The 123766-nt window shown below is 39.7% G+C and overlaps 3 protein-coding genes across 3 annotated transcripts; 1 reads left to right on the top strand and 2 right to left on the bottom strand.

Moving 5' to 3' along the window:
• Nucleotides 1-19094: 19094 nt before the first annotated feature.
• LOC310642330 (carbohydrate sulfotransferase 9-like) lies at nt 19095-41658 on the bottom strand. Its single transcript, XM_083365967.1, has 3 exons — nt 41557-41658; nt 31134-31251; nt 19095-21980 (listed from the first exon to the last, which is right to left on the bottom strand). Exons 2-3 carry the CDS (start codon nt 31225-31227, stop codon nt 21148-21150), a joined length of 927 nt encoding a protein of 308 aa, XP_083222093.1. The 5' UTR covers nt 31228-31251; nt 41557-41658; the 3' UTR covers nt 19095-21147.
• Nucleotides 41659-77126: 35468 nt separating this feature from the next.
• On the bottom strand, nt 77127-111205 carry RTF1 (RTF1 homolog, Paf1/RNA polymerase II complex component). The gene is made up of 18 exons (XM_083374606.1): nt 110960-111205; nt 100497-100607; nt 99552-99699; nt 94675-94876; nt 92542-92662; nt 91690-91801; nt 89065-89200; nt 88489-88666; nt 87434-87516; nt 86849-86936; nt 86651-86758; nt 85231-85308; nt 83832-83953; nt 83484-83541; nt 82175-82252; nt 81419-81514; nt 80562-80673; nt 77127-79801 (listed from the first exon to the last, which is right to left on the bottom strand). The coding sequence occupies exons 1-18, from the start codon at nt 111035-111037 to the stop codon at nt 79695-79697; spliced, it is 2016 nt and encodes a 671-aa protein (XP_083230732.1). The 5' UTR covers nt 111038-111205; the 3' UTR covers nt 77127-79694.
• A 347-nt stretch (nt 111206-111552) lies between these two features.
• On the top strand, nt 111553-123474 carry NDUFAF1 (NADH:ubiquinone oxidoreductase complex assembly factor 1). The gene is made up of 5 exons (XM_083358624.1): nt 111553-111939; nt 113108-113685; nt 116070-116255; nt 116867-116941; nt 121186-123474. The coding sequence occupies exons 2-5, from the start codon at nt 113188-113190 to the stop codon at nt 121333-121335; spliced, it is 909 nt and encodes a 302-aa protein (XP_083214750.1). The 5' UTR covers nt 111553-111939; nt 113108-113187; the 3' UTR covers nt 121336-123474.
• Nucleotides 123475-123766: the final 292 nt, after the last annotated feature.

Raw genomic sequence — 123766 nt, 5'->3', positions numbered from 1 at the left:
CAAGGGAGATATGTTAGTATTGAATTAATGTTACAAGGAAACAAAGTTATTCTTTTTTTTTTTTTTAAATTTTTTATTAAATTTATTATTTAAAAACATTGGACACAGTACCAGCGAGCTGACAAACCTTTTTGTCTACAATGTTTAAATATATATATATATACATGTATATATGTACATCAAAAATACACTTAAATACACTTAGATTACAAATCGGTGAAATACCACAATATTTAAAACAGTGAGCTAGTCTGTAAAACCTAATAGAGACCTTTCTTTTTATCCATCCAAAGATACAATTTGTTCCAAATTCTATAATAGTCTGATTGATCTTTATTCTTTAATTCCAAAGTTAATCTGTCCATTTCAGCGCAATCCCAAATTTTCCTAATAACCTCTTTTTGTCCTGGGATCTCATTCTTTTTCCATTTTTGCGCAAATGATATTCTAGCTGCTGTGATAATATGGATCGTTAAGTATAGCACATCTTTAGGATATTTCTCTTTCGTGATTCCCAACAAGAAAAGTTCTGGACTAAACTCCAGATCTTGTTTCAATATTTCTTTCAGCCAAATCCAAATCATTCTCCAAAATTTTTGTGTTTTACTGCAAGACCACCACGTGTGGAAGTATGTGCCTATCTCTTCAGAACACTTCCAACATTTGGGAGATACTGTTGTGTACATTTTTGCTAAGCGGGCTGGGGGAAGATGCCATCGGTAAAACATTTTAAATAAATTTTCTTTATACGATGAGGCCAGTGTTATCCTTTTATTCCTATCCCAAATTGTTTGCCAAGTATCTAGGTCGATGTTATGTCCTAAATTGTTAGCCCAGATCAACATGGGGTCTTTCACTTGCTCTTCAAACAGCTTATATCCCAAAAGTAATTTATAAAAATTCCTTATTTGTTTAGAGTCCGGTCCCAATAATATTTTGTCCAATGCTGTTTCAGAGGTGTATATCCCCCATTCATTTTTATCCTTCCTAAATCTCGATTGGATTTGTAAGTAGGCCCACCAATCGAGTTTTATACCTTGTAATTCTAGTTCATTCCTAAGTTTCAATTCCCCCTCCTCATTCAGAATATCCTTGTATGAGATTATGTTACCCAAATCAAACAGATTTGGGTAAACTATCGCTTCAAGGGTGGATAGCCAGACCGGTATTTTGGTGTAATTGTGAGATCTAATTTTTTTCCAAGTATTGAGTAGCGCTTGCCTGATCCGGTGTCTTTGAAAATGCGAGAAAAGACCTTGTTTCTCCGTCCATAGGGAAGCATGCCAGCCATATTGCAAATCGTGACCCTCTAAAGTTAATAGTCTTCTATTTCTCAAGATTACCCATTCTCTAATCCAGCTCAGGGCCGCGGCGTGGTAATATAATTCCCAGTCTGGCAATCCAAAACCCCCATTTTCCTTCGTGTCTTGTAAATATTTCAATTTAATTCTTGGTTTTTTCCCCTGCCAAATAAAATTTAGTGATAATTTATCCAAATTTCGAAAAAATTTAGAGTCGAGTTGAATTGGGATATTCTGAAACAGAAACAGGATTTTAGGCAGAATATTCATCTTAATGACAGCGATTCTTCCCAATAATGAGAGTTTTAGGTTTCCCCATCTTTCCAGGTCACCTTTTATTTGATTCACTACACTATCATAATTATCCTTTTTGAGTGAAGTGCATCTAGCCGTAATGTTAATCCCTAAATATTTTATTTTCTTGACTATTTCTATATCCGTGATTTCGGCCAGATTACCTTTTTGTTTATTGGTCATATTTTTAACAATCATCTTGGTCTTATTTCTATTTATTCGCAGTCCGGCAACCTCACCATATTTAGATAATTCTTCCAATAGCTTTGGTCCCGTCTGACATGGATCCTCCATAATAAAAACTAGATCGTCCGCGAAAGCTTGCAATTTAAAGGTTTCCTTTTTAATGGTTAATCCTTTTATCTTTGGGTCGTTTCTTATAGTTCTCGTTAATACTTCAAGAGTCAATATAAACAGCAACGGTGATAAGGGGCAGCCTTGCCGTGTTCCCTTTTGAATTTGAAACTTGCTAGATGCTTCCCCATTAATAATTATTTTTGCTTCCTGATTGTCATAAATTGCCCTAATTATATTTATAAATTTTTCACCCATATTCATAAAGCTAAGCTGTTGGCACAAAAAAGACCATTTAACATTGTCAAATGCCTTTTGGGCGTCTAAGAAAAGTAATGCCATCTGTTGTTCGCTATGTAATTCATAGTACTCCAATGTATCTAATATTATTCTAATGTTGTGCTTAGTGTGTCTCTTAGCGAGAAAACCATTTTGATCTGCGTGTATGAAATCATTCAGAAATCGTTTCAATCGTTCCGCTATAATTGATGTAAATATCTTGTAGTCCGAGTTAAGAAGTGATATGGGTCTGTAATTTTGGATTAATGTATGGTCTGTGTTATCTTTCGGAATAAGGGTTATGTTTGCCTCTAGCCAAGATTTAGGCGTCCTTGCGCCTTCTAATACTGCGTTAAATACCTCCACTAGGGGTTGAGCTAGGATATTTTGTAATTCTTTATAAATCTCTGATGGAAGACCGTCGGGTCCCGATGCTTTATTATTCTTTTGTGCATTAATAGCTTTTATCACCTCAGATAGTCGAATTTCCTCGTTTAACATATTTCTGGTATCTTCTGTGACCTTAGGTAGTTTGGCTCTTTGAAAATATTCCTCCATTTTCTCCACACTTGCCTGGCTATCTTCTTTATATAAACGTTCATAAAATTCCTGGGCTATAATTTTTTTTTTTCCTCCTGGTGGAATATTCTCCCTTCCTCATCTCGTAGTTCGTGAATCCAGTTTTTCCCCTTTTGTTTTCCCAATTTGTATGCGAGCCACCGGGCCGGTTTATTTGCATTTTCAAAAAAATTTTGTTTCGTGTTTCTCAATTGTTGTGCCAATTTCTCTTTGTCTAGAATGTTAAGTTTGTGTTTAATCAGATCCATAGATTGCTTGATATTCTCTTTTTGTGGATCTTGTTGGAGTGTAACTTCTAAGCTCTTATATTCCTCTTCTAATCTTTCCCGTTGTTGTCTTTTCCCCTTATTTTTATATACCATATATGCCCTCGCTACCCCTCTCATCACTGCCTTAGCTGTATCCCAATTGTTTTGTACTGAGGTGTCTGTAGCTTTATTTTCCTTAAAGAAAAAACTTAGTTCTCTCTCCATCTTAGATTTGAATTCGTCTTCTTTTAAAATTGCTCTTTGAAGCGTCCATCTGGATATTTTTTTGGAACCTTTCCAGATAAGTTTAATAGGATTGTGATCTGCCCAAGTACCTGTCGCTATATGTACCTCGTCTATTTCTGAACTAATTTCTTTCGTCATCCACACCATGTCTATTCTAGACCATGAGTTATGTCGGTTGGAGTAATATGTATATTGTCTAGCCTTACGATTTCTTTCCCTCCAGACATCTTGGATATTTAGTTCCTCAGCCAAGTTAAGAAAAGATCTCGGTAGAGTTCTTCTCTTCTTTTTCCTAAGCGTCTTTCCCATATAATCCAAATTTATATCTAGGATAGCATTAAAATCTCCTATTAAACAAATCTCCTCATAATCAATGCTACATATCTTATTGTGAAGTGTTTTGAAAAATTGTTCTTGGTTATGGTTTGGGGCATATATCTCTACCATCATGACCTTCCTGTGATTTATTATAACCTCGACTATCAGTATTCTACCCTCTTTATCGTTATAAATTAGTTTTGCAGTCAATTTTGGGTTTACATATAGTGCCACTCCTCTCTTTTTCTTGTGTCGGTCTAAGGAAACGAATAGGTTCCCTATTTTTGGTTGTACTAACAAATATTTTTGTTGTTCCTTTATATGGACTTCTTGTATTGCCACGATATCCAATTGTTGGTGAATAAGCCTATTAAAAAATTTCCGCCTTTTCACTGGCGAATTCAATCCATTAATATTCACAGACATAATACTACACTCACCTCCCTTCATCTTACTTATTTCTGGTTTTTGTGGATCTCGTGATTCGGGGCTCTCTCTCTTCCTTGTCTCTAGTTCCATGTTTCTCTGTTAACTCACCGGATTTGTTCCTTCTATCCTCTGTAGCTAAGATCTTCCCATCCATTGCCACACGTATTGTATCTCTTTCTCTTACCTCCCTTCCATCTTGATCTTCTAAATCTACCTCCTCTTGGCTATGGAAGTGGCATTTGTAAAAATCTTCTGCCTTCTCTATCGTGTCCAGTCTATGCCTTCTATCCTGCCACGTAACAAGAATACCCTCTGGAGTTAGCCATCTAAAGTTTACATTTTCTCTTATTAGTTTGGATGTTAAGAATTGATAGCCGCGTCTCAGATCCCTCATCCTTTTAGGTATCTGTTTAAGGATGGTGATTGGTTGGCCCCGAAATTCTAATGGTTCCTCTCTAGATCTATGCAGAAGCTCATCCCGAATTGATTTTTTAACTAACCTTACATGTACTTCTTTTGGGAGGTTGTGCCTTCTCGCATAATTAGTTTGGACCCTGTATGTTTCATCAATTTCCGCCAGCATTTCCTCCTTCCCTACACCGAGTGCCTTTGCCATCAGTTCTGCCATCATGACCAACAGATCTTCCCCTCTTTTTTCTTGAACGTTCTGGAAGCGTAGATAATGAGCAGCCTTTTCTGCTTCCAGAAAAATGACTGTTGTTTCTAATTCCTTATTAGCCTGAAGGAGTGTTTCATTTAAATCATCTACTCTCTTTTCCTCTTTTTCCATTCTAGCTTCCATATCTTGAAGTCTTGAAACAAAGTTATTCTTATTGGATTATATGCTCCAAATCAACAACAGCAAAAATTCTTTAAATGTTTACATCAGAGACTAATTGAATTGGATTACAAATCTGTTATTATGATAGGGGACTGGAATGGAGTTTTGGATCCATCTGAAGACAAGGGATCCTTCAAAACTTTTCTAATTCGAAATTGTCCAAAGCTTTTTTTTATTTGAAGGAGGATCTGGAATTAAGAGGTGTATGGCGGGAAAGGAATATCAAAGACAGAGATTTTACTTTTTTTTCAGATAGACATAAATGTTTCTCTAGGATTGACTTTATTTTAATTACTACTGATCTTTTCTCTAGGGTTAAGAACGTTAAGATTTTTCCTAGGACATTGTCGGATCATAGTCCTGTTTGGTTGGAGTTTTTTGTTGAAGATGGTAGTAGATGATCCTGGAGATTGAATGAAAATTTATTTACAAATGAGGTGTTCTTGCAGAAATGTAGAGAACATGTGAAAGAATTTTTTGTTATAAATATGCATAATGGGAATGGTTTGCGACGCCAGTAAAGCTTATATGAGAGGGGTCTTGATTTATATGAATAATGCTTATAGGCATAAGCAAATGCAAAAACGTATAGATCTTGAGGAAGAGATTAAATCTAAGGAGAAAGACTTTATTTTGAATCCATTGGATAATAATTTAAGGATTTCGATACATTTATTGAAAGAACAATTTAGTATGCTATTGGCTGACCAAGTAGCAACTAATTTGCGTTATGCTAGACATAATACTTTTTGTAACGCTAATAAACCTGGTAGGTGGTTGGCTTACCAATTAAGGAAGAAACAGAAATTACGTACTATAGATAAAATAGAATATAAAGGAAAAGAAGTCTATCAACAAAAGCTGATTAAAAGGAGTTTTTTAGATTTTTATTCGAAATTATATTCTAGAGAAAACATACAAGCTTTAGATATAGATAAGTATTTACAGGAAGCTCATTTTCCGAGACTTTCAAAAGAACAACTTGAGATGAATCGCTTAATAACATCAGAGGAAATCTCTTTAGCTATTAAACAGTTGAAAGTGGGCAAGGCCCCAGGAACAGATGGATTAACAGCAATTTATTATAAAATGTTGTTGGTTGAAATGATTGAACCTTTAAAGATCTTGTTTAATGAAATTCAGACTGGAGGAGCAGTTCCTCCATCTTGGAGGACAGCTTTTGTATCATTGATTCCAAAGGAGGATCAAGACCTTACTCAACCTAAAAATTATAGACCTATATCGCTTTTGAATACAGATTATAAGATTTTTGCTAAAGTATTGGCTAATAGATTAATGCAAGTTTTGAAACAAATGATTCATAGTGATCAATCGGGATTTATATCTGGAAGGTATATGAAATATAATGTAAGACAAATTGTAAATTTGCTTAAATACTTAGATAAGAACAACCAAGTCTCTGCAGCATTGATATTTTTGGATGCAGAGAAAGCTTTTGATCAATTGAATTGACAATTCTTATTGAGAGTTGTTGAGGAGATGAATTTTGGAGAAGGATTCCTACATTCTATTAAAGCTATATATCAACAACAAACTGCACAAATTATAATTAATGGGGGGCTAACAGAGATGTTTAAAATTGAAAAAGGTACAAGACAGGGGTGCCCCCTATCACCATTATTGTTTGTTCTAACGTTAGAGATTTTATTAATTAAAATTCGAGAGTCCTCTATGATAAAGAGAATTAAAATAAAACAGAATGATTATAGATTGAGAGCTTTTGCTGATGACTTGGTTGTGACAGTATCTCAACCGATACAATCGGTTATAGATTTGATGGAAATTATAACTCAGTATAGTAAGGTTTCTGGGTTTAAGGTGAATAGTAATAAGACTAAGATATTATCTAAGAATATATCTATGAGTGAAAAGGAAATGTTAATTAAACTAACAGGTTTTGAAATAGTAAAAAATGTTAAGTATTTGGGAGTGTATATTGCAGCTTCAAATGTAAAATTATATAAGAATAACTATGAAACATTATGGTTGAAGATACAGAGGGATTTAAATAATTGGAAAAAATTACAATTATCTTTATTGGGAAGAATCGCAGTTGTTAAAATGAATGTTCTGCCGAAGTTTCTCTTTTTGTTTCAAATGATACCTATATTGAAAAAGGATGCCAACCTTGATGAATGGCAGAAGGGTATTAATAAATTTATTTGGGCGGGGAAAAAACCAAGAGTTAAATTTAAGATTTTACAAGATGCTAGGGAAAGAGGGGGACTCAAGGCGCCGAATTTGAAACTGTATTATGATGCGGTGGTCTTGACATGGGTTAGTGATTGGCTTAATTTAACTAATAAGAGAATACTTCACCTTGAGGGTTGGGATTTGGTATATGGATGGCATGCATATTTGCTTTATGATAAAAGGGTGGATAGGGCTTTCAAATCTCATATTCTTAGAAGTGCCTTGTTGCGTGTCTGGAAAAAGTATTATTATAAGTTAAATTATAAAATACCAATTTGGGGAATTCCTGGACACGCGATAGAAGGTGTATCTATGGGAGTGAGTTTGGATATGTTTTCCTATAAGGAATTACTTAGATTGGAAGGGAATGATTGGCAACTTAAATCATTAGATGAGTTAAGACAAGAAAACATAAGTTACTCTTGGTTTCAATATACTCAATTGAAAGCTAGGTGGAAGTTGGATCAGAAGGTTGGCATCACAATTACAGATGAAAATTTAGTAAAACAAATTAGAGATTTAAATTGTGCACATATAAAGAGGATATATAATGTTTTAATTGAATTGGACTCGGAAACGGAATTAGTTAAAGACTGTATGATAAAGTGGGCACAAAATATCCAGGAACCGACTTCCAGTGGTGATGCGATGCTGAAGACAGCCATCTCTGGGCTGTCCGCTCCGCAGCTTTGTTGAATCACTGAAAAACAGCACCGATCAGCTGTTTTGGTGATTCGGAAGCCCCCTCCCCGGGAGAAGAGGAGGGGGTGAGGCCCCAGGTAGGGGTTGAGCTCTCCGGGGCCGCCTGAGCTTTAAGTTTGGGCAGCTGAAGGATTGAGCCCCCCCTGAAGCCTGGGTTTGCTCCGAGCTGTGCAGCGTCTCTGCTCTGTGATTTTTGGAGCAGAGCCAAGCGTTAGCAACCACCCCTGCCAGAAGGAAAGACTCTTGAGTATCAAGACGCAGGCAGAGCGGTACAGGAGGTCAAGGTGAAGTGGACTTTTATCTTTACTCTCTAGCTCAACGGATTTTATGGATTAAAAGTGAAAGTGCGCAACAAGTGAAAGTGGGGGAAGATGGCGACGAAAGCCTCTAAAGTTCTTCGGAGTGCGGGGGCTTCCCCGGTGCAACAGACTTCGTTGCAAGCTTTGCTCCCTCCCACACCTGCTCCGGCACTGACTCTTAAAGATTTACAGGATGCCTTTGAAAAGCAAACACAATTAATGTCAGATATGATGGAAAAGTTGGAGGAGAAATTGGAGGAGAAAATGGAAGAGAAGCTGGAAGAGAAGTTTAGAGCAATGAGGGCAGACATCTTGTCTACAATTGAAAATGTGGTTGTATGTGTGCAAAGCTTGGATGAAAAAGTGGAGGATCTTAGTCAAAAGAACTCTATATTAGAAGTAAAAGTATTAGAGAATGAAAATATAAGGGATAAAATGGATGGAGACTTGAGTCTGGTCCAGTACCATCAGATGGAGTTTGCTATCAGAATCAGGGGCTTAAAAGAGAATCCTAAAGAAGATTTAAAGCAGCTGATCTCCGAGGCTTTGGAAGTGATACTGGGCCAATCAGCAGCTGAAATTGAGGGAAGTATAGATAAAATCTTTCGTGTGAACTCCTGGATTGCAAGGCAGAGGAAGTTACCTAGAGATGTGGTTGTTTACTTTACAAAGAGAGCAATTAGGGATGAAGTTATTCAAGTTGCTTATGATACTAAGTTTGTGGTTGCTGAGCAAGAAGTTTTGGTTTTAAAAGAGATTCCTCCAAAGATTTTAAGGAGAAGGAAAGATTTTGCCTTCCTAGCACAGGAACTTAAGAAATGTGACATCAAGTTTAGATGGGAGATTCCAGTGGGCATGGTGGTGATGCATGAAGGTAAAAGATACCGTCTGGTTACAGTGACTCAGGCACGTGATTTTTACAGCAAAGTTTTAAAAGCAACCCCTCTATCACTTCTGGAAGCTGTAAAGGGATATGGCGAGGGAAAACCTCAAGATGCTGATGGAACACAGACAGAGGAGAATGGTGCTGGAGGGGATCAAATTACAGTTTCATCGGCAGCTGCTGGAGAGCAGAGGATAACGCGTGCCGCTTTAAGACGAGTGAGACAAGAGCAAGAACAAGATCAGCAGAAAGTTATGGAACCTCCAAAGCGTACTTACAGTGAAGCTGTGGGAGGGGCGCGGCCTAAGGAAGTTACAGGGGTCCTGGCAGACGTGCTCCAGAAGCTTCGGAATGCCAAGAATGGTGACTAAGTTCCTAACCTGGAATGTTAATGGATTAAATTTACCACAGAAGAGAAAGAAAGTTTTTCAATATTTAAAACAATTTAAGACTGATGTTATTTGCTTGCAAGAAAGCATATTAGGGTTATGGACCAAAAGTACTTGTTGAATTCAAGGTTGAGTACGCAATTTATTGCTTCTGCAATGAATAAGAAAAATGGAGTGGTTATTTATGTTAAGAATACTCTGACAGCGGAACTAATTGAAGTAGATAAGCAAGGAAGATATGTTATGATAGATTTGCTGTTAGAAGGCAAAAAAACGCTTTTAGTTGGACTGTATGCTCCAAATCAACAACAAGCTGACTTTTATAGTTCACTACATACAAAGATTACCCAGTTGGATTATAAATCTTTTATTTTTATGGGAGATTGGAATGGTGTCTTGGATGTGCAGCTGGACAAATTGGGTTTTTTTAAACATGCCCCAAGTCATGCTAGACTGCCTAAATCTTTTTTTGAAATGAAGGATGATCTGGAATTACGAGACATTTGGCGTGAGATGCATTTACATGAAAAGGATTATACTTTTTTTTCTGATAGACACCAATCTTTTTCTAGGATTGATTTTATATTACTGACTAATGATTTTTTTCTAGGATTAAGAAGATAAAGATCTGTGCAAGAACTATATCTGATCATAGTCCAGTCTGGTTAGAGATCAATAAGGACAATAGAGATAGGAGTTCCTGGCGCATAAATGAGAATTTGTTTAGAAATCAGAGAAATGTGGAAGAATGTAAAAAGCAGATGAAAGACTTTTTTGAAATTAATATGAACAAGGATACTTCTATGGACATGGTTTGGGATGCTAGCAAAGCTTATATGAGAGGGGTGTTAATATATATGAATAATAAATACAGACGTAATATGGAAATTAGGAGGAAAGAACTGGAGAATGAAATTAGGGAAAAAGAAAAGGCCCTAATTTTGAATCCATCGGATGTGAAGATTAAAGAGGTTATTAACTTGTTAAGAGGACAATTTGATAAGTTGATGGCTGATCAGGTGGCAACTAACTTACGGTTTGCTAGGCATAACACTTTTTGCAATGCCAATAAACCAGGTAGGTGGCTAGCCTACAGGTTAAGGAAGAAACAAAGGGCCTCTAACATAGATAAAATTGAGTACAAAGGAAAGGTTGTGTTTCAACAGGATCTTATCAAGGAAGCCTTTGTGGATTTTTATTCTAAACTATATGTTAAGGAGAAGATTAATGAAACAGATATTGATGTATATTTGAAGAATGCTAGCATCCCGGTTCTTACACAGGAACAAAAGGAGGAGATTAATCAATTGATAACAGAAGAAGAAATTTTTATAGCAATTAAGGAATTGAAGTTGGATAAAGTGCCAGGTACGGATGGTCTGACTGCGGTTTACTACAAACATCTACAATTGGAGCTGATAAAGCCATTAAGGGAATTGTTTCAGACAATTCAGAAGGGGGGAAAGGTGCCTCCGTCTTGGAGAACTGCTTTTATTTCTTTGATTCTGAAGGAAGATCAAGATGCTACTCAAGTAAAAAACTACAGACCAATATCACTTTTAAATACAGACTACAAGATATTTGCTAAGGTATTAGCTAATAGATTGATGAGGGTTTTGCAACGGATGATTCATGGGGATCAAAACGGGTTTATTAGTGGTAGACAAATGAAAAATAATGTGAGGCATATAGTTGATGTGGTGGAGTTTTTGGAAAGGAACAACCAGATCCCTGCGGCACTAATTTTCTTAGATGCTGAAAAAGCTTTTGATCAATTGAATTGGCAATTTTTGATGAAAGTTTTAGATAAAATGAATTTTGGGGATAAATTTTTACAACCAATTAGGGCATTATATCAAAAGCAAACTGCCCGAATAATAGTTAACAATAGTCTGACTGAAGTATGCAATATTGAGAAGGGCACAAGACAAGGGTGTCCGTTATCACCTTTATTATTTGTTTTAACATTGGAGATATTATTGATAAAAATACGGAATTCGGAAAAAATTAAGGGTATTCAAATTAGAGATCAGGATTATAGATTGAGGGCGTTTGCAGACGATCTGGTTGTTACGGTGACTCAGCCAGAAAGCTCTGTTGTGGACCTGATGGAGATAATAATGCAATATGGGAAGGTTTCTGGATTTAAGGTTAATGTACAAAAAACAAAAATTTTGGCCAAAAATATGACAATACCGCAAAAGGCCCTTTTAGAAGGATTAACTGGATTTGAGATTGTTAAAAGGGTTAAATATTTGGGGGTGTATCTGTCACCCTCAAATGCAAAGTTATATAACAATAATTATGAAAAGTTATGGGGAAAAATTCAAAAAGAATTGGAGAGTTGGGAAAAATTGCAATTGTCTTTACTGGGAAGAATTGCAGCAGTGAAAATGAATGTCCTGCCTAAATTTTTATTTTTATTCCAAATGATACCGATTCTTAAAAAAGATTCTAATTTGGAAGAATGGCAACGGGGTATCAATAAATTTGTGTGGGCAGGGAAAAGGCCACGAATTAAACTTAAGATTATGCAGGATACTTGTGAAAGAGGTGGTCTTAAAATGCCTAATCTTAAATTATATTATGAAGCTGCTGCGTTGTCAGGAATAAGTGATTGGATTAATTTGACACAAGGGAGATTATTAAATCTTGAGGGCCACGACTTGTTATTTGGCTGGCATGCATATTTGTTGTATGATAAGAAGGTAGATAATGTATTTAAAGTGCATATTTTAAGACAGGCATTGTTGAGAGTTTGGAAGAAGTATAGACATAAGTTAGACTGCAAGATGCTGTTGTGGGCAATCCCGAAACATGCAATAGAAAACATAAATGTAGGCTTCAAACATGATGTGACTACGTATAAGGAGATCTTAAGTTTGGAAAGGAACGTCTGGTGTTTGAAGCCGTACAATCTCTTGCGAGATGAGAAGATTGTTCAAACTTGGTTCCAATATACTCAATTACGTGCCAGGTGGAAAGAAGACCAGAAAATTGGTTTCTCAATGATTGATGAAAATTTGATAAAGCAAATTAGAAATCAGGGTCCAGCACATATTAAACCAGACATGTCAAACACAAGGCCCGGGGGCCGGATACGGCCCGCGAAGTGGTTTCATGTGGCCCGCGAAGCCATCCTGGAAACAGTGAGGGAACGGCCCCCACTGCCTTGGCCCTGGCCCAGAGACCCTCCTTCTGCCAGAGACCCTCAGATCTGTCCCACTCCTGCCCAGGCCCCCATAGGCACCCTTGATGTGAATGATGTAGAGCTGGCCACGCCCACCCAGTAGGCCATATGCACTCTAGCCACACCCACCCAGTAGGCCACGCCCACCCAGGCCATACCCACCCAGCCCCCTGAGGGTAACCGCAATGCTGATGCGGCCTTAATGAAATTGAGTTTGACACCCCTGTATTAAACGGATTTATCTTGCATTGATAGATATTGACTCAGAAACAGAACTTGTTAAAGACTGTATGATAAAATGGGCCCAGAATATCCAAGAAGTTATTACAATGGATACTTGGGAAAAGATCTGGGTGAGGAACGTAAAATTCACGCAAGCCCAAAACCTAAGAGAGAACTTTTATAAAATGTTTTATAGATGGCATTTAGATCCTAAAAAGCTTGCAAGTATGTATCCGAATTATCAACCTAAATGTTGGAGATGTGGTGGTGAAGATGCAACGTATTTTCATATATGGTGGACCTGCAAAAAGGTTAAGGCTTTTTGGATAAAAATTTGGTGGAATATGCAGAAGATCTTTAAGCAAAGGATAAAGTTTTGTCCGCAATTGTTTTTGCTGGGCATAATTACAGATGCTACTGTTGTGGACATTAAGTTGATGTTGAATTTAATTACAGCAGCAAGACTCTTAATAGGTCAATATTGGAGAAAGGAGGAACTGCTGACTATAGAAGAATGGACTCTAAAGGTTTCTGACCTGGCGGAAATAGCAAAGATTTCGGCTTACTTGAAAGATCATTCGCAAGAACGTTATATTATGGAGTGGAAAAAGTGGATTGATTATATTCAGAACAAATATGGGACTAAAAAGTTTCATTTAGCATTTGAATAAGTTTCCTTTTCTTTTTTCTTTTTTTTTCTTTTTATATGTAACATTAGTATTGCTTGTAGTCATTTTATATGAGCTAGAGGGCGATAGAGTTAATAGTTTATTGTTTTTAGCATATGGATGTTTATGATTGTTCTTTGTTTTTATACCTTGTACTTAGCTCTGGGAAGTCGGGGGGGGGGGAGGGGGAATGGGGGGGAGGGATAGGGAGGGTTAGGTAGGGGTGGGGGGAGGGGGGATTGTTAAAGATAAAATGTACTGTAAAACTTTTCAATAAAAAAAATATCCAGGAACCAATTCCGTTGGATACTTGGGAGGTAATTTGGGTTAGAAATGTTAAATTTACTCAGGCTCAAAATTTAAGAGAAAATTTTTATAAAATGTTTTATAGATGGCATCTGGATCCCAAAAGGTTGTCTAACATGTATCCTAACTTACAGTCTAAATGCTGGAGATGTGGTAGTTTAGGAGCCACCTATTTTCATATGTGGTGGACTTGTAGAAATATAAAAGCTTTTTGGGTTAACATTTGGTGGAACATTCAAAAGATTTTTAAGAGAAAGATAAAGTTCTCTCCGCAATTGTTTTTATTGGGCATTGTTGTAGATTGTGATGTTAAAGAAACCAATTTGATGTTGAATTTGATAACAGCAGCACAGTTACTGGTGGGAAGGATAGTTTGCCTACTATAGAAGAATGGGTGTTTAAAGTTTCGAATCTTGCAGAAATGTCTAAGATTTCTGCTTATTTGAAGGATCATTCACAAGAAAGATATATTTCAGTTTGGAGGAGATGGATAGATTATATTCAGAATAAATATGGGACTAAAAAGTTCCATTTAGCTTATGAGTAGATTTTAGAGGGATATTGTTACTAATTTTAGTGTTAGTACTTTGTATGTATCTATGTTAAAGGGGAGTTAAAGCACATTATGAATTTGGTTAATTTTATATTATGGATAATTTTTAGTTAGAATATGATTATTATAACTATAACCCTGTATTTAGCTCTGGGAAGTGGGGGGGGAAGGGGGGTGGTTTGGGGTGGGTGGGTTTTGGGGATGTATTGTAAAGATTTTTTTTGTAAAACTCTTTAATAAAAAATAAAAAAGAAATCCTTCCTTCCTTCCTTCCTTCCTTCCTTCCTTCCTTCCTTCCTTCCTTCCTTCCTTCCTTCCTTCCTTCCTTCCTATAATTTAACAATCTCATGAATTCCATCATTGAGGAGTATGCCTATTCTTAAGTCTACGCAATCTTGAAGATCCACAAATTTGTATAAATTGGGCTTGCCTGTTGAAGTCTGGCTCTAAATGACCAATGTAATGATGGATTTGCCCTAAATAATCACAGAAGGATTCCATCCTATTCTATGTTAGAAGGACTTCTTTGACACCAAAGGATGTCATTTAGAATAGGCAGTTGTATTGTCCTGAACCCATTGCAACAGGTTCATTGTTGCTATATAAATTGAGGAGTTCATTGGGTAGAGGTTACAAATCACCTAATCTGATATTTCCCCTTATGCAGCAACAAAGGTAAAGGTTTTCCCTGTCCAGGTGTGTCTCACACAAGGGGGCAGTGCTCATCTCCATTTCCTAGCCGAGGGAGCCACACAACAAAACTTGGCCATGTTCTCCAGAGAAAAGGAAGACATGACAATGAGGGCAGACTTTGGCTACAGCACCAACATCGAAAAATGTATTATGTCATACAAATTGTGCATTTTACCTCACTTTTTGATGTTTTGGTCTTGTTGAAGGCGGATATTGTCATGTTGAGGAATTCTGACAGTAATTAGTGTTTGCCACATGTTCTTGAGTTAATCTTCCCTTTCCTCCTTCACCTTTTCTTATCAGCTAGGAAACTGTCACAGAACATTCAGATGAGCATCATGTGACTATAACAACAGCCTATCAGCCAGTGGCACTGAAGCAGCCCAAACTTTCCCAAATTCTGGTCATCAACCTCCCCGCTGGTGTGAGAGGCCAGTGGGGGAGGTTCTACCCGGCAATGACGTTTACCCACTCCAGACTGGATCTCACAGCTGTGGTGAGAGGTCAGCTGTGAGCTCATCATCTGGACCGGCTCAGGTGAGAGCAGAGCTGGATTGGTGGATGAAGAGTTGTTCCGGTCTTAACATTTTAACATCTTTAACATCGTTAACATCTTACAACATCTTATAACATCTGACTTTCCATTGTGAACAATGGCTTACACGGATATTTGCTCTTTATGGCCTGATTACAATATTCTAGGTCGGACTTGTATGCCCTTAGGGGGGTTTCTCCCTCCTGGTCACGACTAGCCTTTCTGTTTACCATTTCCCTTGATGACGGGCCCAATTGTTGGGATCCCGAGATGTGGTTGGGCTTATCTAGGGGCCTCTGGGGGAGACGCACTAAGAGGCCCCTGATATGTGTTTTTAGCCGGTTATTTTAAAGGATTAGGGAGGGGGAGGAATAGTGGGGAGGGGAGGGAACTATTAACCGGCACTCAGTCTGGGCCCGTTATGGGCTCTGGTGGGATGGGGTTGGGGGTGGAGGCTGCTGGCTCTGCGTGTGCTGGGGTGGGGTGTCAAATCCCCACGATGATAGGGAATGGCAGCAGGTAGTTGCACGGAGGGCCACATCAATATCTGGGATCGCGCCCTCGCTATCTTCGAGCGGTGGTGCACTCCGACCCTCCGGTTAGCACCCTTTTGCCTGAGAATGAGGGTGATCAGGTCCCTGAGCTTAGGCTGGTGTATTTTAATGCCAGATCCGTTGTTAATAAGGCTCCCCTCGTCCGTGATTTGATCGAGGAGGAATGTGCGGATCTGGTATGCATTACCGAAACCTGGTTGGGCTCAGAGGGAGGGGTCCCTCTGACTGAGCTATGCCCCCCAGATTTCTGTGTGCTACACCAGCCACGGGCTCAGGGTAGCGGCGGTGGGGTGGCGGTGGTTATTCGGGAGACTTTATGTCCGCGGGAGACCACCATTGTCCAGATAGGTGGGAGTGAGTCCCTCCTCCTGAGATTTGGCCCTCAGGTCCAGATGGGCTTGTTGCTCACATACCTGGCACCCAGCTGTGTGGCAACAGCCCTGCCTGGGCTGCTCAACACCCTCTCAGGGTTGGCGGTGGAGTTCCCCAGGCTTATAGAGCAGGGTGACTTCAACCTGCCTTCCCTGGGAGGGTTGTTAGAGTTAGCTTGGGAGTTCATGGCTTCCATGACGGCCATGGACCTGACCCAGGTAATTCAGGGCTCGACTCATGTGGGGGGTCACACTCTCGACCTGGTGTTTTTATCTGGGCAGTGGTTGGATGATCTGGGAGGGGGTTTGCCAGCGATTTCCCCCCTGTCATGGTCCGATCATTATATCCTGCGGCTGGTCTTCCGTTATGCCACCCCCTGCCGCTGGGCTGCAGAACCGACCAGGTGGTTCCGCCCCAGGCGCCTAATGGACCCAGAACAGTTCCAGATGGCGCTTGGGTCTATACCCATCGCCCTCATTCACAGCCCGGCCGATGCCTTGGTGGATGCCTGGGAAAGGGCAGCCACCGAGGCACTCGACCGTGTTGTACCCTTGCAACCCCTGACCCGGCGCAGATCCCGTTGGGCTCCATGGTTTTCTGTGGAGCTCCAGGAGATGAAGCGTCGGAGACAGTGTCTGGAGAGCGGTTGGAGGTCCAGCCAACCTGAATCTGACCGATTGCAGTTAAGAACCTTTATAAGGTCTTATCTTGCAGCGATGAGGACGGCGAAGGCTAATTATTTTGCTGCCCTCATCGCGTCTGCAGATAATCGCCCGGCCGCACTGTTTAGGGTGACTCGCTCCCTTCTTAACCAGGAGGTGAGGGAGGATCACTTGCAGGGTCAGGCCGAGGAGTTTAGTCATCATCTGACGAACAAAATCGCTCAGATACGGACCGGTTTGGACTCAGACTGGGCAGAGTCTGACGTGGAGGAATCGGACGGTCTTGAGCATGTTGTCTGGACTGAATTCGATCCTGTTTCCCCTGATGATGTGGACAGGATTATGGGGAGGCTGAGTTCCACCACCTGTTTATTGGACCCGTGCCCCTCCTGGCTGGCTTTTGCGGCCCGGGAGGAGACACAAGGCTGGTTCCAGGCAGTAATAACTGCTTCTTTGAAGGAGGGTATCTTCCCCGCCACCTTGAAGGAGGCGGTGTGACCCCTCCTCAAGAAGCCTGCCCTGGACCCGGCTGTTTTAAACAACTATCGTCCTGTCTCCAACCTCCTGTTCAACATCTATATGAAGCCGCTGGGCGAGATCATTCGTGGTTTTGGGGTGGGGTATAATCAGTACGCTGATGATACCCAACTTTTTTTCTCCACCCCGAACCAACCCAGTGATGCCCTCACCGTGATGTCCTGCTGTCTGGAAGCGGTCCGGGTCTGGATGGGGAGAAACAGGCTTCATCTCAATCCTGCCAAGACTGAGTGGCTGTGCATACCGGCATCTCGGGTTAACCAGACTATTCCATCTTTAACGATGGGGGGGTGTTACCCCCATTGATAGGGCTCGCAACTTGGGTGTCCTCCTGGATTTGCGGCTCAGTTTTGAAGACCATATAGGAGCCGTGACCAGGGGGGCTTTTGCCCAGGTTTGCCTGGTGCACCAGTTGCGACCCTATCTGGACCGAGATGCCCTACACACAGTCACTCATGCGCTCGTGACCTCCTGTTTAGACTACTGCAACACTCTCTACATGGGGCTGCCCTTGAGGACCACTCAGAGGCTTCAGCTGGTGCAAAATGCAGCCGCGCGAGTTGTGATGGGGGTTTCCCATTACTCCCATGTAACACCTCTGCTCTGTGAGCTGCATTGGCTTCCAGTTGCCCTCCAGGTGAGATTCAACCTATAAAGCCCTAAATGGCTTGGGTCCGGGATATCTGAGGGAACACCTGCTGCCAGCATCAAGCTCCCTTCGTCCTGTGCGCTCCCACAGGGAAGGCCTTCTCAGGGTGCCGCCGGTAAAAGAATGCCGGTGGATAACACCCAGGGGGAGGGCCTTCTCTGTGGGGGTGCCTGCCCTTTGGAACCAGCTGCCAGTGCAGCTTAGGACTGCCCCTGACCTTCGATCATTTCACCGAGACCTGAAGACCTGGCTCTTCGAGCTTTCCGGCCCAGGCTGAGTTTTAATTGGGGTTTTAACTGGGGTTTTATATTTTTTCAGGGATTTAGTTTAATCTTTTTTAATTGCTCTTAATTTTTGTATTGATGTTTTATATACCCTGTAAACCACCCTGAGTCCTATGGGAAAGGGCAGTATATAAATTCAATAAAATTCAAATTCAAAATTCAAATTCAATTTCCATAAGAGTCATGGGTCCCTGGATTTTGGATACATTCTGTATGTGAGCCCATTCTGAAATTGTTGCCCTATGATGCAATATTTAACCCAGTTAATAGTAATGATAACTAGAGATTTAGTATTATATAGACTACTACTAGAATAAATTCCTTTCTCCTCGTAGCTTCAGCTATGCCCTTCAGAATTGTCCCTGAAAGTTGGAGACTCTTTTGTGGAAGTTCAGAAGGACTTGTGATGGATGAAAAGAGAGAAGAGCAAAGAGAAATATATTTAATATGATATTAATATCTTATTAATGTCCTATTAATACCATCATACCTTAAATGCAAATTTGCACAATGCATCTTCCATACAAAGTCCACTCATATGCCAAGACAGATTTTAAGGTGAGTTTATTTTTCAGAAGCACAAAATTCATATACCAATAAGAGACATAAATTTCAAGTGCTCAGTGTCATCGTTCACGCAGCTCTTTAAACTGTGATTTGCTTGTTTGTTACCTCCAGACCAGTGGTGGGATTCAGCCAGTTCGCACCAGTTGGACAGAATGGATACCTAAAATTTTTTTCTTGACTTCAGCAAACTGTTTATGATAAATCTGCATAAGTCTCCCCCGCCACCTCCCTCCGCCAGCCCTCCATCACCACCACGGCACTTTCTTGTGCACACTTTCTTGTCGCCCTGCATCGGCCAGCGTCTCCCTTCTTCGTTCTGGAAATGGCAGCCCCATTTTCTGCCGCTTTCCTTCTGGCAGAAATGAAGAAAGGAAGGATGCTTCAAATGTAAGAACGCTAAAATCCAGAGCAGACACTCAGCTTCTTAGAAAAACCATACCGGTAGCTACCATATCCTCAGCTGATCAGGAGGATCAGCTGTTCTGGATTTTAAGGCAGAAAAGTGAAGTGGAGGGGGGGACAATTTCAAAGGGCCTCCTGGAGAAAAAGAGCAAAACTCTTCTGTTTACTGTCCGAAGCAGGTGCCTTGGCCAAGCCTGCGTGGAGCGGATCCACTTCTCAAGGGCTTTGCAGAACCATCGGGGAAGGGGAGCCTGGCCTTCCTCACCCAGCTCCAGCTGGCGTAGTTTAGCTTAGCATCCTTCCATACGAAGCGTCCTTCCTTTCCTGCGAGGAGGAAAGCGGCAGAAAACGGGGCTGCCATTTCCAGAGTGGAGAAGGGAGATGCCGGCCAATGCAGGGCGGCAAGAAAGTGCGGACCAGCAGTATTGTGTGGTGAGTTCTGGAACGCATGGAGGACGCCAGGCAGGAGAATACATCATAGCAGCCCTTTATTTGGTGGTGGAAACTGTACTGAGAGGATAGGGTTACCTGTGCCCTCTTTATACCTGTCCAGGTACACTTTCCAGCCAATCGATTTAAACCTGGCTTTCCTGCCCAAACGCTGCTTCCTGCTGCAGCAGTTTTGGGCCTGCGCCACCGATATAGAGCCAATGCTTGCAGTGTTATTAAACCCCATACATAACAAGCAGAAGGAAGGAAGGAAGACTTAAGGGCACCCAGGGAGGTGAAGAAAGCTACCGTAAGCCGCCTTTCTCCCTTTCTCTCTTTCTTGGCTGGAGGAAGGCAGCCCACATGGGCTGCTGCTTTGCGCAAAGAGGTGCGTAGCGATGGAAGGCTGGTGGAGAGATACCAGGGAGCCAGCAGAGCAGGCTTGCACCCGCCAGTCATGGCGCAAGCCACGGGAGAGTTGGTGGAAAAGGAAGAGATGGCTGCCGCCAGGCAAGTAATCTGCAGGGCGAAATGGAGGTGGCAAGGGTGGCGTGGACCAAAGAAAGCCCCTCTGGCAGCAGACGCGACTGTTGCGCAGTGGAAGCAGAATCTTTCACCGTCACTCCTCCTGGATCCATAATGGGAAGGTCCATCCTCTATAGCATGGCAGTCTGATTCAGGAGGGGAGTGAAAGAGAAGAGGTGAGTGGGCAGCCGGGTCACTGAACCAGCGGGGGGAGGTTACCAAGTGGGGAGTGGCCTGGGTGCGGGGCCCCTGAAGTTAGCAGGTGCTGGGTGCGTGGTGCAGCTCCCCCCCACGCCCTAGCTTGGTTTTTACCCATGCGCCTCTTAAAGGGTTCTGTGATTTCAGAGAGAACTGGTTGTTAAATTATTTGAATCCCACCAGATCCAGACCCTTTGATTTGTAACATAGCATAGCGTGAAGTGTAAATAAAGAGCAAACTATGGCTTCCCTGGGCTAAAATAAGGCAAGTTAGCAGTAAAATCAAATTTACAGAATTTACAGAATAAAATAAAATGTTTGACATCTAAATGAAGTCAGTGAAGACACCGAGTAAACGTCTTTAAGGAGCCAACTAAATAAATGTATTTTTTTCTAAAATACATGTCACCTAAGAAAATGTATCATTTTCTAGCAAATTCTTGCCTTACTCCTAAAGGTAGGTATCCGGAAAATAGAAGTATGATTTAGCCTGAAAATGACATTTCCATTTTAGCAGTAAAATTGTAATTAAATAAAGAGAAATCTATCTGATAAAGTTTCATGAGTTTCTGTATTTGGTTCCAATCCAGTTTTTTTAGATATTGGGTAGTGAGGTTCTTGTTTGTCCTTTGTGCATAAAATTTACTGTCTGGATATCGGACACTCTCTGGAACTCTGAGTCTGCTGAGAACATGACTGACATCTTCCTGCAGCGTCTCATACTTTCCCAGGATGTCATAGTGAATATTGCATGGATCACACAACTGGAACATTGGCTTCCAATGTATATCCAAATGCTCGTCATTGCTTGTCACAACATAGTTTACAAACTCTTGAAAAGTCACAGGCCCTGTAAGCTTTTTGTCCTTCCTAAACAAGGCTTTAATCTCATTTGCCACTGTGATGCTATAGTAAGGTTCATGATGCAATAGTTTGTCTCTGTAAGCAGACACCAGCCTTTCTAGAGGATGCCTGGTAAACATCACTTTGGTGAAAGAGTTCAAAAATTCTGCTTGTTGTTCAGATGGATAAGAACTCAACCGCTTTAGAAGGTTTGTTTTATGAATCTCTTCATGGCTTGTTTCAAAGACATCCCTACTCAAGTTGAGCTTGAGTAGCAAAACAATTTTCTTCCAGTTAGAACAGCCTACTTTTGGCACCTCACAATAGATAAATTTGTAGTTCTCCTCCACAAAGAGCTGTCTAGCTACATGTACATCCAGTTTTCTTTTAACATTTTTTAAATTCTTGCTCAGACAGAGGGAATCCAGGTTGATTTTACGATCATTTTGTGTTTTCAACCAATCTTCTTTATGATCTAGAAAAATTCAGACTTTGTTGAGACAAGTTTTAAAAAGTAACAGCTTAAAAAAAAATCAGATCTGCAATCCTGAATGCCATGTTTGGGTGGGAATTTGGTGAATTTTAGTTCAGCGATATTTTAATTATATCTGGTGAACAGTGTTGTGGGAAGTAATTGCTATAGGATTAAGTGCTAACTTAAGCACTTAAGCTGAGAGCTACCAAAATACTTTCAGCACATCAACTGGATCACTAGAGGCAAGAATACTTTAGACCAGACATGTCAAACACAAGGCCCGGGGGCCAGATCTGGCCCACGAAGTGGTTTCTTTTTTTTTTTTTTATTGAAAAGTTTTATAAAATACAATTTTCCTTTAAAAAAAAACCCCCCTTCCCCCTCCCTCCTCCCCTCCCTACCTCCCCCTATCTCCCCCCCTCCCCCTCCCCCTCCTCCCTCCCCTACCTCCCCCCCTCCACTTCCCCTCCTCCCCCCTCCCCCCCCGACTTCCCAGAGCAAAATACAAGGTATATATCTAAAAGGCAATCATAAACAATCATATACTAACAATTATAAACTCTAAAATCCATCACTCTCTAGCTTGTATATAGTAAACCAATCCTTAATAATACTAAATATATATAAAAAACTAAAATAAAAAAACTAGCATCATTCCCATCTATGTTCTTCCACAATTCACTATTACCTTAACATATTCTCATTTGCACATTAATAAATAGTTCTTACACAAATTAACCCACATTAACCCACAAAACTTTCTTCCTCTTCCTCTGTAGTAAGTTGTCCATTAATTCCAAATTAAAAAAAAAAATCTATTACCATACATAGCATCCCAAAACTTTTTTTTTTTAAAAAAAAAACACAACTACCACTTAACTATAAATATTTTGTGGAAGTTCCATAGATTTCTACTGGTCTTATTTTTTTTTCTTTTTTGAGCGTTTTAAGGCAGCACGCGTCACCCTCTGTTCTCTAAGATCATCCAAAAGAGTTGCAGCTTGAACTCCTCCTGTACCCTTCTCGTCTATCTGTGCATCTTCATCCTCTTGATGTTCTCCTTCTCCAGATCCCTCTGCAGCTTCCAGAAGTGTTGATGGGGTTACTTCCAAGACATTATTATAAAAATCATGCGCTTGCTTCACATTACTCAAACAGTATCTTTTGCCATCATACATGAAGCTCAACCCAACTGGGATCTCCCATCTGAACCTTATATCTCTTTGCTTGAGCTCTTGCACAAGAAATATAAAATCCTTCCTTCTCTTTAAAATCTTTGGAGGAATTTCTTTTAAAACCAAAACTTGTTGACCAGCAATCACAACTTTGGTATCGTAGGCAGCTTGTATAACTTCATCTCTAATTTCCCTTTTTACAAAATAAACCACCACATCTCTAGGCAACTTTCTCTGTTTAGCAATCCACGAATTCACACGGAACACTTTGTCCATACCTTGTTTTAATTCAGATGCTGGATGGTTCAATACTCCCTCAAAAGCCTCAGAAACCAGCTGCTTTAAATCTTCCTTAATATTCTCTTTTAGGCCTCTAATTCTCACAGCAAACTGCATCTGGTAAAATTGGGCCAAGCTCTGTTCACTGTCAATTTTGTCTTTTAAATCTTCAATTTCCAATACTTTTGCTTCTAATAAAGCATTCTTTTGAATCAAGTCTTGCACTTGATCATCCAGCACCTCCACACATTTAGCAACTTTTTGCACTGAGGACAAAATGTCTACCTTCATTTCTCTAAGTTTCTGTTCCATCCTTTCTTCCATTCTCTGCTCCAATTTCTCCAATTTCTCCTCCATCTGTAGAAATTTAACACCCATTGACTCCAAAATTAACTGGGTATGTTTTTCAAGATCCTTCGATGTCAATACATCAGGAGAATGCAACGCCTGCAGCAATGATTGTTGTTGCACCGGAGAATTTCCAGCACTCCGAAAAGTTCTAGGGGGAGGTTTCGCCGCCATCTTTTACTTACAATTGTGACGCACTTTCACTTTAAGTTTTAAGCAAAGTCCATCAAGCTTGAGAGTAAAATAAAATCTTCTTCATCTCTTCATCTTTCCCTCTTGTACTGCTCTGCCTGCTCTTTCCCTTTCATAGTCTCTCCTTCAAGCAGGGATGGTCGCAGACGCCTGGCTCTGCTCCATAAAGTCCGGAGCAGAGACGCTGGTCAGCTGGGAGCAGCCCAGGCTACGGGGGAGTTCAATCCTTCGGCCGCCCAAGCTCCAAGCTCAGGCGGCCCCGGAGAACTCAACCCCCACCTGGGGGCTCACCCCCTCCTCTTCTCCCGAGGAGGGGGCTTCAGATTCGCCCGAACAGCTGATCGGCGCTGTTTCGGGCGAAAAAGCACCAGCTGAGCCGTGGGCAGCCCGGGAAGGCTCCCTCCGTCGCCGCGGAGCCACCGGAAGTCCCTTCCACGAAGTGGTTTCATGTGGCCCATGAAGCCATCCTGGAAACAGTGAGGGAACGGCCCCCGCTGCCTTGGCCCCAGCCCAGGCCGGCCTGGAGCCAATGTACAATTTCATGGTGGTCATCAATGCTGAAATACATTCAGTCTTAGTTCCACAAGGCCATCTGGAAACAGTGAGGGACTGGCCCTTGCCATGTCGGCTCTGCCCTCTGGGCAGAAGACAGACACAGACTTCAACGGATAGTTAGAACTGCAGAAAAAATAATTGCTACCAACCTGCCTTCCATTGAGGACCTGTATACTGCATGAGCTAGAAGGAGGGCTGTGAAAATATCTACAGACTCCTCACATCCTGTACATAAACTGTTTCAATTTCTATCCTCAAAACAACGCTATAGGGCATTGCATGCCACAACAACTAGACACAAAGAGTTTTTCCCCCCAAACCATCACTCTACTAAACAACTAATTCCCACAACACTGTCAAACTATCTAGTAAGGCTGTATTACTATAGTTCTTCTCATCTTTCCTATTACCTATTTCCTAATCTACTTATGACTAACTTTGTTGCTTGTATCTTATGATTTATATTGTTTTATTTAGTATCCTAGTATGATTTATGTTGATTGCTTATTTTAGCATTTTATGAGTATAACTAACGGTTGTATCTTATGATTTATGATGAGTGTATTTTTACGATGACTATGATCATGCTTTATCGCTTATTGCTTGTGTAGACACTGAGAGCTATACACCGAAGACAAATTCTTTGTATGTCCAATCACACTTGGCCAATGAAGAATTCTATTCTATTCTATTATTCTATTCTATTCTATTCTATTCTATTCTATTCTATTCTATTCTATTCTATTCTATTCTATTCTATTCTATTCTATTCTATTCATTACTTTTTCCTCTAAAACAGAAATGAAATCATGGGGATTTTCCAAGCATTCCAGTTTGTGAGGGTTCTTTGCTTTTCCGGGACCGAACACACGCCAGAATAGGAGATCTATACACAATGCTTTATTGCAGCACACACCTTCTTCAATTACAGGATATTAGTATGGGTTATCTCCACCCTTCTAGGCTTTACAAACTGACATTGTCATATAAGTGCATCTTCAATACACAGCTCTTTATACTCTTCAAACAAAAGTCTCAAAGTCTGTTAAGTGGCATACAACCTTTGTCTCCTTGTGCTAGTTGTGATGAGGTGCTGCCTCAGTGTGGTTGTCTCTTTTCTGGTTGCTGCCAAGTTCCAGGTCAAGCTCCAAGCTCTGCTCTTAAGCGTTGTTGCTTTTGAGCACTCCAGCTAAGCTCCCAATCCAAACTCCAGGCAAGAATCCCACCAGGATATGCCACTTACTGCAGCTTATGGCCTGGCAAATGATTGATAACCCACCTGCCTGCAATAGTTGTCAGTCTCCAAACATTGCCTCCCACTTCTCATCTGCTTGCTGTGTTCTTATCTACTCTTTTCCCACACATCAACAGGCACTCCTGGTGTTTATTTTTGCAAGCAAGGGCCCTGGTTGGATGAGGCTGCTTACAGACATCTGCACATCCTTGAAAGTGCCAGGGTGTGGATCAATTAGCCAGCCAGCTGGAACCCCAACATGGATGTTTGAAAGGAAACTTGTGAATGAATACATGAATGCACACATGCATTCACGAGCCCATCTCTTAGGGTTTTGGCCTTTGGGGAAAAAAACCTCATGAGCTGTGTTGTGCCTTGGAAAGTGGGGTGGGAAGTATTTCTGCCTGGCTGCAGGTGCTTTTCCCTAGTGCAGGCAGCAATCCCAGTGTCAGAAGCTACCCAAGTCACCTCACCTACTCAAGAGAAGGTCGAGACCCCAGATACAGCTGCCATCACATCTGCTCCATATGACAGTGATGATGAGAGGGAGAACGACACGATAGTGAGTCAGCCTATTCCAGCTTTTCCCCCCTCTGCCAAGCTTATAGTTCCTAAGACAGGAGCCCCAATGGACTTGCGAGTGTTGGTAGACTCGGGGTGTTCACGCTGCCTGACCAGCCTCCCAATTGTCCTAAAATTAGGCATCAGAGCAAGGCAACCGTCCAACCCCATGACATTTGAACAGGCAGATGGATCTTTAATGGGAGGAACCTTAATTACCCACCTAACGGAGCCAGTGTGGCTAGAAGTGGGTGAACATTGGGAATTTATTTTATTTGTGGTGGCTCCGAAAATGACTGAAGCAATGATTCTAGGGCTAGCTTGGTTCAGACAAGTGGAAACCCTTTATATGGTGGGAGAACGGAATGAGAACTTTGAGGTTACCCATAGGACCCTCACCTCCCAGCTCCTCCCATGACGTTAGCAGAGAAGCGAAGCCGACATCTGAACAAATAAAGATAGCGACAATTCCCCTGCCAGGAGTGCCTCTCATTCCCAGTGAATACTGGGGCATAGCAGAAGTGTTGATTGAGGCAGAATGTGACATCCCGCCTCCCCACAGAACAAATGACTGTGTCATTGAAATTCCGCTGGGGGCCAAAGCCAAAGATGTATGTCATGACCCCCCTCAAGGTGGAAGAATTATGGCAGTATATTGACAAGAATTTAGCCAGAGGTTTCATCAAGCCTGCCAAATCCAAGGTAGTGGCCTCAGTGCTATTTAAAGAGAAAAAAGATGGGTCGCTTAGGCTCTGCATGGATTTTAAGGGCCTCAATGGGATGAATGTGGAAAATATGTACCCCCTTCCCTTAATGAAGGACTTGTTAACTCATCTGGCGAAGGGGAGAATCTTTACCAAATTAGACCTAAGAGAGGCGTACTACCGTGTGAGAATTAGAGAAGGCGATGAATGGAAAACTGCTTTCAACAGCCCTCTGGGTAGCTATCAGTTTAAGGTTATGTCATTTGGATAATAGGGAACATCTGCTGTGTTCGTGCAGCTGATTAACCAGGTCCTACACAAACATTTATACAAACGGGTTTTGGTGTATCTTGATGACATCTTAATCTATACAGAGACTATGGCAGAGCATATAAGTGCGAGAAGTTTTGAAAAAAACTGCTGAACGCTAAGCAATATGCCAAACTTTCTAAATGCGAATTCCATCAGACACGTTTGGATTATTTGGGCTATAGAATTTCTAGTGAAGGCATCGAAATGGATCCAGCTAAAGTGGAGGCTGTTATAGAATGGCAGCCCCCAAAAACCATGACACCCAGGTTCACTTATATGGCTTTTTCAGGTTTCTTCAAGCCTCCCCCACACATTGAATAGAAGGCTACAGACTTGGCTCTTCTATTATTTTACTTTTATTATCAGTGATTGGAATGAGAGACCTGAAACGATACTTTTAAAAGTTTGCAGATGTCATAAAGCTGGAGGAGGGGCAGTTAACACTTTGGATGAATGAGAGAAATTTCAGAAAGCTCCAGACAGCCTGGAACAGTGAGTTCCAGTGAACAAGATGGAAATTAACAGGAAGAAATGAAAAATCCTGCATCTGGATAGGCAACTACCCCTGCCCTCTTCATGCGTCTTGGATTTCAAGGCTTGATTTTAACTTTTTGTGTTTTAATGGAATTGTAACTAGCACAGAGTTACGCTATGGCAGACATGTCAAACACAAGGCCCGGGGGCCGGATCCGGCCCGCAAAGTGGTTTCATGTGGCCCGCGAAGCCATCCTAGAAACAGTGAGGGAACGGCCTCCACTGCCTTGGCCCTGGCCCAGTGACCCTCCTTCTGTCAGAGACCCTCAGATCTGTCCCACTCCTGCCCAGGCCCCCATAGGCACCCTTGATGTGAACGATGTAGAGCTGGCCACGCCCACCCAGTAGGCCTTATGCACTCTAGCCACGCCCACCCAGTAGGCCATGCCCACCCAGTAGGCCACACCCACCAGGCCCCCTGAGGGCAACCGCAATGCTGATGCGGCCCTCAATGAAATTGAGTTTGACACCCCTGCGCTATGGTAAGATCACCCAGAATTAGTCTCCCTGAGAAGGGCAGCTATATAAATTTAATAAATAAATAAATGCCAAAATCAGCAGTAGGCATCCAGAATAGAAGTTTAACTAAATGTAAGGAAGATTGGCTTCCTTATCTATTCCAAATCATATAACAAGGCCAACTCAAATACTTAGAATACGGTTTTTAAGTGGAAAATAGTTGATGTCAAAATAGGAACCAGAAGCTATTTCAATGTTTATAAATAATTTGATGAAATCACCAACCGAGTATATTGGGAGGAAATCTAGAATTTTATATTGTTCTTGCTTACTATTTTTAAGAGTTTTCTTTTCTTTTTTTGCCTTGAAATTGTTTCTCAAAATTAATTTTATATGTTTAAATAATCATTGAAATAATGATTTTTTAAATCCTAATGACAATTGGAACCTGTTTATTTACTGAGGCTTTATTTTCCTTCCACAGTGCCTTTTATCATTTTCTTTTTTTCTTTTGTCTAGTCCAGGGGTAGGCAACCTCGGCTCTTTGACGACTCATGGACTTCAACTCCCAGAATTCCTGAGTCAGCTATGCTGACTCAGGAATTCTGGGAGTTGAAGTCCATGAGTCGTCAAAGAGCCGAGGTTGCCTACCCCTGGTCTAGTCATTTATTGTATTCTTTAATGTTTGTCTTAGAAAGAAGCTGTGAAAGTTTTAAGGGCATGTGTATATTTCAGGGAGAACAGGTATCAGGTTTAGAGTTGAGAGGATGGCAAGCCTATTGTTCATTGCAAATTTAGGGAAGTATGTGGCTGCTAACACTTCTGCTTGTGAGATTCGTAAACCAATGATTAGATCTGTAGAGTAAATGCTTCTTTAGTTTTCACATAATTTGCTATTCAAAACTACATGATGAGCAGCAGAATCCATAGTACATTCTGTGGTCTTATCATCTATCAACCCAGAACTACAAGAAACCAGGGCTTTTTTTCTCATAGAACGCTCAGAACGGAGTTCCGGCACCTTTTTTGGATGGGACCTTGTAGGGTAGGCAAGGTGGGTTGTATGACGTGTGAGTTCCGGCACCTTTTTCTTTTACAAAAAAAGCACTGCAAGAAACAATACAGCTCATTGTTTCTGAATGTGTTTTGACATTGATTTCAACACATTTATTTCCCATCCTTTTCTTTTATTCTTAGTGTTATTTCCTCTGGTCCTGGATGAAGCGGATTATCTGGACCCTTACCAATCGGGTTTCAGGCCCGGGCACAGCACGGAGACGGCATTGGTCGCTCTGGTGAATGTTCTCTGGAGGGCTCGGGATAGGGGATATTCCTCTGTCCTAGTCCTATTAGACCTCTCGGCGGCTTTCGATACCATCGACCATGGTATCCTGCTGCGGCGTCTCAGGGGATTGGGAGTGGGAGGCACAGTTTTTCAGTGGTTCTCCTCCTATCTCCTGGGACACTCGCAGTCGGTGTTGGCAGGGGGGCAGAGGTCGACCCCTAGGACTCTCGCTTGTGGAGTTCCTCAGGGATCGGTCCTCTCGCCTCTCCTGTTCAACATCTATATGAAACCGCTGGGTGAGATCATTCGTGGTTTTGGAGTTGGGTATCATCAATATGCCGATGATACCCAACTTTTTATTTCGACCCCAAACCACCCCAGTGATGCCCTCGCTGTGATGTCCCGTTGCCTGGAGGCGGTTCGGGTCTGGATGGGGAGGAACAGACTTCAACTCAACCCTGACAAGACTGAGTGGCTGTACATTCCGGCATCCCGGGACACCTGGGATGTTCCATCGCTTTCTATGGGGGGTGAGCTCTTACCCCCTGTGGATAGGGCTCGCAACTTGGGAGTCCTCCTAGATTCACGACTCACTTTGGATGATCATATAGTGGCCGTGACTAGGGGGGCTTTTGCCCAGGTTCGCCTGGTGCGCCAGTTGCGGCCCTATCTGGACCGGGAGGCCTTATGTACGGTCACTCATGCGCTCGTGACCTCCCGCCTAGACTACTGTAATGCTCTCTACATGGGGCTTCCCTTGAAGACTACTCGGAGGCTCCAGCTGGTACAGAATGCAGCCGCGAGAGTTGTCTTGGGAGTTTCCCGGTACTCCCATGTTACACCTTTGCTCCGTGAGTTGCATTGGTTACCAGTTGTCTTCCGGGTAAGGTTCAAGGTCTTGGTTATGATCTTTAAGTCCCTACATGGCATGGGTCTGTGATACCTCGAGGACCACCTGCTGCCGGCGTCAACTCCCCTCCGCCCTGTGCGTGCCCACAGAGAGGGCCTCCTCAGGGTGCCTCCGGTCAAGGAATGTCGACTGGTGGCCCCCAGGGGGAGGGCCTTCTCTGTGGGTGCTCCGGCATTATGGAATCAACTGCCGGTTGAGCTCCGGACGGCATCGGACCTCCGATCCTTCCGCCGCGGGTTAAAGACCCATTTATTTGAATTAGCGGGTCTGGCCTGATGGGGGTATATGGGTTTTTTATAGGTTTTTATTATTTTATCATTCTTGTATTTTAATTGGGCATTGGTTTAATTTTCTTTTAATTTTTGTATTGTTATTTATATATGCCCTATGAACCGCCCTGAGTCCCTCAGGGAGAAGGGCGGTATAGAAATCTCAATAAATTAAATTAAATTAATTAAATTCCTTATTCTGTCTCTGAGTGCAGTGTTAACAGAATTCCACTTGTGTACCATACTCACCTACTTTTTTATGTCTACTTTAGTGGAAAATAAACCTGATTGACCCCACATACTGGATTTCAGTTAATTCATAATCCACTGTCTTACCTGTCATTGTTGTGTGCCATTGAATAGAAAAAAATAATCCAAGCAGTACACTCAGCAGGAGAAACATGAACAACTTTTCAAGCAGGTGAGTCATTACGATTTCCTAACAGGCCAAATGCTGTTAGGAGGAACAAGAAAAATGAAATCTGGATCAGAGCATTGTATCTCAATAGTATAAGTAAAGTGATCCCCGTCAACCACTTGTTAGTTCCATTAGTTGAGGATCATGTCACTTTGATCCAACACATGAGCCATTTGCAAAATCAGGTCCTCTCCTCCTCCCTCCAGCATGAAAATCATAAACCTATAGTTACATCCATTGGTATATGTAAAGCTATCACACTTCCTATAGCTAAAAGCTCTAATGTGGCACAAAAGGGACAGGCAGCCTATTTACCTTGCACGGTAGTCCTCTGAAAAAGTGATAGAATATGGATTTTAATACACAAATACTCCCTTGATCCCATCTATCCCCTATGTTGCCTCTGGACAAAGCATTACTGTTTGAAAAGAGCATCTTTGGGACTATAAAGATTGTATTTTGTTAAAATTTTCATTTTAGCCAAACCATAATGATGATCCCTATCTACATATGTTATTAAGAGAGAAGTATCATGTAAGCTATGTATTTACTTTTCCAAACTTGAAACATCATTTTGATGAGAACATTTTCAATCTTTTTTATTCTATAAAAATGTTTGGGATTAGAAAAAATATTGATTTATAAAATCATTTGGTTCTAGTATAATTTCAGTTTGGATCAATATTTAAATTTCCTCTTCTTATAAAATTATCCATGTTATTTATTCTTTTTACTATTCATAGATTTTATTTATGTAATGATTTTATTAAACTTTTTAAATATAAAATAAAAATAAAAATAAAGAAAATGGAAAAAAGAGGTAAAGGGAAAAGGGGAAGGGAAAAGAGTGAGGGAAAGGGAAAGAAAAAGCAACTTTTTCCTGCCTAGTAAATTACATAGTAGAAATATAATCTCATTTTTTTACTTATATAAGAATGGTAAAATTAATCACATACAGAAAAAGCAATCTCTTTAATTGGAATGAAGTAATCTCTTGAGCTTTTGACCCAAGTATCAATTAAAACCTTCCCAAGAAAAATTACTGAAAGTCGTCTTTGAATTAATGGACAATTTAGCATTGTTTGACTTTTGGAAGCATAAAAATGGACTGGATAGAGTATATGCTTTTTATTCAGAATGACAAATCATTTTCAAGAACAGATATGATATGTGTAATGTATTGGGCCTTTTTGCTTGAACAGTTTTCACATGTCTTTGAATGCTGCTTAAGATTGCTTAATCAGAGCGTCTGTGTAACGGTCACTGGCTGCCCAGACATGCAGTCTCCAGGACGATCATTGGTTGGCTCTGGGGCGGGAATAGGTTCCTTCAAACCTATTGGCCACCACCTAGTGGCCAACCGTATAAGTAGCTGCGTACAAGCCTCCGTTACAAGTTCTGTTCCTGTTCTAAAATAAAGCAATGTTCCTGTTGAACCCTCTTGTCTCTCCTCCTGCTTGCAAGAAACCCACTACACAACAATATGGATTTCTGAAAGTTTAGCTAGACCCAGATTGTTGGTGGCAATTAAGCTGACTTTGTAATAATGCCGCTTGGGGGCCCCCGAAAGCCCTAATAAGCAGGCATATACATAGAATGAAGGCTACTGCTAAGCTTGTAAGCCGCCCTGAGTCTTCGGAGAAGGGCGGGATATAAATGGAATTAAAATAAAATAAAAAAAATAAAAAAAGTCAAAAGTGGACATTTTGCCTAAAACCTTTTCTGATCACAATCCAGTTCTTTTGATACTTTAAAAAAAGGCTTTTACATTATAGATGGAGATTGAATGAAACTATCTTACAGAAAAAGGTTCTAAAGGACTATGAAGAAAAACTAAAATATTTCAATAATAATTTGGGTAAAGGTATGAGCTTAATGACTGTTTGGAAAGTGAGTAAAGCTGTGATGAAAGGTTATTTCATTCAATATAACCATTTGGAAAATAAATCTCAAGAAAATATGTGAAGGATATTTGATGAACTTAAAAAAAAACAAACTGAGTTACAGAAGGCACCAACAGACTCTAAACTTTTACATCAAATTAAGTTACTCTGCCAGCAACTATCTATGTTGACTGCCCAGGAAATAGAAATAAAACTGAATAATGAGAAAGAAAGACACATTGAGTTCACAAACGAGAAAGATAACTGCATATAATTTGAGAAAAGAGAAAAGACAATGACTGGCAAAATCAAAAGGATGACACAAGGCTAACTGATGATAACTCCATTACAAAGTCCTTTGATAATTTCTACCATTCATAAACTTTTGTAAATAATCAATCTGATACTGATTAGGAGCATATGTAGTTGAAGGTGAAGGTTCATTACCCCTAGCTTCCCCAGACTTTCTTATATACAGTGGGGAAAAATTGAAGGACAAGATTTTATGTAGGCCACCTTGAGCTCCTAAAATAAAGGGAAGATATAAATCTAACCAGAAATGAAATAAAAAGTGGCTGAATTCATACAGGAAGATAAGCAAACAAACAAACAAAAACAACCAGAAAGAAAAGGTATGTGTAAATATAGCCTGTACAAAATAAAAATAAAAATCTAGCTTGCATTGGGCTCTCAGAGTCTGATAATATAGACATGATACAAATACAGTATTGCAAAAAAATGCATCTTAAATTTGAGGCTAGTATCTCCAGCCACTGTTATCAGTAATGAGGTTATATAAAAGCAAATGTTTCATGCTTTAGGTACAGGTGATTGCTTACATGAAAAGAGCATGGTAAGGGGAGGGGGAAAGGAGTTAAAGTGGAACCTGGGTTGTTGTGTATGAGTCATCATCTACGAATTACTTTTCTGTACATTTTGGTTCCTAGTACCAAGGCCAGATCTCTTTGTTCTGGAAAGCTATGAAAGGTGAAAGACATCGTTCCTGGTTGTTGCCTTCTTGAAGATAATTTTTACTGCTATACACAATCAGACGTTGTCTGACAGGGTTAAACTTAACAGCCACTTGAGATTTCAAAACCTCCCAATTGTTGCAGAGGAATACTTTTTTTTTTTATTAAAGAGTTTAAAAAAAATTTTTTTACAATACATATCCCCAAAACCCACCCACCCCAAACCACCCCCCTTCCCCCCCTTCCCAGAGCTGAATACAGGGTTATAGATATAATAATCATATTCTAACTAAAATTATCCATTATAAAATTAACCAAATTCATAATGTGCTTTAACTCCCCTTTAACATAGATACATTCAAATTATTAAAAACATAATAATAACTTAAACAAACATATAATCAATACTAATACTAAAATTAATAACAATATCCCTCTAAAATCTACTCATAAGCTAAGTGGAACTTTTTAGTCCCATATTTGTTCTGAATATAATCTATCCATCTTCTCCAAACTGAAATATATCTTTCTTGTGAATGATCCTTCAAATAAGCAGAAATCTTAAGACATTTCTGCAAGATTCGATACTTTAAGTACCCATTCTTCTATAGTAGGCAAACTATCCTTCTTCCAGTATTGACCCACCAGTAACCATGTTGCTGTTATCAAATTTAACATCAGATTAGTTTCTTTAATATCACAATCTACAATACCCAATAAAAACAATTGTGGAGAAAACTTTATCTTTCTCTTAAAAATCTTTTGAATGTTCCACCAAATTTTAATCCAAAAAGCTTTTATCTTTCTACAAGTCTACCACATATGAAAGTAGGTGGCATCTAAACTACCACATCTCCAGCATTTAGACTACAGAGGAGTACATTTTCATTTATTTCTTTAAATTACTCTGACAATTCCCCATATTTTTTTCTTTTTTTCTTTTTCTTCAAGATAGTTTCTCGGCTTCCTCCCTTTTCACTTAGTTAATTTGTAATTTAGTAATTAATTTTTCCTCTGGAGGACTAGTCGGAGAGATCAGCCCGCTATCTTATTTTAAAATTACCAAAACCTCTGAAAAAAAATTACAATCCAATTTAATTACATTCCTTAAATCACTATCCTGTATTAGAAGACAGTTTCTGGACTTCCTTTTTTCTTACTCATTTCTTCATTTACTTCTTTATGCTTCATTTATTTTATTATTTTTATGCTTATTTCTAGAAGACAATTCAGAGCAATCAACCTCCTGCCTTATTCCAGGATTACCAACGCTTTTTTTATCTCTTACTCACCAAGGCGCCTGTTGCAATTTCTCCCATCAGTAGAGAAGCATGAAACCTCTTTGAATTTGGGCGTTCAGGTTCCTCAGACACGCATCCACCGGCAAAGATGAAGCACAGGAGTCTTCTAGGTCAAATGCCCAGGAGCGCTCTAAGCCTCATGCTTCAGTTGCTGTCAGTTTCTTCCCGCTGAGAAATGAAGGCTCTCTGGGACCCTAACAGGGGTCTCCAGATGTGGGGGGGAGCCTTTGAAGCTTGCCCCCACATTTGGGTGCCAGGATGTAAGGTTTTACACTTAGCCTCACAATTGCCCCAGCATTACTCAGCAATTTAAAAGAGCCAAAAGAAACTCCTGAGCCGAGGTTTCAGCAAGCAAACAACTTTTATTCTGATCAAAATAGAGTTGGGTGGCCACATCTCTCTTTGTGGCTGGTAGAGAGATGAAGGCAACAACCAGGAAAGATGTCTTCCACCTTTTATACCTTTCCAGAACAAAGAGATCTGGTCTTGGTACTAGGAACCAAAAAGTACAGAAAAATAATTCCTACTCATACACAACAACCCAGGTTCCACCATAACTCCTTTCCATAACTCCTTTCCCCCAAGAGATTATTAGAGTAAAAAAAAATCAGAATCGCCCCCTCCCCACCCACCTCCCAAAAAAAGGGCAGGGAGAGAAATATGTTTAAAAAGTTATCCGTGTAGTTCAGAAAGAGAGAGAGAATTTTTTTAAAAAGTCTTAGAGAAAGGGTTGAATTGAGCAACCTAGGGGATTTATGCACCTTTATATTGGCTATTTTATGGAAATGTTTAAGATGTAAGGGGAAAGGAAACTCTGAAATGAAATGCAGAAAGAAGCCAACGAGATTTATTGAAAGATGGATTAAAATTGTATTACCAGGGAGTGTGTATATTCCAGGAAGTGGAAAAATAACCTGTAGCTGAGGAAGAGAGATTCAAGAAAAGAAACACTGACGACAGTTAGGCTTTATTAAGTCTCTAAATTTTATTCAAAGGAGCACAAAAGGCAAATGGTATTAAAAAGGAAAAGACTTTAGATAGACTTCCCGGATGTCACGGCGGAGCGGAGCAGGCTAGGGACTTTCTCCTGAAGCCGACAGCTCCGTTTGCCGCGTTTGACGGCAAATCAAAGCCATCCTCAAGCGGGAAAAGCTTGGGGAAAGTGAAGGGAGCATTCCAGCTCCGAAGCAGAGTGCAACTGTGAAGGGAAGCTGAAGAACTCCCCGGGATCAGACGCATCAAGAAGATGCCTGTAATGGCGTCCCAGAGCCGTGACTTGCTGTAAGCCGGAAGCCAGAACATCCCGGTAATCTCATCTGTTCTAAACCGCTATCTATTTTAACTTTGAACAAAGTGTTCTCTAGATCTGAAATCTAGAGAACAATAGGACTGGAGATGCAACAGGGCTACAAGTTGAAACTAGATCACAGAGACAAAAGGCCGCAGGTAAGAAGAAGAAGAATTATATTTGTTTTCCGTTAATATTAACGGATTAAATGCCCCTGCTAAGAGGAAAAGAATTTGGCTTAACTTACAAAAACAAAATTGTGATTTGATTTGTATACAGGAAACTCATATATGTAAAAACCATCAAAAAGTATTAGAGTGCCCCCAATTGGGGAAATTATATGTATCCCTGGCCAGTCAGAAAAAACGAGGTATTGCTGTGTACGACCGCAAAGGATTAGTGACACAACAAGTGTACTCTGATGAAGAGGGAAGAATACTAGCGCTGGAAACTAAAATAGGTTTAAAACTGGTATTATTAGTAGTTATATATGCGCCCAATACGGATCAAAAAGCTTTTTTTAAAAAGTTATATAAGAAACTAACTGATCTTGATTATGAAAATATATGTATTTTGGGGGATTTTAATGCAATTAAAGATGTTAATAAAGACTACAAACCAGGGGCAGGCCCCCCAAGGTACATAAAAAGACAAAGGAAAATTTTGCCTAAAATATGGGATAAGCTAGTAACCCAAATTGGACTTTCAGACGTATGGAGAGATTTACATCCTACTCAAAAACAATTCACCTATTTCTCCCCTAGGCACCATTCATGGTCTCAAATAGATATGTTTTGGTTGACATCTGAGATTAAAGAGACCATTATAGAGGTAGACTACCACCCCTTAATAGTCAAATGGGCAGGACCCCCAAAGAAGAGGGTGAGGTGGTCTATGAGACCAGATTTAATGAGAGATGAGGAATTTCTCAAAAGTACAAAAAACGAGTTAGATTTTTTTTTATAGAAAACAAAAGAGAGGACACCTCTCTGCAAACTATTTGGGACACAGCTAAGGCAGCAGTGAGAGGGCTCGCTATAAAATATTCGGCCTATAGTTGGAAACAAGAAAGATTAAAAAGAGTTGAGTTATTTTCAAAATTATCAAAAATAGAGGAGGCCCTGCAATTAGATCCCCAAAATTCCCAGCATAAAGAAAAAAAAGGTTTGATCAAACATGAGATTCTTTTGATTGATCAAAAAGAGCTGGCAGATAAAATTAAGAGGAGCAGGCAGAGGTACTTGGAACACGCTAATAAACCGGGGAAATGGTTAAGTTACAGATTAAGAAAGGAACAAAAAGCAAAAAGGATAGACTATCTACAAGATCAGGATGGTAACCTGGTGATTAATAAGGAACAAAAACTAAAAATTGCACAAGAATTTTATAGACTACTTTACAGTGAGGAAGAATGTCCACAAAGTAAGTTAGAACAATATTTTCAGAATCATCGCCCCCAACCGATTTCGGATTCTTTTAGACAACTTCTGAATAAGGAAATAACTATGGATGAAGTTGAGGAAGCTATTAAAAAACAAACAGGGGGGAAAACTCCAGGCCCGGATGGCCTGCCTTGTGAACTTTATAAGGAATTCATTGACCTGCTAGGTCCTCAATTAAGGGATATATTTAATAACATTTTAACTGATGCAAAAATGCCCGAATCTTGGAGAGAGGCTCATATCTCCTTAATTCCTAAACCTGATTCGGATTTGATGTTGATCCAAAATTACAGACCAATTTCATTATTGAATGTAGACTACAAAATTTTTACGACCATATTGGCAGGAAGACTTAAAATATTTCTTTCCCACTTGATTCACCAGGACCAAAATGGTTTTTTACCCTATAGACATCTTAATGATAATGTGCGAATAATTTTAAATGTATTGGAGTACTACCAGAAACTTTCAGACAGGCCCATGGCGATGATATTTGTAGATGCACAAAAATCTTTTGACAGAGTTAATTGGAAATTTATTATGCATCAATTAAAAGTAATGGAATTTGGCCCTAAATTTATGAACGCAATTCAAACAATATATTCTGAACAGTCGGCTAGGCTGCTTTTTAATGGAGCGATGTCTGGAGAATTTGGAATTTTTAAGGGCACCAGACAAGGTTGCCCTCTTTCCCCATTATTGTTTGTTTTGGCTCTGGAACCACTTCTTGATACAGTTAGACAAGATGAAACTATTAGGGGCCTCAAAATTAGAGGTGAAGAATATAAACTTCAGGCTTTCGCCGACGATTTAGTGTTTGTGTTAGAGGACCCCCTAGTCTCTGGGCCAAATTTAGTAAAAAGGATTGAACAATATGGTGAGGTGGCAGGACTGAAAATAAATAGAGAAAAAACCAAAATGTTGTCCAAAAACTTAACTGATGTAAAGAAAAAAGAAATAGAAGGAATTATGGGGTTAAAATTTGCTAAAAAAGTAAAGTACTTGGGAATCAAATTAACCAATAAATGTTCCAATATTAAAGAACTTAATTATAATAAATTATTTGCCAATACACTACAAGACCTTGACAGGTGGAAAAATATTCAATTATCTTTTCTGGGCAGAATTGCCGCAATCAAGGCACATATCCTCCCACGTTGGATTTTTTTATTTCAAACGGCCCCCGTAAATTTAGACAACAAATTTTTTAGGAAATTGGATCAAGCAATAGGGAAATTTGTTTGGCGGGGTAAAAAACCACGAATAAAGGGGAAAATGCTCCAGGAGCACAAAACAAGGGGGGGCTTGGGACTTCCAAACTGGGAGTTATACTATCAAGCCTCTGCACTCCTTTGGATTAAAGATTGGGTATCCCTGTCGAGGAAACGCATATTAACTATTGAAGGCTTTGACCTTAACCAAGGATGGCACTCAACTTTATGGTCATATCAAAAAACTCCATCCAAGTACTTTACTAACCACTACTTCAGGAGAATTTTGATCAGAATTTGGCAAAAAGTTAAAAAACGAATGTATACTAAGATTCCCAAATGGGTGGTCCCATTGGAGATAACAACCCAGCCGACTGTTCACAACCTGAAAAGAAACTGGTCCTACAAGATTCTGGTGGATGAAGAAGGGAATCTGAAATCTAGAGAACAATTACAGATACAAGGTATAGATATAGACTGGTGGTCATACATTCAAATCCAAACCAGGTTTTCTAAGGATAAACAGGAATATGGCATCTCCCAAACTAGTCAACCCTTCGATAAAAGTTTGGAAGGCCCTGGACTAAAATTTATTTCTGGAATGTACAATCTCCTCCTAGCTAGATATATAGATGATGAGATCGTGAAAGACACAATGATAGCCTGGGGGAGAAACATAGGGAGGTCGATCCAACTAGAGGAATGGCAGACAATATGGGCCAGAACGATGAAAATAACATTATCTTCGGCATTCAAAGAGAACTATTTTAAAATGATTTATAGATGGTATTTGCCGCCAGCTAGAATAGCCAAAATGTTTCCAGACGCCTCTGATAAATGCTGGAAATGTAGACTGGCCAAGGGTACTTTTTTTCACCAGTGGTGGACTTGCCCTCAGAGTAAGAAATATTGGGAGAAGGTCCAAAACTGGTTAAAACAAATAACTGGTGTCATTTCCCCTCTGCTTCCAGACTCTTACCTACTTGGTATAAAGCCAAAACTAATTAATAGACAAGATTGGTATCTCTTTATACATGTTACAACAGCAGCAAGAATAACCTTCGCTCAACAATGGAAGGACATAAATATTCCAACAGACCAAATGTTAATTAATAAGATTCTGAATTGTGCTGAAATGGATAAACTAACTTATATGTTAAAACAGAAACAAGAATCTATGTATTATACCAACTGGGAACGATAGTATGATTAGTTAAAAAATAGAACAAACCTAGCATAGTTAATATGACACTTCATAGTAATCTTTATGATAATATTTAATAGTCGAAATAGACAACGTTAAATAAGATTTAAGATTTACCGGGATGTAATTATGTATTTTAATCCCCAGTTAGTTTATATGCATGTTTGTTAAGTGTTTGTTTGTCCTTTTTCTTTTCCTTCTTAATTTGAAATGTATATATTTAGTGTGTATGTGTCTGTAAATATTTAAAATAAATATAAATAAAAAATTTTTTAAAAAAGGAAAAGACTTCATGAGAATCTTATGAGAATGAATTGACATGTTGCATTATAAAAGCATTTAATGATTTAAATACTTTAAATCATAATTTATTTAATAGACCATGATTGGTTGGGTTCACATAGCTTGCTGAGCCAAAATCAGCAAATCCTGTCTTGGCATGTTGAGAAAGCCAGACTGATCTATTTTAATTTGACCTTCAGTCAATCTTTGTACTTACTTATTGGTTTCTTAAAATGGTTATTGGCTTCCAATCATTTTTATAATTATTTGTATTATTTGCAATGGATTCCAGGACCAGAATGACTGTACATAATTTTATTTTTTCAAAAAAATAGTGAGTAATTCCTTATCATTTGCTTTGGAGTGGGGCAGGAGTTGCTGGTTGCTTATTTAACTAAATGGGAACCACGGCTTCTACTTCTATGTCTGCTTGCTCATCTAATGGAATTGTATTCAACAGAATAGTTGAATTGTATGAAAAAGCAACTGCCCTTATAAAACTATCGAGAAGATAAACAAATGAAGTAAAATTAGAAGCAAACACCAGACCAGTTATCTCGTAAGGGATCAACTAGAATGTGGTTACTTGCATCTTGGAGAGATATTGCCTTACAAAACAAACTACATCATGAAAACTATCTTTCACTAATTAACACCCTTTGATCCATCTGGATCATTAAGAAATATTAATATTTTGTGGTCAAATCCCAAGCAGCAACCAAATTTTGCTTTGAGGCAAGCCCATGATAATAATACTACCTTATTCGGACAGCAGCTTCACAATTACCAAACTTTCTCCTTTTCCTTCTTCACTGAATCATCCCCTAGTTCAAAGTCTCCTTCTGGTATGACCACACATTGGGAGAGTTTCTCTCTAGCCCATTATTTGTATCACAATTGAAGTACCTGGGTGTGAACAAATGTACAATACATAAAAAGGAGGAGTTACAACAACTAAACCTTATGCAAATAAGACCAACTTCTGTGTGCCATATGGTTTTCCCAAAAAATACATGTTCATTGGCAATCATATTGCTAATTCAATCACCAATTTATTCTTCCTGCAAGTGCATTTTTGTGACTATGTGCAGACACGTTCGCATACTTCAAACATTGTTTGGGGTAAGCAACATTAGACATACTGTAGATGAGAAAAGAAGTAATGAATAATAAACCAAAGGAACTAAAGCATGAGGCAAGGAAAAGGGAATAAAATATAATTAACACCCATATCATCCATTTTAAAGGCATTCTTAACTGCTTCCACTTTTGATAACAGGAATTTCAGTATTGATAAATAGTTTACAGATTCAAGCATTCCTGATTATCTGTTGAAAAACAATAGAATCTTCTTTGATTTGTTTAACGTTGTTGTGTTGTATTGCAAAAACAAAAAAAATCACCTTTCCTTTTCAAGCAGTTCATGTATTTTTGAAAGTGATCTATGTGTAAGGGAATATGTGAGAAGGCATCTTTCCTTCAGGTTTTTGAAAGACTGGTAAAAGTTGCTGCTTCATACCAGAAGCAAAGCAGTGACCAAATTTAGAAAAACAACATCAGGAGATATGAAATGTGCACATTTCAAGAGAATGTGACTTCATGCCATTTCATTTGGTTGTAGGTTGAAACTTAATAAGCTAATGGTTCAGCATATATGAATTTCTGGAAGGTACACTGTGTCTCAGCCAATTTGGGTGCAGGCAACATCCTGGAACCGCCTTGGACACGCAGGATGAGGCTTGCTGTAATTAACATTTCAGGCAGAGTCCAATGGTCACAATGCATGAGGAAATGATATAAAGTCGGTGGGGATTCTACACATAGACTGGGCCAGTATTTTCCAGATTTTCAGAATCTAGATTTGGTGTGCTTCATTAGAGTATTTTTCTTTCCATTTCTGAACAGGGTTTACATTTATTTTAAGATTTAATTACTGATTTTGCATGTATTCTGCCTCATAATGTCAGAAAATTATGTGAGCAATTTTTCAGCAATCTTGCCAGTGAAATTGGCAAAGGCACTTCCAGGATTTTCAAAAAAAAAAAAAAAGGATTTGGATAGCAAATGCAGCCATAAGGCTACAAGTTGCACACCACTGGGCTGCCTTGGTATCCCTGCACCAGTTTAATTGATACTGTGAACAGAATATTGAATGCACTTCTTAATACCCTCAATGCTTTGAGAATAGTTTTTATCCAAGTGCTGAGTAAACCTACTTTGTGAGGAGATTTCTAAATGTGATAAATAAATAAGTTCATTTTTAAAAATATCTTGTCTTTTGTTGCTTGTCAGCTCCTAACAATACTTTCCCCACATTTTAACCTCCTTGTACATGGCGTACCCTGTCCTCCATTCCTCATTTGGCAACTCCCAAACATACAGAGATGCACCATCACCAGGAAGCAAAAAAGCAGGTGCCTGACACACACGGTCATACACAAACATCCTTAGATATGTTAACCTCCATATACAGAAGAAAATAATAGACAACTGCTGAAGATGGGAGGGGATTTCAACCTCCATGCCATGTGAAAAGCTCGAGATCAAAGCCTTTATGACATCCATGAACCTGTGTCAATAAATATATTGATATATTGCCCCTTATGTTAAAACAATAAAAACCACCATAAAATCATAAAAACACTTAACAACAATCTAAAACAATATTCATTTTAAAAAAGTGGGATGGGCACGGGGGAGAGTGAAAACAAAAAGGCCGCATGAACAGGGTAAGTTTTCAGCAGGTCCTTAACCCTAACTGAAATTTCAGTTGCAAACAAAAGAAAAAGTGCAAGCCGAAAGTATTTTCAAAACTAGTGCCAGCTTCTCGATGTCATGGGTGATAGCTTAGAGGCTGGTCAGTTAGATCCAGAAAATACTTCTGTAATAGTCTGCACACAGTCATGATCACTATCCTGTTCCAGTTGGGGAAGAAAAGTTGCTGGATTGAACCTGCTACTGCGCTTGATATGAACTTGAAAAGTTTTTCAATACATTTTATCTTTAACAAAACCCCTCCCCACCCCCACCCCCCCTTCCCAACCCAACCCAGCCCTCCCCCCTCCCCTTCCCCCCTCCCCGACTTCCCAGAGCTAAATACAAGGTATAAAAGTAAAAAACAAACATAAACTACCATATGCTAATAACAATAAACTATTAAGTCTATCGCACTTTAGCTCTTATAAAATGACTACAAGCAATATAAATATCACATCGGTACTTATTCAAATGCTAAATGAAACTTTTTAGTCCCATATTTATTCTGGATGTAATCAATCCATTTTTTCAACTCCAGGATATATCGTTGTTGCGAATGGTCTTTCAAATACGCCGAGATCTTTGCCATTTCCGCCAGGTTGGAAACTTTTAAAGTCCATTCCTCTATAGTCGGCAGTTCTTCCTTCTTCCAATATTGCCCTACTAAAAGTCTTGCTGCCGTAATTAAGTTCAACATCAACTTAATGTCCACAACAGTAGTGTCAGTAATAATACCCAATAAAAACAATTGCAGACAAAACTTTATCCTTTTCTTAAATATCTTCTGCATATTCCACCAGATTTTAATCCAAAATGCTTTAACCTTTTTACAGGTCCACCATATGTGAAAATACGTTGCGTCTTCGCCACCACACCTCCAACATTTAGGCTGGTAGTTCGGATACATACTTGCTAGCTTTTTGGGATCTAAATGCCACCTATAAAACATTTTATAAAAATTCTCTCTTAAATTTTGGGCTTGCGTAAATTTTACATTTCTCACTCAGATCCTTTCCCAAATGTCCATTGTAATAACTTCTTGAATATTCTGAGCCCACTTTATCATGCAATCTTTAACAAGTTCTGTTTCTGAATCAATTTCTATCAATGCAAGATATATCCGTTTAATATGTGCTTGACCCTGATTTCTAATTTGCTTTACCAAATTTTCATCAGTGATTGAAAAACCAGTTTTCTGGTCTTCTTTCCACCTGGCCTGTAATTGCCCATACTGAAACCAAGTCTGAACAATCTTTTCTCCTCGCAAAAAGTTATACGGCTTCAAACGCCATATATTCCTCTCCAAACTTAAAATTTCCTTATATGTAATCACATCATGTTTAAACCCTACATTTATATTTTCTATTGCGTGTTTTGGTATTGCCCATAAAGGTATCTTATAATTTAACTTATATCTATACTTTTTCCAAACTCGCAACAAAGCATGTCTTAAAATATGCACCTTAAACACATTATCTACCTTCTTGTCATACAATAAATATGCATGCCAACTAAATAACAAGTCATGACCTTCAAGATTTAATAATCTCCCTTGTGTTAAGTTAATCCAATCACTTATCGCTGACAATGCAGCAGCTTCATAGTATAATTTAAGGTTGGGCATTTTAAGACCACCTCTTTCACGTGTATCCTGCATAATCTTAAATTTAACTCGTGGCCTTTTCCCTGCCCAAACAAATTTATTAATACCCTTTTGCCATTCCTCCAAGTTTGAGTCCTTTTTAAGAATAGGTATCATTTGAAATAAAAATAGAAATTTCGGCAAAACATTCATTTTCACTGCTGCAATTCTTCCCAATAAGGACAATTGTAGTTTTTTCCAACTATCCAATTCTTTTTGAACTTTACCCCATAGCTTTTCATAATTATTTTTATATAACTTTGCATTTGAGGGTGATAAATATACCCCCAAATATCTAACCCTTTTAACAATTTCAAATCCAGTTAACCCTTCTAAAACAGCCTTTTGTAATACTGTCATGTTTTTAGACAGCATTTTAGTTTTTTGTATATTAACCTTAAATCCAGAAACTTTCCCATATTGCATTATTATCTCCATCAATTCTACAACAGAATTTTCTGGCTGGGTCACCGTAACAACCAGATCGTCTGCAAACGCCCTCAATCTATAATCCTGATCTCTTATTTGAATTCCCTTAATTTTTTTCGAATTCCGTATTTTAATCAATAATATCTCCAATGTTAAAACAAATAATAAAGGTGATAGCGGACACCCCTGCCTTGTGCCCTTTTCAATATTACATACTTCGGTCAGACTATTATTTACTATTATGCGGGCTGTTTGCTTTTGATATAATGCCCTAATTGGTTGTAAAAATTTATCCCCAAAATTCATTTTATCTAATACTTTCATCAAAAATTGCCAGTCCAATTGATCGAAAGCTTTCTCAGCGTCCAAAAAAATCAGCGCTGCAGGGATCTGGTTGTTTCTTTCCAAAAATTCCAACAAATCAACTATATGCCTCACATTATTTTTCATTTGTCTACCACTTATAAACCCAGTTTGATCACCATGAATTACCTGTTGCAGTACCCTCATTAATCTATTAGCTAAGACCTTAGCAAATATCTTGTAGTCCGTATTCAAAAGTGATATTGGTCTATAGTTTTTTGCCTGAGTAACATCCTGATCTTCCTTCGGGATCAGAGAAATGAAAGCAGTTTTCCAGGATGGAGGCACCCCTCCTCCCCTTTGAATTGTCTGAAACAATTCCCTTAATGGCTTTATCATCTCAGACTGTAAATTTTTATAATACACAGCAGTCAGTCCATCTGTTGCTGGATTGAACCTGCTACTGCGCTTGATATGAACTTGTGGGTTGTCAAGGAGTGCAATCTGATACTGCTCCAGTCAGGAGGCTGTAAGCCAATGCCCCCCTTGGATGCTAACAAATCCTGGGTGGAATGGGGTGATTCCACTGTAATAGGAGCCCCAAAGGTTAATTGTTCTGCAGTGTCCAAAAAGAGAACGGCGGCTGCAGCAGCCTGAAAGCATGGTGGCCATCCTTGAGCAACAGGATCAAGTTGTTTGGAAAAATAGGCTACAGGACAAGACCAAGTACCAAGCGTTTGAGTAAGGACCCCAGCAGCCACCACTTTACTTTCAACCACATACAAGGTGAATGAAGGTTTAGTGACATCAGGAATGCCAAAGGCTGGAGCATTGACTAAAGTAGTTTTAATGTTATCAAATGCCACCTCACAATCCTTGGTCCATTCAAAGGGTTCTTTATCTGAGCCTGTAGTGGCCTGATACAAGGGCTTAGCCATTAAAGCAAAATTTGGAATCCAAATACGATAAAAACCTGCCATTCCCAAGAAAGCCTTCCAGCTTTTTAACAGGCTGAATTGGTGTATTATAAGGACTAACAGTTTCCCTGAGAAGCCCATAAGCAAGGAAATTAGTAATGAGGGGCTAAAGCCTCCAAGCTAATTGGATATTGATGAGTGGAGACTGGCAGTGCATCAGGGTACAAGGCTACGTCCACTGGAAGTGCGTTAGTAGCCCAGCCAGGGACCCCTGAATACCATACATTAGAATCAACAAAGCAAACTAACAAACCAGGACACTCATGTATGTCCTCAGATGAGGAAAGTTGAAGGTTCAGGACATACCAGGCTTGTTCAGGGGGAACTGATAATTCAACCTGGTCCCCTTTGAAAGAGATAGTTGCCTGTAACTTAGCAAGCAAATCACACCCTAAAAGGGGCATAGGGCAATCTAGAAGGTAAAGAAATTGATGAGTAAGGTGAGTATCCCCTAAAGAACATTCTAAAGGGTCAGGTATTGCTGCTGACATAGATTGGCCACTGCCCCAATAACCTAGAATGTTTGTGAGGAAGAATTTCCAAGGGGCTTATTTAATACTGAACGTGATGCCCCTGTATCAATCAAAAAAGGTATTGTTTTCTCTCTGACTTTAAACTTTACCAGGGGTGCAGAGGGAGAATCATCCAAAAGGGCAGGGAGACAAAGGCCCCCCCAGCCCCTGACCCCCCTAGTATTGAAAGCATAGTTGTGGAGTAACACGCCCTATAGGACGGCTGGGAAGAGAACGTAAAGGACATTCCCTGCCCCAGTGGCCAAATTTCTTACATATACGACACTGGTCCTGTCTTAGGGCAAAAGACTGCATTGGATGTTCCGGGGGTGCCTGGAATCTCGGTGGCATCATTCCACTTTTCTCCCGAGGGGGCCCTACTGCTCCTCGCCATCCTCTTCTGCAAGTCCCACTTCTTCCCCCTCCCACTAGGGGTGCTTGCTGTAGAACTTGAGCCAGCAAAACAATACGTTTTTCATCCCTTTTAACCCCCTTGGCTGTTACTTCTGGTCTTAATACATAGGTTTTATAAGCTACTTCCAACAATTTTCCAGTTGTGTCAGCTGAAGCCCCCTCCAGCTTCTGTAATTTGCGCCTAATATCTGGGGCTCTCTGCTCAATAAAGAGCATATTCACCAAGCGGGAGGTTTCTGGAGCTTCTGAATCCAAATCACTATATTTCCAGAAGGCTTGGTAGAGGCGCTCAAGGAAGTCACTGGGGCTCTGATGGCAATTGATGATCATCATAAATTTTGCCCAAATTTTTCTGTTTAGGGATAGCAGTCTGCAATGTAGTGACAAGAATGTCTTGAAAGACTTTTAAGTGTTAATAGTCTTTTCTTTCATAAGCAGTGCTTTTTTTGTAAAAGAAAAAGGTGCCAGAACTCACACGTCATACAACCCACCTTGCCTACTCTACAAGGTTCCATCCAAAAAAGGTGCCGGAACTCCGTTCTGAGCGTTCTATGACAAAAAAAGCCCTGTTCATAAGTATCAATGACCCATCTAGGGTCAGTTTCAGAACAAAGGACCTTTCTTTCTTCAGCTTTTTTTTTTGCAGCATTTCCTACCAGACGCCTTTCTTCTGTTGTTAAAAAGACATTCAGCATGGCTTGGAGGTCTGTCCAATTAGGGTTAGGAGTTTGAATAATTGACAGAATCAATTCAGAAAATTTGTGTGGGGCTGCAATGTAAGAACTTAATTGGTCCTTCCATGCATAAAGGTCAGATGTGGAGAAGGGGGTATGAACCAGGACCTTATTAGTGTCTCCCCTTCCAATAGCTACCTGCTCTGTGAGGGGTAAATCCCCTTATAAGGTGACGGAGCAGAAGATAAAGCAAGAAAAGGTGGTGCTGTGGGAAGTTGCCACAACCCACAGTCTTTAAGAATCTGCTTATTCCTTTGTAGTCCAAAAAAGTGCATAATAAGCTTGTTGATCATGATCCATGCCTCTTTGAGCGTAATCTCCCATAGTTTCAAAAAAACCCAAATCTATGGACCCCCTTTGGGCCAAACAGTAGGCATATCCTGATGCCAGAGGGCATTGTACTTAGAGTTTCAATTTTCATATCCCGGCAGGTTTTAAGCTTATCAAAGTTCCTGATAACACACTGAAGGGGGATGAGGGCACATTCCTTCTTTTTATTCCTTCTTTTTTATATATATACAAGTTTTATTGATTTTTTTAATATTTACATATACATGTATTTATGAAGCAATATGGTGGTTGGGTAGTCAAAATAACAAATAACAAGTTGTAAGTAGTTCAGGTTGCATCAACAAGGATTCCCTCTCTGATTCCATTAATTATCAGATAGTCAATAGTCAAATTAATATATTTCTAGTTGTAACCTAGTCAATTAACAAAATTTTCAATATATTTTCACTAATACATATCAATATCCTGTTTTTAAATTTTATCTAGTTGCAATAGAATATTCTAAAATAGCCTATAATATAAAAAAGAAAGCTTAGTTTTTGGGTGGCCCACAATTCCCTATTTCAATAAAGAATAATTCTCTTGTCTACAAAACTTACATTGTTCATTACAAAACATTCTTATGTTTTACCATTAAATTCTCATTTTCATCTTAACAAATCACCAATTATTAGGAAGATACTTTTTGTCTTAACCGTTCAACAATTATTAAAATACTATCTTACATCGTCTTAACCATACTTCGTTAAAATACTCTTTTGATATATCATTCCAAATTCTATAATATAGTTCAGAATTATATTCTAAGAGCTTATTTTTGTCTTCCCTTACAGATCTAAGACCTAAATGTAAAATCAGTTATATTTTTTTAGAGATTCCCCTTAATCCAATAAAAGGTATTTTTATACTCTTATCTTTAGGAATCACAAAAAAGAAACAAGTCCAGTTTTTTAAAATCTAACTCTTGCCTTCCTTTTGTGCCAATCAGGTTTTCCTTTTAACGTCTTTAAATTCTCAAATATATTTCCCTTTTTTCCTAAACCCCTTATTTGAATCCAGGGAGAGCATCCAAATGTCAGTTTTGCAAAGAAAATGTCCCCTTTGTAACCATTGAAGTTTGCTTTAATAGTTCAGTTTTTGTTGATGTAATATAGTTGTCATTAAATCAGGCATGTCTTTTCCTTCTTCCAGTTCCATCTGGATTAGGTAGAGAGTAGTAGCTGGGTGATGGTTGTCATTTGATTAGTTGTATTATCACTAAGGTATATTTGAAGGCCTTTAGTGTCTTCACTCTTAATATTGCTTTCTTCAGGTGCTATTGCTTTTTGAGTTGTAAGTTTTGTAGTTGACGTTGAAATTTGGACTTTAAGATTCTCTGTAGATTGCATTTGTTGTTCTTTGAAATCTCCTGTTTTAGTGTTAAGTTTCCACTTCTTCTATTTGCTCTTGGATTATTATTTCCTCATTTAAGGTCAGAATTTGATTTGGTGGCTTTAAGTTCTCAGATTTTTTCTCGCAATTTGGCTTTAATTTGCTCTGTCATCGCCAAAATCGTGTCCAGTATCAGTTTATAATCAAGTGGGATATATTCATTCATTTCGTTGTTATTTGCAGCTAAATCTTCCATGGAGGCTATTTTAATAATAGTCAAAGATTATCCACCTCCAAGAGTTGTCTTCAGTGCCAGGTGTTCCCACACTTATCTTTAAAAGTAATGTCAAGGACAGCTCTGTTTTTCGGTCAATTCTCACAACAGGAGAAAAAATCACTTGCTGTACCAGGTTTCGCCATAGCATATACAATGCAATGTAGAAATTATCTTTTTTTTCAAATTAATATAAAACTTTTGTAGCATTAGTCCAATTTTTTTTCTTTAATTCACAGCTTAGAGAGGAAATAAGAGTAGTAGATCCCCACCAAAAAATTGGAGGTTTTTAGTAAATACAGATAAAATTATTCAGTTCCTTTGCTGAATTACTTGATTTTCTTTAAGGCTTTAAGATTTGTTCCTAAAGTAAATATTCACTGTTTTCTCAAAAAGTGGGGAAATAAATTTTCAGGAAAAGTCCCACAGGAAAATAATTAAGGGAGTAAAAAGGTAGAGTGTGGGAATGGCCAGAATTTGGTCTCTCAAGAATTTGGTTTTTCACCTTTCAGCCTTTCCGTTCCTCCCTAGTTGGGCCTCTCTGTAGCTTCAGTGAGAGCACACTCTTCTGGCTGGGACCGGGGCCTGGCATGTGGGAGGTTTGGGAAACGCTATGATAAAGACTTCACATACATCTTATGCTACCTTGTTTTTGTGTGATCTCATAAGCACCTGAGTATCCAATTATTTCTGTGTATCCTGTTTGTGTGAGACTGATGTAGTTTTTGTAATATTGGAGATGAATAAAAGTTCAACGGGCAGTGCTCTCCGGAGTTCTTTTTGGAGATGAGGCTGCCTGGCTGGTTCAGGACAACTCTATCAACCCGGGTCTGAATTCCTTTCCCTTCGTCTGATTTTCTTTTCCCTTCATCTGGTGCCCCGTGTGAGGCTGTGAGGCCAACTGTAACTTCTGGCTTACCTTCGCTCGGCAGGAGCTAAACGAATGCGTTCAACTTTTCATTCCGTCTGAGGAATCAACGAGGTAAGTATGGGGACTTCTCTTTCAACAGGACAGAAAAAACAGGTATCTGACTTTTGGAATTTGTTGACAAGGACTATGCAAACAGTTAAAGTTTATAAAGAGGATGTAGAAGAGCTGGTTAAGATTATTGGTAAGTTATGCCCTTGGTATCCTGCAGATGGGTCTTTTAGTCCCTATGATTGGCAAGAAATTGGGAAAAATCTGCATCAGGCTGTGACCACTCCAGTATCAGTACTACACACTTGGCAACTCTGCTATAAAGCTATTACTGAGTGGTCCAATCCTCTCTTATACCCTCCAAAATTAATAATTCCTGAGGCACCAATCTTGTATCCTCCAAAATTAATAATTCATGAGGCACCAATCCTGTATCCCCCAGACCCTCAGCCACCACTGTATCATAATAATTCTTCACGGCAGTGGAGCTCTGAGAGTCAGCAAAATTTGGACTTTCAACAGCCTCAAACACAGACTGCTTTTCAGCAAATGGTGCAGTCTGCATTGGTCTCTGGAAATTCAGAGGACATCCAGGAGGCATTGCCATTAATGGCTGTCTGCCCCGTGGTCCAAAAGTCTGTTCCATCTGCAGTTCACAAAGAGCTGAAAGGAAGTGTTACAGAAAATGGGTTGCAAAGCAGTTTCACCCAAGAGCTTCTTCCTGAGAAGGCTCAAAATGAAGCTGCTGCTGACATTCTGATGAAACAATTGGCATTTGAAAATACTAATCAGAACTGCAAAACAGCCTTGAAAGCAATTGATTCCAAACCTGAGACTACTATTGCTCCGATGATTGATTTGTGTCAGAACGTTGAAACTGAATCTCATAAGACAAAACTTTTAGCTACAGCTCTTGCAGCTGTAGTTCATCCAGCCAAAGACAAAAAATGCTTTGCTTACCATTTTATGGATGATAACTTGCTAACTGGAAAGCCTTTACCTGTTAACTGTTTACTAACCTTACAGGCCCCTTCATGGATTACTGCCTTGTCGTGGCGAAGGGGCTTGCGTAATTCAATGAAGCTATGAGCTATGCCGTGCAGGGCCACCCAAGACGGACAGGTCATAGTCGAGAGTTCTGACAAAACGTGATCCACTGGAGAAGGAAATGGCAACCCACTCCAGTATCTTTGCCATGAAAACCCTATGGACAGTACCAAAAGGCAAAACGATATGACGCTGGAAAATGAGCCCCTCAGGTCGGAAGGCGTCCAATATGCTACTGGGGAAGAGCAGAGGGCAAGTAATAGTAGAGCCAGAAAGAATGAAGCGACTGGGCCAAAGCCGAAAGGACGCTCAGCTGTGGATGTGTCTGGTGGTGAAAGGAAAGTCCGATGCTGTAAAGATTTTTTCTCCATAGGAACCTGGAATGTAAGATCCATGAATCAAGGAAAGCTGGACGTGGTCAAACAAGAGATGACAAGACTAAACATCGACATCTTAGGTATCAGCGAACTAAAATGGACAGGAATGGGTGAATTTAATTCAGATGACCATCAGGTATACTACTGCGGACAAGAATCCCTCAGAAGAAATGGAGTAGCCTTCATAGTCAATAAAAGAGTAGGAAAAGCAATACTGGGATACAATCCTCAAAATGACAGAATGATCTCAGTTCGAATCCAAGGCAAACCATTCAATATCACAGTAGTCCAAGTCTATGCCCCAACCACCAGTGCTGAAGAGGATGAAATTGACCGGTTCTACGAAGCCCTACAGCACCTTATAGAACTAACACCAAAAAATGATGTCCTTATCATCATGGGGGATTGGAATGCTAAAGTAGGAAGCCAAAAGATAACTGGAATAACAGGCAAGTTTGGCCTTGGAGTACAAAATGAAGCAGGGCACAGGCTGATAGAATTTTGTCAAGAGAATACGATGGTCATAGCAAACACTCTTTTCCAACAACCCAAGAGACGGCTCTACACATGGACATCACCAGACGGTCAACACAGAAATCAGATTGACTATATGCTCTGCAGCCAAAGATGGAGAAGCTCTATACAGTCAGTAAAAACAAGACCAGGAGCTGACTGTGGCTCAGACCATGAGCTTCTCCTTGCAAAGTTTAGGCTTAAACTGAAGAAAGTAGGGAAAAGCACTAGGCCACTCAGGTATGAATTAAATCATATCCCTGTTGAATATACAGTAGAGGTGACAAATAGATTTAAGGAATTAGATCTGATAGACAGAGTGCCTGAAGAACTATGGACAGAGGTTTGTGACATTGTACAACAGGTAGCAACCAAAACCATCCCAAAGAAAAAGAAATGCAAGAAAGCAAAATGGCTGTCTGAGGAAGCTTTGCAAATAGCTGAGGAAAGGAGGGAAGCGAAAGGCAAGGGAGAAAAACATAGATATGCCCAATTGAATGCAGAATTCCAGAGAATAGCTAGAAGAGATAAGAATGCCTTCTTAAATGAACAGTGCAAAGAAATAGAAGAAAACAATAGAATAGGGAGGACCAGAGATCTTTTCAAGAAAATTGGAGAGATGAAGGGAACGTTTAATGCAAAAATGGGCATGATAAAGGGCCAAAATGGCAGGGACCTAACAGAGGCAGAAGAGATTAAGAAGAGGTGGCAAAATTACACAGAAGAACTATACAAGAATGACCTTAACGTCCCTGATAATCATAATGAGGTGGTCACTGACCTCGAGCCAGACATCCTAGAATGTGAAGTGAAGTGGGCCTTAGAAAAGCTGAGCAACAACAAAGCTAGTGGAGGTGACAGTATTCCAGCTGAGCTATTCAAAATCTTAAAAGACAGTACAGTAAAAGTGCTACACTCAATTTGCCAGCAAATTTGAAAAACTCAACAGTGGCCACAGGATTGGAAAAGATCAGTTTACATTCCAATTCCAAAGAAAGGCAGTGCCAAAGAATGTTCAAACTATCGCACCATTGCACTCATTTCTCATGCTAGTAAAGTCATGCTTAAAATCCTACAAGCTAGACTTCAGCAGTATGTGGATCGAGAACTACCAGAAGTACAGGCAGGATTTCGAAGAGGCAGAGGAACTAGAGATCAAATTGCCAACATACGCTGGATCATGGAGAAAGCTAGGGAGTTCCAGAAAAACATCTACTTCTGCTTCATTGACTATGCTAAAGCCTTTGATTGTGTGGATCATAACAAACTGTGGCAAGTTCTTAAAGAGATGGGAGTACCAGACCATCTTATTTGTCTCTTGAGAAACCTATATGCGGGTCAAGAAGCAACAGTGAGAACTGGACACGGAACCACTGATTGGTTCAAAATTGGGAAAGGAGTCCGGCAAGGCTGTATACTGTCGCCCTGCCTATTTAACTTATATGCAGAGCACATCATGAGAAAGGCAGGGCTAGATGAATCAAAAGTTGGAATTAAGATTGCCGGAAGAAATATCAACAACCTAAGATATGCAGATGATACCACTCTAATGGCAGAAAGTGAAGAAGAACTAAAGAGCCTCTTGTTGCGGGTGAAGAAGGAGAGTGCAAAACTTGGGTTGAAACTTAACATTAAGAAAACCAAGATCATGGCATCTGGGCCTCTCAATTCCTGGCAAATAGATGGGGAAGAAATGGAGGTAGTGACAGATTTTATTTTCCTGGGCTCCAAGATCACTGCAGATGGGGACTGTAGCCAAGAAATTAAAAGACGCTTGCTCCTGGGGAGGAAAGCCATGGCAAATCTAGACAGCACACTAAAAAGCAGAGACATCACCCTGTCAACAAAAGAGCGTATAGTCAAGGCTATGGTCTTCCCAGTTGCAATGTATGGCAGTGAAAGTTGGACCATAAGAAAGGCTGAGCGCCAAAGAATTGAGGCCTTTGAACTATGGTGCTGGAGAAGACTCCTGCGAGTCCCTTGGACTGCAAGGCGATCAAACCGGTCAGTCCTAGAGGAGATCAATCCTGACTGCTCTTTAGAAGGCCAGATCCTGAAGCTAAAACTCAAATACTTTGGCCACCTAATGAGAAGGAAGGACTCACTGGAGAAGAGCCTAATGCTGGGAAAGATTGAGGGCAATAGAAGAAGGGGACGACAGAGAATGAGGTGGCTGGATGGAGTCACTGAAGCAGTAGGCGTGAGCTTAAATGGACTCCAGAAGATGGTAGAGGACAGGAAGGCCTGGAGGAACGTTGTCCATAGGGTCGCGATGGGTCGGACACGACTTCGCAGCTAACAACAACAACCTTACAGGAAATCTTGGCTAAATCGGGACTTGTCATTGCCCCTGAGAAGGTTCAAATAAAACCTCCCTTTCTATATTTAGGTGATCGGATGCTTCAATCTTTTTTTCTCCTTTTGTTTCAACTCTGTGCATTCCATCTCATTTCACTCTGGTACAATTGCAAAGCTTTTTAGGAGATCTGAATTGGGCTAGACCATTTTTAGGGTTAACTACTGCTTTGTTGTTGTGTCCACTTTTTATTGCCTTGCAAGGTCATTTAACCCCTGACGCGCAGATTCCAGTCTCCACAGCAATGCAACATTGCCTTCATCAAATCAATTCTGCCTTTCGCCAATTTATGGTTAACAGAGCTTCTCTTTTAGGATTGTTACAGCCAACTGCTATCTTATTTTTTCCTGAAACGCTTAAATCTATCTGCATTGTAGAATGGTTGTATTTGCCACATACATCAGCTAAAATGTATTTCCCGTTAAGGTATTATATTTTGGCTTTCATCCTTTAGTCATTCGTTTGCCTTGCACCAAAGATCAGCATAATTTCTTTATGCAAATATCTAATGCTTATGCAATTGCTTTTGTAGATTATGTGGGAGCTGTATTATTTAATCCCCACAAGGACCAACGTTTGATTTTATTACATGAATTGCCTTTTGTTTTTCAATCTGCATAGGTTTCTACCCCTCTTCCTAACGCTATTACATTATTTACAGATGGATCTCGTACCCGTGGGGTGGTTGCTTGGAAAGTTGATGGCAAGTGGCAAGCTAGGTTCACAGCTTCTCAAACCTCAGCCCAGCATGCTGAACTTTCTGCAGTGATTTTAGCCTTTCAATTGCATGATTCAATACCTTTTAATCTTATTGTAGACTCACAATATATTTATAATCTTTTTAATCATATGGTATTTGCTTACCTGTCTCCACTTTTGGATTGTAATTTACTTTCCTTATTCCTTACTTTTCAAACTCTCCTGCGTGACCGAACTATTCCATTTTTTGTTGCTCACATTCGCTCCCATACAGGTTTTTCTGATACTATTTTTGATGGCAACCACAGAGCAGACACTGCTTTACATTCTCTTAAGATGGCTCCACTTTTTACTGACCCTTTAACTAGCCATTCCTTTTTTCACCAGAATGCTAAATCTCTTCGTGCTACCTTTAACATTCCACTTTCTCAGGCTCGTGATATTATCTCAGCCTGTCCTTCTTGCTCCTCCTCCCCCCTCTCTTTTCCCTTTCATGCTGTTAACCCCAGAGGAACTGAAGCCAATGTCCTTTGGCAGATGGATGTTACTCACGTTCCACAATTTTCTCCAGCTTCCTATCTTCATGTTTGCATAGATACTTATTCTGGTTATGTGTGGGTTACCCCCCTTCACGGGGAAACTACCTCTCATGTGATTCAGCACCTTCTCGCTGCCATGGCTGTCATGGGACGACCACTTGTTTTAAAGACTGACAATGCTCCTGCGTATACTTCTAATGCTTTTTCTCAATTTTGCAGAACTTGGGATATTTCACTCCAACATGGCATTCCATGCAATAGCTCAGGCCAAGCTATAGTGGAACGTGCACATGGTACATTTCAAGCTTTGTTGTTTAAACATTGAAAAGAAAGGGGAATTACTCCCTCAGATCTTAAAACCTTAATTCCAGTATTGTTGTTTACTTTGAATCATTTAACTATCACTAATCAAGCTTATACTCCTGCAGAGAGACATTTTAGGAAGGAGCTTCCCCTGGAGTGACCACAAGTGCTATATAAGGAGCTGCCCGAGCCAACCTGGAAGGGACCAGCTGAATTGATTACTTGGGAAAGGGGTTTTGCATCTATTCTTACTCCTACAGGACTGGTGTGGGTGCCTGCCAGGTGTGTGAAGCCATTCCGAGCCAAAAATGAGCTGGCACCAGAGGCTGAGCAGTCCACTCCCAGAGTTCAATCCAACCCTGACATTGAACTCGAACCCGATGGGTGAAACATCACGAAGGCGTAAAAGACCTTCGCAGCCAGCAGGAACTCAGCCACCAGTAACATGGGGAAATGTTGAAAACACTCAGCGCAGATGCCCTTGGTGACCTTACTATCGCACAGCTAGAGCCGACTCCAGAACTATTCCTGTCGGCAGTTATTGCACGACTTCACACCAATTCAGCACTTGGACTGTTGCTGTGTTTTTTGATTTTTATTTTTTCAGATGTAGGAATTCATGAAGATTTAGCGGATAGAGGACAATTTAATTTGTGGCTACAACTGGCCAATATTTCTGGTCAGAGTAATTTTTGCTTAAAAATGTCTGCTTTTGCTCATGAAGTTATTAGCTCTTGCATTGTTCCTGTCTGTGCTCCAGCTACTATTATTCAAAATTATACTCTTTTTGCCAATTTTAATATATCTACTACTTATGATACTATGTATTCTTGGGGCTCTCCCACTTATAAACTTAAGAAAAATGCTTTTTCTATTATTACTCCAAATGTTATTCACCACGAGAATATCACTTGTGCTAGAATCATTAATTGTACCCATAACTGTTATAATTTTGGTGATTCAGCTTTGACTAATTGTGTTCAGATTGTTAATGTATCCTTCACTCTAGGTCACATTCCTCTTCCCAGTGGATGGTTTTTTTCATGTGGACAGAGAACATTTAATTATATTCCGGCCAATCTGTCCAGTCCAACCTTCTGTTGTTTGAGCCGTCTAGCACTCATCATGCCTGACAGTAAAACCATCGGGCAAGCATCTCCTGTCAATCGTAAAAGGCGTGCGTACAGTGGTGATGAGTTAGACTCCACCTGTGACTCTTCCACATGTCTTTTCAACAAGGAGGAAATTTTAGCACTGGCTTTGTTTGTTCCTCGTGCTTTGGCTGCTAGAAATAGCAGAAATATTAATTCTCTTGCATGTCTTGTGGCTAAAGCCTTGAACCATACTTCCTCTGCTATTGCACAGTTAAATGATGAACAGAAGGAGTTACGCCATGCTATTTTAGAAAATGGGGCTGCTATAGATTATCTCATGCTTTTACATAATACAGGATGTGAAGCAGTGGAAGAAATGTGCTGTTTTAATGTAACTGATAATTCTAATGCCATTCGTAACCATATATCTGCTTTGCACACATTAGTTCACCAAATTCGTCAGGATAAAGGATGGGGTATTTGGCGGTAGTCGCCCCTCCATGGCGATTTTCAACCCTTTTCAGGGTCCTCCGAAAGAGAAAGAATGGGCGGCAGGAAGCAGACTGTTCCTACATGTCTGGAAGTGCCGCGCGCGCAAACCCCTTTTTATTCATTCTAACAGGTCTTTCTTGGGCTGAGCCCATGCGTCTAAATCTCTCACACCACTTGCACAGCCTGTTGGGCCACAAATGTAGACACCCCCGGTTAACAGCACAACAGCCTCTCAGGGGGCTATGGGTGGCTAAGATCAGTATCACACCTAGGCCTAGTCAACAGCGGAAAATATATAAGGAGCAACCACAAACCTCAAAGCAACCACAAACCTCAACACTCACAACCCGTTGGAGCACAAAAGTGCAAGGTTAACTCCCCTTGCTTTCTAAACATCCCCAGACATGGGTGGCGGGGGAGGGGGGTTCTAGGTACAGCTGAGGCAAACCCTTCCGCCCAGCTCTGGTCAAGGGTGGGAAATGATTCAAGGAAACAAACACACTTTTACACACACACACACACACACACACCTAGGCAAGCCTGTGCAATAAAGCAATATAAGCTTACTTACTTTACTTTACTTTACTTTTATTAAATTTGTATACTGCCCTTCTCCCGAAGGACTCAGGGCGGTGAACAGGGCACATATAAATAGAGAATACAAAAATTAAAAGGAATTAAATAATTGCCCAGATAAAAACAATAACAGTATAAAAACCCCATTAAAAACCCTAACATCCCCCATCAGACCAGGCCAGCTTGTTCAAATAAATGGGTCTTCAGACCGTGTCGGAAGGAGCGAAGGTCCGGTGCCGTCCGGAGCTCGACCGGCAGTTGGTTCCATAAAGCCGGAGCGCCCACAGAGAAGGCCCTCCCCCTGGGGCCCACCAGCCGACATTCTCTGACCGGAGGCACCCTGAGGAGGCCCTCTCTGTGGGAGCGCACAGGGCGGAGGGAAGTTGACACCGGCAGCAGGTGGTCCCTGAGGTACTCCGGACCCATGCCATGTAGGGACTTAAAGACCATTACCAAAACCTTGAACTTCACCCAGAAGACAACTGGTAACCAATGCAGCTCACGGAGCAAAGGTGTAACATGGGAGTACCGGGAAACTCCCAAGACAACTCTCGCGGCTGCATTCTGTACCAGTTGGAGCTTCCGAGTTGTCTTCAAGGGAAGCCCCATGTAAAGAGCATTGCAGTAGTCCAGACGAGAGGTCACGAGCACATGAGTGACCATGCACAGGGCATCCCGGTCCAGATAGGGCCGCAACTGGCGCACCAGGCGAACCTGGGTGAAAGCCCCCCTAGTCACGGCTACTATATGGTCTTCCAAAGTAAGCCGTGAATCTAGGAGGACTCCCAAGTTGCGAGCCCTAACTACGGGGGGTAAAAACTCACCCCCCATAGAAAGAGGTGGAATATTCTGAATGTCCCGGGATGCCGGAATGCACAGCCACTCAGTCTTGTCAGGGTTGAGCTGAAGTCTGTTCCTCCCCATCCAGACCCGAACCGCCTCCAGGCAACGGGACATCACGTCGAGGGCATCACTGGGGTGGTTTGGGGTCGAAATGAAAAGCTGGGTATCATCGGCGTACTGATGATACCCAACTCCAAAACCACGAATGATCTCACCCAGCGGTTTCATGTAGATGTTGAACAGGAGAGGCGAGAGGACTGACCCCTGAGGAACTCCACAAACGAGAGACCTTGGGGTCGACCTCTGCCCTCCTGCCAACACCGACTGCGAGCGTCCCAGGAGATAGGAGGAGAACCACCAAAGAACCGTGCCTCCCACTCCCAATCCCCTGAGACGCCGCAGCAGGATACCATGGTTGATGGTATCGAAAGCCGCCGAGAGGTCTAATAGGATTAGGACAGAGGAATATCCCCTGTCCCGGGCCCTCCAGAGATCATTCACCAGAGCGACCAATGTCGTCTCTGTGCTGTACCCGGGCCTGAAACCCGATTGGGACGCATCTAGATAATCCGCTTCATCCAGAACCAGGGGGAGCTGATGCGCCACCACACTCTCAACAACCTTCGCAAGAAAGCCTTATCTTCAGCCCTCCTGAGTATGCAGGAACCAAGTGAAGGCAACAACAACAAAAAAGAAAAAAACTATTTCCTGTTTAAAAGTCACAGTGAAGAGTCAAGAAGGGGGGCACTTCCAGGAAACCCCAGAGCACACTTGGCACCTTCCCCCTTCCCGAGCCTCCCTAGGACTAAGCACCCCTTCTTCCTGGCTCGCCAAGAATGCTGTGCAGGTTCCGAGGTTTTGCTTGATAAAAAATACCAGAAACCAGAAGTTGCCTTCAAGCTTTACGTTTTTATTCAGCTGAACAAAGACAGGTTTCTCTAAAAGAGAGAAAAAGCCCCAGATATCAGAAAAGCCTTATTTTTATACCTTCTTTGATTACATAAGCAATTCACCCAGCAAAGCTGACACACATAAGATAAAGACTTCACCCTTTAAGGCTGGCACACTGTACATAAGAAAGAAGAAAGCAGAAGTAGCTAAAAGGTTCCCTTTTGGGTCTTCCCCCAAGACACCATATGTTCCCTTTTGGGTGGTTTAGGTGTTTCCCTAAGACACCATATGTTCCTGGATGGGTTAGGACATTAGGTGTTTCCTTTGCTGTCCTTTTATGATACTGCATTCATGGTTCTGCAAGTGGCCAGAGATAGCGGGGCCATCTGCACATATTCACAATTGATACTGTCCCCTAAGTCCAGGTCAACATGCTTTGAACAGACGAGACCAAAGTGGAGATGTTTGGCCATCATGCGCAGTGCCACGTTTGGTGAAAACCAAACACAGCGTATCAGCACAAACATCTCATACCAACTGTCAAGCACAGCAGTGGAGGGGTGATGATTTAGGCTTGTTTTGAAGCTATAGGTTCTGGGCACCTTGCAGTCATTGAGTCAACCATGAATTCCTCTGTATACCCAAGTATTCCAGAGTCAAATGTGAGGCCAACAGCTAAAGCTGAGATCGGGTCATGCAACAGAACAGTGATCCCAAGTGCACCAGCAAATCTACAACAGAACGGCTGAAACAGAAAAGCATCAGGGTGTTGCAATGGTCCAAAGTACAGACCTCAACCTGATTGAAATGCTCCGGCAGGACCTCAAGAGACATATGCATAAACAAATGCCCCACAAACCTCAATGAAGTGAAGCAATGTTGTACAGAAGAATGGACCGAAATTCGCCCACAATGATGTGAGACTGGTAAACTCATACAGGAAATGATTACTTCACGCTATGCTGCTAAAGGTGGTTCTACAAGCTATTAAATCATAAGGTGTACTTAGTTTTTCACACATGGCTCCCATTTTGGTGTTTTTTGTAAAAGAAAAAAAAAGATGACATAGTGTAATATGTCCTATGTTGTTGTTCATCTGAGGTTGTATTTGCCTACTTTTAAGAACTGCTGAGGACCAGCTGATTTTTACTATGTTCTGATATGTAAAACCATAGGACTCAAAGAAGGTGTACTTCTCTTTTTCACATGAGTCTATCTCAGATGATGTGCCATTTCTGAAAGAACAGAGAAATTTTTTGCTTTTTCCATGCTAGTTAGTGAAAGGCTATAGCTCTGGTTTTGCCAAATTACCCCCCAAGATTGGGAATGAATTGGAGTAAGCTACTGTCTGTTCTTCTCTTGATGTCCCAGATTTACTGAATCACGCTATTGTCTCATTTGGCTTACTACATTTTGAGAATAAACTTAAGAACATAATTTCAGTGCTGTGTGGCATAATCAGATACCCAATTATTTTCAGTACCATAGCCTAAATATTGGGTTTTGGTTTTGAGGACCATGATTATTACAGTCAAACCAAGAATTGGAATTATTTGGAGGAAGCTGTTATAGTTCAACTCCTCATTCTATTTTTATAATAAATTGTTGTAGTTTAGGATCCTTAAGTAATGGCTAAATACCATTCAGCATTGGCTATTAATATGTGTTTTTGTGATATCGAAACCTATTATAATATTCAAGGAATTATTTCTGTGGTACTTATTCTAGAATAAGGTAATTATAGATACTACTTTTTCCTCTTCTCAAACTTTATTCCATATAATACATTATTTTCACTAGTATTATAATTCTCATGGCATATAGCAGCCAATGTTGCTTGTTATTCTTTAATTATATATTTCTATCTTTATTTTGGGGTTTTAAAAATAGCAGCAGTTCATGGCTAAGCATAACATGTTAACCAAGGAGCTTTTCTCTTTTCTCTGCTATTTCCCACTTCAAAAGTAATTATTCTTTATTGCTGAAATTACTTAACGTTTTTGCTTGCACTCGATTTTATATTCTGCTGCAGAGATGTGTAACTAGAGGTATATGTGACTTGAAGAAACTATCTAAAAATGGAATGAAACTAAGGTTTTTTTTTTAATATGATAGAAGCAAAACACTGTTAATTACATGGAGAGTAATTACAGACTGTGCATTCAGAAGCACACACGCTGATTTATGGTACCAACCCTCTGAACAGACAGAAACTGGACAGCAAGAAATTGTTAGGTACAACAGAAAATGTAATGTTACCTGCTTTCCAGTTGTTCATTTTGATTTAGGAATCTATAGATACAAAGTTCATTTAAAAAGCATGAAATGTATGTTATTTATTCATGTTCATTTATTTATTCATTTATTCAGAGCCTTGGTGGAGCATTGGGCTAATGCCTCCTTAAGTAACACCAGCTGCCTGCAATTAGTGCAGGTTCGCATCCCACCAGGCTCAAGGTTGACTCAGCCTTCCATCCTTCCGAGGTAGGTAAAATGAGGACCCAGATTGTTGGGGGCAATAAGCTGACTTTGTAATAATGCCGCTTGGGGGGGGCGAAAGCCCTAATAAGCAGGCATATACATAGAATGAAGGCTACTGCTAAGCTTGTAAGCCGCCCTGAGTCTTCGGAGAAGGGCGGGATATAAATGGAATTAAAATAAATAAATAAATAAATATATAATTAATGTATTTCAATTCTGCCTATTTTTTAGAGCAGAGGTCCCCAACCTTTTTGGCACCAGGGACTGGTTCTGTGGGGAGAGGTTTTTCCGCGGACCAGAGGGCACAGGGTTTTGTATGCTGCCTGCATCCCGCAGATGGCGCTTTGCTTGTTTGTGTGGCCTGGTACTGGTCCACGGCTGGGGGTTGGGGACCCGTTTTAGAGGACTACCACCTAATATGTCCTCAAAGCTGAAGAACATCTTTCAAACTCAGAAAAATTATGTTTGTTCTCCTGCTTTAAAGTGACCGCTGTATTTTAAAATGTAAAGGAGTTCCTAACATATCTTCCAGCTAATTTTGATTTACCCAGAATTGCCACAGTCATAAAGCATTAGAAACAATAATGTCTGATAAGTTAACTAAAGAATAACTTTGAAACGCTGGGCAGAATTAGATTTAACCTTTGAGTGTTGTTGTACAAACATATGAATTGTGTATTTGTGTATTCAAAGGATCGAACATGAGCATCTTTATTAAAACCAACCAGTTTATTTATAGAAGTCTATACATTGTAACGAATGCTGCCGAGACATCAATGAATTAAAGCAAATAAACCCATCCCTCCAAATGAGACTGTGGTGTCATCACTCACGGTCACATGCACTTAAGAGGAGAAAACATTACACCTTCATACACAGTTTCATAGCTATCTGAGAAAAAAATACTCCCTCAATGTATTATTCTCACTGAAAAAGATAGTGTACAAGGACTCAACTATTACCTCTGTGAAAAACAGAAACTCATTTCTGAGTTTAGTACATAGGGTATACACTGGGACAGCTACCTCATTCGTGTCTTTAAATTCCCTACTTATTTGAGTAGTTCATCTAATTCAGTATTTTACAACCTCAGTAACATTAAGATGTTTGGACTTCAATTCCTAGAATTCCTCAGCCAGCATTCAATTCTGGAATTTGGTCCATACATCTTAACATTGCTGAGGTTGAGAAATATTGCTCTAACCCAATTGGAGGGGAGGAAACCAATGCTTTATTTACAACTTAAAGAGAAAAAAATTTCTGCACTTTGATTATAAGGCCAATGTCATAAAGTCTACCTCTGGCTGCAAAAGTCTATCATGGACTGCCATGATATAATTAGGTAGAAACATAAGAAGCTAAATCTTTGCTTACTCTTTTCTTTCTCTCATATCACAGCTTTATAGAAATTGGTGGGCAATCAAAAAACCTGTAAAAGTATTGCAAATCTATTTTTCTACATCAGGAATATTAGTACTGGGGATTGGCTACTACAGATGATATTGGCAGGGGGGAAAATAATCAAGTGATAATATTGCTTATTTACACAGCATATCATGATGACTCCCAGTTATACACTGGCATATTCCAAAAATCTATTTTAAAAAATAACAGCCCACAAAAGCTTGAGAAACGTAGCTTGGGGGAAAAAAAGAAAAACAAAGCAAATCAGAATGATTACATATTTACACAACAGTCTGTAAAGCTGTGGACCATCCAGTAAATAAAGCCACACACTTCACACAATGTGACAAAACAATCTACGGAGGAGTTTCCCCTCCCCTTTCATTTCATAGGTTTTACACAGATGTGTGTCCCCCTTGCATTAAATAAGCAATTAAAGAAAAATCAAATTGAAGCATCAAGAAGGATACTCAAAGATCAGGGCCACGAGATTTAAATCTCCGCTTAGATGTAACCATAGATATTCTGGGCTTAAAAATGCTTCATGTAAGGTCTCCTCCAGATTCTTGAGCCAGGAAAGTATCCACTAGTGAAACCTCTCATTATTCATGTACTAAATTCAGTATAACCCACGGTAGTTCATTCTGCATTTTTTGATAAAATGTCTTTTATTTACACGTTGATCTTTACCCCTGAGTGATTATCAAGCAGTCGTGTTACTTATTCAAGCACTCTGCCTGTACAAACCTTTGTTAAGGTTCTCAACCTCACGGGTTGTACCTACCAATGTTATATAGGTCAAATAACTGCAATTTAAAATAATCTCCCATTTCTACCACATCCTTCCCATTCAGCATTTTCCCCCCAAAATATGCAAATGAAAAGATATCCAGCCTAACCTAGAAAAAGATGAGGCCGAGCAGCAAAGGGGATGACCACACATATTTCTGTTGGGGGGGGAGAATGGAAGAGAAGATCCAAGTAGCAGCCAGAGAAGACATAGTGCTCTACCTTCCTATAACAGGTCATTCAAGAGCACATATATTACTGTATTATAAAGCCTGATATGGGAGGGAGAGATGAGAGGGATTTTTACAAAAAGAAACACAAAAGTGTGAACTTGCACAGTTATTGTTAGCCAGGCCTTTTTTGCTTGTTTGTTTGTTTGTTTTTTTAAAAAATCACATTTACTAAATTGCCCCTGCTGTGTCAGATGCTTAAATGTAGCTGGTAGAAATTCCAGACATCTTTAAAGAACTGTGACAAATACAAATTTACTGCAGGTTAAAAATGATTAAAAAAAAACATCTGGAAAAAAGTTCACACAGCCCAGCCCAGCCCACCCCCACAAAAATGTACACTTTCACCCGAAATCTGTTTGTAAATATGTCCCTCTCCAAAGGTAGGAGCAGGGGGAAAGAAGAGGGGGGAAAAGTGCAGGCGACCTTCACAAGAGGTCTTGTGCCAACTGGCGCACCAGGCGAACCTGGGTGAAAGCCCCCCTAGTCACGGCTACTATATGGTCTTCCAAAGTAAGCCGTGAATCTAGGAGGACTCCCAAGTTGCGAGCCCTAACTACGGGGGGTAAAAACTCACCCCCCATAGAAAGAGGTGGAATATTCTGAATGTCCCGGGATGCCGGAATGCACAGCCACTCAGTCTTGTCAGGGTTGAGCTGAAGTCTGTTCCTCCCCATCCAGACCCGAACCGCCTCCAGGCAATGGGACATCACGTCGAGGGCATCACTGGGGTGGTTTGGGGTCGAAATGAAAAGCTGGGTATCATCGGCGTACTGATGATACCCAACTCCAAAACCACGAATGATCTCACCCAGCGGTTTCATGTAGATGTTGAACAGGAGAGGCGAGAGGACTGACCCCTGAGGAACTCCACAAACGAGAGACCTTGAGGTCGACCTCTGCCCTCCTGCCAACACCGACTGCGAGCGTCCCAGGAGATATGAGAACCACCAAAGAACCGTGCCTCCCACTCCCAATCCCCTGAGACGCCGCAGCAGGATACCATGGTTGATGGTATCGAAAGCCGCCGAGAGGTCTAATAGGATTAGGACAGAGCAATATCCCCTGTCCCGGGCCCTCCAGAGATCATTCACCAGAGCTACCAATGTCGTCTCTGTGCTGTACCCGGGCCTGAAACCCGATTGAGACGCATGTAGATAATCCGCTTCATCCAGAACCAGGGGGAGCTGATGTGCCACCACACTCTCAACAACCTTCGCAAGAAAGCCTTATCTTCAGCCCTCCTGAGTATGCAGGAACCAAGTGAAGGCAACAACAACAAAAAAGAAAAAAACTATTTCCTGTTTAAAAGTCACAGTGAAGAGTCAAGAAGGGGGGCACTTCCAGGAAACCCCAGAGCACACTTGGCACCTTCCCCCTTCCCGAGCCTCCCTAGGACTAAGCACCCCTTCTTCCTGGCTCGCCAAGAATGCTGTGCAGGTTCTGAGGTTTTGCTTGATAAAAAATACCAGAAACCAGAAGTTGCCTTCAAGCTTTACGTTTTTATTCAGCTGAACAAAGACAGGTTTCTCTAAAAGAGAGAAAAAGCCCCAGATATCAGAAAAGCCTTATTTTTATACCTTCTTTGATTACATAAGCAATTCACCCAGCAAAGCTGACACACATAAGATAAAGACTTCACCCTTTAAGGCTGGCACACTGTACATAAGAAAGAAGAAAGCAGAAGTAGCTAAAAGGTTCCCTTTTGGGTCTTCCCCCAAGACACCATATGTTCCCTTTTGGGTGGTTTAGGTGTTTCCCTAAGACACCATATGTTCCTGGATGGGTTAGGACATTAGGTGTTTCCTTTGCTGTCCTTTTATGATACTGCATTCATGGTTCTGCAAGTGGCCAGAGATAGCGGGGCCATCTGCACATATTCACAATTGATACTGTCCCCTAAGTCCAGGTCAACATGCTTTGAACAGACGAGACCAAAGTGGAGATGTTTGGCCATCATGCGCAGTGCCACGTTTGGTGAAAACCAAACACAGCGTATCAGCACAAACATCTCATACCAACTGTCAAGCACAGCAGTGGAGGGGTGATGATTTAGGCTTGTTTTGAAGCTATAGGTTCTGGGCACCTTGCAGTCATTGAGTCAACCATGAATTCCTCTGTATACCCAAGTATTCCAGAGTCAAATGTGAGGCCAACAGCTAAAGCTGAGATCGGGTCATGCAACAGAACAGTGATCCCAAGTGCACCAGCAAATCTACAACAGAACGGCTGAAACAGAAAAGCATCAGGGTGTTGCAATGGTCCAAAGTACAGACCTCAACCTGATTGAAATGCTCCGGCAGGACCTCAAGAGACATATGCATAAACAAATGCCCCACAAACCTCAATGAAGTGAAGCAATGTTGTACAGAAGAATGGACCGAAATTCGCCCACAATGATGTGAGACTGGTAAACTCATACAGGAAATGATTACTTCACGCTATGCTGCTAAAGGTGGTTCTACAAGCTATTAAATCATAAGGTGTACTTAGTTTTTCACACATGGCTCCCATTTTGGTGTTTTTTGTAAAAGAAAAAAAAAGATGACATAGTGTAATATGTCCTATGTTGTTGTTCATCTGAGGTTGTATTTGCCTACTTTTAAGAACTGCTGAGGACCAGCTGATTTTTACTATGTTCTGATATGTAAAACCATAGGACTCAAAGAAGGTGTACTTCTCTTTTTCACATGAGTCTATCTCAGATGATGTGCCATTTCTGAAAGAACAGAGAAATTTTTTGCTTTTTCCATGCTAGTTAGTGAAAGGCTATAGCTCTGGTTTTGCCAAATTACCCCCCAAGATTGGGAATGAATTGGAGTAAGCTACTGTCTGTTCTTCTCTTGATGTCCCAGATTTACTGAATCACGCTATTGTCTCATTTGGCTTACTACATTTTGAGAATAAACTTAAGAACATAATTTCAGTGCTGTGTGGCATAATCAGATACCCAATTATTTTCAGTACCATAGCCTAAATATTGGGTTTTGGTTTTGAGGACCATGATTATTACAGTCAAACCAAGAATTGGAATTATTTGGAGGAAGCTGTTATAGTTCAACTCCTCATTCTATTTTTATAATAAATTGTTGTAGTTTAGGATCCTTAAGTAATGGCTAAATACCATTCAGCATTGGCTATTAATATGTGTTTTTGTGATATCGAAACCTATTATAATATTCAAGGAATTATTTCTGTGGTACTTATTCTAGAATAAGGTAATTATAGATACTACTTTTTCCTCTTCTCAAACTTTATTCCATATAATACATTATTTTCACTAGTATTATAATTCTCATGGCATATAGCAGCCAATGTTGCTTGTTATTCTTTAATTATATATTTCTATCTTTATTTTGGGGTTTTAAAAATAGCAGCAGTTCATGGCTAAGCATAACATGTTAACCAAGGAGCTTTTCTCTTTTCTCTGCTATTTCCCACTTCAAAAGTAATTATTCTTTATTGCTGAAATTACTTAACGTTTTTGCTTGCACTCGATTTTATATTCTGCTGCAGAGATGTGTAACTAGAGGTATATGTGACTTGAAGAAACTATCTAAAAATGGAATGAAACTAAGGTTTTTTTTTTAATATGATAGAAGCAAAACACTGTTAATTACATGGAGAGTAATTACAGACTGTGCATTCAGAAGCACACACGCTGATTTATGGTACCAACCCTCTGAACAGACAGAAACTGGACAGCAAGAAATTGTTAGGTACAACAGAAAATGTAATGTTACCTGCTTTCCAGTTGTTCATTTTGATTTAGGAATCTATAGATACAAAGTTCATTTAAAAAGCATGAAATGTATGTTATTTATTCATGTTCATTTATTTATTCATTTATTCAGAGCCTTGGTGGAGCATTGGGCTAATGCCTCCTTAAGTAACACCAGCTGCCTGCAATTAGTGCAGGTTCGCATCCCACCAGGCTCAAGGTTGACTCAGCCTTCCATCCTTCCGAGGTAGGTAAAATGAGGACCCAGATTGTTGGGGGCAATAAGCTGACTTTGTAATAATGCCGCTTGGGGGGGGCGAAAGCCCTAATAAGCAGGCATATACATAGAATGAAGGCTACTGCTAAGCTTGTAAGCCGCCCTGAGTCTTCGGAGAAGGGCGGGATATAAATGGAATTAAAATAAATAAATAAATAAATATATAATTAATGTATTTCAATTCTGCCTATTTTTTAGAGCAGAGGTCCCCAACCTTTTTGGCACCAGGGACTGGTTCTGTGGGGAGAGGTTTTTCCGCGGACCAGAGGGCACAGGGTTTTGTATGCTGCCTGCATCCCGCAGATGGCGCTTTGCTTGTTTGTGTGGCCTGGTACTGGTCCACGGCTGGGGGTTGGGGACCCGTTTTAGAGGACTACCACCTAATATGTCCTCAAAGCTGAAGAACATCTTTCAAACTCAGAAAAATTATGTTTGTTCTCCTGCTTTAAAGTGACCGCTGTATTTTAAAATGTAAAGGAGTTCCTAACATATCTTCCAGCTAATTTTGATTTACCCAGAATTGCCACAGTCATAAAGCATTAGAAACAATAATGTCTGATAAGTTAACTAAAGAATAACTTTGAAACGCTGGGCAGAATTAGATTTAACCTTTGAGTGTTGTTGTACAAACATATGAATTGTGTATTTGTGTATTCAAAGGATCGAACATGAGCATCTTTATTAAAACCAACCAGTTTATTTATAGAAGTCTATACATTGTAACGAATGCTGCCGAGACATCAATGAATTAAAGCAAATAAACCCATCCCTCCAAATGAGACTGTGGTGTCATCACTCACGGTCACATGCACTTAAGAGGAGAAAACATTACACCTTCATACACAGTTTCATAGCTATCTGAGAAAAAAATACTCCCTCAATGTATTATTCTCACTGAAAAAGATAGTGTACAAGGACTCAACTATTACCTCTGTGAAAAACAGAAACTCATTTCTGAGTTTAGTACATAGGGTATACACTGGGACAGCTACCTCATTCGTGTCTTTAAATTCCCTACTTATTTGAGTAGTTCATCTAATTCAGTATTTTACAACCTCAGTAACATTAAGATGTTTGGACTTCAATTCCTAGAATTCCTCAGCCAGCATTCAATTCTGGAATTTGGTCCATACATCTTAACATTGCTGAGGTTGAGAAATATTGCTCTAACCCAATTGGAGGGGAGGAAACCAATGCTTTATTTACAACTTAAAGAGAAAAAAATTTCTGCACTTTGATTATAAGGCCAATGTCATAAAGTCTACCTCTGGCTGCAAAAGTCTATCATGGACTGCCATGATATAATTAGGTAGAAACATAAGAAGCTAAATCTTTGCTTACTCTTTTCTTTCTCTCATATCACAGCTTTATAGAAATTGGTGGGCAATCAAAAAACCTGTAAAAGTATTGCAAATCTATTTTTCTACATCAGGAATATTAGTACTGGGGATTGGCTACTACAGATGATATTGGCAGGGGGGAAAATAATCAAGTGATAATATTGCTTATTTACACAGCATATCATGATGACTCCCAGTTATACACTGGCATATTCCAAAAATCTATTTTAAAAAATAACAGCCCACAAAAGCTTGAGAAACGTAGCTTGGGGGAAAAAAAGAAAAACAAAGCAAATCAGAATGATTACATATTTACACAACAGTCTGTAAAGCTGTGGACCATCCAGTAAATAAAGCCACACACTTCACACAATGTGACAAAACAATCTACGGAGGAGTTTCCCCTCCCCTTTCATTTCATAGGTTTTACACAGATGTGTGTCCCCCTTGCATTAAATAAGCAATTAAAGAAAAATCAAATTGAAGCATCAAGAAGGATACTCAAAGATCAGGGCCACGAGATTTAAATCTCCGCTTAGATGTAACCATAGATATTCTGGGCTTAAAAATGCTTCATGTAAGGTCTCCTCCAGATTCTTGAGCCAGGAAAGTATCCACTAGTGAAACCTCTCATTATTCATGTACTAAATTCAGTATAACCCACGGTAGTTCATTCTGCATTTTTTGATAAAATGTCTTTTATTTACACGTTGATCTTTACCCCTGAGTGATTATCAAGCAGTCGTGTTACTTATTCAAGCACTCTGCCTGTACAAACCTTTGTTAAGGTTCTCAACCTCACGGGTTGTACCTACCAATGTTATATAGGTCAAATAACTGCAATTTAAAATAATCTCCCATTTCTACCACATCCTTCCCATTCAGCATTTTCCCCCCAAAATATGCAAATGAAAAGATATCCAGCCTAACCTAGAAAAAGATGAGGCCGAGCAGCAAAGGGGATGACCACACATATTTCTGTTGGGGGGGGAGAATGGAAGAGAAGATCCAAGTAGCAGCCAGAGAAGACATAGTGCTCTACCTTCCTATAACAGGTCATTCAAGAGCACATATATTACTGTATTATAAAGCCTGATATGGGAGGGAGAGATGAGAGGGATTTTTACAAAAAGAAACACAAAAGTGTGAACTTGCACAGTTATTGTTAGCCAGGCCTTTTTTGCTTGTTTGTTTGTTTGTTTTTTTAAAAAATCACATTTACTAAATTGCCCCTGCTGTGTCAGATGCTTAAATGTAGCTGGTAGAAATTCCAGACATCTTTAAAGAACTGTGACAAATACAAATTTACTGCAGGTTAAAAATGATTAAAAAAAAACATCTGGAAAAAAGTTCACACAGCCCAGCCCAGCCCACCCCCACAAAAATGTACACTTTCACCCGAAATCTGTTTGTAAATATGTCCCTCTCCAAAGGTAGGAGCAGGGGGAAAGAAGAGGGGGGAAAAGTGCAGGCGACCTTCACAAGAGGTCTTGTGCCAACTGGCGCACCAGGCGAACCTGGGTGAAAGCCCCCCTAGTCACGGCTACTATATGGTCTTCCAAAGTAAGCCGTGAATCTAGGAGGACTCCCAAGTTGCGAGCCCTAACTACGGGGGGTAAAAACTCACCCCCCATAGAAAGAGGTGGAATATTCTGAATGTCCCGGGATGCCGGAATGCACAGCCACTCAGTCTTGTCAGGGTTGAGCTGAAGTCTGTTCCTCCCCATCCAGACCCGAACCGCCTCCAGGCAATGGGACATCACGTCGAGGGCATCACTGGGGTGGTTTGGGGTCGAAATGAAAAGCTGGGTATCATCGGCGTACTGATGATACCCAACTCCAAAACCACGAATGATCTCACCCAGCGGTTTCATGTAGATGTTGAACAGGAGAGGCGAGAGGACTGACCCCTGAGGAACTCCACAAACGAGAGACCTTGAGGTCGACCTCTGCCCTCCTGCCAACACCGACTGCGAGCGTCCCAGGAGATATGAGAACCACCAAAGAACCGTGCCTCCCACTCCCAATCCCCTGAGACGCCGCAGCAGGATACCATGGTTGATGGTATCGAAAGCCGCCGAGAGGTCTAATAGGATTAGGACAGAGCAATATCCCCTGTCCCGGGCCCTCCAGAGATCATTCACCAGAGCTACCAATGTCGTCTCTGTGCTGTACCCGGGCCTGAAACCCGATTGAGACGCATGTAGATAATCCGCTTCATCCAGAACCAGGGGGAGCTGATGTGCCACCACACTCTCAACAACCTTCGCAAGAAAGCCTTATCTTCAGCCCTCCTGAGTATGCAGGAACCAAGTGAAGGCAACAACAACAAAAAAGAAAAAAACTATTTCCTGTTTAAAAGTCACAGTGAAGAGTCAAGAAGGGGGGCACTTCCAGGAAACCCCAGAGCACACTTGGCACCTTCCCCCTTCCCGAGCCTCCCTAGGACTAAGCACCCCTTCTTCCTGGCTCGCCAAGAATGCTGTGCAGGTTCTGAGGTTTTGCTTGATAAAAAATACCAGAAACCAGAAGTTGCCTTCAAGCTTTACGTTTTTATTCAGCTGAACAAAGACAGGTTTCTCTAAAAGAGAGAAAAAGCCCCAGATATCAGAAAAGCCTTATTTTTATACCTTCTTTGATTACATAAGCAATTCACCCAGCAAAGCTGACACACATAAGATAAAGACTTCACCCTTTAAGGCTGGCACACTGTACATAAGAAAGAAGAAAGCAGAAGTAGCTAAAAGGTTCCCTTTTGGGTCTTCCCCCAAGACACCATATGTTCCCTTTTGGGTGGTTTAGGTGTTTCCCTAAGACACCATATGTTCCTGGATGGGTTAGGACATTAGGTGTTTCCTTTGCTGTCCTTTTATGATACTGCATTCATGGTTCTGCAAGTGGCCAGAGATAGCGGGGCCATCTGCACATATTCACAATTGATACTGTCCCCTAAGTCCAGGTCAACATGCTTTGAACAGACGAGACCAAAGTGGAGATGTTTGGCCATCATGCGCAGTGCCACGTTTGGTGAAAGCCAAACACAGCGTATCAGCACAAACATCTCATACCAACTGTCAAGCACAGCAGTGGAGGGGTGATGATTTAGGCTTGTTTTGAAGCTATAGGTTCTGGGCACCTTGCAGTCATTGAGTCAACCATGAATTCCTCTGTATACCCAAGTATTCCAGAGTCAAATGTGAGGCCAACAGCTAAAGCTGAGATCGGGTCATGCAACAGAACAGTGATCCCAAGTGCACCAGCAAATCTACAACAGAACGGCTGAAACAGAAAAGCATCAGGGTGTTGCAATGGTCCAAAGTACAGACCTCAACCTGATTGAAATGCTCCGGCAGGACCTCAAGAGACATATGCATAAACAAATGCCCCACAAACCTCAATGAAGTGAAGCAATGTTGTACAGAAGAATGGACCGAAATTCGCCCACAATGATGTGAGACTGGTAAACTCATACAGGAAATGATTACTTCACGCTATGCTGCTAAAGGTGGTTCTACAAGCTATTAAATCATAAGGTGTACTTAGTTTTTCACACATGGCTCCCATTTTGGTGTTTTTTGTAAAAGAAAAAAAAAGATGACATAGTGTAATATGTCCTATGTTGTTGTTCATCTGAGGTTGTATTTGCCTACTTTTAAGAACTGCTGAGGACCAGCTGATTTTTACTATGTTCTGATATGTAAAACCATAGGACTCAAAGAAGGTGTACTTCTCTTTTTCACATGAGTCTATCTCAGATGATGTGCCATTTCTGAAAGAACAGAGAAATTTTTTGCTTTTTCCATGCTAGTTAGTGAAAGGCTATAGCTCTGGTTTTGCCAAATTACCCCCCAAGATTGGGAATGAATTGGAGTAAGCTACTGTCTGTTCTTCTCTTGATGTCCCAGATTTACTGAATCACGCTATTGTCTCATTTGGCTTACTACATTTTGAGAATAAACTTAAGAACATAATTTCAGTGCTGTGTGGCATAATCAGATACCCAATTATTTTCAGTACCATAGCCTAAATATTGGGTTTTGGTTTTGAGGACCATGATTATTACAGTCAAACCAAGAATTGGAATTATTTGGAGGAAGCTGTTATAGTTCAACTCCTCATTCTATTTTTATAATAAATTGTTGTAGTTTAGGATCCTTAAGTAATGGCTAAATACCATTCAGCATTGGCTATTAATATGTGTTTTTGTGATATCGAAACCTATTATAATATTCAAGGAATTATTTCTGTGGTACTTATTCTAGAATAAGGTAATTATAGATACTACTTTTTCCTCTTCTCAAACTTTATTCCATATAATACATTATTTTCACTAGTATTATAATTCTCATGGCATATAGCAGCCAATGTTGCTTGTTATTCTTTAATTATATATTTCTATCTTTATTTTGGGGTTTTAAAAATAGCAGCAGTTCATGGCTAAGCATAACATGTTAACCAAGGAGCTTTTCTCTTTTCTCTGCTATTTCCCACTTCAAAAGTAATTATTCTTTATTGCTGAAATTACTTAACGTTTTTGCTTGCACTCGATTTTATATTCTGCTGCAGAGATGTGTAACTAGAGGTATATGTGACTTGAAGAAACTATCTAAAAATGGAATGAAACTAAGGGTTTTTTTTAATATGATAGAAGCAAAACACTGTTAATTACATGGAGAGTAATTACAGACTGTGCATTCAGAAGCACACACGCTGATTTATGGTACCAACCCTCTGAACAGACAGAAACTGGACAGCAAGAAATTGTTAGGTACAACAGAAAATGTAATGTTACCTGCTTTCCAGTTGTTCATTTTGATTTAGGAATCTATAGATACAAAGTTCATTTAAAAAGCATGAAATGTATGTTATTTATTCATGTTCATTTATTTATTCATTTATTCAGAGCCTTGGTGGAGCATTGGGCTAATGCCTCCTTAAGTAACACCAGCTGCCTGCAATTAGTGCAGGTTCGCATCCCACCAGGCTCAAGGTTGACTCAGCCTTCCATCCTTCCGAGGTAGGTAAAATGAGGACCCAGATTGTTGGGGGCAATAAGCTGACTTTGTAATAATGCCGCTTGGGGGGGGCGAAAGCCCTAATAAGCAGGCATATACATAGAATGAAGGCTACTGCTAAGCTTGTAAGCCGCCCTGAGTCTTCGGAGAAGGGCGGGATATAAATGGAATTAAAATAAATAAATAAATAAATAAATATATAATTAATGTATTTCAATTCTGCCTATTTTTTAGAGCAGAGGTCCCCAACCTTTTTGGCACCAGGGACTGGTTCTGTGGGGAGAGGTTTTTCCGCGGACCAGAGGGCACAGGGTTTTGTATGCTGTCTGCATCCTGCAGATGGCGCTTTGCTTGTTTGTGTGGCCTGGTACTGGTCCACGGCTGGGGGTTGGGGACCCGTTTTAGAGGACTACCACCTAATATGTCCTCAAAGCTGAAGAACATCTTTCAAACTCAGAAAAATTATGTTTGTTCTCCTGCTTTAAAGTGACCGCTGTATTTTAAAATGTAAAGGAGTTCCTAACATATCTTCCAGCTAATTTTGATTTACCCAGAATTGCCACAGTCATAAAGCATTAGAAACAATAATGTCTGATAAGTTAACTAAAGAATAACTTTGAAACGCTGGGCAGAATTAGATTTAACCTTTGAGTGTTGTTGTACAAACATATGAATTGTGTATTTGTGTATTCAAAGGATCGAACATGAGCATCTTTATTAAAACCAACCAGTTTATTTATAGAAGTCTATACATTGTAACGAATGCTGCCGAGACATCAATGAATTAAAGCAAATAAACCCATCCCTCCAAATGAGACTGTGGTGTCATCACTCACGGTCACATGCACTTAAGAGGAGAAAACATTACACCTTCATACACAGTTTCATAGCTATCTGAGAAAAAAATACTCCCTCAATGTATTATTCTCACTGAAAAAGATAGTGTACAAGGACTCAACTATTACCTCTGTGAAAAACAGAAACTCATTTCTGAGTTTAGTACATAGGGTATACACTGGGACAGCTACCTCATTCGTGTCTTTAAATTCCCTACTTGAGTAGTTCATCTAATTCAGTATTTTACAACCTCAGTAACATTAAGATGTTTGGACTTCAATTCCTAGAATTCCTCAGCCAGCATTCAATTCTGGAATTTGGTCCATACATCTTAACATTGCTGAGGTTGAGAAATATTGCTCTAACCCAATTGGAGGGGAGGAAACCAATGCTTTATTTACAACTTAAAGAGAAAAAATTTTCTGCACTTTGATTATAAGGCCAATGTCATAAAGTCTACCTCTGGCTGCAAAAGTCTATCATGGACTGCCATGATATAATTAGGTAGAAACATAAGAAGCTAAATCTTTGCTTACTCTTTTCTTTCTCTCATATCACAGCTTTATAGAAATTGGTGGGCAATCAAAAAACCTGTAAAAGTATTGCAAATCTATTTTTCTACATCAGGAATATTAGTACTGGGGATTGGCTACTACAGATGATATTGGCAGGGGGGAAAATAATCAAGTGATAATATTGCTTATTTACACAGCATATCATGATGACTCCCAGTTATACACTGGCATATTCCAAAAATCTATTTTAAAAAATAACAGCCCACAAAAGCTTGAGAAACGTAGCTTGGAAAAAAAAAAGAAAAACAAAGCAAATCAGAATGATTACATATTTACACAACAGTCTGTAAAGCTGTGGACCATCCAGTAAATAAAGCCACACACTTCACACAATGTGACAAAACAATCTACGGAGGAGTTTCCCCTCCCCTTTCATTTCATAGGTTTTACACAGATGTGTGTCCCCCTTGCATTAAATAAGCAATTAAAGAAAAATCAAATTGAAGCATCAAGAAGGATACTCAAAGATCAGGGCCACGAGATTTAAATCTCCGCTTAGATGTAACCATAGATATTCTGGGCTTAAAAATGCTTCATGTAAGGTCTCCTCCAGATTCTTGAGCCAGGAAAGTATCCACTAGTGAAACCTCTCATTATTCATGTACTAAATTCAGTATAACCCACGGTAGTTCATTCTGCATTTTTTGATAAAATGTCTTTTATTTACACGTTGATCTTTACCCCTGAGTGATTATCAAGCAGTCGTGTTACTTATTCAAGCACTCTGCCTGTACAAACCTTTGTTAAGGTTCTCAACCTCACGGGTTGTACCTACCAATGTTATATAGGTCAAATAACTGCAATTTAAAATAATCTCCCATTTCTACCACATCCTTCCCATTCAGCATTTTCCCCCCAAAATATGCAAATGAAAAGATATCCAGCCTAGCCTAGAAAAAGATGAGGCCGAGCAGCAAAGGGGATGACCACACATATTTCTGTTGGGGGGGGAGAATGGAAGAGAAGATCCAAGTAGCAGCCAGAGAAGACATAGTGCTCTACCTTCCTATAACAGGTCATTCAAGAGCACATATATTACTGTATTATAAAGCCTGATATGGGAGGGAGAGATGAGAGGGATTTTTACAAAAAGAAACACAAAAGTGTGAACTTGCACAGTTATTGTTAGCCAGGCCTTTTTTGCTTGTTTGTTTTTTTTTTAAAAAAATCACATTTACTAAATTGCCCCTGCTGTGTCAGATGCTTAAATGTAGCTGGTAGAAATTCCAGACATCTTTAAAGAACTGTGACAAATACAAATTTACTGCAGGTTAAAAATGATTAAAAAAAAACATCTGGAAAAAAGTTCACACAGCCCAGCCCAGCCCACCCCCACAAAAATGTACACTTTCACCCGAAATCTGTTTGTAAATATGTCCCTCTCCAAAGGTAGGAGCAGGGGGAAAGAAGAGGGGGGAAAAGTGCAGGCGACCTTCACAAGAGGTCTTGTGCCACTCGCGGGTAAATTCTCCTTGCCTGGGATGGTGGAAAAGCAAAGTGCTAACACTGCTCGGCCACCAACAGATTCCTGCAGAAATCCCGATGCCAAGTTAACACTGAATACATACAGCCAATTCCAAACAGCTGTACTTCCAAAAGGAAAAAATAAAATAAAAATAAAATCCTTCCTCTCCCTAAAAAATAGCGTGGATCCATATTTGTGTATCGCAGGAGGAAAGAGCAATAAGGGAAGTCTATACAGCAAAAAGTCAGTGATTTATATTACAGATGGCTGGCAATTGTAAAGAGTCTCTTCCTAGCTCTGCAGCTGCTGCTCCAACCCAAGAGGGTCAACTGAAGTAGGAGGGAAGAAAATAAAGGGCGAGAGGAGACCTTGTAGCATGCAGGATCAGAAGCAGCAGAGAGAGGGAATGCTCAAATCAGCCCCCGCCTTTTCTTGTAGTCCTCTAGGTTCAGTGATCGCCGAGGGGCACCATCTTTTGCTGGGGGAGCCTTGGAGGTGATGGCCAGTGTTTTGGACTCTGTGGGAAGACAAGGTGCACACAGAAAAAACAACTCAGCCGACTGAAGAAAGCAGAAAGCTGCTGAGTTACGGGCAGCCAAGCCAACATGCAAGTAGTCCTCGACTTACAACAGTTCTATAGTGACCAAAGTTACCATGACACTGAAAAAAGTGAGTCATGACCATTTTTCACACTTACAAGCGCTGCAGCACGTGAGCAAAATCCAGACGCTTGGCAACCGACTCGTATTTACGATGGCTGCAGTGCCCTGAGGTCACGTCATCGCTTTTTGCGACCTTCTGACAAGCAAAGTTAACGGGAAAGCCAGATTCGCTTAACTAACTTAAAACACAGTGGCAGGAAAGGTAGTAAAATGGGGCAAATTAACCAATCTTTCACTTAGCAACTTAAATTTTCGGCTTAATTGTGGTCGTAACTGAAGGACTACCTGTGATTCTCTTTTCAAGTGCTTCAGAAAGCAGTTTTTCCTATCATAATGCCTCTAAATAATGTTGGAGTATAATTCCCAGAGTTCCCATTCCTCAGTCCTTCTTCATTACAATTATTAATTAGTGCGAAATAAGCAGCATGTAAGTTTGACAAATAAATAAGCAAGCAAGCAAACAGATTGCAAACGACTACTAATCACATTAGCAGGTGGTGGTTGCTTACCCACAGCATTAATGGCTTTTGCTCAAATACTGCAATTTTGTGAGAGCAACAATTCCTCTTTTTCTCCCCGTTTACTTTTCATCCCTTCAGAAGCAGCCGCACCTACCTGAACTAGGAACCTGAAGGTCAATTTTCACATCAAAATCATGCACTTTGAAAAGGTCCTCTGAGAGATCACTGGTTGATTTTGAATTCGTATCTTTGTCTTTTCCTTGGCTCTGAAAGAGAAGTAAGTTTTTAATATGATGGCACAGAACTTAAACCATGTAGAATTTATAATAAAGAACAGGTGATGATGTATCTAAATATTTCTGGAAACAGAATCATCTTCTCATGCCCCCAAAGAAATCTTGTTCTATTTACAGAGAAAATGCCATTTTCTCGCAGGGCTGGGGGATCTTTTTAAGTCAGAGACAGATCTGGAATGCTGCAAGCACATCAGTATTTTCTCACAAAAGAAGCTATGCCTGACGCAGAAGACCGACAGGCAAACTGATGAACTTGGTTCCAGCTGTCCCTTTTAACCTTCCAATCAAAGCACTGGCTCGTTCATCGTCGTTACGTTCTAAGAAAACGTAAGCGTACAAATGAATGTGATCCTAACGGCTGGTACTTTGTAGTATGCCAGCTTTTCATTTAGTACTTTAGATATGAAGAATTTAAAAGCAATTAAAGCAGATGGGCCAGTAACCCTGGCAGTCTCTGGGAAAAGTACTGGTGGACAAATTTATGCTCATCGGTTCACATTTGCCCATTCTTGATCTAAGATCGAAACTGCTATTACCTTATAACCGGGATGGGGAACTATGGCCCATGCTGGCTCAGGAATTCTAGAGGTTGAAGTCCATGTCATAAAAGGGCCATAGTTCACCACCTCTGCCTTATATGATTAGAATTCTACAGAATTAAGATTATTTCTTTAAAACTACAGGACAGGATATAATGAATACTTGGAGGACTTGCCTTGGTCATGTCCTTTGGAGCATCAGGCAACACACCAGATCCGTATTTTGCATTTAGCTGAGCAAGTATAGCAGCCTGTACAGCAGGATCCCTGGACTGTGGAAAAGAAGATTTATTATTGGTTGGATTATCATTCCCTTTTAAAATGTTACCTTCATTTTGTGCATTCAATAACTATGTATAATTAAAACTTAATGTACTGTCTTTTCAAATACAATTAATTTTCAGTAATTTTCAAAAGGTTGACCTACTCTAAGAACAGGAAATTGCACATTAATATAATCTCTACCACTTTACTGTCACTTAGAAAGGTAGTAAAATGGTGCTCTTCCTCACACGGTGACAGTAGTGAATAGGACTGAAGGACATTGGTATTTATATTGTGTTTTTCTGCTTTTATAATTTTAATCCACCTAGAATCTGATGGGTAAGCAATATACAAATAACTCTGCATACTGTGCTGTAGTGGCACAGTCGTTAGAATGCAGTATTGCAAGCTAAATCTGAATTCCCACTTCCAGAAGTTCGATCCCTATACCCTATATGTCTTAAGTGCTATTGCTATTACATGGAATTAAATTAATTCTACGCTTTTTTGCATCTGATAATAGACCAAAACATTATATTAATCTTAACTCATCTTAGCTTATGCTTAGTGTTATGTGTGGGATATTTGAATAGCGACTGATAACCAGCATCTCAGATATAAATACCTAATCATATTCTTCATTATATTCAACTTTGCTCTTTACTTACATTTGAGACTATTGTAGGTTTACATTGCCGTCTTGTAAAAGGATCCATTTGCTGGTTTTTCATACTGTGGCTTTCAGCCTTCAAAAACATAGTACAAAGACACATGTTTATGTTAAGCTTCCCGTTATCAGCATTCCTTCAATAACATATAGAGCAGACATGTCAAACACAAGGCCCGGGGGCCAGATCCGGCCCGCAAAGTGGTTTCATGCGGCCCGCGAAGCCATCCTGGAAACAGTGAGGGAACGGCCCCCACTGCCTTGGCCCCTGCCCAGAGACCCTCAGATCTGTCCCACTCCTGCCCAGGCCCCCATAGGCACCCTTGATGCCAACGATGTAGAGCTGGCCATGCCCACCCAGTAGGCCATACGCACTCTGGCCACACCCACCCAGTAGGCCACGCCCACCCAGGCCATACCCACCCAGCCCCCTGAGGGCAACCGCAATGCTGATGCGGCCCTCCATGAAATTGAGTTTGACATCCCTGATATAGAGTGTAGCACTACCATTAGAATTAGGCAGCCTGCTTCATTCCAATTAAGTTCTAGTTTATGTTGGATTCTTAGCTTCCTAGATGCCTCCGATAAGTCAATGTAGGGAAAAGAACCACTAAAGAAGCATTTGGACCATTTATCAAAGGTGAACTATGGTTCTTGGTGACAAAAAAAAAATCATCTCTGCAAGGTATTAGAACAGGGGTCCCCAACTTCCGGTCCATGGACCAGTACTGGGCTGCGAAATGCCAGCAACTGGGCCGCACAAACAAGCAAAGCCCCATCTGCAGGATGCAGGCAGCACACAAAACCACGCCCCCTCCCATCCACAAAAAAACCTCTCTCCATGTAACCAGTCCCTGGTGCCCAAAAGGTTGGGGACCTCTGTATTAGAAAGTTAACATTAATATCTTGTATTTCTAATTAACTCAAAGAATAGGCTCTAGGCATTCTAGATGTTAATTAGCATATCTTAAATGGTTGAAATGAATCCACCCATGTGGGTTCATTATCCACAAAAGCATATTTTGCTTTTTAATCCTAATTTTATAAGTGGACCAGGTATTTTTTTTCTTTTGCAGACTGCCATTTTTTTCTCAATACAAATAGTGTTGTCATTTTCTGTCACCAAACATGAGTACTTTTTAATCAGTTTATGGCTTAAAACTCAAAAAATATTTTGGTATGGCTGTCCAGAAAATCATATACAAAGGAAAAAAGCAGTAGTTTCCCCATATATATCTGTTAAATTCAGAAAGCCACTTTTTCAATAAAAACGTGTTTTGTTTTTCCTTTGCTCCATGAACATTACTTACCACTAAAGCTTTTTCAGATTCCACAATATTCCATTCTCTATTTCTCTGGTTGATATAACTGAGAAAAGAAAGATAAATATTTATCCCTGAATTTTAGTGATTAAACTTTCTCAATCTGCAGTCATAAAGAATCTTCTTCTAGAAGTCATATCTGAAGATGTATTCCTGTTTTCAATAATGGAAAGAAAGCATCATTTCTAAACATGTAAAAAGTTGCTGCCTTACTAAAAACCATTAGCATGATTTCTCTGAGGTAATATCACCATCATCCCTGCCCCAGGTTAAGAAGGGGAGCATAGAAATGGCCTACTGATTTAATTTTCTTCCCAGGTTCTGTTAGATACCAACCTGATGGCTGAAATGTTTTTTGTTCTCTGACGATCTAAGGCTTCTGCTCTTTCTTCTAACTCATTAAGCTGGTCTTGAATCTGTTTTGCTCTGTCCTGATCTCCCAGGTCTTCTGCCATGGCCTTTAACAAAGAATTATTTATTAGTATTGCGCACTCTCCATTTTACCAGCTGTACTGCTGAGAATTAATTAAAAGTTATAATCATGTTTTATTATTATGTCAAGTAGATCTTGATTTAAGATATGTTTCCAGCAACAGATTCTTTGATTATGTTATGTCTAGGAATGAACCTAAATCAGACCCATAGGAATCTAACTGAAACAGTTTTGCATGTTATAGGTAATAATTTTAGCTATTCCCTCACAATGTAAGATGTAAGATGCCACCTATTGGCAGTGATGAAAACATATGAAGATTTACACACAGTCCTCAACTTACAATACAATTGGGATTAGAATTTTGGTCCCTAAGCAATAAGGTTGTTAAGGAAGTCATCGCGTGACTGAACCCAATTTCATGATCATTTTTACTGCAGTCATTAAGTGAATCACACAGTTGTTAATCAACTGGCTTTCCCAATTGATTTTGCTTGGCAGAACCTGGCTCGGAAAGTCACAAGCATGTTCCACAACTATCATATACTGTATGCGAGCAACATATACAACACAACACAACAAGTGTGATAATTGTAACTTTGTTGATGACTCATAAGTCATTTTTCTAATGCTGTTGCATCTTTAAACTGTTGTTAAAGGAACAGTCGTGAGTTGAGGACTACTTATATAGAAAAATAAAGGGAACTATTTTCTTTCTTCATTTTCTGCAAAAGCGAACCTCATAAAGTAGTAAATGTTAAGCAAAATGTTAATGTGCAAGATTTTGAAGGAAAAATCATAGAAGTTACTAGTGGTATACACATAATAAAAATATTTTGAAGAGTTTCTGATAACTCATAGCTTGGCAGAAACAAAACATGCACCCTTTCTGTTGCCCCAAGGTTTCAGTTGCAATTAAGCCTGGAGGGATATTAAGAGTGATTTCATGGTGTCTGTAACATGTGCCCCCCCCAAATGATTTCCAGAAAGAAGAGGGTATTTATTCTCCAGAGTTCCAGGACTCAACCTTTTGCATGGACCATGGACCTGTTTCTTATAGCAATCATGACCAACAGCTCCCAGCATGGTATATATGCTTGGAACAATTCTGCTTGGTCTGAAACTGGAACAAAACAATCCAGTTTCATTCTGAACCCACAGCAAAACATGCATTTTGGTTTATGTACGAACCAGCTGTAAACAGCTGTTCCATGCATAGTACTGTTTTAGGTGCAAGGCAATTTTCTCTCAAGAAGCCCAAGAATTTACTGAAAATCTAGTGCTTTAAGCAATACTATTTACCTTTTCTTTTAGTAACTGAGTTTTCTTCATGGCATAGTTTGGTGGTGCTTTTCGGAATCTTTCCTTCTCCTTTACTATCTAAAATGGAAAATGAGAAACTCAGTATTATATTTAACACAAATTTCTTGGTGGCTGCCCGACAATCTCTGCAGATAACCCTTGTGGCAATTTTTATTTTATTAAACCCTTTACAAGACACATCATATTGCTAATTCCATGGCCTTCTTAACCCTGTATACCTTATTTATATTTATGTAGTACAATAATAATAAAAAAGATTTTAGAACATAATCCATTATATTACATAGTAGGTAAAAGTCTACTGATAGACAAAAAATATTAAGAGTAAGCTCAGCTTAGGAATAATAGAGAAATTTGGTTATATCAATTAGCATAATATATATGCTAACATATGCACCTGTGTGTGAAGCATCTCATAGCTACAAAAAAGTAAAAATGTATACTTTGGGAAATCTACACAAACATTTTACAAATTTTCATGTAGATCTTTCTTTTTAAAAAATCATAAATGAGATGAAACAAACTAAATATCCAAACAAGATCATTTTAAGCAATTTGGGATTTGACAAGAGTTGATAATCCTAAGGAACATCCTTAATAAAGTTTGATTAAAATTTGAAATTAACTTATGCAGATTGTTTTTCCAGAGGTGATAGTAGAAATATCTCCTACTACTTTAAATCTCATCTATTTTGTGTATGTGTGTGACAGGCGGGGGGAGGGAGGGAAGGAGGGAGAAGGAGACTTTGAGTGCCTTGACCCTTGTGACTGCCTGGACAAAGTTTTCTTGTTTTTTTCAAAAGTGGTTTCCTATTGCCTCCTTTGTTAGGCTGAGTGGGTGTGACTGGCCCAAGGTCATCCCGGTGGCTTTGTGTCTAAGATGGGAATAGAAATCATGATCTCCCAGTTTCTAACCTGATGACTTAATCCAAGGGTCCCCAAACCCTGGTGCATGGACTAGCACCAGTCCGTGGCATGCAAGAAACCAGTCCGTTCAAACAAGTGAACCCCCATCCACAGGATACAGGCAGCACACAAAACCATGCCCCCTTCAGTCCGCGGAAAAACCACTGTCCACGGAACTGGTCCAATACCCAAAAGGTTGGGGGTTGCTGTCTTAATCAATACCTCAAAAAGGCTCTCTAAATACAGAATCTTTTTTATTGTGATGCTCAAATCTGATAGGAAAAATAATATCCGTGGAAAAAACAGCGCAGTATAGTCTAATCAAAAGTACTGACTATATCTTTTATAACATATAAATATGGCTTTTAAAATCATGTTATTTTTACAGAACCAAAATATGGCACCCGAGAACATCTCTTTTATAACCTCACCTACCTTTCCATTATGGACCAAATGAATGGTTCCAGCTCAAAAGTACATTTTCTTCATTTACCTCCTCAATGTCTTGGTCATTGAATTTATAGTTGAGGGCTTCTTTGATGGTCACTTCTTTCTTGTTTATTTCATCAAGGGTGGGTAACTGCATCCCAGCAGAAAACATCTAATTGCAACAAAAGTTTAAAAAATATATTAAATTTTATTCACACAGCCCTAAATTCTTGATAAAGCAATCGAAAAAGTAGAAACTTACGGCTTCTTTCCACTTCATGAACTCACTCTCTGTGAATTCCTGATTGGAGACAAACTCTAAGCGGAACACACGCTGGTCATTACCGTGCCTGTGAAAAGAAAAAGATTAACTGTAGCTTTCATTTATCACCCAAATTTTGCAGGAGGGAACAGTGATGAAAGTGATCAAAGCACTCTTAGATTGATTACCTTTTATCAGTATTAAGTCAGTTTGTTTCTACTTTTTCTACAAGAAAATATGTTCCAAATGCACTATTACTGGTGAAAGTAAACTATTTGTCCCAATGGGACAGACACTCTTCACTCCAATATTTGCTGGAAATTCACATTACCCTAGAAACTTACCCTAAGATGAAATGTATGAATTTTCCCTTGATTCAGGATAATTACTCATTTTTTTTTCTATTTTAAAAATATGGAATGCTTCACGAATTTGCATGTCATCCTTGCGCAGGGGCCATGCTAATCTTCTCTGTATCGTTCCAATTTTAGTATATGTGCTGCCAAAGCGAGCACTGGATAATTACACATTTTTAATACAAGGATTCCACCCCCCTCAAGATGATAAGACTTTCAGATATCTCACCTTAACTGCAACCCTTTATTTGTCCTGGTAGCTCCAAGCTGATATACTTTTGCTGTCTCTACAACACCAGTTATTTCAGCCACCTGAAACAAATGACAACAAAACAGATTTGATATAAATCAGGGGTGTCAAACCGCCAGCCTGCGGGCCGGTTACATCATGTGGAGGTCGTGCCCACTCTAGCTCTGGCAATGCGAAAGTCGCAATACGTCTCAACACATTATGTGACGCGGCCAGTTTGACACCCGTGATATAAATTATTTCTAGGGGAAGAAACTGTAAAGGTTTTTGTCCTTACCTTTCATTTTTGAGAATTTAGTCTGGACCCTATCCTTAATTTTTTTAACTGAATTCGACTGCTCAAAAATATTTTAATTATTCAACAACAAAATCTATCTGTCTGTCTATCTGTCTGTCCATCCATCCATCCATCCCTCCCTCCCAAATATATTAGTAGGACAAATAAAGGATGATTCACAACCAATTCTTTGTACTCCTCTCTTTGTTTAGAGCATGGGTCTTCAAACTTGGCCCTTTTATGACTTGTGGACTTCAACTCCCAGAATTCCTCAGCCAGCGTGCCTAGCTGAGGAATTCTGGAAGTTGAAGTCCACAAGTCATAAAAGGGCCAAGTTTGAAGACCCCTGGTTTAGAGCTTTCAAATTGTTCCCTAATGAAATGAAATGGTCACAAAATGAACAGATGATTGAGAGAAACCGACAGACACTGCAAAGATTATTGGTTGATGCTGTCCCATTGGATAAAGTTCTCTCATGCAGTAATGCCAGTTTTACTCTCACTCTGGCATGTGTTGTTGTCAGGCAAAGACGTTTGGTCATGAGTGCATACACTGGTTAGAAAATGATTTTTTTTTAAACAAAATATATTAACACCATATTTGCAAACATATTTATCACTAAATGTGTAGCTGTTATACAAGGGGAGGCTGTACCATTAATTACCAGCTTTCACTTCATCATATTTTGAAAAAGCTCCATGAACAAAACTTGCTTTTTTTATTACTAACATGGGAAAATACACAAGGGTATGCTTACTCTGTAAACTGGTTTGCTGTTGTGGTTTCCTATTCCAATGCGCACAAAGCAACCAGTGACTGTTTTGGCAAAGAAAGGCATGTGACACCATCGCTCCAGTTTGTGTCGGGATAATCGAACCCGATTCAGTTCTTCAGGTAGAGACACTGGTTGTGATTTAGGAGGAATTTCTTCTTTCCTGGTTTGATGGGAAAGCAAAAGCAACTGTAAGGAAATAATTCACATCTTTAAACAGTCTGAAATTACCACATTCATATACTAGAAAATAAAAATGACTACATTAATAAACGTGCAGGCATTTTAATTAAATATATTTTGATTGTTTTAAATTAGGGGCTCAGTGAGCAATCTCTAGAATGCTGTGAGTACCATCAGCTTTATTAAGTTACTTAACTAGATAAGGGAGCCATACATTCTATTATCTATTATATTTACATATCACTTTTGTTCATACAACAATTAACCAGACTATGAAAACAGAAATCATTAAAGTAGTAATGTAAATTTCAAGATCTAAAGGAATATTAAGCATTCAGTTGTATCTGCTACATATCAAAGTAGATATTGGATACTTACTCTTCTTCTTCATCAGAAGATGAAGATCTGGATGAATGATCAGTTTTCTCACTAGATTTATCATCTTCTTCCTCTTCTTCATCATCTGAGTATACTTCACTTGTTTTTAATGGTTGCTTCTTTGCAAGTAACTCAGCTACAATGGGGGGGAAACACATTTTAATGTATAAAACTGTATCTGGATTAAGTCTGCTCCAATGCAATCTGCTCGCATTCTCAGGTCTTTTGAGCACGTTTGTGAATTCTGCCACATGTACATCCAACACTGACAGTAAATTTCAGTGAGAGAATGAGAGTGCTTGTACATGAAGTTGGGCTACAGATACAAATGGAGGATCCTGTTCATGTACCACCTTTCCTGCTGTTCTCCAGGATCATTTCTTGAGCTTGTAGCATAAAGTAGGCATGTGTTAGATCTCTTGGTTGTTTCAAAGAAAGTAAAGATAATATTAAGATGGAAAATATATTCTGAGTCATCTGCTCAGAGATTACTCCCTAGTTCAGATGAGAACTGTCACCACCCAGAACATCTAAAAACTGAGAGGTCCAATTAAAATGGTTTGCCCCAGGCCCTTTTGGATCCTGATGAGTACTTGTGATTTTTCACTAAGCTGACAATTTCATTGAGTACCAAAATAAGCTATGGAGTCTGAAAATGACTAGAGTACTTGGTATGATCACTCCCTAGTAATCTTCCTCAGCCTGCCAATGCCAGATTAGCTTTCTGAGAACTCTGAGAAGATGAAGCAATGTTTGGAGCATCCACAGATGAGCACAGAAAACTTGATTGAGTAGGTGTTAAGAGCTCACGTTCAAGCCTACATAGAGACAACAAAGATGAAGAATCAATCTGTCACCATTGTTATACCAGTGGGTTGTTATAAAATGGCACAATTGGTACAATTTAAAATTGCATGCCCTCTATTGGCGAAAAAAAATAAGCTGCTGTGACAGTTTGCACATTTTTGCAAGAGTTGCTTAAATTTGAATCTAGATGCTTTACAATGTGGTCTAAGATTCATCTTTGAATGAAGTGGATATGGAATCTCTGATATCTGCCCTATCATTTATGGCTTGGATCCATGTTTGGGGGTTTTTTTTGGCTCCTTTGTGAAAGCTGTGATTAGCTGCACTTTGGGGAATTATCATCATCTTTCCAGGAAAGGAAGCCATGCTAAATACCAGTGGGACAGCCTCTTGTAAAGAGGCTTTCCTTGGATCCAGGTATGTTGGGCAATTACTGACATGTTCCTAAAATGATGGTCGAGTTTTTGTTGCAGAATGCCCTACGGAAGACTATATGGAGTTCTTCTACTCTAAGGTTCAGGCCTAGGCATGGGACAGAAATGGCATTTGTTACTTGGAGGCTGAGAGTCAGGATCTGGATTGGGGAAACATTTTCCCCTTATTGAACTTGACCAAATATATTTCTATGCAATAGTTTTGGAACTTTCCAAAACAGAGTTCAGAAATAACGAGACACATCAAAAATAGCTCTTGGCTTTTAAAAAAAATTACAAGGAAAATTAGCTTCATTGTGAAATAATTACATTCACTGAAAGATAATTTAATTCGAGATTCAAGATTCAAGGTGCTGGTGATGACCTATAAAGCCCTAAATGGCCTGGGTCCGGGATACTTGAGGGAACACCTCCTGACAGCATCAAACTCCCTTCGTCCAGTGCACTCGCACAGGGAGGGTCTTCTCAGGGTGCCGCCGGTAAAAGATTGCCGGCAGATAACACCCAGGGGGAGGGCCTTCTCTGTGGGTGCACCTGCCCTCTGGAACCAGCTGCCTGTGGAACTTAGGACCGCCCCTGACCTTCGTTCATTCCGTCGGGACCTGAAGACCTGGCTCTTTGAGCTCTCCGGCCCAGGCTGAGAATTTTTAACTGAGGTTTTTAGTTATGGGATAATTTAATCTTTTTAAAAAATTTTTAACTTTTGTATTTTGTACTGTTTGATTTTAAATACCCTGTAAACCGCCCTGAGTCCTTCGGGAAAGGGCGGTATATAAATTTTATAAAATTAAAATTAAATTAAATTAAATATTGTTGATGAAATCTAAAATATATTTATGAATGTTAAAAAAGCACCAGAGAAGTGATAGCTACTAATTTGAAAATCTGGGAAGGGATTTGACAAATTAATGGGGGATCAAACTACCAATAATGGGCAGTCATTACAGTCACTGCACTATGTTCAAGACACTATAATGCCTTTGAATACTACCACTAGAGAAGGAATTGCTAATGAACATCTCAAAAGCATCTGGTGAGCCACCACAAGAAAGAGGATGATGCACCAGATTAAGTTGTGCCTTCCTTCACAAGAAGGAATATTCCAGAACAATCAGGGATGTTTTTCCATCTTATAAATAATATAGAAATAGTAGGAACCTCAGTGGAATCTACAATGTATGGTTTATGTTCATCCTATCTTTTTTCTTCAACTAAACCAGGGATCTTCAAACTTGGCCCTTTTATGACTTGTGGACTTCAACTCCCAGAATTCCTCAGCAAGCATCCCTGGCTGAGGAATTCTGGGAGCTGAAGTCCACAAGTTTATAAAAGGGCCAAATTTGAAGACCCCTGAACTAAACAATACATGTCTGAACTTACTTACCTGTTCTGTTCTTCCTTTTCTCTCTTTCTGCTTTTAGTTCTTCCATGGCTTGGGATTTCTTATCCAACTTTTCATCTCGTTTTGACCGTCTCTCTTTATTATGTGACATCACCTATAGAAACATATAATTCCAACTATCGTAAAAGATATTTGGTTAGATTTTACCAAGAGATGAGCCTTTACAGTGGTATGTTGCCTTAAGTTTACTCTTTTGTTTTGGCATTTCTAAGCAAAAACCCTTTCTATTTTTCCATATTTTTGTCATATTCATTATGAAACATTTGCTTTTGCTGCAACAGGCAAAGCACAGAAATATTATCACAATTATTTTTATCAAAGACTGCTATACAAATAAGAGACATTATATAAAAGAATCAGCTCAGAATATTTTATATTAAAATACTTGGTTACAGCACTGAGGACTAATTAATTTTTATTTTATTTTTTTATTTTAATTCCATTTATATCCCGCCCTTCTCCGAAGACTCAGGGCGGCTTACAAGCTTAGCAGTAGCCTTCATTCTATGTATATGCCTGCTTATTAGGGCTTTCACACACACACCCCAAGCGGCATTATTACAAAGTCAGCTTAATTGCCCCCAACAATCTGGGTCCTCATTTTACCTACCTCGGAAGGATGGAAGGCTGAGTCAACCTTGAGCCTGGTGGGACTCGAACCTGCACTAATTGCAGGCAGCTGGTGTTACTTAAGGAGGCATTAGCCCACTGCTCCACCAAGGCTCTTCAGTGTAGTTAGATGTAGTTAGATGAATGGTAATTTAAGCAATCTTACAAATATGTTTTAAGTAGTCTCAATTTTTTTTAACAAAGTGTGATTTCTATGTTTCTTACTTGGGATTCCTGGATCTGTGTGAGCTTTTTCTTTTCCTGTTCTTCTTCTTGCTTTTTCCTTTTCTTTTTCTCTTTCTTTTCCTTCTTTTTTGCCGTCTTTAATTTTTTCTTTATTTCAAACCTGGGTTCAATCAAAGGAAAAAATCAGTAAAAGCCTCCAATTAATTTAGGAAGGAGCAAAACTGGTACACTGAATTCAAACTTAATGTAAGATATTATTTTTATTTTTGTTTTCTAGAAGGCATAAAATGATTAAATCTTTTGTAACAGTACATGGCTGTGATATGAGTTACATGGCTGTGATATGGGTGGCATACAAATTTAATCAATCAATAAATAAATTAACAGTTGCAGTAAATGAGATTTTTCAAATCTAAACTATACAAATTACTGGCACTATTAAATACTTATTTAATTCCAAAGCAGAAACCAATATGTAGAATTGAGGCATAAAGCCTTTTTAAGAAGGAAAATAACTTTTGTTATAAATAATGTTCATATATTTTATTTAAGAAATTTATTTACAACTCTATAGCGACTCAGGGCAGTGTACAGTAAAAACATTTGAAACAAAAAACTCCCAAAAGAAAAGCAACATTTAAAAGAGAAACATACAGGACCTGCCATCCACTTTAGCTCAAGGCCTGGGGAAACAGCGACATTTTCAGAGCTTCAGAGACTTTTTCATATGCATCTTGAAAAAGTCAGATGCAGAGCTGTGGAGAATCTGCCCACTCTTCCTGACTAGCCAGTTTAATGGCAAGAAACCAAAGCAGCCTATTAGCTGTCTTGTATAGACTGGATTTCTGGTTTCCTGCTGATAATGGCAGTTGGATCCTAGTAATTTGCTGCTGTTTGTTGCATGCACATGTATTTCTTACCACAAAGGGATATAGATTTGTAAATGCTTTTACATTTGGAGGTTTGGCCAGGGTTTTTTTTTTTTTGAGAAACAGTCAGTTATATTTATTTACATTTATTCTGCATATATTTGGGCCGCACTGTGATGCATTATTATTTCTGCAACATTTATTAATCTCTCAATTGTTACTAGTGTTGTGCAAAATGACTATCATTATATAAGATGTTTTGACTATGGAGACGGCCATGAACAGATTGTGCAGAATTGAGAAGTGCTTCTGTCTATGCCCAGCCCTGGAAAACAGGTGTTCCCAAAAGGTGCTTCAAGCTGGAGATAAGGGTGGAGGAAAGGGTGGCAACCACCCAGCAGCAGAGAGAAAGCGGGCAGACAGCAGCACAGAATTCAGATGAACGTGAGGTAGTAATGGGGGGGGGAGAGAAACATGAACAAGACCAGGTTGGTCACACAGGCTGATCAGACCTGTGAATTCAATTGTGAATGGCTAAGGCACGGGTGTCAAACTCGCCACATCACGTGACATGTCATGACGTATCGCGGCTTTTTTTTTTTTTTTTGCATTGCCAGACTGGGGTGGGCGCAGCTTCCACATGACGCAACTGGCCCGCGGGCCGGCAGTTTGACATCCCTGGGCTAAGGGAAAGCAAAAGAAAGATGGATACTGGAAAAATTATTAGGTGGACTAGAACACACAGACCATGAAGAGGGGAGTAGGGGAAAAGGGACTACATATTCCAACCTTGCCCTCCTTTATACTCATCCATATTAGCTTTGGCTGAAACCTCATTTACTTTGATAGAACGTGACAGACTTACAACGGTGTGACCGAACATCAGAGCAGTAACATTTTAATTTTAATCCATGAATAGAGCAAAACCACATTTCTCATTTTATGCAAACCTCTAATTGTACCCCATTATTTCTGTCATGATCAAGTAATTATGTTGCCTTTGTGGAGGGCTTAACCATGTATCCATAAAAGTGAAATGGAAAAAGAAAAGATACAGGTACCATCTTACATTTTAATGATTAATTATTTACGTATATACATTTTTTCTATAGCTATGCTTGTTTTTCACAGAAAAAAAACAACAACCCCAAACACTAGCCAGAAATCAACTTGCTGACATTTTGTTCAGAAACCTGAAAAATGATATGGAGCAAAAGGAAAGAAAATATTTATCTGAAAAAGTCCAAAATGAAATGAATGTTGCATAAATACAATAATATGAAATGGCTGCACAAAAACTCACCTTTTCTTCAAAACTTCTCTTTTCTCTATCCGATTAAACAATTCCTGCTCTCTTTCTTTTTCTGTCATCTGTTCTAGGCGAGCTCTATCTTCTTCATCTCCCATAAAATCCTCCCCATAGCCATCAGTAAACTCATCTTCAGATGAAGTTTCAGAGTCTGAGCTACTGCAAGAGCCATTGCTTTCAGAGTCAGATACTTCCCCTGAAAGAAAATGGAGAGAATCATCTACTGGGAGACAATCAAAGAACTCATAATTAGGAAATGCTCATAACCATTTTTTTCTTACTCATCATCTCCATTCTGCCTCTGCATATACAGTTACTTTTGGATTCTAAGCTTTGCAGGCAGATGCCTACCATTTAAGCTAGAAACCTGTTGTTAGAAAACAAGACATAGAATAATAATAGAATGCCTCATGCTTGTGAGAAGTCAGCATGTATCACTGACAAACCTTGAAACTGTTAAAGGTATATTCTTATTAGCCCTTGCTGAACTGTGATTACTTGATGAACTAGACCGATTCCATATAAAGTTGACTTGTAGGACTAAACGGAAATTACTTTAAAGTAAAATCTATAGGAATTCGCCAAAGGTTCAAGAAACACAAGAATTCAGAATTCCCAAATGCAAATTAGGTTACCAGCAATACCACATTTCAAGAGCACTCTGAAAAGTAAACCAAAGCTACAAAATTTATTAAAAAATAAAAATAGCTGAGAAATCTTTTTCTTTATAATTTTCCTCATCCAAACTGTATCCTCTTCTTTACAGCTATATTTTTCCTACACTGAACACAAATTCTCTATATTTGGCTTCTCCCCCCAGAAATATTTTTCAGGTGTTTTATTGGAATGTGTTTTATATTTAAGTATACAGTTACTAACAAGCTTTTAGAATGCTAGGCACTGGCATTCCATACATACTTATTATTATACAGTTTTGGTATCAATCCTGAAACCTGTACTGCTTGACAAGAAAGACTCCAGCAATCGACTCGAACACTGGGCACTATCTAACAAAATGAAATTCAATAGTGAAAAAAGTAAGGTTCTACATTTAGGCAGGAAAAATCAAATGCACAGGTATAGTATAGGTGGTACCTTGCTCAATAGTAGTAACTGTGAGAGGGATCTCGGAGTCCTAGTGGACAATCACTTCAATATGAGCCAGCAGTGTGCTGCAGTTGCCAAAAAAGCCAACACAGTGCTAGGCTGCGTTAACAGAGGGATAGAATCAAGATCGCGTGAAGTACTAATACCACTTTACAATGCCTTGGTAAGGCCACACCTGGAATACTGCATCCAGTTTGGGTCACCACGATGTAAAAAAGATGTCGAGGTGAATGCTCCAACACTGGAAGTTTTTAAGAAGAGACTGGCCAGCCATTTGTCTGAAATGGTATAAAGTTTCCTGCCTGAGCAGGTGGTTGGACTAGATGACCTCCAAGGTCCCTTCCAACATTATTATTATTATTATTATTATTATTATTATTATTATTATTATTATTATAATAGCAGGGAGTGCATTTTCTATAGACTTATTGGTAGCATTTGTTCATCGTTAATATTTGTTATTACTGAGTAAATATCAGAATCCCAAAGTTCTGAATATGCCTCAGTGCTTTTGAGTAGTCACCAGTACATTGGCTTGCAAGATAGCCTCTAGAAGCACATTTATGACCACTACAGCAACTCCGTGGTCATGTGATTGTCATTTGGACCTTTCACAGTTTACAGGCATTTACAACTGTTGCACCCCATGATCATGTCATAGCCATTTGCAAACTTCACAGCCAACAAGCAGTCAGTGGAGAAACTGGCAATAAAATTGCAAGTTGTGGTCATATGAGGTTTCATTTAATGACTGTGGGTGATTCATTCAACAGCGTTGGCAGAAATGAGGTTATAACCCTATTACATCACATTTCATTTAATGACCACATTGCTTAGAAATAGAGCTATCAGTCCCAATTGTGGTTATTAAGCAAGAGCTACCCATATGAATAGGAAATACTCAGAATTGACTTTGAAAATAAAGCTATCTTTTGAATAAAGACAAAAGCATTTTTCCTCTGTTTCCTTTATATCCAAATATGAAAAGAGTCTGAAATGGACTTCTATTAACTTTTGGTATATCAAAAGTTAATAAATTATTTAGAGCTATAGTATGCAAACTATCTTCTCTGGAACCCAAAGGTTAATAAAATGTATTACATGAAATATTTTTATGGGTTTTTCACCGATTTTTCATATTGAGAAGGATTCCTTGGGCAACTGAAGTCTGAAGACTACTGAACTAGAGAAAAAAATCTATGGTCTAATCTCTAAAGAATGTGGCTATGTTCATATGATGCCCTGAATCCCAAACAAACTTACCACACTTTAACCAAACTTATTTGAATCCAACCTGTACAGTTATGCATCAGTGGACTGTACAAACCAAGAAAACTGGGCTGAGTAAATATGCTATGTAAATTCACCCCATATATGAATTCTTCCCATCACTAATACCAGGGCTTTTTTTCTCATAGAATGCTCAGAAAGGCGTTCCGGCACCTTTTTTTGCACACCCCCCCCCAAAAAAAAAACTTTTGCACAAGTTGTGCTACTCCCCCTATTGGAAATGCTGCTGAGCGCGCCAAAAGACCAGGCCAGCAAACTGCACAGGCAAGTTGCCTGCAGCGAAGGAGAGTTGGCAGGAACTTTGCACCCCTCCCTGCTGCCCAACTACACCATCTCAAGTAGGTAAGTGAGGACAAGGAGTGGGAGGTGGGTTCTGCGGAGTCCATGTGGACTCCTTCCTTGTGCTCACCCGTATCAGCCAGGCTGGTGGCCTCCCCGGTGCTGGACCTGCGCCTCCGCTGCCGCCTCATCCTGCGCACTTACATGGACACCCTGGAGTGCCTGGCCCTCAACACGATACACACTTCCACTGTGTTCGGTTCCCTCACCTTTGTAGAAATGTGTGACTGCTGATTCCCGAGTGCTGGGGGAAAAAAGAGGAATCCCTAACCTCGCGTGGCTAAATGTCAATTTCGACCTTAGCATCCTGCCCACAGCAATGTCAAACCACTGTGCTGTCAGAGCATGGCCTCGGCACCCTCTCGGGGCCCGTAATGGCGGCGGCTGCCGTGAATTCCAACAAGGAGGCTGTTGCTATAGCAATCCCAAGCACGCCGGTTCTTTCCTGGAATCATTTGCCTTTTCTGTGCCTTCTCCCGTGAGGGGTCTCGACTTGGAAAGGCAGCCCCGCTCTCGCGTCAGGAGAAGCGAGAAATAGATGCCTCCGCTTCCCCCCCCCCGAAAGCAGGCATACCACTCGAAGCAGAAAAGGAGAAGAGATGGAAATATCTGAATACCTTTTTCTTCATTGGCTTATACTCTTTGGTTGCGCTGTGCCCTGTTTGCAACTCCGCTACTTACTGAGAGAAAGTTGGTGAAATCGCTTCCCGGGGGCACAAAAGGAGGAAAGATTGCTGAGAAGTGCGCTTACCTGTATACTGGCATCGTGAAGATTCTGGATTTCCCTCTCAGCCTTACTATCCTAGGAAGATCCAGCAGACACTGACCAAAAAGTTCATCTCGGGTCTGAATTCCCATGCAGTGAAAAAGAGGGCTTGCAACTTCTGGTTGTAGTTATCCATATTTCTGCACACTGAGATAATCGGCCACTTGTTCAAATACAGAGCCTATCATGCTTTTATATTTATATATAACAGATACATTACCTGAAAATTTAGGGGAGAAAAAATTGTGTATATATGTATTTTGGTTCTCACTTTAGAAGCATTTGGCATGTCTGCACTGCCAATTGTACTGTCAATTATATACCTATAAATATATCACTCATGACATAATTTTTGGAATGTATAAAAAATTTGAACCAGCCCAGAAACTCATTTCCCATTCTTTGTGTATATACAGAAAGTAAACCCTGAAACAGATTTGGAAAGAGCAAGGACTTTGATTAAATGGAAATGTTGCTAAGCATAGGACTGTTGAGTTAATTTGCAGCTGTTTCTTCTGTTTTCTTTTTATGTGCTTATGAGTTTACATTGCATTTTAAAATCAGCTAAATTGAATAGGAATAAGATTGTGACTGAAAGAATACTAATTCTGAAATACAGTAAATATCTTTAACAAGTAATGTTAAATTTAGCTTTAGTGTAATTTCCTTGCTTACTGTAGCTAAAACTGGAAATTATATTTCTAAAGCATTAGTATGGATCATTGAAAAGAACAAAGATTTAATATTTATGATTCAAAAATATAAATGTGCGAGAAACATGTTTTTAAAGAACTTTGCAGCTTGTTCTTATACCCCCTGCCAAAGGAATAACTAAAATTATGAAATTTAGAATCTACCAAGCTTCCCTCCCATGGACAGAAGACAATCCATGGGAAATGTGAATCAGTAATCCATAAGCATGATAGGCTCTGCATTTGTACAAGTGGCCGATTATCTCAGTGTGCCGAAACGTGGATAACTACAACCAGAAGTTGCAAGCCCTCTCCTTTTCACTGCATGGGAATTCAGACCCGAGATGAACTTTTTGGTCAGTCTCTGCTGGATCTTCCTAGGATAGGAAAGCTGAGAGGGAAATCCAGAATCTTCACGATGCCAGTATACAGGTAAGCGCACTTCTCGGCAATCTTTCCTCCTTTTGTGCCCCCGGGAAGCGATTTCACCAACTTTCTCTCAGTAAGTAGCGGAGTTGCAAACAGGGCACAGCGCAACCAAAGAGTATAAGCCAGCCAGCCAGCCAATCAATCAAATAAATTATATAAATAAAAGATTAATAAGATGAGAGTTCCGGCACCTTTTTTTTTTTTTATAAAAAAAGCACTGACTAAATACATGCATCCTTTTTTGTTACCTTCTTCTGGTGCTGAACTCTCTGCAGACGTATCTTTGTCAGAGCTGCCTGATGAAGCTGCTTTGTTCATCTGTTTCTTCATGGCTCCCTTCTTCTCTACTTTTGCAGCTTTCCCTTTCTTTTTGTTTTTAGAACCCCCTACTGTCCACTGTAGCATAAAAGGAAAGATAAGAGTTATGAGACAAGGCTGAAGTAGATTTCATGAAGCCAAATGTACAGACGTTAGGATTTTAGCGTACATGCTTACTCACACAATTGAACAAAATTTAATTTGATGAGTTAAGAAAATCACAGCTATAAAACAAAAATAATATTGTATTATAACTATATGCAAACAAAATAGCAAAATTAAGAGTTTTATTTTTTTAGAAAAGGGAATGAAGAACTGAACAAGTATTTTATAAACTTGGGAAACAGCTTCATTTAGATACAACACTAAACCACTGTTTACTATTGTTTATTACTACAAGAGCAAAAGCAATTGCCTCCCTGTAATTGGAAAACTCTACTTGAACTCAATTTAGCATGTCATTCAAAACTTTAGCTCCAGGTAACTACATAGTGAAAACAAGCCAACTTTATTGCCAAAAACACTGCACGCTTTCCTTAACCATTTCCCGTCAATAAATAAAATTCAGATGAAAATTATCTTTACATTGGAGATGATAGGATTGAACTTCCGAATAAGTTAGAGAATCAATCATTGGAGTTTTCCTTTAAGGTTTGTTTTAAGAGCAACCATTTTGAGATAATTTTTCCACAGGAATCAAGGGAATATTAGCTACTTCCCAGCTCATGATATACACTATCACAAAGCCATGCAGTGTCAAGTGTCTCTAGCCTTCACAAACGTGTTTCATATTTAATGTGGATAATCTCAGCACCAGAACTGAACTAATTCACATTACTTTGTTTTATTCAATTTACAGTTAAACACAGACTAACCTCAATATCACTATCTGAAGTCTCAGAGTCTGAAGATGCTGTAGGCTTGCTAACAGGTGCTTCCTTTTCTTCAGAATCACCACGTTTCCGCTTGGCCAATGACAGGAGCTCCTGGCAGCACACAAATACAGACTTCCTTAAGCATGAACTCTCTCCAAAGTTGAAGAGAAGTAATTTCCACTCAAATCTCCCATCTGAATCCTAACAGAACGTTAAATAGGATGCTTAAAGAAATGCTTAAAATTCTTTAAAATAATATGTCGTGATAAGGTCTGCCATACAAACCAAAATGAAAAATGTACATAGGAAGTGTCCTTTCTATTAAGACTCTCGCTCCTTTGAACCTCTTTCTGAATAAAGTTCTTGGGAGCCTGACTTTTCGTAGTTAATAGGGGGATTCTTATTATTTGAAGTGCTCTATTTTTACTGTTTTGATTCTTATTAAGTGGGATTGCTCACCAATTTCACACAATGTTGGAACAAGGAAAGGCAGATCTGAAGAAGTACTAACATTATGTCATATGTAATTCCACATCTTGGCCGTAAGAACCATTGATTTTTCTTTTAAAAATATGAACTTAAAACTGTTATTAGCAAAGCATTTTCAGATATTCAAAAATGCATTATAGTAATAGCACTTAAGACTTATATACCACTCCATAGTACTTTACAGTACACTCTAAGTGGCATGCTGCCCCCAACAATCTGGGTCCTCATTTTACCAACCTCAAAAGGATGGAAGACTGAATCAACCTTGAGCTGGTCAGCAGCGAACTTCTGGCTTTGGGCAGAGTTAGCCTGCAATACTGCATTCTAACTAGTGTGCCACCATGGTTCTTATATTATTTAACTGTTTGGTATTGGTATCATAATCACTAAAAATTAATTCACATATTTTGTCAAAATAAAGAGCAAACTCCAAGATTACACAAGGAATAGGATTTCCCTTTTTTTACCCATGCAATTCTTTAAAATACTTCGGAGAAGGAGGCATATGCAGAAAGTTATAGTCATGTGAAAAAAAATTATACGTCACTGAATTTTTTGACTTTTTAACATACTTTAACATACAGATATTTGATCTTCATTTCAGCAATACAGATAAAGGGAATGATATAACAAATGTTGTTTCTTCGCTTATATTTTGTGGTCCATTGTGTAATTTAAATAAACCGAAATGCAAGTTTCATATTTGGAAAAAATAACTCAATCCCTATGTTTATCACTACCTCAAATAACTAAACTTAGAATCAGGTGCCCCAGATCAGATGCAAATGATTGCAACTTCATATGGGAGGAAGCAATTTAGTTTGATTTGCTCTTTGTGGTTGAACCGTGAAGTACTACCAGGACATCCTAGCAAGTTCAGCCTGAGATCAGAGTGCAAATAGCTGAAAGAAGTCTGATAGCCCCTACTCCTCACCACAGTATCAAAGTGTATGAGTCTACCATTAAAAAAAGCTGCACTGATTCAATCTGCTTGAGAAGTTCTGCCAGGAGAAAACCTATGCTATCCAGAACAAACATCAGCACATGAGTAAAGTTTGCTCATGAACACTTAGGCAAAGACTAAGACTTCTGGAACAATGTGCTCTGGACAGACAAGGCAAAGACAGAGCGATTTGGCCATAGTATCAGAAAGCATGTTTGGCAAAAATCAAAGATAACATTTCACTAGAAGAACCTGATACCAATTGTAAAGCATGGTACTGGAAAATATATTTGGGGCTTTGGGGTTGCTTTTCATTTTAAAACATCTTGCTCATAATTTAAATTATTTTAGAATGTATGAATTTATAAGCATTTCACAATAAACTGAACTACATTAATCTGAGATGATTTACAACTTGGATTCTTTGAATAAGATTGTGGTACAATTCTTATTCTGTTAAACAACAAACCACAGGTGCAGTAACAGTGTTGAAAGGAAATAAAATTGTTCAAGGTGAAATGGCCTGTATATAGTTTCTGGTTTGCAGAAATAATGTATGATATTTAAACATCTGTCACAAAACTGAGCAAAAATACTCCATGGGAGCCCATGGAAAAATTTATACATGAAGTATAACAGTGCAGATAGAATATAAACTGAAGAGTAAAATTGCTTATACTCTGGGTTTCTGCTTTCATTCTGTACAGAAACCCTGTCCTGTTGTATTTTTAAGGTGGAACTATATTTTGCATTTATCTTAGCAACTGGGATCTTTAGTAAGGAATGCTAAGATGATTAGCATTTTCTCCAGAGTGGTTTCCACACATAATTGATAAATACAAATTATTTAATGGAGTTTCCCTGACAGTAGGAGAAAAGAGTATTAAACGTTTTTTTCCTTTCTTTAACTGTTTCTTCCAAGGTTGAAGACATTTTTCAACTTTGACTCTACAAATAGACTCGGACTAGATGAAGCTTAGAAAGTAGTAGTCTTTTATTATATAAGACATGACTTTAAGGGACGTGGCTGCCTTTGCCTCGAGTTGGTAGGGGTGAGGAATTTCTGCACTGAACCTTTAGTACATTCCTTCTGGTGTATTTTTCTCAATTTATTTATAGTCCTCAACTTACAACAGTTCATTTAGTGACTGTTCAAAGTTTAACGGCCCTGGAAAAACTGACTTATGACCGTTTCCCACAGTTACAACTTGTGCAGCATCCCCATGGTCACGTGATTCAGATGCTTGACAACTGGGTCATATTTATGACCGTTATCGTTGTCCCAAAAATCATGTGATTACCTTATAAGATCTTCTGACAAGCAAGGTCAGTGGGGAAGCCAGATTCACTTAGCTGCAGTGATTCGTTTAACAACTGAAGCAAGGCAGGTCATAAAAAAGGACAATACTTACTTAACAAATATCTCAACAACAAAAAAATTTGGTTCAATTGTAGTCGTAAGTTGAGGACTACCTGTATATAGTAATTGCACAGAATGATCAAAGTTTTAATTTCCACTCTAAGAGAATTACAGTCTATACAACTTGTCCTGAAATTTGTTTTTTTTTTTACAAGAAACCCATGTTCTGTCATGTGACAAAGATTCTATTTAGAATATGGCTTGTGCAAATATTTATTGGGGAAAACTCAAGCTTGGCTCAGAGGGTCTCTTTCCACCGCCATTAACTGTCTTTTCTGATAAAAGCATTATTCAGCTAAGCTTTCTCACCTACAAATTAATGCAAAGTACCCCCAAAATACTCCAAACATACGACTTCAGGAGAGGATTTATGACAAAATAGCTATCCCTGAAGGAGTGGGCATGGAATGACAGTGGAGATGGTGGTCAGATGGTGATCTGTAACCAGCACAGTCTTTTTCGGGTAAAAGACAAGATTGTGAGATTGTGACTTATGAGTAGACCGCAGAATTCAAGATTCTTGTGGCTGACTTGTGAGTCAAGCAGCTGGGAGTCAGGGGGATTCAATGAAGCTCACAGCCATAATGTAACCTACAAAGACAGAAGGTTCCCAGAGTCTTATTGCTTAATCATTTTTGGAAACTACTTAACCACTTCTCAACTATTAAAACCTTCAGTTCAACAAGCGTTCAACATTCACTGAGTGAGTAACTGTCAAACCTTAAACAAAGAATTTTTAAATACAAATTTAAGGACATTTTTAAAAATGGTTTTGTTTTTTCATAAACAGCAAAAAAATTAGAAAGTTGATTTTGGAAAGTTACAAATAGACTAAGAACCCAGGTGAATTTGAAAGAAAGGTTCTGAAATTAATTATAAGAATCTTTCCCATGAGAAAATACTATTCTTTTTTTATTCTAAAAGAAAAATAGGACAGGACTTTGAAGGCTGCACGCTAAAAGGAACCAGAAGGAACTAAAAATTACAATTAAAGGAGAAAATATTTAAATTCAAATTACTATTACAATTACAAAAAGGAGCAAAATACTTTAGCGTTGGATGTATAGGTAGTCCTCATCTTACGAACACAAATGAGACCAAAATTTCTGTGGCTAACCAAGACAGTTGTTAAATGAGTTTTTTGGCCTATTTTATGATCTATCTTGCCACAGTTGTTAAGTGAATCACTGCAGTTGTTATGTTAGTAATGGTTGTTAAGTGAATCTGGCTTTCCCCATTGACTCTACCTGTCAGGTCATAAAAGGTGATCATATCATCACCCTGGGACACTGCATCTGTCATAAATATGAGTCAGTTGCTAAGCAACCAAATTTTGATCAAATTTTGAACATGGAGTTGCTGCAACAGTTGTGTGAAAATGGTCATAAGTCGCTTTTTTCAATGATGTTGCATCATTGAATGGTCACTAAAAGAACTGCTGTAATTTGAGGACTACCTGTATCAAAGAATATTTGTGAACAATAGTCTCAGAAGTTAATTTTAAGAGTGTCGGCCATTATAAATAGCTTGTTTGAAAGAGGAACAAGTTTTACGAGACAAGACTGACACTGATTTGAATATGGATTTTAAAATGATAGGCTATAAGAATATGGATTATACAAATGAAACTGGCTTAATGCCGTATATAATTAAAAGGAACATAGATTACAAATGACAAACCAAAAAGTGTAACTTGGACAACATTTCTATATTGGATTTACAAAAGAGAAAGATTTTGTGAAAAGGACAAAGAAAAAAATGAAAACAAATCAAATTCTAAGGCATTATTTGAAAGAATTAAAGAGCAAGACTGTTAAAGGTAAACGGAAGAATATAAGGTTGGTTTATCTGATCAAGGTTAAAATAGATATGTTGTTATCTATGGTAACCCATAATGGACTTTTGCTAACCAGGACTGAATGACAAGGCTTTAAAGATTTGTTTACAGATGAGATATGGAAAGAAGTGATCATGTGTTTTATATTAAGAGAAGGTGATAAGTTACTAACATTATTTTATTCTTGTTGAGGTGAAGAGGGAAGTCATTGTTTTATATATTTCTTTTTCTTGTCTTTTCTTTTCCTTTTTTCCTGCACTTTGTATTTTTTATTATTTTTAGTTTGTATCAGTTTTAAATGAAAAAAAAATAAACAAAATTTATTAAACAAAAATTAATTAACAATTTTTATAATTTGCATGACTGGTAGAATACTTGGGATTTTTATTTTTATCCTTATGCTGTAAAACCTAATATTAATATTAAAGAAAATTCAAAGTAACTCTCTCATCAAGAATTCCCACTTGTACAATTTCCTACATAACCTACCATAATATCAAAACAACGCATATAGATCAAAACTGATCAGAGAAAATTGGATTGTATCCAGTAGTATTATTCTATCACAGAATAGGTTTTTCTTTCCCCCTCTATCCCTGGTACTTAAGTGTAGTTCCAAAGGACTGGAAGATTCACTATAGAGTAGATCAGGGGTGTCAAACTCAATTTCATTGAGGGCCGTATCAGCATTGTGGTTGCCCTCAAGGGGCTGGGTGGGTATGGCCAGTATGGGCGTGGCCTACTGGGTGGGCATGGCTAGAGTGCATATGACCTACTGGTTGGGCGTGGCCACTCTACATCGTTTGCATCAAGGGTGCCTATGGCAGCCTGGGCAGGAGTGGGACAGATCTGAGGGTCTCTGGCAGAAGGAGGGTCTCTGGGACAGGGCCAAGGCAATGGGGGGCATTCCTTCACTGTTTCCAGGATGGCTTCACGGGCCACATGAAACCACTTCGCGGGCCGGATCCGACCCCCGGGCCTTGTGTTTGACATGTCTGGAGTAGATTATCTGAAGGACATATCAATAAATAAAGAGTAAAAGGAAATGCCAACACATAGCACTTGATGCAGACTAGTCATTTAATAAACAGAATTACTTCCATTGAATTCAGTAAAACTGAATTAGCGGCAATGTAAACTATGAACTGTTATCTTGTACAACACATAACTTTATTTCTCTTTCATAAAAGATTGGAATAAGCATTATAAAAATGTAATAGTATTTTCCAAAATGACCCTTGCATTGAAACTGAAGATAGCACAGCATTAGCCATTAGAAAAGCACTTAAAAATAAATATAATCAGAAGGAAAGAAAAAAATATGGTGACAAGAGGAAAAAGTAATTTCAATTATGGAAATCTGTGGGAATCCATTCCTTAAAAAGTTGCTCAATACAGATTTAATGTGGATGAGCCCACCTACTATTGACCAGAAGTACAAATATTCTCTATTCTTGTTGAAAAGTAGTTGGAGCAGGCAGTAAATTTAAATAGTAAAGCAATAATGTCAGATACGAACACTTTTAATGCATCTTGTTGTAGGAGAATATTTGCAACGATTGAATGAAAGTAGTGGCCCCACATACAAAATGGGCTCCAATATCTGAAGCACAGCTTAAATGAAATAACATATGATCTGAAACCATTTACTAATAGTAGTTTTACATATTACCTTTCCGTTGCATCGTTTTGATAAGCCATACACTATCAGATGACCTGAACACCTCATACCAGTAGTGTGGCTGAAATATCCTAAGAGACCACACACACACCAACCTCATGCCCCTGCACACAGGCTGGTGGAATGAGAACGTAATAATCCAAATTCTATAGAATAAATTTGATGTTAGAGATGAAACTGTGAACAATCTTGTGGCACTTGGATTTACCATAGTATATCTTTCTGTTTACATAAGAAGTGTTAATTCCTAGGAGATATCGGACTTCATACACTGATCAATCCGCTATAGAACTTCACATATTTGATCTCATTTTTTTCTTCCCTTTTCTTTTGCCAGTGAAAGAATAATGGGAAATAGGATAAGTTTCTACACCCCACTATTAAAAAAAATCTAGAAGCTATTAATCCAGAAATGAAACTCCTATGGGTTCAAAATATGTGGATGGAGGATTGAATCTTATGAGAGAGATCCAAATGGACCAGAATCCATCAGGGTTGGAAAATATTGAAATTCTTTAAAACTGAGAAATACACTCCATCTATTCTAGAATACTGCCAACAACTTGATATGTTGAATCTTAGTTTTCATTAACAGCGAAATGCATATAAAAATTTATGGAATTTCCAGACTGACAAGGCATTGTAGACACTATCATGAAACCATGAGAAGGAGTTGGGCATTTTGGTACTGCAGTTACTTGTGAACAGATGAATATAAAACCTTTTTTCAGTAATTAGTTAATATTTGAAACTACGTCTGGTAGTCTAGTTTCCTTCATCAATTTTCAATTCCTTATATTAACCAAAAACATGGCAATAGATCTTCACCCAATCTAAAAGGAGGAAACATCTGGAACAAGGGAATCCTTATAAGTAAGGTGACTACATTAGCTATCCAAATGAGCACATAAAAGAACAGGAATTGTTCATAATTGTTCATAATTACGATGAACAGAGATGCAAGCCTCCATAAATATCCATTAGCTGGTGTCATGTCACATCATTCCAACAGTGCATCTCCCATTCTAAATAGTTGAAAACAGATAAAATAAGCATCTTCCTGTTGAAGCAAGTTCAGCTTAGTTATTCCCTGAAAAAGTGTTATGAATATTAAAAAGTTATGACTATTAATATTGAGAATATTTTGTATCATGCCACAAAATATGTGACACTGACTTACTATAGGAAACAATTCTAACTTTGAAGAGGAAATGAAACAATAGTTCAAACTTGTAATTGAGTTAAAGAAAGGTACACATAATACCTTAAGAACATATGATCAATACATCTTCCAAGAAAAAAAAGAATTGAAATCTGTTTCTTATCCTGTTCCCTATTCCCTATTGAATACTCACTATAAGAAACTGCTTTTTGTATGCTCAACTTCTCCACTATAAACTTCCTTTTATTGATAGAAAGCTAAGGAGTTTGTGGAGTTCCTCAGGGGTCGGTCCTCTAGCCTCTCCTGTTCAACATCTACATGAAACCGCTGGGTGGGATCATTCGTGGTTTTGGAGTGGGTTACCATCAGTATGCTGATGACACCCAGCTTTTCATCTCGACCCCAAACCACATCAGTGATGCCCTCGACGTGATGTCCCGCTGCCTGGAAGCGGTCCGGGAATGGATGGGGAGGAACAGGCTTCAACTCAACCCGGACAAGACTGAATGGCTGTACATACCGGCATGCCAGGATATTCAGAGTATTCCATCTCTCAATATCAGGGGCGAGTTATTACGCCCCATAGATAGGGCTCGCAACCTGGGTGTCCTCTTAGATTCACAGCTCTCCTTAGAAGATCACATAGGAGCTGTGACCAGAGGGGCCTTCGCTCAGGTTCGCCTGGTGCGCCAGCTACGACCCAATCTGGACCTGGATGCCTTGCGTACAGTCACCCATGCACTTGTGACCTCTCGTCTTGACTACTGCAATGCTCTTTACATGGGGCTGCCCTTGAGAATCACTCGGAAGCTTCAGCTGGTACAGAGTGCAGCTGCACGAACGCTTTTGGGGGTTTCCCGATACTCCCATATTACACCTCTGCTCCGTGAGCTGCACTGGCTTCCAGTTGCCTCCCGGGTGAAATTCAAGGTGCTAGTGATGACATACAAAGCCCTACATGGCATGGGTCCAGACTACCTACGGGAGCACCTACTGCCAGCGTCAACACCCCTCCGTCCTGTGCGCTCCCACAGAGAGGGCCTCCTCAGGGTGCCACCGGTCAGAGAATGCCGGCTGGTGGCCCCCACGGGGAGGGCATTCTCGGTGGGTGCGCCAATCCTTTGGAACCGCTTACCAGCTGAAATCCGGATGGCCCCCGACCTTTGCTCCTTCCGGCGTGATCTAAAAACCTATCTATTCCAACAAGCCGGCCTGGCCTGATGGATTTGGGGTTTTATTTGTTTTATTGTTGCTTTATTGTATGCTTACTTTGCTCTGTACACCGCCCTGAGTCCTCCAGGAGAAGGGCGGTATATTAAATAAATAAATAAATAAATCAGTAACTATGTCTCTATCACAGCCTTTTCCAATTTAGTATACATCAAGTATGTTAAGACTGCACTGCTATTATCTGCAGTCTATAATATACAGCCGTACTGATGCCAACTAGTAGTGATAACAGTTTGTTAAATTTAGAAAGCCCTAGACTCTGGAAAACTGTTTTAGTATACCACAAAGGAGACAGAGAAGATATCAGGGGACTTTTGATGTGATACAATCAGGTCTGATTCTATGGTTTCCTTGTTGAATATATATTGCTCTCAACAACTTATACACTTCAGGAGTGGCAATCAAATTCTGCTTTTCAACCCAAGAGCAACGCAAAAGATAATTTCTTTGCTGATTATCATGCTCTCCACCCATCCCTAATATTAGGAGAAAACTCTATTGAGGTAAAATATGTTATCCCTATTGCCAAACCCACTGTCCCTCTTTTCTAAGTCATCTGAATTCCCACCTAGATTCTATGAACCTTTAGGCAGTCCTTGGTGTCAAAATAAAAAGGAAAAGAGTTTGATAGCACTGGTACAGCCAAGGATGACTTAAGCCATCATGGGGACTCATTACAAAAAAACTATGGGCCATGTTTGTACTATGGTTAGATACAAGCGGAGACATGGACAAAAACTGTGATATTCCTGTCCAAAACGTATATTACCATTTACTGATTTTGGCCTAGTTTCTACAATAGTTGCTCACTGTTCTATGGTTGTATGGTTTTCATGCACAAAGAACAACCCAGAAAAAATATGCATATTAATGGAGAATATGAAGCAGCCTTCCACAAAAATATCTATTTAAGATGTAATGACTGGAATGTAGAATCTTTTCATGCAATGACAGAATATGCAACCCATATTGGTGCCTCACCGAAAAAAGGCAAGATTAGAGACAAAATTAATTTCAGTATATGAAATTCAGCAACAGCAAGCGCACTGTAACATAATCTACAAGAGGGGAATCTTCTTGGGCACAAACAGCAATGTAGCCGCTGAACTCTAGAAATGCTGCAAAGACATTGAGAAACTGGGTAAGTTCAAGCAAGGCTTGCAGCTCAAGGGACAGGTACAAAACCTAGGAGAAAATCGAAATAAACGACACAGAGTTTATCGGAGGAGAAAGAAGTGACACGCAAGAGAAAGGGGTTACAAAGGTCCCCATCACCCACCATTCCCACAACTATCGGGGGGGGGGAAGGATAACTCAATGTTCAAATAGATCTCACCCTGACGGCTCTCCAAGTCACAACACAGCCTCTCTCCATCCTGCCACCTGCCAGACTGGATCCCTTGTCGCCTAACTCCAAGCTCTTATTCTTCGTCTTCACTTACATCGACACCCCCGCGTTTCAAAAGCCCATTTGCTCCATCTCCTCACCCACGTTTGCTGCGAGAGTCTTCGCGACCCTCGTGTATATAAAACCACACGTTTCTGACTCCTGCACCAGTCCGGGCAGAGAGAGAGAGAGAGAAACGAAAGCCGTTTGGATGCGAGGGGGTATCCTACGGCACCCATCCAAACCGACCCGGGCAAAAGCGAGGACGGAGCCCCGGGGCCCAGTTCGGCGGCGGTAGCGCCGCTACCTCTCACCTGGTCCAGGTTCTCCTCGCTGCCGCTGTCCTCGGTATCGGAGTCAATGAGGACCCGGCCTTTCCGCTTCTTCACCATGGCGGAACTCGCGCCGCCGCTCCCGTCCCTTCCTCACAGCGGGGCCCAGCGGACGGTGCGGCAGTTTCGAGCGGCAGGCCTTTTTGCCAAGCCAGCCAGCCGCTCGCCCGCCCGCCCGCCAGCCCGGGACACAAAGGGCACCGAGCATGCGCCATGCGACGCGTCGGGTGTAGGCGTGGCCGGCGTCGAAGGCGCGACTGGCCGTTAGGCACCGAGCCGGGGGGCGGAGTTGAGTTAAGGGGCGTTCCCGCGTCAGTTGGGGGCGGGGGAGGGAGGCTGTGCTGTAGTCTCAAAGGAGCCGCTGTCGGAGGAGAGAGAGAGAGAGAGATATGGTGGGGTGGTTCTCTTAGATGGGTGCACGAAGTTCCTTTTTTTTGTAACTAGTGAAAGCTTCAGGGGTCTTCAAACTCGGCCCTTTTATGACTCATGGACTTCAACTCCCAGAATTCCTCAGCCAGCTACGCTGGCTGAGGAATTCTGGGAGTTGAAGTCCATGAGTCATAAAAGGGCCGAGTTTGAAGACCCCTGCTAAGACCCATTACAGGCAGCATAAAACCTTGGTCAGTCGTTGAAGGAGAGGGCCTATTAGGATCTTGGAAGCCCCTTGTGTCGCCATTTACGTCAGTTCTCTTGCGTTAGAGAGCTTTTCGACCAGGCTCAAAAAAAAAACCAATCAGTAAATGAAACCTCCTTCTTTCTCCACCTTTAAAAAGCACCGCAAGCCACCGACTTTCCAGTCGGAGCTGAAAAACGTTCTCGTTCTCCGGTCCCCATCTGCTCGAGGTAAACTAAACGGAACCTTTCTTCCCTAGGCTGTCTTTCCTTGAGGAGTCCGGACGACTTTCAGCGTTGGACTTGCCGGCGGAGAACAGGGGGGCCGAAAGACGGCGGCCGAATGCGAGGTGAGCGAAGGGGGTCGCACTTTGCAAAGGGGAATTATTCCCCGTTGAACCACACAGGACCCATCATCCCCGCTCAGCCTGAGTAGAATGGGCACACCTTGCCTGGGAAAGACAATAATCTACCGTATTGGGGATGAGAATTAAGTGAAACGTGGTTGCAAGTTAGGGGTGAACAACAACTTCTACTTCTTCAAGGAAGCAGGAAGCCAAGACGAGGGAGAAGGATAGAAACGGAGCGAATTGAATGCAGTGTACCACTCAGTGGGTTTACTGGTTTACAGCTATCTGGTCTCCCCTATCTAATGATGTTCCTTAAGAGTGAACAAATGTTGGAAAAAGTTATTTCAAGCCAGCCAGGAGTCTCTTCTTAAAGAGTTTTCTCTCTCAGCATCCATGGAAACTCTTTTGAATCAGAGCCCCTAATTATGGCGTAGATAAAGGTTTTTTAAAAGGCACAGCAAGACTTAGTGAATCTTAGGTGATACTCCAGAAAGTCAAGTAGAATTCGACCTGGTTAATAGTTGGATGGGGGATCAGCAGAAAATCCCAGGATTGCAGACTAGGCTGCAAAACCAAATGTATAGAACAGAGGTAGGCACCCTTGGGTCTTTTATGACTCGTGGACTTCAACTCCCAGAATTCCTGAGCCAGCCATGCTGGCTCAGGAATTCTGGGAGTTGAAGTCCACGAGTCATAAAAGACCCAAGGGTGCCTACTCCTGGTATAGAAGAAGGCAGTGGTAAACTTGCATGTGGCCCTGACCATATAGTCACCAAAATTGATCTTGACTCAATAAAGTCTTTACCTAGCAAACAGAAGTTTGATGAATGCTTGTTTAAATAACTGGTATTTTCCAGATTGTGTTCACATTGCTGAGTTTATGTGTGCAGTTCTGTTAAAACATAAATAGTGAATTGTCTTCTCATTACATTTTTTTTCATTTCCTTTTGCAGTAAAGGTATCACAAATGAAAAGGCTGACTTTATTTTTTTGTTTTAAGAACGTATATGTCATATGGTATCAGTTTTATTTATGCAGCTTAGCTTGTTGATAGTGTTACTTATGATAATATGGATAACAAGGTAACTGCTATATTTGGGAAAGTAAATGGAACTAAAATATTAAACAAATATTTTGCTTAAAAATATTTTTATTTGTATTATAACAGGTAAAGGTAACTTGCATTAATCAGAAATAGATACCAGAATCTTTATTTGGTTAAGGGAAGCTACTCATCAAAATTCGCTTATGGCTTCAATTCTGAAGATGCTGGATTGTCTCTCTTTGGTAAACAAAAACCACTGCCAAAGTAGTCTGTGTAGGACTCTTGCAGATGGTCACCATGCAAGATGGTCTAGTGGCTATCAGAGACCCGGAACATCTGTTGAGAAAATTTCACCATGGAAGACAATTGATAACTTTAAGAAAGTAGTGGAAGACCTCAAAACACAATGTGGGCTTGTAAAGAAAGAGGTAGTTGATTTTATGAAAGAGTTTGACCAAAAACCAATGGAAAATTATATATTGAATCAGACAAAAGTGATATGGGAATTTCGTACTGAAGAAGATTTAAATAAATGGGTGCTCGGTTCTGACACAGCGATTGGAGGGAAAAGTGAAATTTGTCTAAAGCTAGATAAGAATAAACAGTATGGTATCCTGTCTGGGAACCTCAATACTACTGTACCTCATGATGGAGTGACAAGATATAGTGGATATTGTGCCATGGTATCAAAACCAGAAATGGTGAGTACAATCATATTAACATTTTTAAAAGTGGTTTATTCTTTTAGCCAAAAATGGCTTCCATTTGAAAAACTCCAAAATTCTCTTCTAAAGAGTACTATTCTCATTTTAATACTATATTTCAAAGTGGGGAATAATAGTAGAGCTGCATTCTTAAATATATTGGACTGTAACTCTCCATTGTTAACTCTTACTCCTGTTGGAGTGGCATTCAACAGCATAGCAATCAAGAGATAATCTGTACCTCTAGCCTGCAGGGTTGTGAAATTACCAGCATGGGATTTGGGGAATTACAGGGATTGCAGGAGATGAGAGGATGGGAAAGGTTAAATATAAGTATGCTTACACTCAAAGGGATTACAGCCACTTACTTGGAATTAAAGTAAAAATCTATGGATTGTGGTATTATGTTTTACATAGACTGGTAAAGTGGATCCTTGATTCACAAATAAGCAATTACAAATTGCTCCATTACCCTCAGAATATGCTCAAATTACTCCCTTGTTTAATAAAAAGTATTACTTTAACAACCACTGATAGAGCTGGAGAAAATGTGCCGTATTCCTTATCTAAGTGTCCTTGTATATGCTAAGACAGTGAAATACCTCTGTGAAATAATGTTTAAAATAAAATTTCACCTGTTAATGCTATAACATGCTTCTTGTTATGTCTATATTATATCAGACTAAAATTTTCATAATGGCTAAATCATAATTGCATTAGATTTTATTTATGGTCAACAAGCATTTAAAAAGCCATTGTTGATTTATTGTAATGTAGTTTGTTAGTTTTGGCTTTGTTTGAGTTGTGAACCCATTCAAACAAATTATTGTTTTTATCATTTTGTATAAACCTAGCAAAGTTCATTAATTAATGAGTTGTAATTGAATGGTGTGGTAAAGTGCAATTGGTCACTATGTTAAGAATTTAAATTCCAGATGAAGTTTAAAAAATTAGTTATAATTTCCCACAAGATAGATTTCTTTAGAAAAATTGCCAAACCTATCTTTTTTGTAATATAGAATGCGATTTTCTGTTCAGTCTTGTCAGTGATTGCTCAGAAACAAAACTGCTGCATTTAATGGAGCCTAATCATAAGTAAATTAGCTGATGCCGCGTAACAGAGTGAGCGCCTGTTACTCGTCCCAGCTTCTGCCAACCTAGCAGTTCGAAAACACGTAAAAATGCAAGTAGAAAAATAGGGACCACTACGGTGGGAAGATAACAGTGTTCCGTGTGCCTTTGGCGTCTAGTCATGCCGGCCACATGACCACGGAGACGTCCTCGGACAAGCGCTGGCTCTTCGGCTTTGAAACGGAGATGAGCACCGGCCCCTAGAGTCGGAAACGACTAGCACGCATGTGCGGGGGAACCTTTACCTTTACCTTTTTAGTATGTAGCTGACTTGAACAATCTTGAAAAACTAAAGAGGACTAGTAATCAACAGATATTACCAAGAATCCCAAGGACTGGGACAAAATCAAAAGTTTAAAAAATTTCCATAAAAAGTCTACAGCAGCCTTATTGTTGCAAAAAAAACAAACACAACCCCTACAAATATGCCCAAATAATCACCAGGATTCAGGTTTGTCTTGAGATAAGTTTTGCCTTTATTATTTTTAATCTTAAAAAATAGTTCATTCAGCAGCATAATACGGTTCCTTTTCACTAAAAAAAAGTGATTTTTAAAAGTGTGGGGTTCTTCCAAGCTTTTATCATATTTTTAAAGCCCACTTGATAGCCATTTTATCTATCCTTCAACTGCATTGGAATGTGCAGATTATTTGTTTGCTGTTTCATTGATAGTGGTAATAAGCAAATTGATGAGACTTGCAAAATGAGACTGTCAGTTATAATCTGTTGTGAAGCCGTGGTACAGTGTAACATGTCAAATGTTGCTGTAGATCTTGTTTGAAGAACAGATGTCTCTAGAATTTTTCTGTCTGCTGCACTTATGTTGCATTCTATTACCCTCAAGTGTCACCTTCAAGCATAGGCATATTGGTCTAAGTGTGTGTGGAAACTGGCAGTATAACCACAATTTTACTAGCCTGGAAATTTGGATAGTTTCTGGTATCTTGTCCAAGAATAATTGAAAAGTTTTCTCAACTAGGTTGGGGTAGATACCAATGGTCTCAGTGCAGTGGGGTTTTTGTGTGTATGTGTGTGTGGTTGTGTTCAGTTGCTTATTATGTGATAAATTTCTGATGAGAAAGTAATTAATATTTATGACAGAGTCTACTTGTCATGACAGTTATGTGAAAAGGATAGAGCAGAATAATAGAAGGGAAAAAAACCATCTCAGCAGTGAACAAAATTATATTAAGAAAGGGAGAAGGTAACAATTGGTGAAAAACTAAAAGTAATATTATATATTTTGGCAGCTTGCTTTTCATCGTACAAAATTACATGATTGGTCAAATTTTAATAGTCTATGTCTACGTGTCCGTGGTGATGGTAGGCCGTGGATGTTAAACATCAATCCAAGCAAATACGACCCTACGTCAGTGAAGGATACTTATAACTACTTCATATTCCCCCGAGGGGGGCCATATTGGGAGGAAATTAAGGTAACAGTTATGACTTTTTTATACTATTATAGAAAGTATGGATTCTGACATTTGAAAAAAAAGCAAACAAGAATCTTTGGTTTCAAATATTTGAAACATAAAAAAGAATTATTTTCTTATGTGATTTCCCCCCTCTCTAGCTTGGATTTTTTTTTTGTAAGAGTTTGAAAATGGCAAATTGCCACCTACCCATGGTAGGTAACTGGAGTTCTACTACTCCAGTTGCTATTGTACTTCTGTATTGAAAATATTTTTCTTTATTAAGAAAACTAGCATACAAATTCCCTATGCAATTATAGTCAATTGAGACAATTTACTATGCAAAAATGGTTGTATGTAAAAAAAATGGGAATTGGTTATATCAGTAGAAATTTTAAAAAAGGGTTGAATGTTATAGAGATGGGTCTCTTAAGAAATGTGTGCGGTAAAACAGTCAAGAAAAGAAAGGATGTTAATGAGTGTATATTGAATAAAAATGTCAGTATTCGTAACAAGATATATGGAACATTGGGGTTTTGTCAGAAAACAAACTATGAAAGAAAAATGAATATGTTGAAAGAAATATTCAAATACTCACATTTTTTAACTGATCTGTAAATTCTTTACAACAGGTTCCATTTTCTAAATTCTTTTTTACAAGCCACGGGAGAATCCAGGATGGCCAGTATGAACTCTGGCCAGATAGGGTAGGTGGTTTTTAAACTTGCTATTTGAAATGCATATAAGATCTGTGATCAAAATCCCTAAACATTTATTCACTGAATTTGATTTATATCATGTATTTTTGCTCTGGTAGGGATCAAGGTAGCTAACTAAACTAAACTAGACTAACTAAACTAAACTAAACTAGAATAAAAAAGCAGTGTTGAAACTAAGTAAAATAATATATATGAACTATTATATTCACTCTATCACTTCCAGGAAGATTATTCACTTGACATGGGGAAGAAATGTGTGTTTATACATTTCCTAAAAACTTTCAGGAGGGTGTATTCCACCCAATATTTTGTTTTCAGGAAATGTAATAAGGATTTCCTTCTCATCCATCTCATTGCGAAAAACACTGAAGAGTACATTATGCAGGAATACATTTGATACTTCTCTCCAGTTTGATGAGGAACCAGTATTTGAGTAGACTTCTTGACTCAGTGCACACAATTATACTGTTCAGACCACACTTAACAAGTTGGTTAATCAACGCCATGAGGATTTTTATATATTTTGCTGAAGCCAAGATATATCCGTAGGATTCCCAATTTATTAAAAAAAAGCTCCTCAGAGAACAAGATAAGTGAGGCCAGGTTGGTTCTTGACAATTTCATCTTAACTTAGTAAGCACCAAAGTGCTTACAAATAAAACTTTATCAGCTTTTATGGAATATTCCTAGATGTCAGACTGTTCAAACTACACATCTTCAGAACTACAGAACAAATGCTAGATCAAATGCAAAGAGAGAAGCAACCTAGAACTAAGGAGAAATTTCCTGACAGAACAATTAATCAGTGGAAGAACCAGTCTCTAGAAATTGTGAATGCTCCCAACACTGGAAGTTTTTAAAAGAGACTGGACAGCCATTTGTCTGAAATGGTATAGGGTTTCCTGCCTAAGCAGGGGGTTGGACTAGAAGATCTCAAAGGTCCCTTCCAACATCATCATCATCATCTTTTCCTATTTTGTGAGGGATATTTGTATCTTTCTGCTCATTTGGAATTTTACTAGTTCTCTATAATTTATTGAATACAATATATATGAAATATAGTTTGTATCATTCAGCTAGTTTCTTCAGCATCCTAATATGATATTAGACTGGCTCTAGATATTGAAACACATTTAAAGTGAAAAGATATTTCCTGACTCTCGTATTTCTGACAATCTCTGGTTTCATTCTGACTGTTCATACCTGGTGTAACATAGGGACAGAAAATGAATCAAATTCTTCATTGTGTTTTCCTCCTTGAATCCCAACTCTAGTCACTGTTACGTTCTATGCAACTAGAAAACTAGAACATTAAAAGCAAGTATGATAATTGGATTCTTGATGTTCTCTGAACTTGATGGTTTTCCTGAAGATATTCCATTATTAAACTAGGCTAAAATCAGTGCGGTGTGGGAAAACAAGCTCAGCAAACACCAAGAATCCAACCCTGAACTACATAATATTCTTTACTCTTAACAATTATGACAGATCTTCTATACAATGAATAAAGTGTAATTGATTATTTAAAGGTGTGTATCATATCAATTCATTCTAGTCAGTTTGGTTTAATGGTTAAAGTATTGGACTAAGTGTGGAGTTCTAGTCCTGGTTTAAGTACAAATGCCAGCTGGGTTACCTTGGGCCAGGCATTCTCTCATTCCTAGGAAGAAAGCAATAGCAAACTTCCAAAAACACTGCTTACATAAAGGATTACAGCTCAGATCTGGATACGCTTTCTTTCAGACACTGCTCTGCTCTATGTCTTAAATGCATTTCCACAAATTTTAAGCTTTTTTAAATAATTAAAGTAATATACATGTTTAAAGTTACCCAAGTTTATTCAAATGTTTGTTGAGTTTTTTTTAAGCTGGTAAGGTAAAAAGTGAGTTTTAAATACTTCTTTGAGGTTGCATCAAACTTGGTCTTATAAATGCCTTAATGTATAACATAAAGCAATTATCAGGAACTGAACAAAAACTAAAGCTTGAACCTCAGCTGTGGATGCATCTGGTGGTGAAAGGAAAGTCCGATGCTGTAAAGATTTTTTTTCCATAGGAACCTGGAATGTAAGATCCATGAATCAAGGAAAGCTGGACATGGTCAAACAAGAGATGACAAGACTGAACATCGACATCTTAGGAATCAGTGAACTAAAATGGACAGGAATGGGTGAATTTAATTCAGATGACCATCAGGTATACTACTGCAGGCAAGAATCCCTCAGAAGAAATGGAGTAGCCTTCATAGTCAATAAAAGAGTAGGAAAAGCAATACTTGGATACAATCCCCAAAATGACAGAATGATCTCAGTGCAAATCCAAGGCAAACCATTCAGTCTATGCCCCAACCACTGGTGCTGAAGAGGATGAAATTGACCGGTTCTATGAAGCCCTACAGCACCTTATAGAATACAGTGGTCATAGCAAACACTCTTTTCCAACAACCCAAGACATGGCTCTACACATGGACATCACTGGATGGCCAACACAGATGTGCTCTGCAGCCAAAGATGGAGAAGCTCTATACTGTCAGTAAAAACAAGACTAGGAGCTGACTGGCTCAGATGATGAACTTCTCGTTGCAAAATTTAGGCTTAAATTGAAGAAAGTAGGGAAAAGCACTAGGCCACTCAGATATGAACTGATGAATACATAGTAGAGGTGACAAATATATTTAAGGAATTAGATCTGATAGACAGAGTGCCTGAAGAATTATGGACGGAGGTTCACAACATTGTACAAGGTAGAGATCAAATTGCCAACATACGCTAGATCATGGAGAAAGCTAGGGAGTTCCAGAAAAATATTTACTTCTGCTTCATTGACTATGCTAAAGCCTTTGATTGAGTGGATCACAACAAATTGTGGCAAGTTCTATTTGTCTCTTGACAAACCTATATGCGGGTCAAGAAGCAACAGTGAGAACTGGACACAGAACCACTGATTGGTTCAAAATTGGGAAAGGAGTCCGGCAAGGCTGTATACTGTCGCCCTGCCTATTTAACTTATATGCAGAGCATATCATGAGAAAGGCAGGGCTAGATGAATCAAAAGTTGGAATTAAGATTGCTGGGAGAAATATCAACAACCTAAGATATGCAGATGATACTACTCTAATGGCAGAAAGTGAAGATGAACTAAAGAGCCTCTTGATGTGGGTGAAGAAGGAGAATGCAAAAGTGGGCTTGAAACTAAACATTAAGAAAACCAAGATCGTGGCATCCGACCCTCTCAATTCCTGGCAAATAGATGGGGAAGAAATGAGGTAGTGACAGATTTTATTTTCCTGGGCTCCAAGATCATCGCAGATGGGGACTGCAGTCAAGAAATTAAAAGACGCTCCTGGGGAGGAAAGCTATGGCAAATCTAGACAGCACACTAAAAAGCAGAGACATCACCCTGCCCACAAAAGTGTGCATAGTCAAGGCTATGGTTTTCCCATTTGCAATGTATGGCTGTGAAAGTTGGACCATAAGAAAGGCTGAGCGCCAAAGAATTGAGGCCTTTGAACTATGGTGCTGGAGAAGACTCCTGCGAATCCCTTGGACTGCAAGGCGTTCAAACCGGTCAGTCCTAGAGGAGATCAACTCTGACTGCTCTTTAGAAGGCTAGATCCTGAAGTTGAAACTCATACTTTGGCCACCTAATGAGAAGGAAGGACTCACTGGAGAAGAGCCTAATGCCAGGGAAGATCAAGGGCAATAGAAGGGGACAACAGAGTGAGGTGGCTGGATGGAGTCACTGAAGCAGTAAGCGTGAGCTTAAATGGACTCCAGAAGATGGTAGAGGACAGGAAGGCCTGGAGGAATGTTGTGCATGGGGTCGCGATGGGTTGGACATGACAACAACGCCTTACTGCTTACAAAATACAGCCTTGCTGAATGCTTTGGATTCCCTGGGTCACATCTACCTATTCTATGCATTGTTTCAAAGGAGCTTTCAGCCTTGGAAGGTGTATAGATTTTTGATGGGGGAAAGACTGCTGAATTTGTGTACTAAAGTAGTAGTAGTAGTAGTAGTTTTGGAACATTTTTGAGTTCTATGGCAATTCTGTTCTTGAATTAAATAAGTTTTGAATGTTGCTAATCAAGAACTATGTAGTTAATGTTTCATTTTTTAATGAAAATAGTCGTAAAAACATCAATTTAGGCTTAATAGACATAAATACTCCATGACTTTAGACAATATTTTTGTGAAAATTAATACAAAGTGTTTTTTCCTCTTTTTTAACAGATCAGCACATTGGGACTTACTCTGGCTGATAAAGTAGATGGTCCATTCCAGCTGGATATAGACTTTATTGGATTGCTCAGTGACAAATCACATACAGAAACATTTGCCTATGAGCTCTATGAAAAAAATCCCAAGAAACAGAACAAGTAGAGGACATTTGTTCGTATCAATTTAGAATATTTCTGCAATTGCATAGCATTCAATAGTAATCTACAGTTGAGTAGGACTTATCAGTGAATACAAGTTACATAAGCAATTAGTCATGGGGAAATGACAAAAATCAAAATAGTAAAGTAAGAATTCTATGATAGTACCATCTAGCATGCAGCCATTTAGCCATTACTTGGATGGTGATGATGGTGGGAAGTGAAACTAATGTGCACATGCTCCCCAGTCCCCAATTAGTAAAGGAACATCTGTATAAGAAACAGAACTGAGCTTATCCTTTTTACATGTAGTATACATGTGGTTATATTGGGCAAAAGAAAATTACATTTTAGCTGAAGGAGAAATGAATGTATGAATATCAAAATTTTGTACATAATATGATTGCAATCAAGTTGTTTTTGATGCCTAGCAGCCTCAGATATTCTCCATGGTCTATCCCTAAGTTGCTTTAGATCTTCCAAAATTGTATCCATTGCTACTGTAAGTCTATCTGCCTTCCGGTTCGTTCTCCTTATAACTTCCACTTTTTCCAGCATTAGAGCCTTTTCCAGAAAGCTAGGTTTTAACATAATAATAATAAAGTTGGAAGGGGCCTTGGAGGTCATCTAGTCCAACCCGAGGCAGAATGATTTAAGCCTTGTCATTTGTGACTCTGGTAAGAACTCTGGGATGATTTGTTTTGTGATACATTTATTTTTATTTTTTTTGGCTATCCACATTCTCAGCAGTCTTCAACACCAAAGTTTAAAAGTGTGACTTCACGTAACCGCATCACTTTGCAACAGCAATTCCAACAGCTGCCATTGGTAACCAAATCCCATTGGTACTTGGACAAGGACTCAAGTTGATCCAACCCATTCCTGACATGGTTCCCTTTCCCAGCCCTGTAAAGAAAGGGATTGCTTCATTTTCAATTCCCCACACCCACCTATGGCTGCCCTGCACAGTAGCACTCCAGTGGCAGTGGTGGCAAAAGTAAAGGCCTGGAGCCTTCAGTCCTGGCCTGTTGCCCCTCTGCTTCAGTCCCAGTGTTGCTAGACCCAAGAATTGCCACCTCAAATCCTACAGTGGCCAGCCACTTTACTGCCCCAGTGCGAAGCCCCTGAAACCCTATAGGCCCTGTTATACCCAGTTGGCTTCCAGTATCTTTCACTACTGGTGAAGCAAGCCCAGCCTTATCTAAGGCAGTGGCTTGCCGCACCAGGCCTTTTCCCCAACATCTCCAATGATGTGTCGTTTTCAGATTTCTGAGGTCTTCTGAAACATTGTGATAATGCTGTACCTATCATCTCCAAATTGTACATGCTGTTCTTGCGATGCTTTAGAAAGCTTATAAGGCCTTAGCTCCTGTTCTCCAAATTGTTCATGCCAAATGGGCAGAGGTGTGGAGGGAGTGGAAATAGGCAAATGGAGGGAGTTGAAGTACCCCTGCAGCCTTAGTGCAGGCAGGCTTGTAAGTGCCCAAATTATGATCACATGACTGCTGCATTGGCATTAACTTCAAGCATCGGATATAAATACTATTTGTTTTGAATTACACAAGGAATACCTGTATTTGTCTTCTTTAATTTTAGTCCTACTTTTCTCCACTATTACTAGAGCTTGCAGATAGATCCTTTGCATTTTTGGCTATTATTTTTTTTAAATTCCATTTATATCCCGCCCTTCTCCGAAGACTCAGGGCGGCTTACAAGCTTAGCAGTAGCCTTCATTCTATGTATATGCCTGCTTATTAGCGCTTTCACACACACCCCAAGCGGCATTATTACAAAGTCAGCTGGTTGTGTCATCAACATAGCACAGGTTATTTGTTTCTTCCTCAAACAATAGTACAGTATAGCATTTCTGAAGTTGTAACTACAGCCAACACCCTTGGAATTCAAATACCAACATCATTTATTCTGGGTAAATTAACATTGAAATAAAACACTTTTATATTTGAGTGATAACTGAAGGCATTTTTGTGACAAAGGTGAGAAAACTATGTTTCAAAAAATTTCCACAAATGTTTGAAAAAACCTGCTATAAAGGCAATTCGAAACGAATTGATGTCGAAACGACATCAAGTTAGTTGATGTCAATTATTTTGTAATGGTAGAGTTTAATGTGAGCAGGAACTTTTAGATACCATATTTTCCGGCGTATAGGACGACTGGGCGTATAAGACCCCCTAACTTTTGAGGTGATTTTAAAGACTTTTCGTCTTATACGCCGGAAAATCGCAGGGCAGGCTGGTGGGAGCCGGCAGGGCAGTCCTGCGCACGCGCGCACTCCCCGGCTGCTCCTTAGCAGCTGGGGAGTGCGCGCGTGTGCAGGACTGCCCTGCCGGCTCCCGCCAGACGCCCTTCCCTCTTGAGGCAGCATCGCTCCCTGGCTCCTAAGGAGTCCTCGGGGATGCTGCCTCAAGAGGGAA

This window comes from Vipera ursinii, assembly GCF_947247035.1.
Source record: "Vipera ursinii genome assembly, chromosome: 1".
Taxonomy (NCBI): domain Eukaryota; kingdom Metazoa; phylum Chordata; class Lepidosauria; order Squamata; family Viperidae; genus Vipera; species Vipera ursinii.
The sequence above is the reverse complement of the archived record's forward strand: the minus strand, read 5'-3'. Positions and strand labels throughout refer to the sequence as shown.

Coding starts and splice junctions, on each gene's coding strand:
- RTF1 (XM_083374606.1), bottom strand. CDS start 111,037: ATGGTGAAGAAGCGGAAAGGCCGGGTCCTCATTGACTCCGATACCGAG. Junction 83,954..85,230: donor CTCAGTTACTAAAAGAAAAG/GTAAATAGTATT, acceptor TCTTTGTTAAAG/GCCATGGCAGAAGACCTGGG. Junction 79,802..80,561: donor CCTTCAGGTTCCTAGTTCAG/GTAGGTGCGGCT, acceptor GTCTTCCCACAG/AGTCCAAAACACTGGCCATC.
- LOC310642330 (XM_083365967.1), bottom strand. CDS start 31,227: ATGACTCACCTGCTTGAAAAGTTGTTCATGTTTCTCCTGCTGAGTGTA. Junction 21,981..31,133: donor ATGGCACACAACAATGACAG/GTAAGACAGTGG, acceptor GAATTTTTCTAG/ATCATAAAGAAGATTGGTTG.
- NDUFAF1 (XM_083358624.1), top strand. CDS start 113,188: ATGGCTTCAATTCTGAAGATGCTGGATTGTCTCTCTTTGGTAAACAAA. Junction 113,686..116,069: donor TGGTATCAAAACCAGAAATG/GTGAGTACAATC, acceptor ATATTTTGGCAG/CTTGCTTTTCATCGTACAAA. Junction 116,256..116,866: donor CATATTGGGAGGAAATTAAG/GTAACAGTTATG, acceptor TCTTTACAACAG/GTTCCATTTTCTAAATTCTT.